The sequence below is a fragment of the Protopterus annectens genome, chromosome 6.part0 (assembly GCF_019279795.1).
Source record: "Protopterus annectens isolate FY-2018-M chromosome 6.part0, PAN1.0, whole genome shotgun sequence".
NCBI classification, from domain to species: Eukaryota; Metazoa; Chordata; order Ceratodontiformes; family Protopteridae; genus Protopterus; species Protopterus annectens.
The window spans coordinates 735,872,882-736,017,060 of record NC_056737.1 but is presented as its reverse complement, the minus strand read 5'-3'; the positions used below and the strand labels follow the sequence as shown (position 1 = coordinate 736,017,060).

Genomic DNA, 144,179 nt, shown 5'->3' with positions numbered 1-144,179 from the left:
ATTGAGGGACCACTCATGAGGCATGAGAATAGATCTGATGAGCCTGCTGGCAAGGTAGTTGGACACCCAGGGAAGGTGTGATGCAGTAAGAAAGTGATGCAAAAAAATCACCCATTGACAAACCCTCATGGCTTCCTAGCATAGGGGATAGGATCTGGTTCCTCCCTGTTTATTTAAAACTCACACTACAGACATGTCCATTTGAACAAAAATCACTTCTGGAAGAAAGCCATCCTAAAATTCCTGCAATTCAAGGAGAACTGCTCTAATCTCCAAGATATTTAAGTGAAGATCGGCCTCTAGATTACTCCAGAGCTATCCCCCCATAATGCCCTTACCACAGAGAAGAGGCATCGGTGATGACAACTGCTGCAAGTGGATGCATGAGGAAGGGTTTCTAGCATAAATGCTCCGAGAAGTTAGCCACTTCAAATGAGTTCTACAGAACTAAGTGATGATGACTGGAAAGGACAGGTGATCTGATAGCTGGGACCAATGTGCTTTGAGGAGACACTGGAGAACTCTCATGTGAAAGTGAGCGAATTGTACCATAAAGATTGCAGATGCCATAAGCCTAGAACTTGGAGAACTAATCTTGTAGAAAGAGAGTGGTGGTTCAGGAAACAGTGAACTGTGGTCCTGAGAGACTGTATTCTTTCTGCAGGAAGAGATACAATGCATTTTGTGGTGTCTGGACATCATCTGGTTTACAGGGATGGTAATTTGGGGAGAAATAATTAGCTTTCAGCAGGGAATATTGTTTATGGTTGGGGTTCTGGAACCTGATTTGCAATAGTGAAGATGCATTGAGGGATCTAGAAGGGAAAATATAACAGAGGCTAACTTTCTGAAGAAATATATGAAACTATTTGGAATTTACTAACTGAAACTCTAACAGAATTTACCTATTAATCTCCAAGGTACCATCACTGGGCAAAACTGGATAGAGATCATATTTCACAGGAGCATGGGTATTTACTTGTGAGTTTGACACATTCAATAACTATTTCAGATCATTCCCCAGTAAAGACTAAAATACAGGGTAATGAAGTAAAAGTGAGAGACTGGCACTTTCCTATCTATTGGTTAAAGAGAGAGAGGAATTCAAGGACTGGGTAACAAAAATAATTCAAGGGTTATTACATCGATGCTTATTTTTGGACTTATGTTTCCTATCCCCCCTTCTTTTGTTAAAGATAAAGGGGCTGAATCAGGATTATGTGACATATTGTCTTGTACCATGGTACAAGACTTCTTAGTGGCTGGTGGCATTTGTCTGCCTACCTTACCATGTATTTAAAGCCATTGTTATCTGGAGTCAGAGCCAGGATACAAGACACTACTGAATTTTTGAATATCATTTCTGATGCCCAATTAGAGCCCAGTTGGTTACTGTGTACATTGTAAAACAAACAATAGACCTGGGAAGGCATACAATAAAGCTATTGTTTGTTTTACAAGTAATCTTTGTGGACCTAGTGCAATTTTCTTTGGATACTGTGTACATTGGATATTACATCCCTTTATACCAGTACTTCTCACTGGGCGGGTTTATGTGCCCTAGAATATTGGGTTGACAGAATGTCGTTGTATAGCCCTGGCTTTAATACATTTCTTTTATGTTTGACTGAGCATGTGCTATCTAAAAATGTATTTTTCTTCAATACTAAATGCTTTTTGCAGTTGAGAGGGACAGCTATGGGTACATCTTTTGCACCAATATATGCAGACCGCTTTATGGGCTATCTTGAGCAGATAATTATATACGATGTAAATCATAATATTTTTCTTGGAGAAAGTGACATCTGGTGGAGGTTTTTGGATGACTGCTGCATGGTGTGGAAGTCAGATGTCTATTTACAGGAATTCGTCCAATATTTGAATGAAAAGAAATGGGGTATTAGATTTACAATTAATTATGATGTTTCTTACATCTCTTTTTTGGATGTTACTGTATCCAAACAATCTGACGGCACTTTGTCTAGTACATTATATAGAAAACCCCATCATTCAAATACACTACTACATGCTTCCAGTTTTCATCCGAAACATATTACGGCCAATATCCCCAAGTCACAGTTTATGAGAATACATAGAATTTGCTCAAATACAGAAGATTACATACACTTTGATAAAGATTTAATAAACCGTTTTGGTGAATGTGGTTATTCACTGGCTAAGGTAAGGCAGACCAGTAGGGAAGTACAATTACTTTTAAGAAGTGAGCTTCTTAAATATAAAAATCATGGTCTTCATTCAGACAATATCAGATTCACTACCACCTATGGCAGAAACACTCATAGATTTCTAGATTTGGTACAACAGCACTGGGATATTCTTCTGACTGATGACAGATTATGTGAACTATTAGATCATAGATGTTTATTTTCTTTTCGTAGGGGTAAAACCTTGACCAGCTATTTCAGTCATTATAAACATTTTGTGCTTTTAACACACTCAGTACAAACTACCATAGATGGTGCACAAGTGGTGGGGTGCCACCCTTATGGCCATTGTTCTTTCTATAAATGTATTTGTCAAACAAAGGAATTTTCAAGCAATAATACCTCAAAGGTTTTTTCTATAAAAGTGTTTGGTAACTGTAATAGTGATTGGGCTATTTATCTGGTAACTTGTTCATGCACAGCCTTTTATGATGGCTAAACCTCCAGACCCCTAAAATTGCGCCTTTCAGAACATCTTAGCAGTATCAGAAATAAGTATTCAGCCAATGCTTTATATAAGCATACCATTATTTATAAGACAGCTAACTTTAAAATTATTGTCATTGATAGACGTTTGGGACATAGATCAATGAAAACTGGTTGGCACAAATTCTTAAATAAAAAAGAAAAGTCTTGGATTGTAAAGCTGGGAGGATTGTTTTCACCTGGTCTCAATGAACATTTGTAATAACTGTTTTATTGGGTTTAATTATTCTATTACATTTTTGATATATAATGTGGTGCATTTACTGATTGTGTTTTACATTGAAAAAGGCCTTTGTGCCGAAACCGGTCTGTTTCTTGTGTTTTTACACATTAAAAGATGTGAGCTCCAATAGACTGCTGGCTATTTGTTTTTTTTTTTTTTTGTATAAATGAAAAGATTTATGGAAGACTTAACTATGCCAACCCTACAAGAAAATGAGGCTCAAGAATTAATGGCTAAGACAGCATGGGATGAAATAAAATAGCGATGTATAATCAATCAACAGCTAAGTTTCCAGAAACAGATGGCACTCCTGTGAAACTTTAGAAGTTGAGTAGAAAATTGCTAAAAGATCTAGAAGGCTTTGTTTAACAATATTTCAAAAGAAGGTAGAGTACTAGCATCCTGAAAGAAAGCTGGGGTGGCTGTATTATCCTAAGAGGGTAATGCCCATTCAGACCCAGCTTCATATAGACTGATTTTAATTTAATTTTTTTTCCAAAATCTCTTTATTTTAATTTTCTTTTTTCAAATAATAACAATACGGTAACTCAAAAACACAAATAAACAATACAAATACCTATCTAAAGAAAACAGACAACAATCTCGTTCCGAGAAAATTATATATATATATATATATATATATATATATATATATATATATATATATACACAAGAAGTCACTACATCGTCAAGTAAAGTATGAGAATTCTTATGTTCATTTGGCCTCATAAGGGATAGCTAGAATGGGGATAGTCTATATATAAAGTAAAATAGAAATGTAACCATTTATTTGTATGTTTAGGGAAAATATCTAGTTACACATATACTAAGAAAAGGGGAAGATGCAAGAAAGACTGGTTATACTACATTCATTTCTTATTTAAAGGTTAGATTTTCATGACAATTTGTAGGCAAATTTTATTTGTCAAGAATTATATCTAGCAAGTAACCCCAATATTTTTGGTAATAGCGTTTGTTTTTTGTTTTTGAATAAATTAATTTGTGAGATGAGATATATTTGATAGCAAGATTGCTAAAATGTTCCCATGTAATCGGTGACATGACATTCCAATTCTTTGTAATAAAGAATTTAATAAGGGCACATATCGTAATAAAGACATGTTTTAATATTTTTGGAAGTTGATTGATATTAATGTACAATATAGCTGTCTCCCAAGTAAGGGTTGATTTTTCATATCCCATCTTCTCTAATCTTACTCTCAAGGAACACCATAAGTTGTGTATCTTAGTACAGTTCCACATGACATGTAAAATATCAGCTGTTTGATCTGGACAATGGAGACATATAGGCTAAAAGTTAGGATTGAATTTAATTTAAATAAGGTATAATATAGATTGTTATTTACCATAATTTGTGTATATAACAGCTTCTTGAAAGGAATGAATTTGATTGTATTTTCAATGGCTATTTTCTTATTTTCTTGTCAATGATTGATTTTTTGTTTGCCAATAGTTTGAAAATAATAAAGAATTCTGATGTTTTGCACTCATTACAATTTTATAAGTCCTAGAAATTGTTTTCAATTTAATCGCAAGATTTTCAAGTATTAATTTAACTAAATCTATGTTCTGTAAGTCAGTGTGTATTTGTGAGAATTTAGCATTTATAAGATGATGAAGTTGCTTAAGGATAATACTATATTTCATAGGAAGTTTGAGTTCAAGTCTCATTTGCCCCATGTTAGAGTCTTTCCATTGGTATATATCCCATATTGTGTAGTCTTTTATCAGGGGGTAGTTTGTTAGATTTATTGGTTTATTATTTATTAGTAAATTAGGATTTAGGTGTAACGGTTGTATAAGGGCAAAAGCGTCAGCTAATTGCAATGATTTAAATATTTCTGTGTTGTAAGAATCATGTTTTTAATTAGTGGGTGTAAATTCTTCGTGTATATGCTAGCCTTGTTTAAATTCAAGAATGGTAAGGATTTGATATTACAGCCAAGGGATTTCAACTGTTCATACCAGATTTTGGTCCACTGGGGTGTCCAAGTATTTATATACGAGTCACAGTTTATTATTTGTATTAGTCTGTATATAGTAATTATACTATAGTAAAGCTTAAAATCAGGTAACCCCAATCTCCCCTTATCTTTGACGAGTACAAGTTTTGCATATTTAATTCTGGTAGATTTGGGATACCATAAGAATCTTGATATAGCTTTTTCCATGGCAAGGAAGAAGTTTTGGGGAATATTTGAAAAGGTAGCATTTAAATGAAAGAGTATTCTTGGTAGAAAATTCATCTTGACAACACTAGCTTTTTTCAGTAGAGACATATTAATGTTCTTCCATCTATCCATATCATTTTGAATACTAGTCCATGTAATTAGTAGGTTATTGTTTATAATATCTTTGAAGTCTGAAGTAAATATTATTCCTAGATATTTTATCTGGTAGTTTATTTTGATCTCACTCATAGGAAAGTACAATTCTTTATGCCCTATAGGATTGAGGGGCAATATGTGTGACTTGTTTAAATTTAAATTATAATTTGAAACTACCGAGAACTCATCAATAACTTTAAGTATTTTTGGGAGGTCAGTAGTGGGGAGTTGGAAGTATATATTTAAGTCATCAGCAAAGGCAGAGTATATAAGATTTGTATTGTGGATTCTGAGAATATGATGAAAGTTTTTTTGTGAAATAAACAGAAGGAGGGGTTCGAGATAAAGATTAAATAGGTATGGCGAAAGAGGACATTCTTGTCTTGTACCATTGGATAAGAGTATAGGGTTTGTTATAAGTTTATTTACCTGTATAGTGGTAGAAGCTTTCTAATACAGAACCTGGATCATTTTAATGAATTCTCGAGGAAAACCATATAAAGGCAGTATATTAAAGAGAAAGTGTAAGTTTACTCTATCAAAAGCTTTAGTTGCATCTACTGTAAGGGCATATCTGGGGCATTTATCCCTATTAAGTAGTCTTACAATGGTATCTAAAAGGAGGGTGTTGTCACTTGTTTGCCTGTTTGTCATAAAGCTCATTTGTTGTTGGGAAATAATAGAGGGGGGTATATTTTTAAGTCTATTTGCTATAACATGGGTTAATATCTTAAGATCAGTGTTTATGAGGGCTATTGGTCTATAATTTGCTGGATCTGTTGGGTCAGAATGCGGTTTAGGAATCAACACTGTCTTGGAGTTAAGTATTTGTCTGTTACACCATATTGTATTATATAGTTGAAAACTTTTAGTTATGTACTTACCATAACTTTAGATGTATGGGATCCATCTCACCTACATTCTCTACAGATGGGTTCGGAGCCGATCCTCGGCTCCGACTCGGCCGCTATACAATAGAACACAGTCTCTTATTGGCTGAGTTACCTCATATCCCAGGATGCACCACTACCACTTCCCCAGATCTTGTTTGTCCGCACTCATGCTGATAGAAACATACTATTGTTATAACATTATCAGGTCTTTCAAGAGAGGAAAGAAGTTCAATTTCGGATCGTCCGGTCTCTCCTGGTCTACGAGGCAGGGGGAAGGAGGGTGGGTTATTAGGAATGTAGGCGAGATGGATCCCATACATCTAAAGTTATGGTAAGTACATAACTAAAAGATGTAATGTGATCCTATCTCGCCTACATTCTCTACAGATGGGACAGTGTCCCTAGCACCTAATTCCTGGGTGGCTCACTGGAAAACACTCCTGAGAACTGTGGAACCGAAGGAAGCTCGACCCCTGGATGCCACATCTAATTTGTAGTGAGAAACAAAGGTGTGTGAAGATGTCCACGTGGCAGCCGCACAAATGTCGCCAATAGAGAGCTTGGAATGAAAAGCTGCCGAAGTGGCCATAGCCCTAGTAGAATGAGCTTTCACTGGAACTATAAGTTCCTTATTTGAGATGAGATAAACATGATTGATGCAGTCCCTGATCCACTTGGCAATAGTGACTTTTGTGACGGCTTTGCCTAATTTATTATCCGAAAAGGACACAAACAGTTGATCTGATTTTCGTGCTTTGTGTGTCCTATCCAAATAGAAACGTAATTGTCTGTGCACATCCAAGCAGTGAAAAGTATATTCAGCTCTATTCGAATACTTGGGGAAGAAGACCGGTAGCTCTAGTGATTGTTGCAGACAAAAGTTAGAACAAACCTTTGGTATAAAAGATGGGTTTGGTCTAAGAGATACGCTATCCTTGTGAAATACCAAGTATGGTGGTTTAACACATAGGGCTTGAAGTTCTGAAACTCGTCTGGCTGAAGTAACAGCAACTAGAAGGGCAGTCTTCCAAGAAAGGAATTTTAGATCACAGGTTGCTGCCGGCTCAAAGGGGGATGAGGTTAATGCACCTAATACCACGTTAAGGTCCCACGGAGGTGCAGGTTGAGATATAGGGGGTCATAGAAGCCAAGCTCCTTTAATAAAGGCTTTGCACAACTTGTTGCTCATTAAAGGAGGTTCCACACTTTCATGAAAATTGGAAATAGCCGCCAATTGTACTTTGATGGTAGACACTGAGCAACCTTGATTGAATAGGGAAGCTAAAAACTTCAGTACTTCTGTCATCGGGTCTAATCCTCGGAGTTGGGCCCAAATAGCAAACCTCTTCCATTTATTGCTATATATCTTTTTCGTAGAAGTCTTGTGGGCCGAAGACAAGATGTGCATGACTTCAGGGGCAAAGGAATGGCTCCTAATTATGGTTGGAAGAGGAGTAGCCAGGCTGTCAACTTCAATGAATGGAGGGACTGATGGAGCTGTCCTGACTGATGAGTCAAAAGGTCCGGAACTTGGTCCAGGAACCAAGGACCCTCCAATGCATATCTGTGAAGAAAGAGGAACCAGACTTGTCGAGGCCAGTATGGGGCAATTAATATCATTTTGCTTCTCAAGCGAATCGCCTTCTGAATCACCTTGGGGAGAAGGGGAACCGGTGGAAAGGCATATAGCAGACCGGAGGGCCAAACGTGGACTAGAGCGTCCTTGGGGATCTCTCCCGGAACTGGGGTCAGAGTGAAGAAGTGTTGGCATTTCGCGTTGAGGGGACTTGCGAAGAGATCGCAACAAGGGACTCCCCATCTTGTGAAAATCTGCGTTACCACTCTGTCGTTCAAGGACCACTCGTGAGGGGAGAGAATAGTTCTGCTCAGTCTGTCGGCTATCACGTTGGATTTCCCCGGAATGTGCGTTGCCACTAGGAAACGCTTGGTAGCAATCGCCCAATCCCATACTTTCATGGCTTCTCTGCAAAGGGGGTAGGACCTGGTTCCTCCTTGCTTGTTCACGTACCAGACTACCGACATGTTGTCGGATTGAATGGCAATCGTACCCTGGGGGAGGTGATCGTGCAGTGCTTGCAACGCTAAAAGCACCGCCCTCATCTCCAGGATATTGATATGGAGAAGACTCTCGTCGGAGTGCCATGTGCCTTGGACCGACCTGTCCAGATAATGTCCCCCCCACCCTGTCTGGGAGGCGTCTGTAGTCAACGTGGCAGAGGGGAGTGGGGGAACGAAGGGGCGCCCTAGATTCAGGTTGGAGGATAGAAGCCACCAACGAAAATCCTGTTTGCACATGTCTGTGATCAGTATGTGGTGACTGAGGGGAAGGTCTTGATAAGACCACTGGACTGATAGGAGCCACTGAAGTATCCTCATGTGCAACCTTGCCAAGGGGACCAGAAGAATGGTGGCTGCCATGGAGCCCAACAGCTGTAGGACCATTCTTGCTGGAGCACAACGTTTGAGGAGCAGAGCCTGAACCTGAAGCTGGAGCGTCGCTATTCTTTCCGCAGGGAGATAGACTCGCATCTGCCTTGAGTCTATTTTTGCACCAATAAACAGAATACGCTGAGATGGTAGCAATACAGATTTTGACCAATTGAAGGTGATTCCTAAGGAGTTGCCTAGTGTGATAGTGGCTGCTAGGTTTTCCAAGAGTAGATGCCTGGAGGTGGCAGTTAGGAGCCAGTCGTCTAGGTATGGAAACACCTGGAATCCTAGACTTCTCAAGTGAGCAGTCACCACCGCCAAACATTTGGTGAACACCCTGGGGGCTGAGGTGAGACCAAAGGGCAGTGCTCGGAACTGGAAATGACTGTCTCCTAGGCTGAAGCGTAAGTGTCTCCTCGATGCCTGATCTATCAGAATGTGATAGTAGGCATATTTGAGCTCTATGGAGCACATCCAAACACCTTTCTCCAAAAGCGGGAGAATGGATTGCAAAGTGACCATCCGGAATTTGGACTTTTTTACAAATCAGTTTAGTTTGCTGAGATCCAAAATGGGTCTCAAGTCCCCGGTCTTTTTTGGCACCAAAAAGAATCTTGAGTAAGTCTCTGATCCAGCCTGGTCTGCGGGGACAGGTTGGATGACCCCTTTTTGAAGCAGCTTTGATATTTCGTTGGCTGCATGATCCCGTTGACTGGGTGGCGGGTCCGGGATTCTTTGGACTGGTGGAGGGGGTTGAACAAAGGGGATGGTATAACCTCCGGCGATGATTCGAAGCACCCATTGGTCCTGAGTAATATTTTCCCAGGCCTTTAGGTGTTTCGAAAAGCGACCCCCGACTGGCTCCAGAGCTGCACAGTCGGGTACTCCTTCAGGGATGGTGGAAGGAGGAGGAGCCACGAAAGGACTCACTGTCTCCAGTGTTGCAGGGGCCTCCGCCACCTCTGGGACGGCGTCTCCCTGAAAAATTTCCCCCTCCTCTGCCTCTAGAAGGGGGATCGCTCGGCTGCGATGAGTAAGGCTTTTAAGTCTTACGGAACCACATTTTCCCTCCTCTTCGAGCCTTGGGATAAGGTCTGAAGGGAATGGAAAACCGGGCTCCTACGGCAGTTAAAGTCTTACCCTCCTGTTCGCAGCGAGTCAATGTGTCCTTTACCTTGGGTCCAAACAGTGAGGACCCATCAAAGGGGGCGTCGGCAAAGGAAGACTTAAAGGCCTCTGCAAAGTGACACAGGTGTAGCCAGCCGCTCTACTCGCTCCTTCGGCCGCATAAGAAATGAGCCTCATGGACGAGTTAGATAATGAAGACAGGGTAGCCAACTGGGAGTTAACCGTCTGGGTCAACTGCTCAGGTAAGTTACCAGAGAGGGTATCCGAAAGCTCCTTGATCAGATCCCTCTGTGGTCTGGTGAAATGTGTCAGGTAATTCAGAGACCTTAATGTAAAGGCCGCTGAAGAAAGGGTACGCTTGCCGTACCGATCCATGCACCTAGACTCTTTATTAGGAGGATGGATGGACGTCGAAGCCTCTGCCACATCTTGTTGGGTGGCAGATGCCACCACCATAGCATCTACAGCCACGCCTTTCGATAAAAAGTCCTTGTCCGGGGGAGCCGAGAGGAACTTATTGGGGCGAGCTGGCACCGGTTCCACAGAATCCGGGTGTTCCCACGCCCTTCGAGAGATCAAATCCAGAAGCTCATCGAAGGGCGGAGACACCCAGGAGGCGGAGGGCTGAGCCCCGAAGGCCTTGAGGAAAACCGACTCCTCAGCAGAAGGGGGTTTGGACTGCCAGTCGCCTCGCTGCTTGAGGATCTCTAAGATGTCCGCAAAGGAGACATCTTCCGAGGACGACTTTGGGGACCCCTCCGCATCATCGAGGTCAGTATCTGAAGTGAGAGACTCATCAGGGGAGTCGACGTGTTTCCTCTTACACTGTTTCTTCCTGGGAGGTTTCTCCGAAAGTGTGTCGGAGGGACCTCCAGGAAGAAGGGAACCCCCAATGGGGTTAACCTCAGGCCCAGGGGCTCCGCTGTCGTGAGACAGGGGGATTGCAAAAGTGCCAGTCTCCATGCCCAGGGAAGGTGGTGGTGAAATGGTCGAAGTGGCCACAGAGGATTTGGCCAAGGCACTTCTCATGGCATCGAAGGCTGGACCCCCAGAGTCCTGGGATGGTTCAGCCCCCGAGACCACAACGGCAGTTGGAACCCCTGCAGCCGACGCACCGAGAGGGAGGCTCGGAACTGAAAGGATCGGGCCCGAAGCGTCCCCCCCAGGGCCGACAGAGGAGGTCCGCGTACCGAACCCCAACCCAAGGGATGGGGTTGAAGTTAGAGTTGGAACCGACCCGATAACTTCCACCGGTTCCACCAACACCGACTCCAATGGCGCCGAGGCTGTTAGAGGAGGAATCGATGTAGCTGGATGGGAGATCGGCTCCAAAGCCAACTGGGCTGGAGCCGAGATCAACTTTGCGAAGACTGGAGACTGGAAAAGCCTTTGAAGCACCCTGTCTAAGTCCGAATCGGACATCCTCGAAGAACGAGAAGAGACCGACCGGGTCCGAGTCGACTTCTCCGCTGGCTCTGAAAGACTGGGGGACCGGCTCCGTAATGGTTCTAGAAGTATCGGCGCCGAGGGAGACTCCACTACTACTGCAATTTCCTCAGAGCCGATGAGGACTTCGGCACCGAAGGGGAAGAGTCTGAGCGGGCAACCCCCATCGGTTCCGAAGGCAGTGGAGCCGATGAAGGTGACACGCCTCTCGATGCCCGAGCTCTCGACTCCGAAACCAGAGGAGTCGAGGCTGGAGACATCGAGGCAGACCATTCCGCCCTCGGCTCCGAAGTCCGTGGAGCCGATGGAGAAGCCTGCCGAGACTTTTTTGCTGCTGGATCCGACGGGCTGGTCAGAGCCGAAGGTTTTTTCTTCTTCCTAGAAGGTGAAGAAGAAGAGGAAGATAGGGCTTCCTCAAAGGAAGGGGTAATAAGCCCTTTTAAGATCAATTTATTTTTCCTCTCTTGGAGGACGCGAGAGGAAAAAGCGTGGCAAATGCTACAGGACTCCTGAAGATGCTTGGGACCTAAACAATAAACACATAAGGAATGGTCATCTGTTATAGACATTTTATAACTACATTTAACACATTTTTTAAAACCGGATGGTCTATGTTCTTTAGACATGGTTATAAAACACTAAACACCGACTACAAGAAAAAAATAAGATGGAACAGACAACCTAGACTCTAACTTAAACGCCTAGGGTAGGGCTAGGCCCCTCTAACTTAAACAGGACCGCTAAACACCGACTTAACTAACAAACAAAACACAATTTACCACAAAAAATATAGCAAAACCAATCACACAACAACAATAGCTGTTAAAACAGCTTTTGGGTAAGTTTTTACCAAAATTCAGACAGAAAAAATTTCTGACTAGAGATACTTAGCTCAGCCAAGTCCGAGACCACGTCTATGCTAAAAAGCGGCAAACGAGATCTGGGGAAGTGGTAGTGGTGCATCCTGGGATATGAGGTAACTCAGCCAATAAGAGACTGCGTTCTATTGTATAGCAGCCGAGTCGGAGCCGAGGATCAGCTCCGAACCCATCTGTAGAGAATGTAGGCGAGATAGGATCACATTACATCATTTAATAACACTTTGGAGATAGGTTCCATGAATAGCTTATAAAAATCTAATGTGTATCCATCAGGCCCAGGGGATTTACCTAATTTTAGTTTGTTTATTGCAGCTTTTATCTCTTTTAAATGTAACAGTGATTTTAAGAGTTTCCTTTGATCTTCTGTAATTTGTGGAAAGTTTATATTATGTATAAAATCCTCAAATCTCTCTGTAGATGATGATAAGGGCATATTGTATAATTTCTTATAAATATCTTCAAAAGCGTCCACTATATCTTGATCTTTATATTTCACCTGTCCTTCATATTTTATTTCTTTGATCCTAGGAGGTCCACTTTTTATGTTAATTAGTCTAGCTAGGAATTTTGATGGTGTTTGAGCCCATTCTGAATATTGATATATTGGCCTTAATTCTAAGAAGGAGATATTTTCTAAATAGTGTTTGTGTAATTGTTTTTGCCAATCAATTATTTTTTCCTCAAGTTCTTTAGAATATTTTTCCTGAAGTTCTAGTTCAGCAGTGTTTATTTGACACTCTAGTTCATTCTTAAGATTGCTATACTTTTTTTTGAGCCATGCAGATTTTTGAATAATAATACCACTGATGACCACCTTAGTAGCCGCCCATTGTATGTCATATGGAATTTGATCGGATATAAAATCATTTTGAAGTTGGGCTAGCACATTCTGAATTTCTTGTGTAGTTTCTTGGTTTTGTATAATTTTAGGATTTAACGTCCAGTTATTGAAATAGGAAATATTTTGTTTATGAGCTTGAAAGTTTATTAAAAGTCTAATTTTGGAATGATCTGAAAGAGATCTAGGTGATACAGCATAATTTAATTTGTTAGAAAGGAAAGCAAGGGAAATTAGAAAAGCATCTATCCTGGACCAAGTTTTATGAGTGGCTGAAAAGAAAGTGAATCTTGATATTGTTTTATCATATTGAAATTTAACATAAGGGTCAACTAGTTCAAATGTATTTTGTAATTCTTCAAGTGCTGTAGTGGTAGATTGTGATTGTCTGTTTTTATTATGCGATCTATCCTTATCTAGATTTAGTAAAGCATTCCAGTCCCCACCTACAATAAATGGATGATTTGGGTATTTGGCTAATATATTAAAGATTTCATAAATGAAGAGCTGTTGATTTGAGCAGGGGCTATATATATTAAGAAAGAGTAATGGTTTGTTTAAAAGTATGATATTCAGTAGTAAATAATACCCATCTTCCCTTTGAGTCAGCTTCATAGGAAGTAATCTCTCCTTGGAAGGATTTATTTACTATAATGGCCACTCCCCTGGACAAAGAACTATAATTTGCAGCAACTATTGCTTTAACCCATTTGTTTTTTTAATTTCCCTAACCCAAATTTGGTCATCTAAGTGAGTTTCTTGCAAGAAAGTTATATCAGCCTTAGTTTGGTATGTGAGGTGCATGATTAAATTTCTTTTCTTTTTATCTACCATCCCTTTAACATTCCAAGAGTCTATGGTTATCATTTTTTATTAATATTGTTGAAGTTTATCATTAGTTGATACACAAAAATACAGTTATAAACTTTTTCTGTTAGTGTATTTATCTTAAGAATAAATGTTGTGACTTCTATACTCCTAAACTCTAAATAGGTGCCTAAACACTCATCCCTCTGTATTTGTAAATGTGCATGAGTTAAGAAACTAAAAGAAACTATTATTTTTAACAACAAGTAGATATATATCAGAGGGATGTCAATAATACCCATACTGTTCCAAATGCGAACATTCATCAGCTAACAGACTGTGCCCATCCCGCTTCCTTTTATTATTTATATACTGCATATTCATTTTCAGACTTCTTAAAATATTATATTAATTGTACCCTTAGATATTATATAGAGAGAAAAGGAAAAGTAGCTTTTATAAAAAGTTTTGGAGTAACAGCAACATATTATAATTCTTAACATTTCAAGAGTTATCAAAGAGTTAAAATAATATTTTCAAAAACTAAGTACAATATATGTATATTTAAAGAAGGCATAATTTTAAAAATTCAACATCATTTACATTATTCTTGCTAACAGCAACTAACTGTGGTTCATTAAAATGTATTGGAAACCATACAAGCAATCATTGTGAACTCATATTATTAATTAACCAGTACCATCTACTGGACAAACAGAGAAAAAAAAAAAAAAAGAAAAAATGTTTTTGTACCTTGCTCATAGACACCTTTAAAGGTAACTCAATGGTTATGCCAGTAGAATAATGATTATACATTTTAAACATTTAAAGAAGGCAGCACTTTAAAATTCAACAGCATTTGCCTTAACTTCATTTAACATTGCACTGGCAAAAGCCATATAGAGCCATCATTGTGTACTCATATATTAATAATTAACCAGTGCCATCTACTTGAACAAACAGAGAGAAAAGAAATAAAATGTTTTTATACCTTGCTAATAGACACATTTAAAAGTAATTCAATGGTTATGTCAGCAGAATAATGATTATACATTTTAAACATTTAAAGAAGGCAGCACTTTAAAATTCAACATTTGCCTTATTCTTGCTAACAACAACTAACTGTGGTTCTTTAAATGTATTGGAATCTTCAACACTGCACTGTCAAAAGCCATATAAACACATCATTGTGAACTCATATATTAATAATTAACCAGTGCCATTAACTGAACAAACAGAGAGGAAGAAAAAAAAAAGAGAAATGTTTTTGTACCTTGCTCATAGACATACTTAAAAGCAACTCAATGATTATGCCAGTAGAATGAGTATACATTTTAACTGAAACTACTTATGTCTAATATTTACACTACTTAAACTATTATATCAAAGGTTATATCCCATTTTTAAATGTAATTTAACACTTCTTTTTTGTAAGCTGTAAATGCACTTTAAAGTCATTTCTCTATGCAGACAGTGTTAGGTAGCTTTGTAACTTTTAAATGTAAAGGCAGTTACTAAAAGACAGTACCTTAAGTATTACAGTGTAGCAAAGAGGTTTTCTTTACAGGCAAGTAAGCAGAGTTATTTAGAACACATTCCACATCCATTTGTTTAAAATTTCCCATAAGAGTGGTATATTCTTCTGTCCTGTAGTTCTTTGGAGCTGTAGCACTTGTTTAGCCTTCCAAATGTTGTTTTTGGATCAAAAGATATGAAAAGAGTCGTCTCAGGCAGGATTTACTTTGAAGAGACGCAGGAAGGTGGATTTTGCCTGGTCAGGTGTTTCCAAGAATATTTTTTCTTCTTTGTAATAAAATGTTAAAGTTGCAGGATATCTCATTTGGAAACAAATCTTATTTTCAATGAAGTAATTGCAGTATTTGCTGAGTTTCTGTTGATTTTGTTTAATTTGTAAGGGAAGATTCTGAGTAATCATAATTTTATGCGCTCTCCATGTAACATTCTTTTTAATCTTATAAGATGACAGTATCTGTTGAACATGTGCTGAATTAAGCAGTCTGATATAGATTTGTCTAGGAAGATCACTTGTTTGTGTATGCTATATAGCTCTGTGAGCTCTTTCGATCACTATCTCATCCAGGAGATTTTTATTAGCCAGAAGAGAGCTTAGTATTTCTTTTATTATTGGAATAAGTTGTGAATTATCAAAGCTCTCTGGAATACCTCTTATGATAAAATTATTTCTCCGGCTTCTAGCTTCCAAGTCTAACATTTTTTGCTGTAATTCTTTAATTATGGTGTCATTGGTTTGTGCTTTTTGTTGCAGTTCATTTATTTTTAGCTTATTATCCATAATTTTAGCTTCATTTTGTTCAAGCCTAAGCGCAATTTGGTCCAGAGTAGAACCAAATGTAGTTAGCTTATGAGATAAACACTGCACTTCTGTTTGTAAAGGTTGTAAAGCAGTTTTCAGATTCTCCAGTGTTAAAGGTTGTTCCTGTTTTAATCTTTGAGACATTTTATCAGCTTCTTGTTGTTGCTTGTTAATTTTTTGCCTTTTAGAAGTGGTTTCTTTCTCAGGAGTAGTAATTGCAGACAGTTTGGTTTTTGTGATTACAGTTTCCATCCGATCTGGCTGATTCTCCATTAATCTTGTATAGTTAGATACCTAGTAGTAGTGCAGAATTTTAAATGATGTCTTGTTATGAAAGTTGTTTTTCTTGTTACTTTCCTCTTATTAGGCCTGCTAGTCTTGAAGAATCCACACCATGTGGTTCAGGGCTCTGTTTCCAACAAGTAACTATTTTTCCTTCAGAATGAGAGAATCTTTGAAAAATAAAGATGAAACAAGTAAGTACTCATATTTCTGCTTTAATCCATTTAATGTTTGATATACTTTTCCTAAGCGATGCGCTGGTTTGAAGTCAGATTATAGTATAGGAATGCAGGAGCTGCACTGTCGGTGTGCTTACAGGCTGTCCATCATTTTGGAATCACTACCAATTTTAATTTTAAACAAATATAAAGTGTCTGTGTCTATATCAACTAAGTGAATGGTAAATATGTTGCCAATATTCATAGAGATGGATCAGTGTGGTTTTGTGGAAGGGAAGCAAACATTTGACATTAATAGAACAATGATGACCCAGAGAAAAACTGACTGTAAGATGCCCCCACTGCTGTTGGTGGGTCTTGCTGAAGAGAAAAACATTCAATAAGAGCCACCTGTGATTTTATGAGTATGACAACTCATAATATTTTCTGATGGACTGTGAAACCTGTGTTCTCACACTGAAAACACTGGCACATTCTAGAAATAGTCTCAGAGAAAGAGGCCCTGCCCCTTCTCCCACAGGGAGAATCAGAAATTCAGCTCTCCTTTGAGTCTGAATCAGAAGTCTGAGGGAAAAAAATGTATCGTTTTTCTGCATTTTCCTATTCAGATTCAGAATCTTGAATCTCTTCAGAAAAAGAGTAATCCCTCTCTATTTTTTACCATAAACTACTTTACAAGGGTCAATAGCCTAAATTAAACCCTAAGCCAGGCACAATAAACTACTCTTAATCCAAAGAAAACTGAGGAGTAAATACAGGCTTGGTTTTCTTTTTCTTAACAGGAAAAAAAAGGAGCTAACTATGTTGCTAATGGCAGCAGCAGTAGCTTCCCCAGGGATGCGCACAGCATTCTGACACAACAAGGAAACACTCCCTGTTCACTCTTCTAGGACCAACAAGAGTGACTTCTCCATTGCCTACTGAGGGGACCCCAAAAGCAGCAAAAGATGCGGTTAATCCCCAGTCCATAGTGGCTGTAGGTGCTACAGCAGAGGGATCCGGGGTAAAAGATGAGTGGTCTGAGGTACAACAAATGGCCATAACAAAATCACCCACCTGCAGCTAAGGCAAATTGCTAGCCTGCTGTGGTGGCAAAGGCTGTTTGCTTATTTTTTTTTCTTTTTGGGGCTGGAATAAGGACTGATTGGTAGTATGTACCATGGTCAAGCCAAAAATCGGCCTCCTTCCTGGGGAAGAGAAGCAGCGATTGCTAGTAAATACTACCAATCCACAAAGTTACTTTTTTGATAGAAATATGCAGTAAAAGCATTTTAAAATGCTATGCTAACCCCATAAAAATAAAATAAACAATTTCATCACAGGAAAAAAATGTTTTCAGTTACTTTACACCACTTTTAAACTAACAGAAAAAATGAGTACTCCATTTAGAAGTATGTTTCAGTCTCGACACAGTCTGTTAAAACACAACACTCCTAGCTTTAAAATAACTCTCCTGAAGAGGAAAGAATAAAACATCAACAAAAATTAAGAAAATGGAAGTTTTCTCCACACAAAGGGAACTTACCTTCCCAGCAAAGGAAAGCACAAGCTGGCCATCGATCATCAAAACCTTAGATGAGTGTACTATTTGGTGGCAGTAAAGCCCTGGAGGGCTTCGCTTTCAAACTGTTTTTTCAGTCAGCCCATCTTCAGTTGCCTGAAAGTTTGGGCATTTGCAAGGTGCCATGAAGCTTTGGAAGCTGGCTGACTGTCCTGTGATTGGTAACATATAACACATATAACGAAGGATGCTGCAGCAGCGATCAGCAATATGAACATCAGTGTGTTAAACTAAGTACCCACACATAACTTGATTCAGCAATACTCATACTGTGGGGACATGATAATATGAACTATTTAGATGTATGGATTAAGACAGATTCTACTATAACAACTAAGAATATGTAGGAGGAGACTAAACAAAACATAATATAAAAAAAAATTGAGAAGTTAGATGTTCTTGACTATAGTTATGGATAGATACAATGAAACTGTTTCTAGTTCCATTAGTTTAATATATAGGTTTATTACTAAACTACAAAGTTATACACTGTAATGCTAGAAGTTTAGGGAATAACTCCCATGAGATAGTAGTATTATACAATATGAAAATGTATCATTTGCTAGAATTGTAGAATCATGGGTCTACAGCTCCCGTAATTTTCCTAATCATGTTAAACTAGAGTGTACAAGGGAGAATAAAAGTAGAAGTGTTCTCTGAAATAACTTCAGCAAACATTTTGTATTATTGCTGGTATTAAGACATCTAATAGATCTGAATCATTCATTTCTATCCTACTCTTTCCTTGGAACACCTCTTGGACCTGTCAACACCACTTAGGTGATGTATGAACCCTGGGAGCATTTTCTTATCTGCTGCAAACAAAGTCATTAATGTGCAACTAAGGTAACCAGTGTATTGTTCTTAATTATTGTCTGCACGCACAGGCTCTGTATCCAGCATATGTTGCATAACAACTACGAGTTAATCTCGGACTGCTTTTTCAGTTCAGCCTGAATTACTGTAGTGAGAAAGTGCATGTTTTTTCTGATGAATTGTCTGTCTAGTGGCATTTTAGTACAAGTCAAGTTGTGAAAGTGAATTGATATGAGGGATGCCCAGGCACTGTAGCCAGTGCGGATATCCATTTCTGCTTAAATACCAACTCAGTCTTTTAAAGGGATGCTGATATTAGGGATGCTCAGGCTTTTGTCTTCAGCATGGCTGTCCATTTCTGTATAACTAACATCCTAGTGGATGCCCTCAGTTTATACATTAACTAGCCCAGTCCTTCTTAAAGTAACAGACTTGCCACTTGACTGGGTCATATCCTAGGCTACTCTGCTCCATAGCGGCTAGGTAGCCAAGACTCTGCTGTTGCATAATTTGACTACTTGATTAATGTGTATATATAATTCCATGACCTACTGCTAGTGTGTTATTTATTCATGCTTATGTTTATGGTGAGACATGCCACAAGTTACTATGCAGAAGTATTCTATACCTTGGTTTTACTGTGTATTACTGTAACGCCTATATTGCTGTAATGGTTATTCTATACCAAGCCCAAAGCTGTGTGCTTTGATAAGCTGCAAAGATGAGTTGTGTAAAATCTTACCATAACCACAGATGTCCTTCTCTTCCATGTTGCAGTATTCTCATATGTAGGATCCTCCGCCTCAAGTGACCCAAACGTCTGGCTCATATACAAAAGTTTAGCTTGGCTGCTGTAAGTTATGTGGGGTGTCACATGCTGGGACCATAAACCACGGGCTATAAATGTGAGGTCTGCATGTACAGACCTCAAAACTGAATACCCAGTTGGACAATAGTCTAAGGGCAGCTGAAAAGATGTCATCCAGAAAGGGAAAAGGTCTTATAGGGGGTAGGAGGGAGGGAAAGGATTACTGCAACATGGAAGAGAAGGACATCTATGGTTATGGTAAGATTTTACACAATTAATCTATGTCCTTCTATTCTCATGTTGCAGTATTTTCACATGTGTACCAAAGCTTATCCAGATATATGGGTGGAGGAAGAAGTATCAATCTCCAAGAATGCATGGAGGATGGCTTTAGAAAATCCTGCCCTGGCTCTGGAAATGCTATCCAATTTATAGTGTCTAGTGAAAGTGTGGACAGAGGACCATGTAGCTACCTCTAGGATGGCAGCTGTATCAAGGACTTTCAGGAAGGCCCCTGAGGAGGCCAAAGCCCTGGTAGAGTAGTCTCTCACAGTAAGGGGTAACGTGTTACCATGGAAGGAGTAGCAGGAGGATATAGTTTTGGAGATCCAGGAGGATATGGTCTGTTTGGATACAGCTTTCCCCAGGGCCCTGGGGTGAAAAGATACAAAGAGCTGGTTGGACTTTCTGATGTCCTTAGCCTTATCCAGATAAAACCTCAGTTGCCAGTGAACATCTAGGAAATAGAGCACTCTCACTGTCATTCTGTGGTGAGGAAGAAGGTGGATCAATGGATAGATTGGTTAAGTGACAATTCATTGACCACTTTGGGTATGAAGGAAGGGTTAGTGTGAAGAGAGATCCTATCCTTATGAAAAATGAGGTATGGTAGAGAAGCCATGAGTGCTTGTAGCTCTGAGACTCTTCTGGCTGAAGTAAGGGCTACAAGCAAAACAGTTTTCCAGGTACACATCTTCAATGTGGTGGAAGCTGCTGGTTCAGAGGGGGTAGTAGTAAGTTTCTCCAGGATGAAATTCAAGTCCCAAAAAAGAGTAATGGGTTTCCTCAGTGTTCTGATGTGCAGGACCCTCTTACGAAAGAGCTTCACCTCTAAACTGGATAATAGGGATGGATTGAGAGGTAAATAGGCTGATATAGCTGACAAATGGACTTTCACTTAAAAATATGAAAGTTGAGACTTTAGGAGCTCACACAAATAGGCCAAAACTAGAGGTATATCCCCCTGAAAGGGGTCTAGTTGCCTTTGAAGACACCAGGTACAGAACCTTTTCTATTTTGATAAATAGGATCTCCTAGTAGTAGGTTTCTCGGCCTTCTGCAGGACAGATAGCATGTTCTCTAAGTAAAGGTGTCTGAAAGGGATCAGAAGTTTATCATCCACAGGGTAAGGCTGAGGGTTTTGCAGGTGTGGGTGGATGAGAGATCCATTCTGTTGTGTGATGAGGTCCACCTTTTGAGGCAACTTGTGGTGATTGCCCTTGGCTAATGATAAAAAGTGGGAACCAGTGCTACCTTGTCTAATAGGGGGTCACCAGCAAGATTTTTGGCTTGTCCCGCTGAATTTTCAGCAGGACCTTCTGTATTACAGGGAAGGGGGAAAGCATACAGAAACATCCCCTTCTAGGAAATTGAGAAGATACCCACTCTCCAGGCTTGTGGTGAGTGGAACCTTGAGCAAAATAGCTTTAATTGTCTGTTCTGTGGGGAGGCAAACAGATTTATCTGTGGTGTGCCCCACTGGTGGACTATGTCTAGGAAGACATCTCTGTGTAACATCCATTCGTGATTTTGGGACAATGATTTGCTGAGAACATCTGCCTGATCTTTGTCCTGAGGTGGGATGTACACTGCCTGTAGTGTTACCTTGGATTGAGTGACAAACTCCCATGCTTGTATGGCCAGTCTGCAAAGCAAGTAAGACCTGGTCCTGCCCTGCTTGTTGATGTACCACAGCACTGTGGTGTTGTCTGTGAAGACTTGGGAGGGGACCCGGATGTAGGACACAGAGGAATGCCTTCAGGGTTAGGAGAAGTGCAGTAATTTCCCCAAGGCTCCCATTGAGCCTGTACCTTGAGTCCATTCATAGTGGCCCTCCATCCCAGATCTGAGGCATCTGTGTTCATGCGTTGAACTGCATTGAGAGGCTGTAATGGTAGTCCTGGATTCAAGTGAATTTGCTGAATCCACCACTTTATTTCTTTTTTCAGGCAGGGGAGGAAGGGCACCTGAAAGTCTATGGGGTGGTTGTGTTGGGACCAGACATTCTTCACGCACCACTAGAACTTCCTCATGTGTAGTCTGGCAAGGGGCAACATGGGGAGAGTGGCTGCATCAAACCTAGTAGGCAAAGAAATTCCCTGACTGAGATGCAGTTGATTAGGAGTAAATTCTGAAAAAAGCTGGTCAGAGAAGTGACCTTTTCTGGTGGGAGGAAGACCTTCAGTACATCCGTCTTTATTCTGCAACCCAAGAATATTTGGTCTTGGGAGGATATAATGTAGGATTTGAGTAGGTTGACTGTGAAACCCAGACTTCCTAGGAGGGAGATGGTGAATTGGAGGTGTCTCTGCAGAGTACTTGCTTCCTCTTCCTGGATGAGGAGGTTGTCCAAGTATGGGAAGGTCTGCATGCCTTTTGTTCTGCAGAAGGCTACTACTGGGGCTAGACACTTTGTAAATACCCTTGGTGCTGTAAATAAACCAAAGGGTAAGGCAGTAAACTGATAATGCCAGGATGGCACAGCAAAATGCAGGAATTTGCGGAACTCTGGGTGGATAGGGATGTGAAGATATGCCTCATTCAGGTCTAAAATGGCCACAGAGGTACTGGGTGTCAAAAATGGAAAAGGGTTTGTAGGGCTAGCAGGCAGAAGGTGGGTACATGCAGGAAGGGGTTTAGAAGAGACAGGTCCAGGATGGGTCTCCATGGGTCATCCTTTTTTGGAACCAGGAAGAGCCTGAAATAGAAACCTTGACCTTCTTGTCACAGGGGGACTCTCTCTCTTGTTCCATAAATGAGTAAATCCTGAATGACCTGAAGTATGAGGTGGATTTGGTTTCTTGGAGGGAGGAGAATCCATTTGGAAAAGGTTTTTCTTGCCAAGTCATAAAATACCCTTTTTCCACAATTGAAAAAAAAACAGTTGTCTGAGGTGATTTGCTACCACAGGGGGAAAAGAAAAGGGGAAGATGATTAGGTCTTTCTAGAAAGGGCTGTCTAGAGGTAGTGTGAGAGGAGCTAGTCATAGAGGATGAAGGTCTCCTGGCACTTTTCCTTGGCTTGAAGGAAGGGGGTGTGGATGCCTTTCTGACAAAGCTTGGCTTGGCTAGGTAGTTCCTATGGAATTTAGGGACTGGGGATACAAAGAGATGCTTGAGATCCTGCATTTCCTTACTTTTCGCTTGCAGATTTTTAAAAAGTTCTACACACTGCTAACCAAAAAAGATCTTGTTGTCAAGAGGGGCAGCCATGATTTTGTTTTTGAAATCATCTGGCAGAGGTTGTAGCCTTAGCCAGGAGTACCTACATAGAACAGAAACAGATGGAGCTGACCTAGCTAATGTTTCTGCAGCATCATAGCTGCATTTAAAGGAATGGTTGTGTTGCTAAGGATAGTTTTGAGAAAATCTGAGGTTTTGTTGGAGAATCAGGCATAGAGGAGAACAGATAAGAGGCCCTTGGAGACTAGGTCTAAAGCGTACTTTACCACTTGAGTCTGGTAATTGATGGCCCTAAAGGCCAGGATTGAGGAAGTGTAGATCATCTCCCTAATCTGTCCATCACCTTGCTGTCTTTATCTGATGGCAGTAGGGAAGACGAGGGTAGCTGCCTAGACTGTTTGTCTGCTGAGACAACAATCACAGCTGGATCTGCAATTGGTGGTTTAATGAGAAATTTGAAATCATCAGCCACCTTGTAGAACCTGTCTGGTCTTTTTGGGGCCAATGGCTGAGATTCTAGAGTCTTGGAAGCAAAGGCAAAGGCATCCAAGTATGTTGGTATTACAGGAGGGATAGCAGAGGGTGAGGGGGGCTCCATCTGCAGAAGTCTGAAATATCTCTTCTGCACCTCTGTCATTTGAGTAGAGTCCCATTTAAAATATTCCCTCATTTTGGAGATGGTCTTCCCAAAGGTTATTTCCTCGTGGAGAATCCCCCTTCAAGGAATCCTCATCCGGACAGCAGTATTCCAGGGGGGAAGCCAACTGTGAGGCATAGGAGAGTGACTCATCAGAAGGGAAGAGTCTTCCTCTTGAGTATATGAAAGTGCTACAGGGCTAGCAGAGGCAGGACTGGGGCTTAAGGTTGGAAGGGCAGGTGTCTGTGAAGCTGTAGGCCTCAGGGCCATAAAGGTCTGAAAAAGGGACTGAGAGAATACCTGCCAGTCGAGCTGATCTTCTGCTGGGGAAGACAAATGCTTTGTCTTCTGCTTCCTTTTGAGGGAAGGAGTCTTTGGTCCTGGCTGTATGGGCAAAGGTCTTGTATGCGACATCAGACCAGGAGTAGGAGTGCCTTCCTCGGAGACACCTAGTAATAGTGGCTGTTCGGGCGAGCCTGGTTCTCCCCCTGACATCAGAGACTGATGTCGCAGATACCTCAGTGGACATGCAGGTTTGAGAAACAGCAGTGGCTTCCAAAATGGTACCCACTGAAGTCGCCAGTCCTATTGGATGTTCTTCAGCCCCTAGACTGGAAGCTGGTGAGACGTCCATACTTGGAGGTGCAGTGTCGGGCCTAAATACCTTGGTCACCTTCTTAGGTGGCTCAACCGCGATGGCCAGTTATGGTTTCATCCCGTAGGCTAGGCGTTTCAGGTACTGGTTTTCAACAGAGTTTAAGAGCTGCGAGATGGCTGTGCAGTGTTTTAGGATCAAATGACTGGCAGACTGTATATGCTTTATAGTCATGGGATGGCCCTAAGCAAAACAAGCAGAGGTCGTGGCTGTCTTTGTGCGGGATTTGCTGACCGCTCTTACATTTTGCCTTCCTAGATGACATGGACAGAATCATCTAAAAAAGATTTAAACAGCAACCTAAGCTTAGCAAAAAGTTAAGAAGAGAATCCCCAATGAGGTACTTATCTTTATCATAGCCGCAAGCGTGGAGCTGAATGAGCAAGCTGACATTTGACTGCAGCAGAGATGTTCTGAGGTCTGTGCATGTGGGCATCACATTTATGGCCCACAGTTTATGGTCCCAGTAAGTGACATCCTACGCACCTTACAGCAGCCAGGCTAGGCTTTTGTATGAGTTGGACGTTCAGGTCGCCTGAGGTGGAGGATCCCACATGTGAGAATACTGCAACATGAGAATAGAAGTACGTGAACTGTTACTATCTGTTGAACCTGGGCATTGCTGCAACTCAATTGAGTTCATTAGACCTAAACTGAATACTATTTGAATATAATTAAAATTGTATGTCATGGTTGTCTAGGTAGACCTACCATACTATCTTAATGCTGTTAGACTCTTTCTACTGCTAGACTCCTTTCTACCCCCTCATACCTTTTCATCCCTCTCACCCTGCACTTTACTAACATATCTCCACACTACTCCCTTCTTCTCTCTCCTTGCCCTCCTTGAAATCGCTATCTTACTTGACATCATATCTCTATCTCTGCCCTTCTTCCTCCCATATGACTAACCTCTCTCTCTCTTCTTTTTCCCTCCAGACAGGACACCCAACCCTGACATTAAACCAATCTGGACAAACACCCTAACTTAACTGAAAACAAACATTAAGAATACCTGCTGCAAGCACGCCCAGAAGCCATTTCTACATACCTGGATAGTGGTTATAAGCTATGTATGTACCCAAGCCACTGTTTAACTAAAGCGTCAATAACTGTTTAACCCACAGTCCCTCATACATCACCTCTGGCTACCCCTGCCCCTCTAACCACTGTAAACCCCCCTCTAAACCACTGCTTTCAATTCTCTTGGTCCCATATCCCACCCAGTCTTCCTGATCACTTTCTCTACAGCAATTTTATTTTTCTTTTGTAAAGTACCTGTAAATGGTTCTCTGTGCTCTCACACACTCTCCCACACTAAGTCTACCTGCTCTTTGACTGTTTTTTGTTCATAGCTACTAGCTGGGGGCAGCCTGCTCCATTCACCCTTGCTATGCTCGGACTCACTCTACTCCTCTACCCCAATTCCCACACACCCCTTTCCATTACATTTATTCCTATCAAAGTTCCACCCATCACCTTACTTCCACCAAACACACATACATCATACCTGTCCACAACTACAACAAATCACTAATTTACACTTACCACCTACATACTAATTTGCCTACTTCATCCTAAACTACCACTCTCTCTAACATCCAAATCTTTAAAGTCTACTTAAGACTACCTCTAACTTTCACAACTTTAAATTTCTACCTAAACCACCTCACTACCTCCAACTCCCACTCCTACATTATGTCACTAACATCTAATATTTTATTTTATCCTCTTCCTATCTCTGTCCTTCTTCCTCCTCCTACTACAACTAACCTCACTACAGAACACCTATATCATCTACATCCTACAACCACTATTGTCCATAAAATTCAATCACTTACCAACTTCTCTAACATATATACTAATCTATATGCCACAGACTTAATACTATGCTCGAAATTAAAATTTCTTCCCACTCTCTTCCATCACTACACCAAGAACACAACAACCTTAGCTCAACATTAGCCACTAAAACCAAGAAGACAGGAACTAAATTATTTCCCACTCACAAACTCTAAGCTATCCCAATGTGGAGACATACACCCCCTCCTAACCCCCCCACTCCTATAAATCATTAAACTTTACAACCATTAAGCTCCAACGTATCAGGAACAAAATACTAGAATTCCACTCCTGGATAATTCACAACAAACCCGACATCACAGCTGCTGCTGAGACATGGCTGAAGCTCTATATTAAAGATTCAGAATTTCTACCCCCAGGCTTTGCCTGTCTAAGATCTGACTGACCCTGTAAAAAAAGGTGGAGGATATATCCTAACATTTTCTCTATTGTATCATACACCAAGCCTATCCCACAATTCTCCTGAGCTGAAATAATAGTCTCCTCCCTTAAAATAAACAATTGCAAAAACATCTGTATTATTGTATCATACATCCCTCCTGACAATAATATTCCTATATTAGAGGAAATAATGCCATGGGCATCAACTAATTTAGAAAATAAAACTATAATCCTAGGAGATGTCAAAATCAATTGGCTAGATATCTCCCACCAAAATACCACCTCCAATATCAACCTATATACCTTCACCCAACTAATTAATGACATAACTATAGCAAACAAAACCAATAACAGTGGTACTATCCTGGATTGGATACTGGTCTCTGACCCAAATAAGATTGCATCCACAGGAGCTCTCGCCAGTACCATAAGTGATCACCTACCAGCCTTCGTAGTTAAAAAAAAAATCTTATCATTTAGCAGACATCACTACAAACAAACCAGAGACCTATCCCATTTCTACTCCACCACATTTAATGACACCCTACAATGTATCAATTGGAATTCATTGAAATTCTTCCCCCTAGATGAAGCCATTGAGTTCATTAACTCTACATTTCTCAAGGTCCTAGACAGCCAAGCTCCACTCATTCTAAGGAGGGTAAAAAATAATCACACCACTTGGCTCACAAAACCCACTAAACAGCTAATGGCCTCAAGGGATAAGGTATAGAAACACTGGCAAAAAAACAAACACATTGACAAAATACAAACAACTCCATAATCAAGTAAAGCAACTAGTCAGAAAAGACAAAAAAGATCACTACCTTACCCTACAAAACCTTCATAAACAAAACCCTAAAAAGTTCTGGAGCTCTATCAGTTCCTTACTACACCCTGGGTCAAATAACAATCCTTGCCCAAACCCTGACAAAACACCCACAGAAATAGCTACACTTTAACTCCTATTTCATCAGTACTATTGCCAATCTAACTGCAACCTTTCCTCCCAACCCATCTCCCCAACATACCCCTACTCCCCCTTCCACCAAACTCTCTCTCTCACCTATCCCCATCAACACAATAAAAAAGCTGCTCCAAAAACTCAAACCTTGCACCAACGACCCAGACAACCTACCTCTTGAATTCCTACAAGTCGCCACACATTCTGTACTCTTTCCCATCAGCATTCTTATTAACATATCTATTCTGGAATCCTATATAACCAGCATTTGGAAAAGGGCATACATTTTGCCTCTACATAAAGGAGGCTCTGGCTCAGATATCTCCAACTTCCGACCTGTTTCTAAGATCCTGGAAAAATGCATCCACACCCAGCTTCTTCAATATGTACCTCACAACCATATCCTTTCTCCCACTCAGCATGAATTCTCTCATATCCTTCTCTGACACAGTTAGTCAGCCCTAAGATAATGGAAACATTGTCTCCTCTCTCTTCTTCCAAGGCCTTTGATACCATCTCCCACTTTCAAATACTCACCAAACTGTCTGTCAAAGGCAAGGCTACCAAATGGCAAAACTCACTCTCTCCCCCTCCCTCAATACAACTACAGGTGTTCCACAAGGATCAATACTAGGGCCCCCTTTGTTCAACATCTTTATTAATAACCTCCACACCTCTTTTACTCAAAGTACTGTCATCCAATATGCAGATGATTCCACAATCATCTGTGCTGCCACCCCACCACTAGAACTACACCAACTCTCACAAGATGCCCTCACCACTACAGAAATATGAATGGCCAATAACCATCTCACCCTAAACCCTAAAAAACCTAAACTTGTTCTTTTTCTACCAAAAAACTCCACTCCACTAAACAAAGAAAATGTCACCAACCAAGCCTAAAACAGCACAATTATTGAAGTTGCACCATATACCAAACTATTAGGCATCATCATAGATGAAAACTTGATCTTTGACCTTCACATTCAGACCAATATTAAAAAAACACTGAAAACTGTGAGCTCTCTATAGACAAAAATACTTCCTCAGCCACTCAGCAAAACTATCACCTCTTCTTTCCTACTACCCCCTCTTCTTTATGGTGCACCTCTCCTGACAAATATTCAAGCCTCTCTCAAAGCCAAATTAGCCTCATGCTACAATAAAATTGCTAAAGTTGTAACAAATGCGAGTTATTCTTCTCACCACTGCCCATCCCTGCAACAACTAAACTGGTTGGAACTACCACACCATCTGTCACTCTCAATTACCACTGCATACAAATGTATTTATAAACCATCTAACTGCCCTTCCTTGTCTTCACTACTCACGCAGTATCATCCAAACAGACCCCTCTGATCCAATAACCAACTGCTCCTAAATGTAGCAAAACCAACCCACTCAACAGGACAAATGCACTACTATTTTACTGCATTGAAACTGTGAAATAATCCTCCACCTTCAATAAGGTCCATCAGCAGTGCCCCTTTCTTCAAGAAATTCCTGAAACAACACTTCACCTCTCTTTGGCAGTACAACTGTACTAAAGATGTAGTTCCTATAACTTGAACTCCTCATCTTCTTTTCTGCATTCATAACCTTCTCTTAAAATTTAACCTCTTGGCATTGGGCATATGACAAACTACCTAGATTACCATCTTACTTAGATTTCTCACCAAGTTCTTCCTATCACCAACTGCACCCACTGCTAAACATATTGCTATGAGCCATGATCTCACCCTCTAAGGACTGGTCATACATTGACCTAGTGTATGCTGCTCTGACAGGACTGCTTACTGCATGTTGCTGTATTGGATTGTACTATGCTGCTCATATATAATATATTGCTATGCTGCTCCCATGTAATGCATTGTTTTATAGTACATGCACAATGTGTTCCCATATTACTTTATAGTACATGTATAATGCATTGCCATATAATTCCATTTATGTACTATATATTAGTTGTACTATGTCTGGAGCTTTTCTCCCCGGGCCTCCACTGAAAATGGGCTCACCTTGTCCCAGTAGATTATCACAGTAAACATGCAAATAAATTATAAATACTAGTGTGTTACAGGAAAACATCTGTGAATAATATATGGCATTTGGAATTTATGAGTATATGTCAATTCCTATTACATAATAAGGTAATATTATTATGAGTTTTAAACTGTTCAAATATTGATTGGAAAAAATCTGTGTTTGAGGTCTACTTAAGAATACAATTTCTTAGCTATGCTTTGTCAATATGGCTTCTCTCAATTTGTTGAAGAACTTACTATAGGTATTATTACAACCAGCTGTTATGGATTTGTTAAAGATAATTGTTTTTTGGACACATCTATGGTTATTTGGTCACTGTTCCCTAAGTTTTAACAAAGTAAAACAATATACTTCAAGCTTTGATCATTAAAAAGTATGACTTTATGTTAATTTATTATAATAAAATGTGTGCTAATATAGATTTTGTTAATTGGACTGAATGTAAAGCACAACTGGATCCAGACTATTCAGTACTTAAGATATCAATGTCTGATGCTGTGAAAAAAATCTTCTGTGAACAATTTTAAGTCATTACATTTAAATTGCCTTGTTAGTGTTCATGTAGGGTACCAAAGTCATATAAAAAAGAAAAAAATGAGTATTGAGATAAGAAATAACTCACTGAATAAAATAAGGCTATACTTAATAGAATTAGCAAAAGTTTCAAGTTTGTATTACTGAACGAGAAGAAACTAAAGTGTGGAAGCCATGGTGGTGCAGCGGTAGCGTTGTCGCCTCACAGCAAGAGGTTCTCCCGTTCGATTCTCGGCTGGAGTACCTTCTGTGTGGAGTCTGCATGTCCTCCCCGTGGTCGAGTGGCATTCGAAAGACATGTGTAGAATGGGCGTGCCTTCATTGAAGGTTGGGCTTTGAGCTGGCACCTCGGCACTGTAAAAATCTACTGCCAATCATTATCGGACCGGAGTTCTAACCGGGAAAAGCCGAAAGAAGATCAACCTAACTAAAAAAAAAACTCATTCTATTAAAAACATAAGTTACTGTAATAGTTGAAAATCCTGTACTAATAGCAATGAATTCAATAACTACATTACTAGTTTTATGAATTCAGCAACAGAGATTTTATTTATTTTTTTGATATTGCAACTTTATCTGAGTTCAACTCTCTGTGTCATTCAGCCATCACCCCTTTTCCCATTTTTACACACATGAGATTGGACTGTCACTTCAACAGTGGCAATCATTCCTGTAAGACCTATATACTGTGGCTTGTTAAAAAAAGAAAAGAATTGTCTCAAACTCTTGGAAAATATCTATTACCTCAAAATTATAGAATAAGATTAACCTGAAGATAATGGGGAAAATGTTTCAAAGGATGTCTTATGCAGTTTCAGGCAACCCCATATTATATTGAGAATGACTTGGATATTAACCAACATGTTTTGTTTTTTTCCTCAGGAGAAGCAACCTCGACAAACTTGACCAAGTTTTATGATCAGGTTAACTTGGCTCTTGATTTAGGTCTATCTTCTGGAGTAGTATACTTGGACCTTGTGAGATCATTTAACATCTGACTTCACCCATCAATTATTAATGCTCTATATGTATTTTAATTTAGTCAATATTTACTTAGATGGTTTTATAACTGGCTGAAAGATTTATACAGCATGTTCCAATTCAAGGCATTTATTTCTAAGCAATCAATCAGTCAAGGTGTTCCATGGGGCTCTGTCTTGGGTCCTTTTCTTTTTAATTCAATTATGGCTGACTTTTCCACCACAAAAACTGCTGGGTAAATAAGTTTGCCAATGATTACAAGGTTGGTTTTATAAGTATAATTAATAATGATTGACTCATTATGAACAAGTATATGAATAGCATTTCAGCTTGAGCAAAGAAAAAGTACAGTTTTGTACCTACCATAAATGTAGATGTTCGAAGATCCACATTGCTGCAGTCCTTACACTTGGGTAGTCCGCTGTCCTCGGTCGGCCCGAATATCAAAGTATAAGGCTGACGTCGGTCAAGGCGCATTTGACTGACATCAGAACGTCAGGGTACAAATGCGCATGACCAACGTCATATCCTCAGTCTTTTCATGCCCCAGATGTCAGAAGACCCTAAAAATAAAGGTCAAAACCAAAAGACAGCAAACAACCAACCAACCACCCTTGCACTAACTATATGTACAAAATATACAATATACACAATATGTACAACCCAACCCACACAACCACCTCTAACTGCAGAGGGAAGGAGGGAGGTAAATTGGACTGCAGCAATGTGGATCTTGAACATCTACATTTATGGTAGGTACAAAACTGTACTATGTTCTTCATCTCACATTGCTGCAGTCCTTACACTTGGGTAGAATCCCAAAGCAGAGGTAAGGGAGGATGGCTAACTACAAGGAAGCAGGAGCTGCCAAAATGCCCTGCAAAACAGCAGTGGCAAAACCAGCCCTGGATTTAGAGTAAAGTGGCAGGTGATAATGCCTAGAGAAAGTATGCACTGAACTCCAAGTAGCTGCCTCCAAAATATCCTTGGTTGCCACTCCCTCAAAAAGCTGTTGAAGTGGCAGTAGCCCTAGTGGAATGAGGCCTAATCCCAGCTGGAATCTCCTTGCCATGATGGGAATAACAGAAAGCAATGCAAAACCCAATCCACTTAGAAATAGTTTGTTTTGACACAGGCTTGCCCTGAGAACTCAAAGCAAAAGAAACAAACAACTGCTGAGACTGCCTGAACCCTTTAGTTCTGTCCAAATAATAACGCAACTGCCTGTGTACATCTAAAGTGTGCAAAATATTTCCCCTTTATTTTGGGGATTTGCATAAAAAGTAGGCAAATGAATAGTTTGGTTTAAAGCCACACTAGAAACCACCTTAGGCATAAAGGAAGGATTAGCACGTAATGATACCCTATCCTTATGGAAAATCAAGAAAGGCTCAACCGCCATAAGGGCCTGCAATTCAGAAACCCTTCTTGCAGAGGTAATTGCCAACAAAAAAGCAGTCTTCCATGATAAATATTTCAACTCAGAAGTAGCTGCAGGCTCAAAAGGTTGTAGAGTGAGTTTCTCCAACACAAAATTGAGATCCCAAGCAGGAGTAGGAGCTCTTCGTGGGGGTCTTATATTCTTTGCCCCTCTAAGAAATTGCTTGAACAAAGGATGAGAAAACAATGGTGGGACACAATCATAGTGAGCCGAAATTGCTGCAGCATGAACCTTAATAGAAGAGAAAGACAAACCTTTGTCCAGTAACTCAGTAAGATATTGAAGAGCCACACTCAAATTAGGCTCAGAAACATCAAAATCTTTTGCTGCACTCCAAAATAAAAATCTCTTCCATTTATCTGCGTACACTTTCCTTGTACTAGGCCTTCTAGCTTCCAAAATCACATTCAAAACTTGTTGCGGAAGTTGAGACCCTCTATGGTTCAAAACAGAATATGCCAGGCTGTTAGGTGAAGAGAGTGAAGTTTGACATTCAGCAAATGGCTGTCCTCCTGTGACAACAGGTGTGGAATCGGAGGCAAAGGCCATGGAGGCTTCCGTACCAGACTTCTCAGTAATGGGTACCAGTGCTGTCGAGGCCAATCTGGAGCTATTAAAATCATCCTTGGCTTGTCCTGTCTGACCTTTAGAAGTACCTTTGGGAGGAGAGGCAGAGGAGGAAAGGCATACACATGAAGATTGCTCCAATTGTAAGAAAGAGCATCCACTTTCCAAGCTGTGGGATGAAACCTTTTTGTGCAAAACTTTGGCAGCTGATGGTTTAGTGGAGAAGCGAACAGATCTATGTCTGGAGTTCCCCATGACACTGTCAATTTCTGAAATACATGAGGATCCAATTTCCACTCGTGGGGATCCATAATTCGTCTGCTCAACACATCTGCTAAGGAGTTCTGTGCTCCTGGCAGAAACCTTGCCTGAAGATTGAGCTGTAAACTGAGAGCAGTCTCCCACAAAATCATTGCTTGCCTGCATAGAGGATAAGAATGCGTTCCCCCTTGCTTGTTGATGTACCACATGACAGTTGTGTTGTCTGTTAGAATCAACACCTGCCCTGGAAGAAGTAAATCCTTGAAAGCTATTAATGCAAACTGGACTGCTAACATCTCCTTCAGCTTGATATGTTGATGTTGTAGTCTGGCAGGCCACTTGTCTTGTATCCACTTTCCATTTAGATGAGCTCCCCAAGCTTTGTCTGAGGCATCTGTCGTTAAAATCTGACTCGCCTCTGGCCGGGTCACAGAGAGTCCCTTGTTTAGGTGACATTCCTGAGCCCACCACAAAAATTCCTTTTGAATGCAAGGTATTATTTGAATGACAGTGTCTAGATCCTGGCAGTGCTGTGTCCATACATTTTTGAGATACCATTGCAGCTTCCTCATATGCAGTTTGGCATTGGGAAGCACCAGAATACAAGATGCCATGAACCCTAAGGCTTGAAGGACTGTCCTTGCAGTCAGCCCGGACTGATGAGATAGCTGATGGAAGTAAAGGGATAGACTCTTTTGTTTGTCCGGGGTTAATAAGGCCATCTGGGATGCTGTATTCAGTCTCACACCCAGAAAGCACATGTCCTGAGAGGGTACTAGACTGGACTTTATTTCGTTCACAGAATACCCCAGGCATCTTAGCACTGCTATCACATATTCCAAATGATGAAGAAGCTCTTCCCTTCCTTGAGCCAGAATCAGGCAGTCGTCCAAATAAGGATAGATCTGTATTCCTTTTAGCCTGAAGAAAGCTATCACTGGAGCCAGAACTTTCGTGAATACTCTGGGCGCAGTAGATAAGCCAAAGGGCAATGCAGAGAACTGATAGTGAGAAGTCCCAGCTCGAAAACGCAGATACTTCCTGCAACTTAGTCTGATAGGAACATGAAGGTAAGCCTCCTTGAGATCCAAAGTTACCATCCAATGATCTTTGCCCAGCAGAGGTAAAAGCTGTTGTAATGTCAACATTTTGAACTTGGGAATGTCCAGATAAGTGTTGAGGGTAGATAAATCCAAAATTGGTCTCCACGTGTTCCCCTTCTTTGGTACTAGGAACAGGCGAGAATAAAATCCTAGGCCCACTTCTGGCATAGGGACCGGCTGTATGGCCCCTATTTGGAGTAACAGAGAAACTTGCTTGTGAGCCTCTATTCTTTGTTGAGGAGGAACGTCTGGCATGCCTTTGAAAGGAGGCAAGGTATGGAAATAAAACCTGTAACCGTGGTGTATGATATCCAATACCCATCTGTCTTGGGTAATTAAACTCCAATTTTCTTTGAAAAGTGCCAACCTTCCTCCCAAAGGTGCTGCCAGACAAGAAGGCTCTGGCAGCTGAAAAGGTAGGTCATTGGGTCTGTTTACGAAAGGACTGACCCCTGCCCTCACCCGAAGACTGTGCAGGAGAACTCCCTGTTCTAGGCCTGAAAGAGCCCTGAGCTCTGCCCCTACCACGTCTAGATCTACCCCTAGACTGGGAATCATAAGAAGGATACGTCCACCCCTTAGTAGGCCAATTTCTACTAAACTTTGGAGGCTGGACCTGCAAAATATCTTTAACAGTCTGCATAGACTTAGCCTTGTCTTCCATTTTCTTTAAAACTGCCTCAACAGGAGGACCAAACAACACGTCAGATTGTAAAGGAGCATCTAAAATTCTTGTTTTAACATGTTCAGACAAATTTTGATCCCTTAGCCAGGCGTGCCTGCGAAGAACTGACCCAGTGGCAGCCACCCTAGACGAGGCCTGTACAGCATCAAAACCACATTGCAAAGAATGCTTACCCACCTGTTCAGAAACATGTACTAAATCCTGCAACTCTTTACAATCAATACCTACTGCCAGAGCATCAACCTTAGACTTCAATAGTGAAAGAAGATAGTTTTGGTATTTCAACATGTGAAACTGGCAATTCAAAGCCCTCATAGCAAGAGTGGAAGAAGTATAAACTTTCTTTCCCCATCTATCCAAGGCCCTAGCCTCTTTGTCTGCAGGAACCGGATTCTTTACAACAGAAGCCTTAACACCTTTAGGCCCCTGGCTAACAGTTTCTGGGTCTGCCCTAGGACTCTTAAAAAGATACTTATGAGCTTCAGGCACCCTGTAATACCTATCCGGCTTAACAGGAGCAGGAGGCAAAGAATCAGGATTAAGAGAAGCCTCTGAAAAACCATCTTCCACTACATCCAAAACAGGAGGTATAGCCAAAGGCCTATGCTGGGGTAAAACAAAAATTCCCTAAGCCTTTTCCTGGAATCAGAGAAGTCCTGACCTTCCCACTTAAAATGCTCCCTCATGGAATGAAGAGTTTCTGAAAAAGAAAAATCCTCAGGAGGAGAAGCAGAAGGAGTAGAATCATCCACATCAGAATCAGAATAAGGAGAGTACTCCTGCAAGTCTTCAGCCGAAGACTCTGAAACATCTGAAGCCTGCTCAAAACCCCCCAGCTCAGGCTCCATCCTAGGTCTCTTATCAGGAGGGGGCATAGAACCCCTAATCAAAGTAATCAAATCTTCTGCCATTTTAAGCATATGCTTCTTGGGCATAGTTCCTGAAGAGCTAGGGGTAACACCAACTGAAGCCAAACCTGGCCTGCCCCTGGGAGAAGCCTTTGAAACAGAAGGAGAGGGCCTAGCCACCCTGGGAAGCCCCCTCCTGAGAGGCCACATCTTGCAATAATAAAGTCTCACCCTGGGAACACAAAGAAACCTCCGGTGGAGCCACCGGCTCCACCGACACCTCTAAAGAACCGGCGTCCGGTACAGACGGTTCTTCTAGCCTAGGCTTAACTGCTTTGACCTTGCGCTTCTTCGAAGAAGCGGGCGTCGGAGCATCCGACGGCATTTTATAATTGCACCGCTTCCCGAAGACTAACCTTGCACAATCCAACCTTCTCTTTATAGTGCGTTTATTAAATCTAGCACAAGAGCGACAGCCAACAACGTCGTGCTCAGGCCCTAAGCAAGGAATACACAAAGTATGATAATCTCTATGCGGTATCTGTTTCCCACAAGAAATGCAATTATTGACTTTTTCTGACATCCGGTAAATGACTGAGGCAAGAAAAAACTAAAATATTCCCCAACGGGGTACTTAGCCAACTTTGAACTCGGTCTGAAACTTCGAAATCGAAAAATCTCAGAACGCCAACCGGCACTTGCAATGCTGCTTCTGCATCGGACCATGCGGCAAAAAAGACTGAGGATATGACGTCGGTCATGCGCATTTGTACCCTGACGTTCTGATGTCAGTCAAATGCGCCTTGACCGACGTCAGCCTTATACTTTGATATTCGGGCCGACCGAGGACAGCGGACTACCCAAGTGTAAGGACTGCAGCAATGTGAGATGAAGAACATTGGGTCTGTTCTTTAGTAACAAGTGTCAGATTATTTATTTTGTTAGGAATGCAATAAGATGTCTGTTAATGTTAGATGGATTTTGGGAATATTAATCTCAAATAAATTTGCCTTTAACAAATATGTCAACAACATAAGGGCCAAACCTTTGAGACAGATAGGCTCCATGCTAAAATTTATATCACTAAGGATGAAAAGAGTATGGTAGAAGTGTATATTACATAATGACTATTACTGGAATATAATAATTCCTTATGTATGTACACTAGTACTTTGCTTAACAAGATCAAATCAGTACAAAGAAGGTTTACCATGTGTATTCCTTCTGTTAAGCATCTTTTTATAGAGAAAGATGCTTTAAACTTAAGTTTTATTTATTACATTATCAACACAATAGCAGCAAGGCTACCATAGCCTATACTGCTTACAAGGATGAGGTAAAAAAAGGTCAATGCTGAACTTGGAGATAGGTTTAATTCAACCAATCTTAAGCATACTTTAAATTTCAAATCCACACATTTCCAATAATTTAGAATAATATCACTCAGAAAATTAGATAATCTGCTAACCTTGCAACATTTAAAACTCATTTGGACCTTTGGGTGGATTATAATGTATGCAATCCAAGTTTTAAGGAGTCAGTGTAATGAAAGCCTCATGGCCGTACACACTTGATATGACAACTTATGAAGACAGGTCAGGTGTGTTTTTATTAACCATAAGAGAAGTTGTGGACCAAAATTAATAGAGTTGAAGGAATTTATTTGGGAGAGAAAAAAGGTAGGAGTTAAGTGGGATAAGCTGTTTTCCTCCATAGAACAAAGTAGTTTAGGATTACTGAATGAAAGGGATACTTTAGAGATATGTAAAGGCTTGCATACATAATATAAGCAGAATGTTTCAAGTCAAAGTGTAAAGGAATGAAGATGAAATCAGAGTAGTTCAAGAAATAAGGAGAGAGCAAGATTATGGATGCAGGCCTTTAAAGAGAATAATAATCACCATATTGTACTTATAAAGTAGCAAAAAGTACTCTAAGAACTAAAGCCAACACAGGAATATAGATTGTACCAATTGGTATGACTGCAAGTAAGGAGAATAGAAAATAGGCAAGGCGACTGCAATTTATTGGATACAATTAGGAAAGGAATGGAGGTACTGGGAACAAATAAATATGAGTGAAGGTAACAGAGTGGGATAAGGCCAAGAAGTTTGTACTGCAAGTAACAAACTACCTTGCCTACTAGAACTGAACAGAATATTGGCAAAAAAAGGAGATAGGGAATTGCTAAGTGAAAGATCAGCACTGGTTAAGTTTTTGTCTAGAATGAAAGTTGCTGTTAAAAGGGAACATTAGGATGACATTTATATGGCTCCAAACAAGCAATAAAATCCACAAGGTTTAGGATTTTTTTCATGGACGTATTTACATATGTAGTTTTATAAACCAAGAAGACTTCAGAGAATTTTCTGTGGGTGGATAGCAAATTATGGAGTTGTGATGGAAAATAGAAAGGTGATTGGAAAATCTTTTTAGGAATGTAATGAGTTGGTAGATTTTAAATATTAATTACAGAATGCTTTGTCAGAAATGTTGGGTGAGTAAATCACTGCAATTAAGGAAATCATTATTTGAGCTGGGACATAGGAACTGAATTGCTAATACACATTAAGGCCTTCTTAAGTTTAATACTTTTGGCTGCAAAAAAAAAAGGCTAGAAAATTTTAATTTTATTTTATTTATTTTATTTTGCATTTGTTTACCAGGAAAGTCCAACTGGATACAGGTCCTTTTCGAGAGGAAGCTCGGGGAGAAAAGCTCCAGTAGTAAAAAATTTACAAATATGGAAAACAAATACATTTACAAATTAGAAATGTGAAAACATACAAGAAAAAGCAATACAATTTTCTTCAACATGTATGTGGAAAAGAAAGAGGAGTTACATATTTAAAAACAGAGATAAACAAAAGTATGTTTAGCACTGTACTTTGCTATTAAGTTGAAATACATGAAAGGATAGGCTCTATAGTTAGCAGGATTCACATGAGCATTCAACAAAGTGCATCAACCACAATGAAGTAAAAATTTAGAGAAGCACAAGGTCGTTTACTTACAGATGTTGTTTGAAACAATGCAAAATGTTCTTTACATTGTTTCTAGGGGTACTAAACTAATAAAGAGAGTAAAGGAAGCCTATCCAGGTGTGTTGCAAGAACATAACTTTTCTAGATTTTCTAGAGTTTCTGAGATTTAAAAAGCTTGTTTCAGGTACATATTGTACTTATTTTACTGCCTGCACTTTAACAAAGTTGGTTTTGTGTTTAAATTACTTATTTAACTGTTGTAGGCTACACACTAGCCATTTCTGTGCATTTAAAGTGTTTTTTTTAATTGTATCTGCTTTATTTTCTGAAAAAAAAAAAAAAATATATATATATATATATATATATATATATATATATATATATACTTGTTTTCCCACCTTTCTAAGCTAGTATAGTCCAGTTTTCAGGTTAGTGCTGAATTCAGGGCTGTGTTACAAGTTTCTGTGTTTGCCCATACCTTACTTAGATAGAATGAAGTTTCTCTGTTCACTGTGAGACAGGGAGCTTTGAGCAGCCTATCTGTCCCTGGAGGAGTGGTTTCAGCCCAGAAATTAGTAGTTTATTGGCCATTTTGGGCTAATTTCTATCTCTTTCATTTCCCTGCTATAAAACCCACATTTGCTAGGATTTTGGGCTAGTATACAGCTCAGCAAGCTCCTGCCTGGTGCCCTGCAGAGTTCTACAGCAGCAGAGAGACAAAAGAGAGACTTTGGAGTGACTGAGTATAATTTTCCTGCATTTTCTTGCTGCCTTTAGCTAATTCCACCTAAAACGCTGATTTTCTAGAGTTTCTGTGTTTTAAAAAGCTTGTATCAGCTACATATTGTACTTATTTTACTGCCTGCACTTTAACAAAGTCGTTTTTGTGTTTAAATTACCTGTCTAACTGTTGTAGGCTACACACTCAAGTGTGATAGCCATTTCTGTGCAGTTAATTTTTTTTTTTATTGTATCTGCTTTATTTTCTGAAAAAAACAAAAAAAAATACTCGTTTTCCCACCATTCTAAGCTAGTATAGTCCAGTTTTCAGGTTAGTGCTGAATTCAGGGCTGTGTTACAAGTTTCTGTTTGCCCATACCTTACTTGGATAGAAGGAAGTTTCTCTGTTCACTGTGAGACAGGGAGCTTTGAGCAGCCTATCTGTCCCTGGAGGAGTGGTTTCAGCCCAGAAATTAGTAGTTTATTGGCCATTTTGGGCTAATTTCTATCTCCTTCATTTCCCTGCTATAAAACTCGCATTTGCACAGTTTTGCGTGCCGGCAGTGCCGGTTAACTAGGGTATAACTATTCCCGGCTCCACAAAGTGTACGCTTCAATTTTTCCCTTGGAACTAGACAAACTTTCAACTTAAGCACTCAAACCATTCACTTCTCAGCCAGGCACTTGCTCAAAACTCATAGCAAGCACTAATAAACCTTAGCACTAGACCCCCCTATACTGTAGAGAGGCTCTCTATTCGACCTTACCAGCCAATCAGTAAAACAGTTCACTGTAACTATCCAGGCATGTCCAAAGGGCATACTCTCTAGTACAACTGGTGGATCTGGGCATTTTCAGGCAATGTTAAAATTGCCTCATGTACACAGACAACCCTCTCCTCCTTCCACCAAACACTAATACATGCGAGAGATGCAATTATACAGCCAAACTGGAGGCTAAGCTCTCTCAACCCAAGACTGGACCAGGCAGTCAAGAGGAGAAGGGAATTACTTGCATCACACCACCAGTCTCACATAGACCTATGAAACCAGCACCAGCAAAAAACACACATATATACACAAAAACATACTCTGAGGCTCTAAATAAAAATCTGCAAAAGCAACAGAGACCTCCAAAGCAGACATCCAAGCAACCTCCATCCCCCAACACAAACCATGAAACACATATTTCACAAAACCAGTGTGCCATGCAATCACAGCCCTTAAGGCAAAATAATATACCCAACACACTAGTCCAGAGAAGTAAATATTGTGGGAAGAAATATTCAGGGAATTGTTATGGCTAGGCTTGTATAGGCCCTAGGGCCGATAGCCTAGTACCAACCTATGAACCTATAATAGGTGATTCTATAGTCAGGCACACTGACGTCCCACTCACTAGGCTGAACAAGGAGAAGGTTACTGTTAGCTGCCTGTCAGGTGCCAGGATCTGCCACATAACACAAGCACTCAGGTCACTCCAGAACAAGTACAAACATGATTCTGTCATTGTCCATGTTGGTGTGAATGACCTGAGCCGTACCTCCCTGGACTACATGAAGAGAGACATGGAGGAGCTCTCTGATCATGTAACCCAAGCCGGTATGACCCTGACCCTGAGTAGCATCCTGCCTTCACCAAGAATGATACCATGGTATAGAGAAAATTTTATCAATTTCAACAATTGGCTAAGCTTCTGGTGTCATTCAGAGGGGATCCAGTGTCTGTCAGCCTGGGATGACATGTTCGACAAGCCACGCTGCTTCGCAAGAGATGGCTTGCACCTGTCACCCTTAGGCTTTCGAATACTGGCCAAGGCTCTTGCAACCCCCATAGTGCCTTTTTTAGGCAAGGCTCAAAAGACAAACCCACCGCCGTAAATAGCACAAGTAACAAAAAACTGGGCGTAATGCTACTCAATGCCAGAAGTCTAAACCTCAAAATGCATGCACACGAGGCACTCCTCAGTATGGAGAAAATTGATATCTGTGCAGTAACAGAAACCTGGTTTAAGGCTCCAGAGAGCACCCCAGCACTACCAGGCTACAACTCATACCATACATTTTGGCCACAAAACCCGGACCAAAATACAAAAGGCGGGGGAGTATCCATATTCATGAAGGATATCCACACCTCCAGGTTAGTGGCGCAGCACGATGCTTCAGAGATCATCCACGTGCAACTAACAACAGGCAAAACTGCTATTCAAATTATAGCTTGCTACAGATCACCCACCATGTCCCAGGACCCCCACTCCGCATTCCTGGAAACACTGGGAAACATAAAGGTCCTACCAAACACCCTGATATTGGGTGATTTCAATTACCCAAACATTAACTGGGAGAACTACTCAAGTACAAACTCCCTTGCCCAACATTTCCTAGAATTTATAAACTCAAATGCCCTGGATCAACTGGTCAACACCCCCACCACAGGTGACAACATATTGGACCTGGTCATCACTAACATAGGCGACCGGTGTTCCACACTGGATGTCAACCCCTCATTGGTTACATCTGACCATAAACTAATCACGTTGGATATCCACATTCTGCCACCACCCGCAATCAAAGAAACCACCTTGAAAAACTTTTCAAACGCAAACTTCATGTTACCTAAGACCAAGGTGGGAAGTTTCAAAGCCCCCATGCTAAAGGATAACGCTGTCCAAGCTGCAAAATCCTTTACTAATGCACACTACGGGCACCTACAAGAATGCATGGATTGTGCTATCCCAAACAAAACCAAGACTCACTCCTCCAAGCAAAAGCAACCAGTCTGGTGGACCCCTGCCATAAACAAGCTATACAATAGGAGGAGGAAACTAGTACAGAAAATAGTAAAATCCCAAGAAGGGAAGACATCCCTGATCAGCATCAGCAAGAAACTATGTTCTCTCACAAAATCATCCAAGGCTAGCTTCAAAAGAAAAATTGCCATGGCCTCCAAAGATAACCACAAGGCATTCTTTAGCTATGTCAAGAATCTAAGTGGCAATTCTCAGATCTGCTCGGAGTTAGTGCAGAATGGCACAAAATACACTGAACCGACCGATATAGTCAATATCGTGGCAGACAGGTTCAGTGCAAACTTCACCCACCTCTCACCCCCAAAAGGGCCCATAACTATACCAGAAGAATATAGTGCCCCTGAAATCACAGACACTCAGATTAAAACAGCTCTCTCCAAAGCCAAAAACACAGCATCAATGGGACTGGACGGTGTCCCAGGCTGCATCCTACATGAGCTCAAAGATGAACTAACCCCTCACCTAAACACACTGTTTAAACTCAGCCTCTCCAGAGTGGCACACAGCAACGGTTATTCCGCTCCACAAAGGTGGAGCCACAATGGACCCCAGGAACTATCGCCCTATAAGCCTGACTAGCTTGGTCTGCAAATCTATGGAGCGCATCATCATGGATCTCATTAACAGAGACATTGGGAACCTCCAAACACTGGACCCTACCCAGTTCGGCTTTGTTAAGGGCAGATCATGCCTCCTAAACCTGGTGGACTTCTTTGAGACAGTTACCAAGGCTATAGACAAGGGAAAGGTGGTCCACACAACCTACCTAGACCTGGCAAAGGCCTTCAACACCATTCCCCACTCGGGTATGAGATATAAGCTCACCAGCCTGAACATAAACCCCTACGTCATGAGATGGGTTGCCAACTGTATCATGGACAGAACCCACATGGTAAGAGTTGCGGGAGCTAGGTCTGACTCTAAACTGGTTACAAGTGGCATTCCCCAGGGCTCAGTCCTAGGACCCCTCCCATTCGGCATATACTTCTCAGAGGTACATGCAAGCACAGAAGGACTATGGCTGACCAAGTTCGCAGACGACTGAAAACTAGGGGCTATAATTGACTCTCCGGCTGACACAGACATCCTCCAAAAGGGTCTCACTGAGACAGATACCTGGTGTCAAAACCATGGCCTCAAGCTAAATGCCAAAAAGTGCATAGTCAACCCCTTTGGAAAAAACTATCACATAGGTGGTAGCCCCCTAAATATGGAAGACGTAATAAGGGATCTGTGGACCCAAGTAGATAGTAACCTCTCCTTTGATAATCACATTGCCAAAGTGGTTAGAAAATCCTTCTATGTAGCCCAACTAATCACAAAAGGATTTGCATTCAGATCGAAAGAGGTCATTGGGCCCCCTATGCATCACTCATCAGACCCATCACAGAGTACAATGCCCCAGTTGGGATGTACCTTACAAGACACCTGCAACAACTGAAAAGACCACAGAAGTACCTCACCAAGAGGATCACTGGCCTCAAGCAGATGCCCTATGCAGCTCGACTGAAGAATCTCCAGCTGTACTCAGTTGCACACTGCCTACTCAGAGGTGATCTCTGCCTGACATACAAGGCCATGTCCAACCCAGAATCGATGGACATGCTCCACCTAAAGAAAACCATATCTCCTCGAGCCACATGCTCCAGGGATCTAAACTTCACCACAACAATAAATAGGATGTGCTGGAGGGATAGATTCCTGTCCCAGAAACTTCCCATGCTCTGGAACAAGATTTCAATCTACATTAGGCAGAGCTCCTCGCTAACCCTCTTGAAGAGAAACCTTGATGAGTGGATGGGAAACAGAAAGTTTACCCCAGGGATCACTTCAATGGCTCTGCTGGACAGAGGCACAGGGAACTAATCTAAGGGGGCATCAAAAGCCAACACATTCTGGCTAGGCTTATAAATGCCTTTGGGCAGATAGCCTAGTACCTACCTATGAACCTATAACCAAGTATCTTCTAAGTGGGACTTGAGGAGTTTTTTAAATTGTGAAATAGAGCTATATGAGGTTACTGGGGTTGGAAGCTTGTTCCATATTTTAGGAATATAGTTAGAGAAGAGAGAATTCCCTGCATGATTCTTGGCTTTAGTAGTATCTACAAGGTGTAGACTACTAGAGTGGAGACAATGAAGGCTTATGTAATGGTGTATAATACTTTGGAGAGCAGGAGTTTTTGCAGGATGGTGGAAAATTTTGTGAGCAATGGTCAGTTGGTTAAAGTGTAAAAGCTGAGTAAGTTCAAGCCAATTCAGTTGTTTAAGAGACATACAGTGATGCGACCTATAGGAGGGCACCAGTTGCAAACTTTTCTATTTTATTATAGCAAGTTTCTAGTTTGGTCAAGCCTGTTTTGCGGAGGTTGGTTACTATTGGGGAAGCATAGAGGAGGGTTGATAGGAGATGTGTACGGGCTATGGTAGCTTTTGTGATTTTTGTTAAAAACTGTTTGTTTCAGTAAATGAGACCTAGTTTCTTATGGAGTTTATTGATGGTTTGGGCAATGTGCATGTCAAATTTTAGCTTATCGTTGATTTCTACCCCAAGCAGTTTAGTGTGTGATATTGTGTTGATTGTGGTTTTATTTTTGGACAAGATAGTAAGTGACTGTGTAGCTGAGTGAGATATAGTTCGGCTAAAGAAATGTTGTTAGTTTTACTGGGATTTAGAATGAGTTTAGAGTTAGTGAGCCATGATTCGACAGATAGGAAGGAATCTTGGGTTAAGGTGTGGAAGTCTTGTAATGTGGGGGCTGCACATATTAATCTAGAGTCATCCGCGTATTGAACTAGAGAAGCATGAGGTGTGGAGGTGCTGAGCTGGTTGGTGAATATAGAGGAAAAGTAGAAGACCAAGGATGGAGTCTTGTGGAACCCATAAGAGAACTGGGAGAAGAGGGGAGACTTGATTTTGCCATTGAACGGCTTGTAGTCGTCTGGTTAGGTAACACTGTAACCATGTTATACTATTTTATTTATTTATTTTACATTTGTTAACTGGGATTGTCTGACTGAGCAAAAGTCCTTTTTCAGCAGAGGCCTAGGGAGAAAATTTCCAAAACATAGTTACAAAAATTATAACCGGAAATTATAAACTCAAATGCTATGGAACAACTAGTCACCACTCCCACAAGAGGGGACAACATACTAGACCTGATCATTACCAACATGGGGACTCTATGCTCCACACCAGAAGTATATCCCTCATTGGTAAGATCAGACCATAAATTAATTTCACTGGATGTCCACATCCCGACCCCACCTTCTCAAAAGCGAACTTCTCACTTCTCAAATCCGAAGTGGAATCCTTCAAGGCCCCAGGGCCAGTGGAAACTACAGCCCAAACTGCAGAATCCTATATAAATGCATTCTACAGACATCTCCAGGAATGCATGGATCATGCTATCCCAAACAAAACCAAGACCCAATCATCCAAAGGCAGGCGTCCAGTCTGGTGGACCCCTGCCATAAATAAACTGTACAACAGAAGGAGGAAGCTACTACATGATAGAGCAAAATCCCTAATAGGGAAGGCATCTCTGATCAGTACTAGCAAAAAATTACGATCCCTCAAAATCCTCCAAGGCCAGCTTTGAGAGAAAAATTGCACAGGACACCAAAGACAATCATAAGGCTTTTTTCAGTTATGTTAGAAACCTGGGATGCAACTCCCAGACTTGTTCTGAGTTGATTCTAAATGACAAAAAATACACTGAACCCACAGACATCGCCAATATCCTGGCAGACAGGTTCAGTGCAAACTTCTCCACCCCCTCCACCCCAAAAGAGCAAGTATCTATCCCGGCAGAGGGCTGCCTCCCCAAACATCTCAGATGCTCAGGTGAAAGCTGCCCTCTCTAAAGCAAAAAACACTGCTTCCATGGGACCAGATGGCATCCCAGGTTGCGTCCTACATGAACTACAAGAGGAACTAATCCCTCAAATAAAACAGCTATACAATCTCAGCCTCACTACAGGATATGTGCCCACAGAATGGCGTACAGCAACAGTGGTCCCACTCCACAAAGGTGGAGCCTCTACGGACCCTGGAAACTATCGCCCCATAAGCCTGACTAGCTTAGTCTGCAAGGCTATGGAGAGGATCATCATGGAGCTCATAAACAAAGACATTGGGGACCTACAGACACTAGATCCTACCCAGTTCGGCTTTGTCAAGGGCAGATCCTACCTTTTGAACCTGGTTGACTTCTTTGAAACAGTCACCAAAGCCATAGATGAAGGGAAGGTAGTCCACACAGCCTATCTGGACCTTGCAAAGGCATTTGACACAATACCCCACTCGGGCATCATAGATAAGCTATCCAGCTTAAATATAAACCCCTATGTCACAAGATGGGTCGCAAACTGGCTCAAAGACAGAACCCACAGAGTGAGAGTTGCTGGAGCCATGTCAGACTCAAAACCGGTCACAAGTGGCGTCCCACATGGTTCTGTCCTAGGACCACTCTTGTTCGGTATATACTTTTCCGAGGTACAGGCAAACGTGGGAGGACTATGGCTCACCAAGTTCGCAGACGACTGCAAACTGGGCGCCATAATCAACTCTCCAGCTGACACAAACATCCTTCAAAAAGATCTCACAGAGACAGATAACTGGTGCCAGCGCCATGGTTTAAAGCTAAATGCCAAAAAATGTATAGTCGTACCCCTTGGCAAAATTAATGTGCCCACAAATTACCACATAGGCGGAAACCCATTAAGTACAGAGAAAGTTATTAGGGACCTGGGGACCCAAGTTGATAGCAATCTCTCCTTTGAAAACCACATTGCCAAAGTGGTCAGAAAGACCTTCTACATAGCCCACCTCATCACGAAGGGTTTCACATCTAGATCAAGAGAGGTAATCGTGCCCCTTTATTCATCCCTCATCAGGCCCATCATAGAATACAATGCCCCTTTTGGGATGTACCTTACCCAACACCTGCAGGAATTAGAAAGACCCCAAAAGTATCTCACCAAGAGGATCAATGGCCTCAAACAGATGCCATATACTGCTTGGTTAAAAAAACTCCAGCTCTACTCAGTTGCATATCGCCTACTTCGAGGCGATCTATGCCTGACATACAAAGCTATGTCAAATCCAGAATTAATGGACATGCTCCACCTCAGTAAATCTAAATCCCTTAGAGCCACACGCTCGAGGGACTTGAACCTCAGCACAGAAATAAATAGAACTTGCTGGAGGGACAGGTTCATAACCCAGAGGCTCCCTTCACTCTGGAATAGAATTCCAGTTCATGTGAGGCAGAGCACCTCACTGAATCTCTTCAAGAAGAATCTCGATAAGTGGATGAGGGATCGTAGGTTTGTCCCAGGGATTACTCCTGTGTCACTATTAGACAGAGGCACAGTAAACTAAACCTTAAAAAGGGCACAGTATACTCAAATCAAGGGGTGGCATAAGCCATACAGAATCGGGCTAGGCTTATAATTGCCCCAGGGCAGATAGCCTAGTATGAACCTATGAACAAACACAGTTAACATTATAATCATTCACAATAAAACTTGTAGAACAGTTATCATATATAGTGTTAGCTAAAAAATGATGAAGTAGAGTAGTTTGAGTTGTAAATGTTTTGGTGTAGAGGAGACAGAGGAAGTTAGTTTTGTTATTTAGTGAAGATATATTCAAGGATGCTGAGAATGGGTACAAATCCAGTAACTTTTTAAGTACTCTTTAGTGGCTAGTTTGAATACTTTAGGATATGAAAATGATCTAACTTCTTGTGGGAGTTTGTTCCAAATAGCTATATTGCAATAGAGGGAGGGTAGCTATATATATTTTGGACTCGGGCTTGTAGATTTGTAAAAGGTCTTGGGTGGAGCTCCTGAGTAGTCTGGATGGGACATAGTGGGAGAATATGGTGCCTAGTGCTGGACAGTAGGATGGTGAATAAATAATGGAGTGTATAATTTGGAGCTGAGAGAGAAGTAGGAGGTGTGGTAGTTCGAGCCAGTTTAGATGTTTGAGGGAGATACAGTGGTGAGATTTATAGGTTTGTTGTGCGGCAAATCTGACTATTTTGTGATAGGTTGATTTGAGTTTGCCAATTAAGGTGGAGTTAAGATTTGTGAGTATTTGGGAGCAGTATGTTAGGCATGGCAAAAGATAAGCATGGGTGATTGTGGTTCTAGATTCAGGGGTTAGGAATTTTTTATTTCTGTAGAGAAGTCCTAGTTTATGATGGGTTTTCCCGATACAGTTATTTATATGGAGGTCGAATTTTAGCTGATCATCAATGGTTACACCAAGGAGTTTAGTACTAGAGTCAGCAACTATGAGAGTGTGATTTAGTGATTTTATTTGAAAAGTAGATTTGATATGAGTAACAGTTTTGGGAAGGATGAGTAAGAGTTTGTTTTTTTGGGATTAAGGATGAGCTGATTATTGGTGAGCCAAGTTTAAACAGAGTTGAAAGAAGACCGGGTAGCTGTTAGAAGTTCAGAGGGTGAGTTAGCAATGGTGATAACTGTGGAGTCGCCTGCATACTGAACTAATGAGGATTGTGTACAAGAGGAGTAGAGTGAGTTGGTGAAGATATTAAAAAGTAGTGGTCCAAGGATGGATCCTTGGGGAACACTCATTTTCACTGGAAGGGGAGATGATAGTGAGGAGTGCCATCTTACTGATTGCTGTCGGTCAGTGAGATAGCTGGAGAACCATGCTATTGTTGTAGTAGAGAAGTTGACTAATACTAGAAATACTAGAAAAAAACTAGAAAAAACTAAAACTAGAAATACTAGAGTTGCTAATGTTAAAGGTGGGGAGAATCTTAAGTTTATTGTGATCTACCATATCAAAGGCTTTTGAAAGGTCTAAGAATATGGCAGATACATATTGTCTGTTCTTTCTGTGCTGGTTAACAATATTGGTGAAGGGCATTAGTGCAGTAGTGGTGCTGTGAAATGGTCGAAAGCCATGTTGGGTGTGTGATAGTATTTTATTTGTGAGAAGGTAGTTCATTAGTTGGGTGTACACTACTCTTTCTAATATTTTGGATAAGGGAGATAGGATGGCAATAGGGTGATGATTTGTGAATTATGTGGCGTGACCTCATTTGTGTAATGGTAGTATGTGTGAGGTTTTCCAAATACCAGGTACATGATTCTCAGATATTGACCTGTTGATGAGAATGGCTACTGGATAGGCTATGGCATCAGTAGAAATTTTTAGAAAGTCAGCTGGGAGATTATCTGCTGCTAGTGTGGTTGGTTTTAGTTTTTGAAGTTTTTTTATGTATCTGACAGATACTGTGTGTAAGCTAAAGTGAGGGATATTATTCTGGGAGGTGCTGCTAAGTTGAGGGGGAGAGATGTAGGGTTGCTGATGTTTTCTAGAGTGCTTGCAATGGCTTGAATAGTTTCTGTAAAGTATTTGTTGAATTGGGTTGCAGTATTGTTACTTGTTGCTGGGCTGGGGGTAGTTGATTTACCTGGATGCAGTATGTTATTAATTGCTGTCCAGAATTTTTGAGGCTGTTTTATATGTATATTTTGAATGTAATGGTAGTAGTTGATTTTATCTGATCTCACTAGTTTCTTTGATTTGTTACATAGCCTCAAGGCATTTTTGTCTAGCTTGTTGTGTTTTGTTTTTGTGAAAGTGGTTCCATGCCTTGTCTCTAGCCTTTAGTATTGATCTACAGACTTTAGTTAGCCAAGGTGCATAATTGGTTTTAATTCTGATAGTTCTGGGTGGTGTGTGGTAGTTTAGTATGTCTAGGAAGGTAGCATTGAAGGTGCTTACTGCATTATCTAGAGGTAGCTGTTTTAGTGTGCCCCCATTACAACTATTTAGTGCAGAGATAAAACTGCTCAGTTTAAAGTTATTTTTTTGTTTCTGATTAGGTGATAGGTGGTCTGGATGGATTGGGGAGTGCGTGTTCAAAGGAGGAAGGTTGGGTGATGGTCACTTAGGCGATCAGGAAGACAGCCTGTTTGAGATGCTATGGAAGGATTGCTAACCAGGATCCAGTCAAGGTTTGACTGTTGTTTGGAAGATATGTCAGTCCTAGTAGGGAAAGTGATTAGCTGGGTGAACCCATGGAGGTTTATGTGGTCTGCTGGATTGAGAGAGGTACAATTAAGCCAATCAATATTGAAGTCACCTAGCAGGATTGTTTCTTGTGGTAGGGATGTGGTGATCCAGTGAAGTACAGTTTCCAAGGTGGGGATGTTTCAGCTTGGTGGAATATAACCTCCTATGATGTTAATGTGCTTTTTGGGGTTAAACTTTAACTTGGCAAATAAAGCTTAAGAATTATCAAAGTAAGGGGTAGATACATCTAAGTGTTCAAGTATAAGGTGATTTTTGAATAGGATTGCTACTCCCTCACAATTTCTTGTTATTCTATATTTACACAAAATATTATAACCAGAGACTGTTATCTCATTGTTGGGTTTTAACCATGTTTCAGTTAATATTACTATATCTGGGAGTAAAGCGATAGTAGGGCATTCAAGTCATGAACTTTGTTAGCAATACTTCTTATGCTAATGTTAAGGAGGAGAAAATATGAATTTTGTGTGTAATGGGTCTGTCTCAATAGAGTTGGAGTTGTTATGCTGGAAGATGACTTAGGACCAGGGTTGGGGTATATGTACCCAGATTGATTTAGCAGATTAAGGGTGTGTAAATTAGAGTTTCATAAGTTTATTATGAATTTTGTCATGTTTTTGTGATTGGGGGGGGGGTGTATCTTGGAGGACAGGATTTTTTTTAGATGATTGAGTCAGTGGTAGAGAATAGGGTAGGTGTTATAGTGTAGAATGAATGATTGTTTAGGTATGTAAGTGGAGTGGTTTGCCAGAGAGGAGAAATGGTATTTTGTAGAAGAGTATGGTAAGATGTGGGAGAATATAAGAGAAGTAAGATATTAGCAGTGACAACTTGAAGGAGATTTATTTGAAAGTACATCATGGTGAGGGAAGGCAGTTGGAATGAGACTATTATATATTTGAAAAGAGAAGTGTGAGAGTATGGGGTATGCTGGAATTGTAGAGGTTTGTGTAATGGTCTATTTGCAACAGGGGTGTAATTACTACACTTAACTGTAACTGATGTAGAGTATGGGCAGTTTGAAATGTGATGTTTTAAGTGGATTAATTAGGTGAGGTTAAGGTGGCGATTAGAAGATATGTGGGTGGGGTTAAGTATAAATCTAAGTGCAACATAGGTGGGTGGGAATGGAGGTAGGGTAGGGGAGCAGAGTGGGATGGCCCAGTCCCCTTGCGCAGCACTGAAGAGAAAACAAAAAAAATATATATCCAGTAAGGTAAGTTATATTTGCAAAACAGAGCTAGAGTACTGGAGGGGAATGTATAGTGGGGTAATTTTATAGGCAATAGAAGGAGGGGGATAGAAGGACAAGTAGATAAGAGCAGAAAAAAGAATACCTAAGCAACTAAAATGTTTAATAAAGAGGACAGAGTAATACAGCTTGAAGTAGGAGAAATAAAGTGGCAGGCTCTTATCTTAACTCTTTACAAAGGCTGCCAGTAAAAGGAAGTAGGAGAGCTTAGGCTGACGAACAGGGGAAAGTATGGTGGTATGAAGCAAGCGTGTTTAGGAGACAGGAGGGGGTGATGTACATTAGAACCTGGTGTGACAGACCAAGGTACAGAGGCAGAACTCACAGGAAAATGGAAATCAAACCTAAACAAATAAAAATAGGATACTGAATATTGTGAAGGAAATACAAGAATTAGAGATGGGCTTTTCAAAAAGTGGAAGGAGCAAATTCCATGGAAGTAAATGGAAATTAACAGAAAGTGTAGCGGTGTTAACACTATTGCAGTACTGATTCTTGGGTATTCCTGACATGCAGAAGACTGTAACTGGTCTGATTTCCAGAGTCTTTACATCATCCTTAGCTGATGGTCATCCAAAGATCAACATCCAGATGTCAGGGTAGAAGAGTACAACATCCAGACGTCAGGGTAAAAGAACAGCATCTTTTAGCACCACATTTAGGTCTTTCTCTGCAGTAAACATCAGTATGAAGACAGCAAGACCCTTTCCAGATGTCATAGCTTTAGTCAGGGATAAGGGAAGATTCCAACCATGGGGTAACAGAAGTAGGGGTGATGGTGGATAAGAAATAGCTGCCAGAAAAAAAAACTTCCCCTGGGTATGTTGGAGAGGCCAGAAGATGGAAGGGTAGGAGAGTGAGAGTTTGTACTGCAACAATGATCTACTCAAACATCTACAATTATGGTAAATGTGACATAACTATGTTCTTTGTAGCCAGTGTTGCAGTACTGATTATTGGGAGGACTCCCAAAGCTACAAGCTGATAGGCAGACTGTCTGATGCCCCTGAGAAAGAAGGTTCTGTAGCACAGTAGTAGCAAAACATGCCATAGCCCTAGAGGCATTAGCTAAATGGCAATGTTTAGTAAAAGTGTGGACAGATGTGCATATGGCAGCTTCCAGGGTGGCTTGTGTAGGGACACATTTATGGAAGGCATTGGTGGCCGTACTGTATCAGGTGGAATGAGGTCTCACATGGATTGGGAATGGTTTGCCATGATGGGCATAGCAGACAATAATGCATTTGACTATCCATTTAGAGATGGTCTGTTTGGAAATGGGTCTGACATCTTTCCCCTCTGTGAAGGCCAGTAGAAATTAATCTGCTCTATTTAGGAATTTAGGCTTGTCCAGGTAATAAATGATCTGTTGATATACATCCAGGGAATGTAGAAATTCTTGGCTTCATTCTGTGGGTTTGGAAAGAACACCAACAAATGAATAGTGTGATTCCAGGAGAGTTTGGATACTACTTTGGGCATCAAAGAAGGGTTAGTCTTAGGGATACCCTCTCCCTGTTAAACACAGTGAAGGGTTCTTTACACATCTGGGCTTGTAGATGTGAAACTTGCCTGGCTAATATGATGGCTTTCAGTAGGGTGATCTTCCAAGTAAGCATCATTAGAGGAGCAGAAGTTGCTGGCTCAAAAGTTGGCAATGCAAGTTTTTCTGATAAATAGTTTAAATCCCAGGTAGACAGAGTGTTTGTGGGCCTTAGGTGTATGACCCCTTTTAGGAATTGTTTCAGGTAGGGTTAAGAATACATAGGGGGAGCAAGTAAGACAGGCAGAGGTGGTCAAAGCATGTACCTTAATACTGGAATAAGAAAGGCTCTGGTGAAACAATCCTGAAAGGTATTCCAACACCAGATTTATGTCCACATGAGAAGTACTAGTGTCTTTGTTCTTACACCTAAAAGAAACTCCACGAAGAAACTGAATAAACTACAAAAACCACAAGCGTACAGAAACAAACAAAATCACCCTTAGATGTAATTCCAATCAAAATCTAGCAAAATGACCTCAAGCCAGACCAAACAGCTTAATAACAAAATGATCATTTTAATTAAAACATACACAGGATTTTGTCCTGCTCCTAGACCGGAACTTCATCAGATAAAATAGTAACATTGTGCAAAAACATTTCAAATAGTAACTATCCAATTGAAACAATCAGACACACCTTCACTGAACAACCAATAGGGTTATCTAACATACCCAATGAGACTGTATAAAAAAGACACACACCCCCACCATGAAGTCCATGTTTAAAACAGCTTCTCAATTAAAACTAAAGCAAAATTAAAACAGCAGAGAAGGACCACTCTCAAATTTAATGATATGAACAAAAATACCTATATAAAACCAAACTTCACCTAGATATGGCTTTAAGTTTTAGTAAGCATAAAACTGAAGCAGCCTCATTTAAACCTGACCAGCAATGAGCCGCTAATCGCAACTGCCAGGAAAGCTCGGCTTTTTCAAGAAACAATGGCCATGCTTCCCCTCTATCACACTCAGTTAAGGTTTGCAAAACTATAAACTGAAAAGAATGGTCATGGCCAGGTTGAATGACATCACCTGTGGAAGAATGCAATATCTCCCCACATGGAGAGTCAAGAGGAGGGAGAACCAGTGTTGCCTTAGCCAGAAAGGGGCTATGAGTATCATGCTCAGCCTGTCTGACCTCACTTTTGTCAGCACCATGGGAATCAGGAATAATGTTGGAAAGGTATAAAGGAAGAGGTTGTTCCATTTGAAAGGGAAGGTGTCTGCTCTCCATATCCTTGTCTGTTGGGTTCTGCAGCAGAACCCTTGTAGTTGTCTATTCTGATGAGAGGCAAAAAGGTCTACAATAGGGTGACCCCACTGATGGCTGATGTCCAGGAAAATCTCTTTTCAGCATCCATTTGTTGTGGTCCAGAAGAACACTTCTCAGAGTCTATTAGGGTGTTGTTCTGAAACAGAAAGTAGGATGCTGAGTGTGTTAGTTGCAATTCCTGTGCCAACAGTCACACTTTCTTTGCAAGACTGAAAAGGGGATAGGAATGGGTTCCCCCCTTGCTTATTTACCACAAAACCATGGTGTTGCCTGTCCAATCTACAGTGTTCCAAGGTTCAAGTTGTATTGAAAAACTTTGATGGCAAGAAATCTTTTTCTGATTTATGTGCTGCCTTCTTTGTTCTCGAGTCCAGATACCCTGCACCTTCAGAAGGTCTGTGTGTGCTCCCCAAGCAATATCTGAACTGTTTATGTTGATGGTCTTTGTCTGCTTCTGTCAGGCAGATGTTTGCTACTGGATTCTGCAGAATGGTGTCTTTCTACTAGTGGAGATCACCTTTCAATGATGGGAAAAGAGGCACCAGGTTTTCAAGGGATGAGAATGCTGTTCCCAAGTGTTTTTTTTCAGGAACCACTGGAATTTTTTCAAGTGCAGTTTTGCTAGGGTATCATTAAAATGCAGAATTCCATGTATCCAAAGGCCCTTAGGTATTCCCTTGCAGAGATTTTCTGCCTTGGAAGTAGGCTGAGGAAATAGTATGTGAAGTAAGAAACCTTGTCCTGGGATAAGGCAGCTTTTTGTTGCACTGAATCTATCATTGCACCAAGAAAAATAATTCTTGTTTGGGGCTGAATTTATGACTTGCGAAGACTGAGTGAGGCCTACCTTCTGAAATGAGTACATGGAGATTTGTAATGATCTAATGGGATATAACTGGAACTAGACATTTAGTGAAAACTCTGCAAGCACTGAATAAGCCAAATGGTAAAGCACAAAACTGGTAATGTAATTCTGCTACCACAAACTGCAGGTATCTCCTGTGCCCCTCTGAAGTAGAGTAGAGGTGTGCAGGTTGATGTCCTTTAGATCTAGCATGACCATATAAGCCCCTTAAAAGATCAAGGGTAGCAGTTTTTGAAGGGTTAGCATTTTGAATTTTGGAACATATAGAAACGTGTTTAACTTTCAAATCTATTAATGGTCTCCATGTACATTCCTTTCTTGGGATGAAAATGATTCTTGAGGTAAACCCTGTGCCCGATTCCCCTGCAGGAACTTTTTGAATGGAGCCTTTTTGTAAAAGATCTAGCAAGACGGGAGGAAGAAGACCCTCTTGTTCATTTGGGGGTTTTGGCTTCTCTAGGAAAGGTGGCCTTTCCCTGAACTGAATGGAATACTCTATGATGTGCAAGACACATTGGTCTCTTGTGATAAATTTCCATTGTTGTAGCAAAGAAGACAGTCTCCCCATTGGGGGGTTGGGGGTGGGACTGGGGATGGGAGGCTGTGTATAGTCACAGCTGTTCCCTGAGGGAATAGGATCTTTGGAACCCTCAGGTCTAGGGCACCAATTAGATTTCCACCTCCTAGACTGTCTGGGAGTGTCTGCTTGTGGAGGCCTCCCCTTGTCTTGTCTAGGGAAAAAAGACTAGGTTTACAAGGATAACTTCTATTGTATCTAAGCGTGGGATTCAATTCCTACACAGTTTTTGTTTTCACATTTTGTCCAAATTCCCAAATAATTTTTCTGTAGAAGGGCCAAAAAGGAACTCCTTATCCAGTGAGGCATCCAGGAGTTTGTCCTTTACCTGGTCAGAAAGTGACTGAGTTCTCGGCAAAGCATGTCTACGAATGCAAAAACGTGTTGTAGTTGCTCTACAAGATACATCTAATTCACTGTAACCACATTTTGGAGTGTGTCTGGAGACCTGTTGTGCTTATCTAGTTGTTTCCTATATGTCTCACTTTAAGGTCTTGTAAACAATGCCATCTGTTTTAGAAATTATTTGTTCTGTTATAGACTCAAAATATTTCAACATATGAAATTGGCAATTAGAGGCCCTGATAAAGAGGGTAGCATAAGTATATGACTTCTTACTAAATCTATCTAGCAGTCTACTTTCTCTTTCATTTGGAAAAGGGTGTCTAGCTGCTCCCTTAGGGGTACCTGCTGAGAATTCAGTAGATACTCCTGAAGGATCAGCTTGTGGATTTTTATAGAGATGTTTGTAAGTGTCAAGAGCTCTACAGACATTTTCTGTTTTCCTTGGGGCAGGTGGCAGAAAGTGAGGGTGCAGAGAGATGTCATCAAAGACATTAATTAACACGATATGCACTGGAGGAATAGCCAGTGGTCTGGGAAATGGTAGACTTAAAAGCTCTTTCTAATGGATTTAGGACTGAAAGAATTCCTTGCTCTCCCAATTAAAAGCCTCCCTTCATATTATGCAGAATAAGTCCTCAGGGGGAAGAGCAGAGGAGAGGGTAACATCTGAATCAGAGTCAGTGTGTTGAGGGGGGAGGTGCTCAGAATAAGAATATTCATCCTCATCCTTAGATCCTGAGGAGTCAGAATCTTCATGAAAGGAAACTTGCTTCCTTCTTTTGTTGGAGAAGCTTCAGGAATAGTCAGCCATGTCTGGCTGGGATCCCTAGATTTCATAAAGGACATGAATTCTTGAGCTATCTTCAGAAGATCCTGTGCTTTAAACTGGGCTATACCAGCTGAGGGCTGGGTAGTTGGCTGAAGCAAGCAAACTGATCTTAGACTTAAGTTTCCATTCAGAAAGAAAAGTCTCAGGATGTAGTCAGCCAACCACAACCTTGGTCCACGTTCCTGAAATGTGAGCATATTGACAGCCTAATATGAAGAAATATTTCCCTCTGAAACCAAAGCTCGAGTGTCAGAAGCCGAAGCCTGTGGAGCAGTTTTGGGCCCATCAAGAAGAGTGTTGGAGTTGTCATATCTGACTGGTGGGCTGCCATGGTGGCCTCCCAAGAGGTTACACCAGAGGCCTCATGCCTAATAGTCATTAAATCAGGGGGCAGCAAAGGTGCCTTACCAGAGTTGTTGGGCAGCTTTAACATGGGCACTGAAGGTTCACCAGCATTCACTGATTCTTTTTCCTTCAACTTTTTGTCCCTCTGTTTCTTTGGTAAGACGGTGGCCAAAGCTGAAGAATAAGAGAAAGCACAGGAAACTGAGTCCAAGGACTCCATTTGAGCTGCAAGGACTTCAACCCTATATTTAAGTGTCTTAAGTGCAAAATCAACAAAATCCTGACAACTAAACATGTCATGCTAAAGCTCCATACAAAACAGACTAAAGAAATAAAAATCTTTATGCAGAATCTGTTTCCCACACTTTAAGCAGTTCTTGACCTTTTTAAACATTAATCAGAAGAAAAAACTCCCCAGTGGGGTACTCATCAGAAGGCAGGAGGAAATAGCTCTTGAGAAAACAAGCCAACCAATGGACTGGGTGTCTGATAACAATGGAGCAATGCACAGGACTACATAGCTAGAAAGAAGTGAAGATTGTAATGATGGACTCCCATCTTTACACTGACATTTGTCTGTCGGCCTTTGGATATGGGATGATGCAAAGGCTCTGGAAATCAGGCCACTTGAGGGCTTCTGTGCATGGCAGGAAGACCCATGAATCAGTACTGCAACACTGACTACAAAGAACGTCAATACATGTAGAAAATTGTTTAGAATGAGGATTGAACTTTAAGGGAGGACATGAGTACTTTATGTAATATTGAAGTGAATGATAATTGTTAAAACTGAAAACGTGTATGTGTAGTGCATAAAATAATGAAAATGTTTACAGTGGTTTGTCTTTTCTGTTAATGTGTGTGTACCCATGCCATTATTCAAAACATGTGACTTTAATAAATATATTAAAGCTAAATCACTCAGGTGAGTGAAGCATGCACTGTCACTTCTGTTGTGTACAGTCTATATGAAGCCAGTTGGAATGGTGTTGCAAGGCAGAAGTATTTGGTATTACTCATATGCTAAGAATACTTGTCTCTGCCTTCCCTTTACAAGGAAGTCTATAGGTTACTTTACCAACCCAGAAGACTTCAGTTTATCATTAAGTGGATGTTAGAAAGCTGAATGAACTTCAATGTGGCAAAGAATAGGGCAGTGTTGGTTTATGCTATCATCTACCTAATTCACTTTCTCATATCTCCATTATTATAAGCATGGATAATAAACCAAACTGTGTTCCGTTTCTTACTAGAGAATCATGCAGTTCACCACATTAATTAGGTTAGTTCCAGCACAAAAAAGGAAATTGACAAGGCTTAAAAGAGCCAGCAAGGAGAGCTTACCTAGTACTTACTATGAACCTATTCACAGTTTCTAGCTCTGTTCATCAGCTCAGTAACAATAATTGCTGTCTTCGCAGGACCCTTTATCTCTTGTAAAGAATAACTGTCTAATAAATGTCAAATTCTTTCTCAGCTGGCAACAATACTGGTTTCATCTCTGTGTTGCTGTTTTATTTTTTCTTCTTCAAGAAAATATGTTCATTGCTTCTTCCCCAGTAATAATGCAGAGGGAGTCAACACTAACTTTTTCAGACTGAGAGCGAATCCCACACTGTGCAAGAGAAAGATAATGAACTGTAGATTCTGAAGCAGGAACTGATAAGAGGGTACTTGAGTCAGAAGGTAGTCCAGATAAAGGAATATCTGCATTATCTGAAGTCTGCAGATAACTACCAATGGGGCCAGACATTTGGTAGATACACTTGGAGCTATGGAAAGACCAAAAGGCAAAGTACAGAACAGATAATTAAAGGAAAAATTAAAGGAAATGCAAATTTCTTTAAGAGACTGTGAATAAGAATATGGAGATAAGCATCCTTTAAATCCAGAGAGATTAGAAATGCTTAGGGAAGGAAAAGGCGTCTGAAGAGACAACATCCTGAATGAAGGAACCTTAAGAAAGTTGTTGAAATAGGACTGGTCCAGAATAGGTCTCCGCATTCCTTTCTTCCCTGGAACCAGAAATATTCTGGACTAGAAACCCGTTCCTTGTTGAGATCATGAAAGAGGTTGTGTGGTTCTCTGTTGCACCAGATCCTGCAGGACCAGAGGAAAATGAGGAAGCTGGCAAGCAGGAGGGCATGGGAGACCAGAAAATGGAGAAAGGGACTCTCAAGCCATAAAATAACCATGTGGATGATAACCACAGATGCCTGGTTCTGTTTATCAGTTGCCAAGTAGGGAAAGGAAGGGTTAGCCTGAGGGACAGAGGAATCTGGCTGAGGGGCAGGGGAGGCTGTTTCAAAAACAGAGGCAGATTTATCAGGAAAAGAAGGTTTTTGGTCACTATAACTCTCAGTGGTCTAATCTGTGGAAAATCTGATTAGAAAGCCACTTACCCCTAGGAGGTTGTCTAGGCTGCCTGTGAACAAAGGAATATTTTGAAGGATAGTTTCTCAGGAACTTAAGTACAGGAGAAACAAAAACTTGCTTAAGGTCCTGCATAACCTTACCCTTATCCTGCAGGATTTTAAACAATTATGCAGCATCAATGCAAAAAAGATTCTGACTATCTAAGGAAGAATCTAAAAGTTTGGGTTTAATATCCTCAGGCAAAGCCTATAGGAACAACCAGGAATATCTACTCATGAAACAGCCTGATGCAGCTGCTCTAGAGGAGGCATTAGCTGCATCAGGGTCTATATTGAATAATCAAAAAGTGAATTCACTGAACGATATTTACATTGAAAATACCATTCAGCGAACTGTTAATTGTGAGATTACAGTGCAATGAAGATCAGAAAATTTGCTCTTTCTTCACTGTAGTGCGATCTCGGAGGTGGTATATATAATTAGCAGGAATTCGCTGAACGGTATTTTTGATGTAAATACAGTTCGGTGAATTCACTTTTCAATTATTCAATATAGACCCGCTGCATCATAGCTACATTTAATGGCATGACATGCTATCTGAGATGCAGGACTCGGTAGAGAGAAGGAGCAGAAGTCTTACTGAAATAATCAAGCATGTAATTCAAAACCCTTGCCAGCTGCGACATACCTAGTCATGTGGGTGTGGTAATTAATGGCTGTAAAAGCCAAAGCAGCAAAAGTATGCACTTTTTCCCATACCTCTCCACAGAATGGCTGTCCTTGTCAGAAGACAGCAGCTTGGAAGAGGAAAGCAGTTTGGATGGCTTATCTGTGGATGTGCAAACAGCAGCAGGATCAGATGATGGACTTTTATACAAGTATTTATGATCCTCAGCTACCTTTCAAAATCTATCTGGCTTCTTTGAGGCCCAGAAGTTGAGAGTCAGGAGCCAGAGAAGCTGCTGTAAATGTGTCCAACAGGGCACTAAGACTGGAGGAACTGCAAAAGGCCTAGGTGAGTCCATTTGTAAAAGTTTATAATACCCCCCTTTTGAACCTCTGATACTTGGGAACAACCCCATTTAAAGTGTTCTATCACATGGACCACTGTATCCTCAAAGGATAATTCTTCATAAGGATAATCAGGGCACAAAAAATCATCTTAATCACATCAAAAGGCCAAAGGAGAATGTACTTGTGAGGAATACACTAAGCATTCATCACCAGAGTCCAACTCATCAGAACAAGCAAAATCCCTAGGCTTCTTAGATTGAGGGGGTGACCAGAAAGAAGCAGCAGCAGGGACATTCCCTGTGGAGGTTAAGAGTTGTGAGGGCATTAAACAAAGTCCTGCTACTCTCTGAGGATCCTTAGCTACAGTAGCAGTGTTTTTGTTTTCTGTTACTTTTTTAAGGGAACATCAGCCTTTACAAATTTAGGAGGCTCAGAGCCCTGACTTGAGTTAATAAGAGTACCAGGCACCTCTTCCCTGACTAAAATTTGGGGAATCACCCTTGGCCTTTTAGATATAATCAACAGTGGCTCCCTGTTAACACTTGCTCCAGATGTATGCACAGCCTCAGTGGACGTGTGAGTATGCAGTTACGTGGCTGCCTCTAACTGTGTCATAGCACAGAGAAAGTACAGTTTTGTATCTACCATAAATGTAGATGTTCGAGTGCTAATACAGCTGCAGTCATAACAGATGGGTTCTCCTGCCGTCAGGCGGGTCCTCGGTCGGCCGAATTCCAAAGTCTAGGTCCGGCGTCGGTTGTCGTCGCTTCTTCCCTGACGTCAGTGTGAGAGGGGTATAAAAGAACCAGCCGATGCCATTTTCTTCAGTTTTTCTTGCCCCAGATGTCAGGTGCCCCCAGAAGGAAGGCAATACATAAATTTGTGTAATAAAGCAATGCCATATAATCAAAATACAGTAGTGCAAGCAAATACATCAAGAATGAATACCCCAATCAGGTTGCATGAAGAGATGTTAGCTAATAGGCCTGTCCCAAGAGGGGAAGGAGGGAGGGAAACCTGGACTGCAGCTGTATTAGCACTCGAACATCTACATTTATGGTAGGTACAAAACTGTACTATGTTCATCGTGCATACAGCTGCAGTCATAACAGATGAGTAGAATCCCAAAGCTAAGAAAGGGGTGGTAGGCACTAGGTGGAACTAGGAGGAGCCAGAATGCCCTGCAAGACTGCAGTGGCAAAGCCCACTCTAGATTTGGAGTATAGTGGAAGGTGGTAGTGCTTGGAGAAGGTATGCACAGAACTCCAAGTGGCTGCTTCTAAAATATCTTTGCTAGGAACTCCTCTGAGAAAGGCTGCAGAGGTAGCCGTGGCCCTTGTGGAGTGAGATCTGATGCCTGTAGGTACAGTTTTGCCATGAAAGGAATAGCAAAAGTGTATGCAGTGAGCTATCCATTTTGAGATTGTCTGTTTGGAAATTGGCTTTCCTTGAGCTCCTATAGCATAGGACACAAAGAGCTGTTCTGATTTTCTGAAAGGCTTTGTTCTGTCCAAATAATAACGCAGTTGTCTGTGGATGTCCAAGGAATGTAGTAATCTCTCCCCTTTGTTTTGAGGATTAGGATAAAAGGTAGGTAAGTGTATGGCCTAATTCAAAGCTACCCTGGATACCACTTTTGGCATAAAGGATGGGTTGGTTCATAAGGAAGCTCTGTCCTGATGGAAGATGATAAAAGGCTGCACAGCCATAAGAGCTTGTAGTTCCGATACCCTACGAGCTGAGGTAATAGCCAGAAAAAAAGCTGCTTTCCAGGACAAATATTGCAAATCTGATGAGGCAGCTGGCTCAAAAGGAGGCAAGGTCAGTTTTTCTTAGAATGAAATTGAGATCCCAAGCAGGTATTGGTTGTTTCCTTGGGGGGGGTTTAGATTCTTAGCCCCTCTGAGGAACTGTCTTAAGAGGGGGTAAGAGAATAAGGGTGGATCAGTGTTGTATTCTGCAGAAATGGCTGAGGCATGGATTTTGATGGAGGAGAATGAAAGTCCACCGCTTAACAGCTCAGCTAGATACTGTAATATTTGAGGTAAATTCAGCTCCAGGATCCTGGCCCTTTTTCTCATTCCAGACACAAAACCGTTTCCATTTTGCAGAGTAAGCTTTTCTAGTAGATGGCCTTCTGGCCTCCAAAATGACATCCTGCACCTCCTTGGAGAGTAGGGTCTGTTGTGATGCTAAGGAATCTTCCATGCAGCTAGATTGAGTGTTTTTAGCTGACTGTGAAGAGTTTTGAAGCTGTGCTGAGTCAGGAGAAGAGGCATTAGAGGCAGGGTCCATGGTGGGGAATGTGTCAGGCTCCTCAGGAGTGGGTACCAGTGTTGTCTTGGCCAGTCTGGAGCAATGAGAATCATCTTTGGTCTGTCTGCTCTGGTTTTTAATAGAACTTTGGGCAGCAGAGAAAGAGGTGGGAAGGCATAAACTGTCATTGATGTCCAACTGAAAGAGAGGGCGTCCACTCTCCAGGCCTTTGGATGAAAAATCCTTGAGCAGAATTTTGTCAATTGGTGATTTCTGTGGGTGGCAAAGAGATCTATGTCTGGCCTTCCCCATGCTTGAATTATCTTTGTAAAAACTTGAGGATGCAACTTCCATTCGTGTGGATCTGTCATATTTCTGCTTAGGTTGTCTGCCAGCGTGTTTTCCTTGTCTGGCAAGTACTGTGCTTGTAGTTCAATTTGTAAGTCCAGGGCCATGTTCCAAAGTGACATGGCCAGTCTGCATAGGGGGTATGAATGGGTTCCTCCCTGTTTGTTTATGTACCACATTACTGTGGTGTTGTCCGTTCTTATCAATAGTTGACCTGGTTGCAGAAGGTCTTTGAAAGCTATAATAGCATTTATTACTGCTAGCATTTCCTTTTGATTGATGTGAAGGTGCTTTTCTTTTTGGGACCATTTGCCCTGAATGCACCGATCTGTCATGTGCGCCCCCCAGGCGTAGTCCGAGGCGTCTGTTGTGATGACTTGATTTGCTTGAGGCTTGATGAATGGAAGACCTGTGTTTGTTTGGCATGCTTGAGCCCACCACAAAAATTCCTTTTGAAGACATGGAATTAGTGGTATTATTGTTTCCAAACTGCGGCTGTGTTGAGACCATAGGTTTTTCAGGTACCATTGAAGTTTCCTCATATGCAGCTTTGCACATGGGATTAGTAAGATGCAAGATGCCATGAATCCCAGAGCCTGCAGGATTTTCCTTGCAGTCAGCCTGGTGCAATTTGCTAGTGTTCTTAAGTATTGAGTTAGTTGCCCCTGCTTCTCTGGCGTGAGGTAGGCCATCTGGGTGTTTGTGTCCAAGTTGGCACCCAGGAAAATTATTTTCCGAGAGGGTATTAGCCTTGATTTCTTTTTGTTGACTGTGTATCCCAGAGAATTCAACATTATTACATAAGCCAGATGTTTCAGAAGAATGTGCTTGCTGTCTGCTTGGATCAGGCAGTCGTCCAAATAGGGGAATATTTGTATCCAAACCACAAACGAAAAAACTGTTGAACCAAAAGAGCGTAACAACGAACAAGAACACTATGAGAGACTACTTCGTAAAATAAACAGACGTTTAATGATTCCAAATTAATGTTAGCGCTTTCGGCTAAATCAAATATTTAGCCTTCCTCAGACAAACAGCAGAACAGGAAATGACATTTCTTAAAATATATGTATAGAACCAATTGAAATAAAGTGCATTTAGTAATTAGTTGTAACTAAGGTTACCTTAAAGTAGTATAATCCATTGCAAACATAAGCCTTGAATAAAGGTAAAGATAGAGTGCCTCTATAGGCATTGCAACGGAACAGCAAGTGATACTTTGTTGCAAGTAACTCCATTCATCAAAATATTTACACAGATGTTAAACTCTATAATTACTGGGTTATTTAATCATACAACTTGCTTCATACTTATGTGATGTATTAAAAATGTTATAAAAACAGTGAATGATAAACTAAAAAATATTTGTGTATATTTTAAATTGTTACCAAAAATATTTCCACAATTTGGAACATTATTTCCACATTTAAACATTAAAAATACTGATTAGTTTTGCCATAGAATTCCTATACAATAATCATAAAATAATACAATTTTACATTAGTGCATTCTGTTAGGGAATAATTGATGTTGGGTCCATTTCATATCCAAATGTGAGAGACCTTCCCTGTATGTGTTATCTGTTATCGATAACCATTTTAATACACATTTTATTGATAGGTTGTCATTGATGCCAGGTAATAAATGTGCTCTAGTTTACCTGCCACATCAATTCATCTATCTCTAACCTAATTTGTCAGGGGCCACCCATTGGATCTGGCATTCTTTGTTGGAGTATAACAAAGTTGAAGGAATGCCCTGTATTGCTAATAATATGCTTAGCTAGGGCATTGTTCACATCCCTTCTGCTAATAGCATAAATGTGTTCGTGTATTCTGGTCTTGAATCTTCCCTCTGTCTTGCCAATGTAGAAAGCTTCACATTGGCTACACAGAGCAGCATATACCACAGATTTTGATTCACAGTTGTAATGCTTGCTTATTTTATATGTCCTATCTTTAATGTTGAACTGAGTGCCCACTCTAATAAATTTGCATTCTGCACAGGCACCACATTTGTACATTCGTTTGGGGCACTGAGAAATGAACTTTTTTGGTGCCCTTTCCAAAATGGCTTTAAGGTTTTGGCCTCTCCTGTATGTTATGTTGGGTTTTTCACCTAATGCTGTAGACAAAGTACTGTCATGATTAATTACGTCCCAGTTCTTATACAGGATCTCCCTAATTTTTTGAAAATCTAGCGAGAAAGTGTGTAAAAAAGACACATTATAATTAGTGTCCTTACTTCTATCTCTAGTTGGCAGACTAACGAATTAGTGCCAATTCTTCTTCCCGAAAGTTTTGTTATTAAGAAGGGAATAAAATGGCCTGACTTCCGTTTATTTACTACTTCCACTATGATGTTGTCAATCAAAGTAAGTGGATAGCCTCTTGCCAAGAACATATTTTTAGTTTGTTGCATTCATGTTGGAAATCCAGATCATCAGTAACCATCGGCGCCCTCACTAACTGACCTTTTACAACCGATCTTTTGGTAGTAGGGATGGCTACTGGAGAAATGCAAAAAACTATTAGAATATGTGGATTTTCTATATATGTTACTTTTCAGTCTTTTGTTATTAACATCCTTTGTAAGAAGAATGTCTAAATAACTGATCTCACTTTCCTGTGTGTTAAAAGTGAACTGTAAAAGTTTGTCATGTTGGTCATTCGTTCTATAAAGTTAGGAATGTCCTCACTATTGCCTTTCCATAAACAGAAAATGTCATCCTGGTATCTGGTATACCAGGAGACATACTGTTTAAAAACCTCATCCTTAAATAGAAGTTCTTTTTCCCAATGTGACAGTACTGCATTGGCGAGCGAACCCCACATGGCGACCCCATTGCTACTCGAGGTTTGAAGGTAAAATTGTTTTCAAAAAAGAAAAAGTTATTTACCAAAACCATCTCCAAGAGTGTTTCAGTCAAATAAATGGTGTTATTGTCAACATTCTTGGCAACCATAAATTCTCTCACCCAATTAAGGCCTATATCCTGTGGTATAACTGTATACAGATCTTTTATATCTATTGTGAGGAAAACTATGTCCGGGGTATATTCAATTTCGCCAATGTTTTTCAGAAAGGACCAAGAGTCCTTACAGATATGTGCCTCCTGTGCTAGTAAAGGTTTAATAATACTATCAACTAGTCTTGCACATGCGTAAGTGGCGAACCCCTGCCATCAACAATAGGCCTGAACGGAGGTGAGTAAAGCTGTTTATGTAATTTTGGTGTTCCAAAAAAGGCTGAGATTCTGGGGGATGGCATCTGCAAATATCTATATGTTTCTGGAATAATAAAACCTTCCATAAGTAAATCATATAGTATGTTATTAATCTTCCTATAGGCTCCATGTATCTCATTCAGAGATACTTCCTTATAAGCTGGTGTATCCAAATGCTTCTTCATGTATTCCACATATTTAAAGTGGTCCATTAAAACCACCCCACCCCCTTTATCCGGTTTCATGACACGGATCCTACAATCCCTTAATAAATGGAGAAAATCCCATTCCAGTGTGGTCATATTGTTAAGATCTTTTGATTACTATACATAATCCGATTTTAATTGCCCACAAATCTGTTTCACACATTTTCTCAAACACTAATAAGCTCGGATGGAGGGGTGGATTATATGTACTAGATACCCTAAGGGGTTCAGTAACTCTGTGTTGTTACCCAACAATGAATGTAAGTTAAGTTTTCTAACAAAACTTTTAGGTCCACCAGTGTTTTCCCTATGTCCATATGTTGCGAACAAGCGATAGATCTTTTGCAAAGAAGTTGACAATATCCTGATGGATTTCAATAAGTGTATAATTATACACTGTAAAGTCATTGTTACTACTTTTCAGGATGTTTGGTTCCAAACCAAAGAGGGAACCTGGATCATCTCCTCCTCCCCTCTTTTCTTGTTCCTCGTATTGTTCCCTGTCTGGGCCCAATGCGGTTGGTTGCTCGGGTGTTGTTGGCCTGATGAAAATCCTGGTTGTCCTGTTGGTCAAAATCTACCATAGACTGGCCTTGTGGTTGAATGTTATCCCTCAGTCCATTTGCTGAGGTGTTTGGCTGATTGGTGTTATTAACGTTGGTACTGTTGTTATTATTCAGCCTTGGGCTCCTTCTATAGCCCTGCCGTTGAGTTGTAAAACCTTCTTGGTTATTGTCATTATTGGTGTTATCTACTGGGATAACATTAGTATTTTGTCCAGTTTGATTGGGCACTTCCTTGAATAACCTGCGTTTTATTTTCAGGCCTGGGATAAGCGGTTTTATTCTCATAGTCCTTTAAATCTCGACTTAATTTTTTCTTTTACTAAATAGTAATTTCTCCATACTAGCCTCAATGCTAGAAAAGATACGACAATAGTCGTACTTAAAACGCAAGAAATCATCACTGGAAGTAATGTATTTTTCAAGGGCATCCAAATCAGCTGCAAGAACCGCAATATCTTTAGAATAAAAAGCAATGAGAGCCTGTAGGAATTCGACTCCCTGTCGAACAAACAATGCCAACAGCTCGTGGTGAAAAAGAGAATTTTCCACCAGCCCAGATGGAAAACGCCATTGTCTTAGTCCTTTGGGACAACCTTGTGTTTAACACATTCTGTAAGATATCGACTTCCAATTGCAGTTTTTATATTTGTATAACTTATTGTCAAATTCATCAATTTTATCCCTAATACATTTGTGTCAGTCATGTGGTTTACATTAGGTTCATTACGCTGACTGAACCCTTGGCTGAAAAATTATTGTTCATTAAAAATCAGCCATTGTTGGTATTCCTTGCTGGTTACAGTTCTTTTGATTGATAATGTTATTATTAAAGTTAGCGTTATTGTTACCTGGATTTGGTACCCCAGATAGCGTAATCACAGGACAGGGCTGTTCATTCGAAGTCTGTATAACCCGTTCCGTTGATGTAAGTATAGTAGATGATGTTGCTGTAATGGGTGATTGCTGCCAATTAGGAATGAAAAATCATCGTTGTCACTCTGCTGCGATGAAATCAAACCAGAAGATCTATTATCCTGGTTAGAAGCTGCCGCAGTAATGGCGTCAACTTTTGTGTTAGGGCATCAACCCTGCCCAAAAGCAGTTCCACAAGAGTGGTCAAATTATTGCTGGAACTGTTCACAACCCTTTCAGGACTGCTCTGCTGCGTTCCTAAAGCCGTGGAAGTATCTCCGGTTCCTCGCCATATCAAACACCAAACCACAAACGAAAAACTGTTGAACCAAAAGAGCGTAACGAACAAGAACACTATGAGACACTACTTCGTAAAATAAACAGACGTTTAATGACACCAAATTAATGTTACCGCTTTCGCCTAAATCAAATATTTAGCCTTCCTCAGACAAACAGCAGAACAGGAAATGACATTTCTTAAAATATATGTATAGAACCAATTGAAATAAAGTGCATTTAGTAATTAGTTGTAACTAAGGTTACCTTAAAGTAGTATAATCCATTGCAAACATAAGCCTTGAATAAAGGTAAAGATAGAGTGCCTCTATAGGCATTGCAACGGAACAGCAAGTGATACTTTGTTGCAAGTAACTCCAGTCATCAAAATATTTACACAGATGTTAAACTCTATAATTACTGGGTTATTTAATCATACAACTTGCTTCATACTTATGTGATGTATTAAAAATGTTATAAAAACAGTGAATGATAAACTAAAAAATATTTGTGTATATTTTAAATTGTTACCAAAAATATTTCCACAATTTGGAACATTATTTCCACATTTAAACATTAAAAATACTGATTAGTTTTGCCCGCAGAATTCCTATACAATAATCATAAAATAATACAATTTTACATTAGTGCATTCTGTTAGGGAATAATTGATGTTGGGTCCATTTCATATCCAAATGTGAGAGACCTTCCCTGTATGTGTTATCTGTTATACGATAACCATTTTAATACACATTTTATTGATAGGTTGTCATTGATGCCAGGTAATAAATGTGCTCTAGTTCGTACCTGCCACATCAATTCATCTATCTCTAACCTAATTTGCCAGGGGCCACCCATTGGATCTGGCATTCTTTGTTGGAGTATAACAAAGTTGAAGGAATGCCCTGTATTGCTAATAATATGCTTAGCTAGGGCATTGTTCACATCCCTTCTGCTAATAGCATAAATGTGTTCGTGTATTCTGGTCTTGAATCTACTTTAATAATAACATTATCAATCAAAAGAACTGTAACCAGCAAGGAATACCAACAATGGCTGATTTTTTAATGAACAATAATTTTTTCAGCCAAGGGTTCAGTCAGCGTAATGAACCTAATGTAAACCACATGACTGACACAAATGTATTAGGGGATAAAATTGATGAATTTGACAATAAGTTATACAAATATAAAAAACTGCAATTGGAAGTCGCATATCTTACAGAATGTGTTAAACACAAGGTTGTCCCAAAAGGACTAAGACAATGGCGTTTTCCATCTGGGCTGGTGGAAAATTCTCTTTTTCACCAAGAGCTGTTGGCATTGTTTGATCGACAAGGGATCAATTCCTACAGGCTCTCATTGCTTTTTATTCTAAAGATATTGCGTTCTTGCAGCTGATTTGGATGCCCTTGAAAAATACATTACTTCCAGTGATGATTTCTTATGCTTTTAAGTACGACTATTGTCGTATCTTTTCTAGCATTGAGGCTAGTATGGAGAAATTACTATTTAGTAAAAAGAAAAAATTAAGTCGAGATTTAACGGACTATGCGAATAAAACCGCTTATCCCAGGCCTCAAAATAAAACGCAGGTTATTCAAGGTAAAGTGCCCAATCAAACTGGACAAAATACGAATGTTATCCCAGTAGATAACACCAATAATGACAATAACCAAGAAGGTTTTACAACTCAACGGCAGGGCTATAGAAGGAGCCCAAGGCTGAATAATAACAACAGTACCAACGTTAATAACACCAATCAGCCAAACACCTCAGCAAATGGACTGAGGGATAACATTCAACCACAAGGCCAGTCTATGGTAGATTTTGACCAACAGGACAACCAGGATTTTCATCAGGCCAACAACACCCGAGCAACCAACCGTACGTGGGCCCAGACAGGGAACAATACGAGGAACAAGAAAAGAGGGGGGAGGAGGAGATGATCCAGGTTCCCTCTTTTGGTTTGGAACCAAACATCCTGAAAAGTAGTAACAATGACTTTACAGTGTATAATTATACACTTATTGAAATCCATCAGGATATTGTCAACTTCTTTGCAAAAGATCTATCGTTTGTTCCGGCGCAACATATGGACATAGGGAAAACACTGGTGGACCTAAAAGTTTTTGTTAGAAAACTTAACTTACATTCATTGTTGGGTAACAACACAGAGTTACTGAACTCCCTTAGGGTATCTAGTACATATAATCCACCCCTCCATCCGAGCTTATTAGTGTTTGAGAAAATGTGTGAAACAGATTTGTGGGCAATTAAAAATCGGATTATGTATAGTAATCAAAAAGATCTTAACAATATGACCACACTGGAATGGGATTTTCTCCATTTATTAAGGGATTGTAGGATCCGTGTCATGAAACCGGATAAAGGGGGTGGGGTGGTTTTAATGGACCACTTTAAATATGTGGAATACATGAAGAAGCATTTGGATACACCAGCTTATAAGGAAGTATCTCTGAATGAGATACATGGAGCCTATAGGAAGATTAATAACATACTATATGATTTACTTATGGAAGGTTTTATTATTCCAGAAACATATAGATATTTGCAGATGCCATCCCCCAGAATCTCAGCCTTTTTTGGAACACCAAAATTACATAAACAGCTTTACTCACCTCCGTTCAGGCCTATTGTTGATGGCAGGGGTTCGGCCACTTACGCATGTGCAAGACTAGTTGATAGTATTATTAAACCTTTACTAGCACAGGAGGCACATATCTGTAAGGACTCTTGGTCCTTTCTGAAAAACATTGGCGAAATTGAATATACCCCGGACATAGTTTTCCTCACAATAGATATAAAAGATCTGTATACAGTTATACCACAGGATATAGGCCTTAATTGGGTGAGAGAATTTATGGTTGCCAAGAATGTTGACAATAACACCATTTATTTGACTGAAACACTCTTGGAGATGGTTTTGGTAAATAACTTTTCTTTTTGAAAACAATTTTACCTTCAAACCTCCGGAGTAGCAATGGGGTCGCCATGTGGGGTTCGTTCGCCAATGCAGTACTGTCACATTGGGAAAAAGAACTTCTATTTAAGGATGAGGTTTTTAAACAGTATGTCTCCTGGTATACCAGATACCAGGATGACATTTTCTGTTTATGGAAAGGCAATAGTGAGGACATTCCTAACTTTATAGAACGAATGACCAACATGACAAACTTTTTACAGTTCACTTTTAACACACAGGAAAGTGAGATCAGTTATTTAGACATTCTTCTTACAAAGGATGTTAATAACAAAAGACTGAAAAGTAACATATATAGAAAATCCACATATTCTAATAGTTTTTTGCATTTCTCCAGTAGCCATCCCTACTACCAAAAAAGATCGGTTGTAAAAGGTCAGTTAGTGAGGGCGTCACGTATGGTTACTGATGATCTGGATTTCCAACATGAATGCAACAAACTAAAAAATATGTTCTTGGCAAGAGGCTATCCACTTACTTTGATTGACAACATCATAGTGGAAGTAGTAAATAAACGGAAGTCAGGCCATTTTATTCCCCTTCTTAATAACAAAACTTTCGGGGAAGAAGAATTGGCACTAATTCCGGTTAGTCTGCCAACTAGAGATAGAAGTAAGGACACTAATTATAATGTGTCTTTTACACACTTTCTCGCTAGATTTTCAAAAATTAGGAGATCCTGTATAAGAATTGGGACGTAATTAATCATGACAGTACTTTGTCTACAGCATTAGGTGAAAAACCCAACATAACATACAGGAGAGGCCAAAACCTTAAAGCCATTTTGGAAAGGGCACCAAAAAAGTTCATTTCTCAGCCCCAAAGGAATGTACAAATGTGGTGCCTGTGCAGAATGCAAATTTATTAGAGTGGGCACTCAGTTCAACATTAAAGATAGGACATATAAAATAAGCAAGCATTACAACTGTGAATCAAAATCTGTGGTATATGCTGCTCTGTGTAGCCAATGTGAAGCTTTCTACATTGGCAAGACAGAGCGTAGATTCAAGACCAGAATACACGAACACATTTATGCTATTAGCAGAAGGGATGTGAACAATGCCCTAGCTAAGCATATTATTAGCAATACAGGGCATTCCTTCAACTTTGTTATACTCCAACAAAGAATGCCAGATCCAATGGGTGGCCCCTGGCAAATTAGGTTAGAGATAGATGAATTGATGTGGCAGGTACGAACTAGAGCACATTTATTACCTGGCATCAATGACAACCTATCAATAAAATGTGTATTAAAATGGTTATCGTATAACAGATAACACATACAGGGAAGGTCTCTCACATTTGGATATGAAATGGACCCAACATCAGTTATTCCCTAACAGAATGCACTAATGTAAAATTGTATTATTTTATGATTATTGTATAGGAATTCTGCGGGCAAAACTAATCAGTATTTTTAATGTTTAAATGTGGAAATAATGTTCCAAATTGTGGAAATATTTTTGGTAACAATTTAAAATATACACAAATATTTTTTAGTTTATCATTCACTGTTTTATAACATTTTTAATACATCACATAAGTATGAAGCAAGTTGTATGATTAAATAACCCAGTAATTATAGAGTTTAACATCTGTGTAAATATTTTGATGAATGGAGTTACTTGCAACAAAGTATCACTTGCTGTTGGATTGCAATGCCTATAGAGGCACTCTATCTTTACCTTTATTCAAGGCTTATGTTTGCAATGGATTATACTACTTTAAGGTAACCTTAGTTACAACTAATTACTAAATGCACTTTATTTCAATTGGTTCTATACATATATTTTAAGAAATGTCATTTCCTGTTCTGCTGTTTGTCTGAGGAAGGCTAAATATTTGATTTAGCCGAAAGCGCTAACATTAATTTGGAGTCATTAAACGTCTGTTTATTTTACGAAGTAGTCTCTCATAGTGTTCTTGTTCGTTGTTACGCTCTTTTGAATATTTGTATCCCTTGAAGTCTGCAGTAGGCAATTACTGATGCCAGGCATTTTGTGAATACTCTGGGCGCAGTAGATAAGCCAAAGGGCAATGCAGAGAATTGATAATGGGTTGAACCTGCAAGAAATCTGAGGTATCTTCTGCAATTTTGTCTGATTGGGACATGCAGGTATGCCTCCTTGAGGTCCAATGTTACCAGCCAAGACTCCTTGCCCAGCATGGGAAGAAGCTGCTGTAGAGTGAGCACCTTGAATTTTGGTACGAGTAGAAATGTGTTTAGGATGGATAGGTCCAAAATAGGTCTCCAATCTTTTCCCTTCCTTGGTACCAGGAATAGTCTGGAATAAAAAACCTTGACCTTGTCCATACGTAGGTACCTCTTGAATAGCTTTCATGTCTATGAGATCTGAAATTTGTCTTTGTGCATCTGCCCTTTGATTGTGTGGCAGGCTTGGCATGCCTCTCATTTTTGGAAGGGTGTGAAAATGGAATCTGTAGCCTCTGTTTATAATGTCCAGGATCCATTTGTCTTTTGTGACAATATGCCAATTTTTTGAAAATAATGCCAGTTTTCCGCCTAAGGTTGCTGCCATTTGAGTCTTGCTTGGCATGCAAAGGGGAAAGTCATTGGGCTTGCTTTCTGAATGGTTGCGAGTTATCCTCACCACCTCTTTGTGTAGGAGCTTGCCATTGTCTGCCTCTAAATGATCCTTGGGATTGCCCTCTGCCCCTCGGATGTCTGTATTTACCTCTTTGGGGTCTGTCCGTGGCTGAAAAGGACCAATTTTTGGAAGGCCAATTTCTACTGAAACGTGGGGGTTGTACCTGTAGAAAATCTTTCACAGTTTGCATTGATTTAGCCTTTTCCTCCATTTTCCTTAATACCTCCTCAGCATTAGCACCAAATAATACATCCTTTTGTAGAGGGGCATCTAGTAATTTAGCTTTGACATGATCTGGCAAGGTTTGTTCCTTGAGCCAGGTATGTCTACGTATGACTGATCCTGTAACAGCAGCTCTACATGAGGCCTCTACAGCATCAAAACCACATTGTAAGGTATGTTTACCCACTTGTTCTGCACTATGCATCAAATCCTGCAACTCCTTCAAGTCTGGTTTTCACGTTGTGACATTTTACTTTTCAATTGTGATAACAAAAACTGTTGGTACTTTAGCATATGGAACTGACAGTTTAATGCCCTCATGGTTAAGGTAACCGAGGTATATACCTTTTTTCCCCACCTTTCTAAGGATCTGGAATCTCTCTCGGAAGGTAATGGATTTTTAGCAGTGGAGGCCTTAATTCCCTTGGGGCCCTGTGAGATGGTTTATGGGTCAGCAGCATGGCTTTTGTATAGAAACTGGTGTGAGACAGGAACCCTATAGTACCTGTCAGGCTTGACTGGGGCTGGAGGTAGAGAATCCGGGTTAAGGCAGGCCGCCGAGTACACATCATCTAATATGTCCAAGACAGGAGGTATAGCCAGAGGCCTGTGCTGAGGTAGCAAGAGAAATTTTCTAAGCCTTTTCTTGGAATCTGAATAATCTTGGCCTTCCCAGTGGAAGTGTTCCCTTAAGGTATGCAAAGTTTCCCCAAATGAGTAATCCTCTGGGGGGATACATAGGGAATGGACTCCTCTGCATCAGAGTCTTCAAAAGGGGAGTAAGAATGTTCCTGTTCATCAGAGTGCTCTGAAATAATGGAGCCCTGATCAGAGGAGGGGGATTCTTCCTCCACTCTGGGCCTTTTGTCCGGGGGGGGGTTGAGAACCCCTGATAAGAGTAATTAAATCCTCAGCCATTTTAAGCATCTGTTTTTTAGACATGGGGCCTGGAGATGGGCCCTGTGTAGCTTGTCTCTTAGAATGCATGGCTGCTTTAGACTTAGTGAAAGCCTTGATGGAAAAAGAAGAGGAAGGTCTGAAGACACCTTGAGAGGAGGTAGACCTGTCCACATTTTGAGATTCACCGCCAAAAGTGGCTTCGGTATCTGTAGTCGGGGTGTGGGCCGAGGAGCCTGTGACCTCGGGCACAGGAGACACCGCCAATGAAGTGTCGTCGGTAGTCAGGGGCTGCGTAGGTGCCTCGCTGAGAACCGGACCACGTGTAGTCGGCTTTGGCATGGTGTCGGTAGAGGCCGTGGACCTCGTGTGTCAGTCCTTATCTTTGCGCTTTTTAGACAAAACTGGAGTCGGAGTATCCGACGACATAATATAGTTAAATGTTTTGCCAAAATAATGCTGGGTGAACTCCGCCCGACGCTTAATGGTGCGTTTGTTGAATGTGTATATAAGGGATACGAGAGGTTTTATATGTTGGTTCTGATGAAGTCTGACGTGTACAGATGAAAGCGCTAAACCTGTTTCCAGTTTTGTTATTTATATGATAGCAGCAGTGTGCTAGTGTGGAATAAATATACATTTTTTTACATCTGTGTCTTGACACGTTTGTACAGCAGAAATCTAGCTGCAACAGAGTGTGTAGACGAGCCCTGTTCGAGCTAAGAAGTGGCAGTCATCGGCTTGGTCCTTTCTGTAGCACAAAAGCGACAGACTGAGACGTCGTGGTCTGGGCCTAAACAAGGAATACAGAGGGAATGGAAATCCTTATGCGGTATTTGCTTCCCACATGAAATACAATTATTAACTTTGTCTGACATCGGTCTGAGGCAAGAAAAGTTTCCCCAACGGGGTACTTAGCTTTCAAGAAGACTTCGGTTGCAAAATTTTCGTAATTTCAGGAGCTGGCCGACTGGCACTTGCGAACTGCTTCTGCTTCGGGCACCGCGCAGCAAGAAAGACTGAAGAAAATGGCGTTGGCTGGTTCTTTTATACCCCTGTCGCACTGACATCAGGGAAGAAGCAACGACAACCGACGCTGGACCTAGACTTTGGAATTCGGCCGACCGAGGACCCGCCTGACGGCAGGAGAACCCATCTGTTATGACTGCAGCTGTATGCACGATGAACATCTGGCATCAACACCAGCCAGTCCTCTGGTTCTTCATCCTACCCGAGGGAGATTTCCAGTGGAGGCTGCACAGCAGCAGATTCAGAATGAGCTCTCTTAGATTCTTTCTTAAAAGGTGTCTGAACTTCGGGGTGGCTGGATTTGGCCATGGTATCCTGGGTCAATTGCTTCAGACATTAGTTTTCCAGATAAACAGAAAGGGAAAACAAATGGCTGCAGAGTGTCTTAGGGACATATTACTGAAAACAAACTACATGGAGGAAATATGAAGGAACTCCAAATGGGATACTTACCTGTAAAAGACTTGGCAGAACCACCAGCTCAGCAAACAGCATACAGACCAAATTCAGAAGTTGCGTTCAGACTGGTGGCAAAGAAGTTCTGGGGATTAGGTGTCCATACATCAAATATGTACCTTACGCCTTTGTGCATAGGACATCCATCTGACGTACAATGCCAGGAAGGTGTAAAGGCTTTGGTATACTGGCCAGACATTGGGCTACCCTCAGCAGAATATCTCAAGAGTAAAGAAAACTGCATCAGTGATAAGGAAGGACATCCACTGTTGCCTGGGCCGTCCTGAAGGAATTCACCACAAAGATCTTTGGGGATCCTAAATGAATCTTCAGAAGTATCCTGAATATCAATAGAAAGGGTGGAAATGCATACAGGAACATTCCTGTCCAATGAAAAGAAAAAAACAAGAAAAGGTATCTGCCTTCCAGGCTTTCATGCAAGGTATCCAGGAACATACTTTTGTCAGCTAACTGTTCAGACAGGAGGCAAGATCATTTACCTGAATAACTCCCCAATGATGAAGCAAATTTGGAAGAATCCCTCATCTACTTTCCATTTGTGAGGGTCTGCCTTTGCCCTGCTTAGCCTGTCTGCCACACCCTTTTTCTTCTGACAGAATACAAGATGCCTGTAGAGTGAGATTGTAGTGTAAAAGCTATATCCCATGCTAACACGGCTAGTCTGCAAAGAGGTAAGAACCAGTTTCCCCCTTGCTTATGTGCCACATCACTGTGGAATTGTCTGTAAGTACATAATGAGATCTTCAGTAGAACAGATGATTCAGAGAGTTAAAAGCCAGTATAAGAAAAAGCATATCTTATATTTATGGGCTTATGTCTTTGTTGTCCCAGACATTTTGCACTTTCATCCCTTGACATGACACTGCTCCCCAAGCAAAGTCCAAGGCATCTGTTGTGACTGACTGTTTTGGAGCAGGAGGGGGAGAATGGGAGATATGGATTCAGGGATACTTGATGTTCCCACCAAGTGATTTGTCATTTCACAAATTCCAGAACTGGAATCTGAAAGGAAAATGGGTGCTGATGCTGGGACCAAAGAGACCAGACAGACTGCATCTTTCTCATGTGGAGTCTTGCAACACATATCATGCAATTCATGGATACTATGAGACCCATAATCTGGAGGTATTCCCTCACAGTGACTGAAGTGTGAATGAGAAACTCCTGGTATAGATCTAGCAGGCACCCAAGAAAAACAATGCTGTGAGAATGCAGAAAAGACTTTTGAATGTTCTCCTGGAATTCTAGCTTGTGTTGATCTCTTACCTAAGACAGACTTTGAAAAAGACTGCAAAGATAAGCATGTCACCTAAATAAGGAAAATTGTGGACACCTTGCAGTCTGCAGTGGGCTATTACAGGAACTAGGCATTTTGTGAATAGTCTTGAACCAGTAGATAGCCCAAACGGTAAGGCAAAGAACTGATAAACTGACCCAGGTACACAAAACCTTATGAAATGTCTTAAATATGGATAAATAGGAATGTAATGATATGCATCTTCTAAATCAAAGGTCAAATGAGGAAAAAGGGTAATAAGTTGTGAAGTGACAGTATTTTGGACATAGGTACTATCACAAACTGGTTGAGGAAGGAAAGGTCCCTATCTGGTCTCCAACAAGCTTCTTTCATTGGTACAAGAAACATTCTTGAATAAAATCCTTCTTGCAGAAGAGGAGGAGGAGTATCAGCTTCCATTATACCCGGAGACAATATATGTTGTAAGAAAAAGGAGGAAAGAGAGGAGTTTGGTCTGGCGGTTGAGGAGGAATCCCCTGAAATAGAGGGAGAGCCTTCCACTGCTAACAGTAGCCTAAATGGATCACACGGAGACCCCACATTTGTCTGAAACAATCTGTTGAGAAAGAGAGAAATGGAAATTCAGATTTTATGGAAGGATTAACTGCTGGGGGGACAAGGTCCCTCATATATTCATTCTGACTTATTGGACTCTCTCTTGTTCTGGGGCGGGTCCTGCTTTCTTTCAGGAACCTCCCTGTCATTGCTTTTGAATCATTTGCTTACCAGGATTTTGCTGGGACTTTTTTTTTTTTTTTTTTGCTTAGGGAGCAAAGAACCCCTCACAAAATTTAAGAGAAGGAGGGCTGAAAAATCTGACAGTTTCTCTGAATCACCTTCCCTCTTTCTTTACACTTTTGATGACTTCTGCAGGAGGTGGCCCAAAAACTAGATCTCTGTCCAAGACAGAATTCAAACTTTCATTCTTGACATCCTCTGGGAGGTTCTGAGAATGCAGCCAAGCCCCCCCCCCCCCCAAACCGGTTCCAGTGGCAGTAATCCTGGAAGCTGTACTTATAGAATCAGACACATTTTAAACAATGAGTAGTGACTAGGGAAACAGAATAAACCAAATTACACAAAGACCTAGCCTCACAAGCAGAAAGTGAAGTGAAAACATTCCACATATTTTCACAATCAGCCAGGATAAACTTCAACATATGAGCCTGACCAGCTAAAAACTAAAATTGCAGAATACACTTTTTCACCCAAATTCGTCAAAAGCCTTCCTAAAGCAATAGCTGTTGTGACAGGTCTGGGATTAGTATCAACTTTAAAAGACTTTATATAATCTTCTTTTTTAGGAGCAGCAGGCTGACTTGTCAGTGAAATTGCAGGCTGTAACAAAACTATCCAGCCAAGGCAGACATAACTGGAGGAATTTGTGAAGGTTCTGGAAATTCCACAAAAAGAATCGATTCATTCTGGAAATACTTTTAGAGAAAGAATCCTTCACAAATACTGTCAGGCACCACATTCTTTCACAAATACTGTCAGACACCACATTCAGCTCGGGATCTGACAGAAATCTGTGGAGAAAAACTGCATCTATCCCTACACATTCCCCTCACAGGAGTCTCAAACCTCTTCAAGGAAAGAGGAATCCCTTTTTTCTTCTGTCAGAAAAGAAAATTAAAAAAGGGGTCAAGAGCCTGCACAAGACCTTGTGCTAAGCCTAAGAAGTGTCTTCTTCTGTCAGGAGTAACTGATACAGGACAAGACATATGCTCAGAGTTCTGTTTCTTTTTGCAGGAATTTCTGAAGAAACAGAACCAGTATTGCCAGTAACAACTTACCTAGTAGTAGGAAACACCAATGTGGATAAGCAGAGACACTTTTCCTGCCCCTTCTCCCAGGACCAACAACAGCGGCTCTACCTTGCCTGCTAAGGGGACTCCATCAGCCCCAGAGAACATGTTGAACACAAGTCCATGAAGGCTACAGGGACTGCAGCTGAGGAAAAAAAAGATGAGTGGTCTGAGGAACCAGCAAACTACTAGCCTGCTGTGGTGGCAAAGATTAACAATCTTTTTTAATTTGTTGCTGGAAGGAGCACTAAGTGAGGAACCAGGACTTCATTCCACGGTCAAGTGGAAAATGGTGCCAGATTCCTGTGGAAGCTTAAGCAGAAACAGTCAGTAAAACAGATAAGTGTTAAAAAAAACTTTTCCCAGAAAAAAAACACAGTAAAAAGCACTTACCTCAGCCCCAAAAAGTAAAATAACAGCTTCTCCATAGAAAAAGTAGTTTTAAACACCTTTTAACAGCTTTTTTCCCCCACAAACGTACAAAAGTACAAAAGAAAAAATGCACTCCTATATAAAAGTACATAAAAGTCACAAGATAGTCAACAAAACAATTTAACCTTGCTTAGAAGTAAATCTTTTACAGAAAAAGCAACTTTTCTGTGATAAAAAGTAAAGTCAAAGTTTTTTCCCCAAAGGGAACTTATATGCTCAGGAAAGGGACAATTGTTACCTCAGCAATCATCTAAAGACAGGAGAAAAGTACTCTTCTCTGATGCAGAAAGGCTCTGAAAGGCTTAGTACCAAAACCTGCCATTTAGTTAGCTCTTCTTGAGCTGACTAATGGTTTGGACATGTGGAAAGCGCACAGAAGTGTTGAAAGTTGGCTAGCTGTTACATCCTATGCAAGATATAACACACATAACTTACACTACTGCAGAAGTGATCATAATGATGAACATAAAATGCTTTGCATCAAACAAGTTCCCTTGATTTCCCATTTCATTAAAGATAAAAAGTCTAAGCTCACACAGCAGTAGAAATAAGGAGAAATTCCTTTTTCTCCAAAGATCCATAATCCCATATGGAAAAGTGCAGTACAGTTGTGTAAAAAAACTTACCATAAACAGTAGAAGTCCAAACTGAACACTGCTGCAGTACTGCTCACATACAGGATGCTTCCAATGGCACTATACGTCCACTCAGTATACTGAAGATTTGGGCATCAGTCTCAAACTATTTTGGCCACATGATCCCGGCAAGACAGAGCATGCAGGTACATAAGGGATATATGGGCGCAAAGTTTCTTGGACATTTCTTGCTCTAGGCAGAGAAAAACAAGACAAAAAAGGGAAAGGAGCAAGACTCATGTCAGCAGAGAAAATAATCCACCTTGAACAGTAAGAAGGGATACAAAACAGATAAACTGAGTAAGGAGAAAGGGACAGGTGCAGATACTGCAACAGTGATCAATTTGGATAGCTACTGTTATATGTTCTTACACAACTGTACTATGTCCTTCATATAATTGTTGCAGTACTGCTCGCATATTGGAAGATTCCTAAAGGTGTTAGAATATCTGAGAGAAGGACTGAGGCATGAAATTGGAATCCAGCATCCCTTGGAGGAAGAACCTGGTAGTTTTGGACATGAACATGGCTTCTGTAGTGTTTTATAAAGGTTTGAATGGAAGACTAAGTGGCTGCTTCTAAAATGCTTTTTTTTTTTAATCCAGACCCTTTAAAAAAGCACCAAGATGAGGCAATAGACTGGTATAATGTGTTTTGATCTGAACTGGAATGGGTTTGTCATGAAATTACTAACAAAAGAAGATAACGAGGTACATCTGTCTACATAGGCAGTCTGTTTAGAAACAGGGCAACCTAGATTTTTAACAACAAGAAATAAATAGATCAGATTTCCTGATAAGACTTATAATTTTTCTAAAAGGAATTTAAACAGTATGAACACCCAGTAAATGCAGAATTCCTTCCCCCTTATTTTGAGGATTAGGGAAGAAAGAAAGCAAGTTAATAAGCTGGTTCAAGGACATTCATGCACTGCGCATTAGGCAAAAAAGAAGGGTTAGTCCTCAGGGTAATCAGAAAAGGAGGAAAAGCCATAAGGTCTTGCAGTTCAGTAATTCTTTTTCTTGAAGTAATGGATGGACCACTAACAAAAGTCTTCCACTTGTAGAATTTTATGAAGGTAGAAGAGGCCAGCTCAAAAGGAGAAAGAGTTAACTTCTCTAAGACATAATTCAAGTCCCACAGAATAGGAGGTGGAATAGGTTCTCTAGATGGCCTGCTGTGAAAGACACCTTTTAAAATTTGTGGATCTATTGGTAGATAAGCAATTATATGGCCGACAAATGGGCTTTAACAGAAGAATATACCAGTCCTAAATCGAACAGGTTACACAGAGTGTTTATATTACATAATCGAACTTTTAAAAGTTCGAACGTCATATGGTCGACACCATATGATCTAACTTTCAAAAGTTCGAAAATGTAATAAAAAAAAAATAAACCAAAGGAAAAACCTACCTGAATGGTTTATGCAGGGGAGCAATCCCCCCTGAAACCCCCACACCCCACACTCTTTAAATATACCAACTCAGAGATCGCACTACAGTGCAGAAAAGGGAAATCTTCCTATTCCGCACTGTATGGAGATCTCTGTTGAAACGTTCGAACATTTAAAAGTTCGATCATACGGTGTCGACCATATGACGTTCAAACTTTTAAGAGTTCGATGTGATATAGACCCTACACAGATGGGAAAGAATAGTAAGAATACCCAACACAAGGCTCCATTTCTTTTTTTAGCACCAAATAGAAAACCTCTTGTATTTTGAAATAAGATTTTCTTCTTGCAGGTTTTATAGCCTTATGTAATACCCGGAGCATGTCCTCAGAAAACAGGTGCCTAAAACATATAAAAATCCTACCATCCAAACTGTTAAATTCAGGGATTTGGAAGTTTGGATGAATATCACAGCCCTTCAGTGTGAGCAAGTCTATCCTGTGAAGTAACTTGTGGTCTTTGCCTTTGGTCAGATGAAAAAGCGTGAAAGTACAGTTGTACAAGATCTTACCATAACAGTAGATGTCCTACTTCTCTCACTGTTGCAGTACTCTTCACTCTTGGGATTTGGGATATCCTGCCAAGGAGAGCTGAACATCTGACCAGCATACCAAAGCCTTTACACCTTCCAGGCACTGTGCGCCAGATGCATGTCCTACGTGCAAGGCAGAAGGTATATGTGAACTGAAGTGCCCCATAAGAACCAGAGCAATCCTAGAGGAAAACAGTAACATGTACATGCAGGAAAGAAAGAAAAAGAAGGTGAAAAGTATGTAAGAAAGACCCCTCAACCAGAAGGAAAGCAACAAAAAGTAATGGTGGGGGTAGGAGAGAGGGACAATACTGCAACAGTGAGAAGCAGGGCATCTACTATTATGGTAAGATCTTACATGAATATACTATGTCCCTCCTTATCACTGTTGCAGTATTCTTCACTCTTGGGAGAGTACAAAAGTTACTCGAAAGCATGGGAAGAGGAAGCCACAGAAGAGCCCTCCAAAAACCCATGAAGGATGGCCCTGGCAAAACTCACCCTGGCCCTAGAAAAGAAATCCAACTGGTAATATTTGGTGAAAGTATGAACAAAAGACCAAGTAGCAGCTTCCAAGATTGATCTAGTATCCAGACCCTTGAAAAAAAGCACCAGAAGAGGCCACTTCCCTGGTACAGCAAGCATTAACAGAAGAAAGCTGCTTGCCATGAAAAGAATAGCAAAAAGAAACGGCCTTAGAAATCCAGTTGATGGTTTGCTTAGATACTGCCAAACCCAATTTCCTAGCATGAAAGGAAACAAAATGCTGCTCAGATTTCCTGATGTCTTTTGTCTTGTTTAGCTAATATCTGAATTGTCTATGTAAATCCAAGATGTGAAGAACCCCTCTCTCCCTAGGATTCTGTGAAGGGCAAAAAAAAAAAAAGATGATGAATGGACTAATTCAGAGAAAAATTAACTACCTTGGGCATAAAAAGAAGGATTGGTAGGAAGAAACACATTGTCCTTGTGAAAAACCAAGAGTGTTGAAACTGCCATGAGTGCTTGAAGTTCAGAGAGAATCTTGGAAGAAGTAAGAGCCAACAATACAGTCTTACAATGCTGTAGGGAAGAGGAAACTGCAGGTTCAAGAGAAGATGAGTCAATTTCTCAAGAACAAAATTAAGGTCCCAAGGAGGAGGAATAGACTTTCTTGGATGCCTAACATGAAAGATGCCTTTTAAAAATAGTTTGATTTCAAAACTGGAAGACAGAGACAGATTCAGAGGCTTACAAGTGGAAATGGCTGACAAATGAACTTTAACAGATGAATATGCCAAGCCAGAACTGAGCAACTCACACAAACAAGAACCATAGTAATACCCACAGAACAAGGTCTCTGCATTTAATTTTGATTTGAAGCTCTCTGTTTAAGGTTTGATCACTTGTATTTTGTATCTTACTGTAGTATTACATTTTTGTTTTACATTTTCTGCTCTGTTAGAGTTTTATGATTCTCACTCCCAGCCAGCTCCTGCTTTGTCCTTAAATTTGGTGGCTTTTGAGTTGCCTACCCCTACTTTAAATTTCATTTTGGACACTCCTCCCAGTCCCATCTCATCAGCTTATTCTACTGAATAGAGAGAGACCATTTGGGAAGGCCCCCTTAGTTTCTCAACCTTGAATTATCATGTTTTATCTCTTCCCACAACCTTAAAAAAATTATTGCACTGCACTTTATTAATCTGCTTTTACTGTATTTTTATTTCATCCTACTTTATTTTGTTTTTGCTGCTTGTTCTTAAAAGTACTCATTTACATTTATTCTGCTGCATTTATTACTGCTGATTAGTAGCCTGATTAAATTGTAACTGTTATTCTAAGCCTTTTGCTTTAAACACTCAGGCTTCAGGCCAGTTGTTTTACATTAAGAAAGTTTGTGGTCTACACTCTCTTGGCAGGAGAGGTAGCTTACATCCTTCTAAGTTGACAATTGCTGATTGAATGCTTAGTGTCTGTTATTCTAAAAGTGTCTTAGTTCTGGTTTAAGCACTTGGGCTTCAGGCCAATTATTTTACATTAAGAAAGTTTGTGGTCTGCACACTTGTGGGAGGAGAGGGTAGACTCTGCCCTTCTGAGCTGGGAATTGCTGGTTGAAGGCTTATTGTGCCTGCTTACCTGAACCATTTCTTTCTGAAATGGGTGCGCCTTGTTTGCTGTAGCATAGACTAGATTCAGACCTGCTAAATCTAGCTCTGTTTGTATACCTTGAGCACTCGTCCAGGCCATCTTTTCTGGAGAGGGTTCTCCTGCACCCTAGTGGCAGGAGTGTGCAGTTAGAACTTGTCTGAATGAAGACTGATGGCACAGGGCTCAGTTCCGAGCTTTTTTTTATTGGCTCATTAGTTAATTTGATTAAACTGGTTTGTTCTTATTTGCTACTGTTACACTTGTGTGTGTATCTGTTGTTCTGTGTTAAATCAACATAAACAGAGTTTAAAATATCTTTAGCATAGTCTGGTTACAGGTTTTGCTGTATCCAGATAAGTTTGTGTGATTCTTGTGTTTCCTGCTATGCCATCTTGTGTTGGCCAGGGTCTGCCTGCATTTAATGGGAGTACGTGAACTGGTTGGAACTGGTTTGGCATATGGTGTTGAGCTAAGAGCTCAGGGACAAGGGTTGATTGGCCAATTCCAGTGTTTCTATTTTACTTTCATTTTTGTATTTAAACCCAGCATTTGCGTTGGTTTGTGTTTGCCTGTCGTGCACTGCCACTGTGCTGTTTTAACCCTTTGTGAGGTATCTCAATTGCATTTATTCACTTAGCACTCCTGTGTAAGTGAGGCCCTAGCCTGCAGCTACTGTATTGATTTTATCCAGCCCTACTCGCACTAATATGTACTCTCCTAGGATAGTACCCACTCTACTATCCCTGACCTCTCTTCCACAGATTCTGATAACCATGAAAGTACAATTTTATATGGTTTCTCTTACTAGTCTGGTTGACATGGGCATCCTGAGACAGCATAGCAAATGCCTTATGTACACAGACAACCCTCTACTACTACCACCTATGAACACAATATGTGAGAGATGCAATTACATTAAGAACCTAAAATCCTTTGCTGTCTCAGTCACAAGCCAGTACCATCTGGCACTGAGAAGGTTGTCTGCAGAAACACTACGAACACCACACCTCTACCACCACCCACATTCATACAACACACTCCTACATATGCAGGGGTTCTCAACAAAAACATACCTAAACAAGAGAGACCTCAAAAGCAAAAACACACACGCACATCACAACCCATAGCACCAAGCATCACACACAGTGCACACATCTGTATCTAACAGCCTCTAAGGCCCAGCGACAAACCCAACATACTAGTCATAGGAGACTATCGGGAGACACACAGATGTGCCCCTCATCAGGCTAAACAAGGAGAAAATCACAGTAAGTTGCTTGTCAGGTGCTAAAATCTGACATATCCCGCACACACGCAAGTCTCTTAACACGTACTGTTATGACTTTGTCACAGTCCATGTTGGTGTAAATGACTTGAGACATACCTCAATGGACTACATGAAGAGAGACATGATTGAGCTCACTGAATGCGTGTCCCAGGCAGGTATGTCCCTAGCCTTAAACAGCATCCTACCATCACCCAGAATGATGCCTCAATACAAACAGAAAATGATTGACTAACAATTGGCTTAGTTTCTGGTGTCATTCCAAGGGGATCCAATACCTGACAGCCTGGGAGAACATGACTGACAGACCACAATGCTTTGCCAGAGATGGCCTTTATCTGTCTCCCCAGGCTTCAGGCAAAGACTTTTCCATTCTCCATAGTGCCATGAACAAAACATCACCAACATGAAAAATTCTTCCAAACAAAATTTGAAGGTCATGCTGCTAAATGCTAGGGGTCTTAGCATGAAACTGCACTCATTGCAAGCATTCCTAGCCCTGGAGGATGCTGACATTTGTGCAGTCACTTATACCTGGTTTAAAGCTATGGAGAACACCCCAGCCTTAGCAGGTTACTCATTCTACCATACTTTCAGACCCCAAATGGAGGGGTACAAAGCCAAAGGAGGTGGAGTTTCAATATTTATCAAAGATACACACACACCTCCAGGCCGGTCAAAGGGTATGATGCACAGGAGACACTCCAAGTGCAGTTAACTGTTGACAAAACACGTATTCAAATCATAACTAGCTACAGACCCCAACCATGACTCAGGACGCCCACTCTACCTATCTGAACTTAGTTGTCTCCATCAAGATTCAACCCTCTACCCTAATCCTGAGTGAGTAACTACCCAACCATAGAGTGGAAGACCTATCCTACCCCAAACATGAATGCATTGGATCAGCTGGTCAACACCCCTACGAGAGGTGAAAATATCCTGGACCTGGTCCTAACCAACATGGGTAGCCACTGTAGCACCCCTACAGCATCATCCTCCTTGGTAACATCCAACCATAAAGTGATCACTTTTGAAGTAACCATCTCCTCTGAGCCCCCCCCCCCCCAATCAGGGTCAAACGAAAAAACTTTTCCAAAGCTGACTACAGTCTCATCAGAGCAGGTATAAGCAGCTTCACAACCACTGCCCCTTCAGTTAGAACTATCAATAATGTCCAAGCCTACACTACAAAACTATATGAGCACCTATACAGCTGTATGGACCTCAGCAATACCTGACAGGACCAAATCATCTTCCTCAAAGAAGAGTAAATCTGTCTGGTGGACAGCAGCAATAAACAAACTCTATAATAAAAGGAAAAGATTGCTGTCCAGGACAAAGAAGGAGTGGGTGCCAAGTTGGAAGCAATCTCTCCTTTATCTAAACAAGCAAATAAGGTCACTGATAAAATCCTCTAAGGTTAACTTCAAGTCCAAATTGGCCACATCCACTAAGGACAATCACAAACCCTTCTTCATATATGTCTGTAATCTCAAAGGCAACACCCAAATCTGCACTGAACTGATAGTCAATAACACCACATACACAAATGCCATAGATATAGCCAACCTGCTGGCAGACAGGTTCAGTGAAAACTTCACCCCCTGCCCCCCTCCCTTTATCACCAGGGACCAGGTTCTTAATGCCCTCTCAAAAGCAAAAAATACAGTCTCCATGGGACTCGATAACATCCCTGGCTGTATCCTATATGAACTCAGGCATGAGCTGTCAGCTCCATTAGACACTCTATTCAAACAAAGCCTGCACACTGGCTTCATCCCAGCTGAATGGAGGACAGCCGCGGTCATCCCTCTACACAAAGGTGGAGCGTCCACTGACCCAGGCAATTATAAGTCCATCAGCCTAACTAGCCTGATCTGCATAGCCATGGAATTCATGATCATAGACCTTATAAACAAGGACATTGTCTACCTCCAAATGCTTGCTCCCACACAGTTTGGTTTTTCAAAGGAAGATCATGCCTGTTAAACTTGGTGATGACTTCAAAACAGTCACCAAAGTCATTAACAAGGGGAAGATGGTGCACACTGCCTACCTTGACCTAGCCAAAGCCTTTGACACTATGCCCCACTCAGGCATAATAGATAAACTCTACCAGCTAGGCATCAACCCATATGTTACCAGATGCGTAGCTAACTGGCTCACTGTTAGAACCCACTCAGTTAAAGTACGGGAAGCCACCCCTAGTAGTAGACCCATAACGAGCAGTGTACCCCAAGGATTGGTCTTGGGGCCTCTACTGTTTGGGATATACTTTTCTGAGTGCAAGCCAAAACCAGTGGTCTGTGGCTGACAAAATGTGCAGATGACTGCAAGCTGGGTGCTGTCTTAAATTCCCCTAGTAATGTGAACATCCTCCAAGAGGGCCTTTCCCAAACTAATGACTGGTGCCAGAAGCATGGCCTCAAACGGAATGATAAGAAATGCATCATTATCCCCTTTGGGGAAAACGGCATCCCCCACTAATTATCACATTAACAATGTACTAAGCACGCAATCAGTCGTGAGGGACTTGGGCACCCAGGTTGATAGCAACCTCACTTTTGACCACCACAATGCCTCTGTTGTACAGAAGGCTTTCTACATGGCCCACATCATAAATAAGGGTATTACATCCAGGAATAAGGTCATAACATCCCTGTACTCCTTCCTTAGCAGACCTATTATCGAGTACAGTGCCCCCTTTGGCATGTACCTTGCCAAGCACATGCAGCAGTTGGAGAGACCAGAGAGATTCTTGACCAGGAAGATCTAGGGTCTCAAACACCTATCCTATACAGATAGGCTAAAAGCCCTGTCCCTCTACTCAGTCTCATACAGACTGCTCAGAGGTAACCTGTGTCTGGCATACAAGGCCATCTTAGACCCAGCCTTGATGGAGTTGCTGCATATCAGTAAGACAAACCCCACTTGAGTAACCCACGTGCAAGGCCTTAACCTGGTCTGTGACATTAATAGAACTTGGTGGGATAGATTTGTGTCCCAAAGACTCCCCAACTTGTGAAACCAACTCCCTCTCCATGTCAAGCATAGTATCTCTCTAGCCCTCTTTAAGAGGAACCTGGATGACTGGATGGGAAACAGAAAATACACCCTTGGGATCCCACCTGTCCCCCTGCTGGACAGGGGAAACAGGTGCTGACTGAGGGAACATGGGGAATTCTTGGCTAGGCTTAAAAGGTCTTCCAGACCAATAGTCTATTATCATACTATGAATCTATAAGGGTCCAAGGGCATGCATAAGGCACCAAATAGAAAATATCTTCCATTTAGTCACATAGGATTTCCTAGCAGAGGGTTTTCTAGCCTCCTGCAAAACCCAAAGCACATACTCAGAAAATCGGTGTCTTAAAGGAATCAAAACCCTATCACCCAAAGTGTCAAATAAATGGTTGGCAAGTGAGGGTGAATGAGAGATTGTTTGTCTTGTGTGAGAAAACCCATCCTGTGAGGTAACGATGATTGTCCCTGGCCAGATGAAATAGAAGGGGGAACCAGTGCTGTCTGGGACAAAAGGGGAGTCAAAAGCAAGATCATGGGCCTTCTCACATGATCTTGTGCAGGAAATTTGGTAGTACAGGAGGAGGGGGAAAAGGCATACAGAAACATCCCCTTCCAAGAAAAGGTATGGCATCCTCTTTCCAGGCCAGAGGACTTGGCACTCGAACAGAACAGAAGAAGTTGTCTGCTCAGAATGGAGGCAAAATACCTACTTAAATACCCCACCGAGGTAAAATGTCCAGAAACACCTGCCTGTAAAGCATCCATTCATGAAAATTTGCCCTGGACCTGTTCAGAGAGTCTAACAAAAGATCTGCTCTGAAGTAAAGCAGACCATCAGAAGAACAAATGATGTCTGACTGTAAAACCCCAATCCTGAAGAGCCAGCCTGCAAATGAGGTAAGAGTTTTCTCCCCCTTTTTATTGATGTAGCGCACAACTGTACTACTGCCTGTAAAAACATTTAAAGGACCTGGAAGCCAAAGGGAGTAAAAGGCCTGGAAAGCTAGAAGTAGAGATCTCATTTCCTTAATGTTGATATGGTCTGCAAGTTGTTGATGAAACCAAAGACCCCGAACTTTGAGGTTGCTGGAGGAGGCTCCCCAGTCATGATCAGAAGCATCCTTGTACAGCTCCTGATTAGGGAGAGGAACCTGAAAAGGCAGACCTGGATTCAGGGAAATCTGGTGAATCAATTGAGAAAAGGCAAGAGAAGAACCAGATACTCCAGAGGATGGAAATGCTGGAGCCAAACAGTCTTGAGATATCACTGAAATTTCCTCTTGAGGACTTTGGCATAGGGAACGATGGAAATGATGGATGCCATGCACCCTGAGCTCAGAGAAATTTAATTGCAAGGAGGACTGAAAAACATAGAATAGATTGAAAACAAGCAGTCAAAGGGAGGACCTTGGGAGGTGGGAGGCAAATCTGCAATGCAGGAACATTTGGTCCTAACAGGGAGTTAACAGACTGAGGTTAAATGCTACACTGTGTAGAAGCAACATAATGAAGTGTAGATCCTGAAACAGGAGCTTCTAAAAGGGGGCTTGAATCAAAAGGTCATCCAAGCAAGAATGACATTTGATTTCCCTGAAGTCTGCAGAAGGCCACAAAAGGGGCCAGCCAGGTGTTTGTTAAAGACCCTCAGAGCTGTAGAAAGACCAAAAGGCAAAGCACAACACTAATAATAGGAAGAAACTTAACTTCCTGAATAGAGGGTGAATATAAATGTGGAGGGTAAGCATCCATAAAATCCAGGGATACCAGAAATGCTTGCAGAAACAACAGAGGGAAAAAGTGCCTGAAGAGAACATCCAGAAAGATGGACCCTTGAGAAATGTATTAAGAAATGACAGGTCTAGAATGGGCCTCCATGACCCCTCCTTCCTGGCAACCAGAAACATCCTGGAACAAAAGCTGTTCCCTCTTGAGGCAAGGGGACATACTAAATGGTTCCCTGTACCACCAGATGCTAAAACACTAAAGGAAATGTGACAGCTAATAGGAAGAGGGCTGAGGAAGGCCTGAGAATAGAGGAGGGGACTTCCAGACTATAAAATAACCATTTTGGACAATGGAACATATCCAAGAGTCTATGGTTATCTTTTGTCAATTAGGAATATAAAGAGTCAACCTGATGGACAGAGGAATATGGCCAAGGAGTAGGAGTGGCTGAATGTCAAACATAAGCAGATTTCTCAGGGAAAGGATGCTTTTGACCTTTAGAAGGTTCATCTGGAAAAGATCTCTTAGAACCCCTCTTGTCTCTAGAAGGCTGTTTGGAAGAAAGAAAGGCTTAGGTGGATAATTGCTTTGAAACTTGGGAATGTACCGCGGTGTAAATAAGCATATCATAACAATAGATGACAAAATTATCACTACTGCAGTAGGCTTTGCTATATGGGTTACATTCTGCCAAGGATATTAACAGCTGTTCAGTTTCCAAAGCTTCAGGGTACCTTCCATGCTCCCAAACTGAGAGGCAGATCAAGCTCAGCTAGCAAAAAGACAAGTTTGTACATCATGCCTTTCAAAGTTTTCCTGACAACAGAGAGATGGATGGCAGAGCCATGAAAGGACAATGTTAGGAACAAAAAAAAATGTATACACTCTGGCATAAAAAAACACACCAAAAACCAGGGATGCAGGGAGAGAGTGGATACTGCAGAATGTGATCATTTTAACATCTACTGTTATGGTAAATTTACTTACACAACTGTACTTTGTTCATCATATTGATCACTGATGCAGTAGCCTTAGCTATACGGGTAGATTACCCTAGCTAACTACATTTGGGAGGTTGGAGAATGGTCCTAGCAAAGCGTGACCAGGACCTAGAGATGGAATGAAGTTTATAGTCCTTATTAAAAGTATGTACAGAAGACCAAGTATCAGATTCTAGAATAGTTTTAGAATCCAACCTTTTCCAAGAAGCCAAAGGTGAAACCAAGGCCCTGGTAGTGTGGCCTTCACCCTGTAAGGAATAGTTTAATCATGGTGATTATAACAGGTAATAGCCTTAGACAAACATTTGGAAATAGTCTGTTTTGACACAAGCTGTCTCTTCTTATGTGAGCAGATCAAGTTTGTGAGAAAGCTTGTGGTAAATGCCTGTGGCCATTTCCAAAACAAGGGAAAACTACATTTACCTGAGCAGAAGGGAGTCACCACAATGACCTTGGGGGATTCCCTTCTGAACCACCCTGGATATCAGTGGAAAGGGTGGAAAAGCATACAGAAACAGTCTTGAATCCTGGAACAGAATCTTGACATTGACTGCTCAGACAGGAAGCAAGCAGGTCTATTTCCACTCCCCACAAAACAAGGGAAAACTACATTACCCTGAGCAGAAGGGAGTCACCACAATGATCTTGGGGGGGTTCCCTTCTGAAACTTCAAAAGTACCCAGGATATCAGTGGAAAGGGTGGAAAATCATACAGAAACATTATTGAATGCTGGAACAGAATCTTGATATTTGACTGTTCAGACAGGAAGCAAACAGGTCTATTTGAACTCCCCACAAATGAATCAAAATATCGGAATAATCCTGATCTAGTTTCCATTAGTGAGGGTCTTCCCTGGTCCTGCAAGACTTGTCTGCCAACCACTTTTTGCTTTGATGGGATACAGGATGCCTGTACAATGAGACTGTGCTGTGAAGCTATTTCCCTAGCTGAAATAGATAGCCTTCAAAGGGGGCAAAAACTTCTCTCCCCTGCTTGCTAATGTACCAAATGACTATGGTATTGTCTAACTACTTGAAGAGGTCATGGGGACAAAAGATGATTCAGAGAGTTGAGTGCCTTAATAGGGGAAAGCATCTCAGACATTTAAGTGCTTCATCTGTCCTTGGTTTCCCATACACCATGCACTTTTCTCTCTCCTAAAACTACTCCCCAAGCAATGTCTGAGGCAGCTGGGGTGACTGCTTTGGAACAGGGAGGGAGAAGGAGAGACCTGAATTTAAAAGATATCTGTTGTCTCCACCAAATTATTTCTCTTCTGACACATCCTACCACTGGGATTTGCAAAGACAAAGGGCCTTGATGCTGGGACAAGAGACATCAGATACCACTGTATATTTGTCATGTGGAGCTTTTTGATATCATGAGAATCATAGAAGCCACGAGACCCAAAATCCTGAGGTATTCCCTCTCAGTGACCGAAGTTTCAGTGGAAAACCTTATAAACAGATCTAGATATAGATTTTTTTTCTTGTGGAAGAAAAGTTCTTTGAACTGAAGTATCTAGTTGACACCCCGGGAACAAAATCCTGTATGACGGAGTCCAAAAAGACTTTTAAATGTTCTCTTGGAATCCCAGTTTGTGTAAGAGCTCTCTCATCCAAGACAGACTTCTGACACTTTGAAAAAGACTCTGCAAAGATGAGCAAATCATCTAAATATGTGGATACCATGTAGCCTGCAATAAGCCAAAAAGTACAGTTGTGTACACTTACCATAAATGTAGATGCTCGAGTGTCTTCACTGTTGCAGTCATGACTGTTGGGTTCTCCCCTGCCGGCAGGCAGTCCTTGGTCGGCCAGAATCCCAAAGTCTGGGTCCGGCGTTGGCTGTTCAACCATGCTTCCTGACGTCAGAGCGCCAGGAGTACAAAGCCGACGCCATGTTCTCCAGTTTTTCTTGCCCCAGATGTCAGGAGTTCCAAAATGAGTAAGGTCCCATAACCTTTGCAAATATACCTCAAATGAATGGTGAGAAAGGAAATCATACAAAGGTAAAAATAAGAGGGGACAGGACGGAGGGAAACCCAGACTGCAACAGTGAAGACACTCGAACATCTACATTTATGGTAAGTGTACACAACTGTACTATGTTCATTGTGTTTCACTGTTGCAGTCATGACTGTAGGGTAGAATCCCAAAGCAGAGTGAAAGGGAGATGGTCATAAAGTAGAAGGGGCAGCTAAAAGGCCCTGCAAGACTGCAGAAGCAAAGCCTGCCCTAGACTTAGAGTAGAGAGGTAGATTGTAGTGTTTTGAAAAAGTATGCACTGAACTCCAAGTTGCAGCCTCCAAAATGTCCTTGGTAGGAACTCCCCTGAGGAAGACAGCTGAAGTGGCAGCAGCTCTGGTGGAATGAGTCCGTATACTCCCTGGGATTTGCTTTCCATGGTGTGAATAACAAAATCTAATACCATGAGCAATCCATTTAGAAATGGTCTGTTTTGAAATGGCTTTACCTTGAGAACTTGAAGCATAAGAAACAAACAATTGCTCTGATTTTCTGATGTCCTTGGTCCTGTCCAGGTAAAAACGTAGTTGTCTGTGTACATCCAAGGAATGTAAGATCCTTTCCCCTTTATTTTGAGGAGTGGGGAAAAAGGTTGGCAAGTGAATAGTTTGATTTAAAGCCACTTTGGAAACCACCTTAGGCATGAATGTAGGATTAGTCCTTAAAGAAACCCTGTCTTGATGAAAAATAATATAAGGTTCCACAGCCATAAGAGCTTGCAACTCTGAAACTCTCCTGGCAGAGGTCAGAGCTAACAGGATGGCTGTTTTTCAAGATAAAAACTTGATGTCAGAAGAGGCAGCAGGCTCAAAAGGAGGTAAAGTATGTTTTTCCAAAACATAGTTAAGATCCCAAGCAGGAATGGGAGGAGATCTAGGAGGCCTTAAGTTCTTAGCTCCTCTGAGAAACTGTCTCATGAGCTGGTGGGAAAAGATTGGAGGGTCTGTATTATAATGAGCGGAAATAGCAGAGGCATGAATCTTAATGGAAGAGAAAGAGAGACCCTTATATAAGAGATCTGTCACATAAAGTAAAATCAAAGGAATGTTAGGAAGAAGAGGATCAGAATCCTGAGCCTGCATCCAGGAAAAAACTCTTTTCCATTTTCCCGCATAAGATTTTCTAGTGCTAGGACGTCTGGCTTCTAAAATGACATCCATAACCTGCTTGGGTAGGAGAGAATGAATCAAAGACCCTGGATTAACCAGGCCACCAGGCTGAGAGTTCTGACATGGGAGTGAAGAACCTGACCCTGATGTTGGGGCAGAAGGTTCAGAGTCTGTGGTAAAACCCAAGGGGGCTCCCGACAGGTTTTTCAGAGTTGGATACCAAAACTGTCGAGGCCAATTTGGGGCCAGCAAGATTATCATCTTGGGCTTGTCCTATTTTATCTTTAATAATACCCGTGGAAGAAGAGGAAGAGGCGGAAAGGCATATCCCGAGAGGTTTCTCCAACTGAATGATAGGGCATCCACTTTCCAAGCTTGTTTGTGGAAAGTCCTAGTGCAAAAATTCTGTAGTTGATGATTGAGATGGGATGCAAAGAGGTCTATGTGAGGACATCCCCAGACTGCTGTTATCATCCTGAATATTTTGGTGTCCAGCATCCACTCGTGTGGATCCGAAAGGTTTCTGCTCAGACTGTCTCTGCCAGGAAGTTTTGCTTTCCTGGTAGAAATTGAGCTTGAAGGTCCAGATTGCAAGCTAGAGCTGTGTTCCATAGATTCATGGCTAGTCTGCAAAGGGGGTAGGAATGAGATCCCCCTTGCTTGTTTATGTACAACATAACTGTGGTGTTGTCTGTTCGTATCAGTAGTTGTCCTGGTTGCAGAAGATTCCTGAAGGCCCACAGAGCTTTCTGAACGGCTAACATTTCCTTTAAATTGATATGTAGGTGCTCCTGATCCTTTGTCCAAAGGCCCTGCATACAGTTGCCCAGAAAATGGGCTCCCCATGCATAATCTGAGGCATCCGTGGTTAGTATCTGAGTGGCAGGAGGCAGACAGAAGGGTTTTCCTTTGTTTAGAGTACATGCCTTGGTCCACCAAAGGAATTCCTTTTGAAGACAAGGCAGGACGGAGATCAGTATGTCTAAACCGTGGCAATGCTGAGACCATACACTTTTTAGGTACCACTGTATTTTCCTCATATGTAGTCTTGCATATGGTACGAGAAGGATGCAGGAGGCCATGTAACCCAAAGCCTGCAGGAATTTCCTTGCAGATAGCTGAGTTAAAGTTGCCAAGGTTTTGAAAGTTGAAGCCAGCTGTAATTGTTTTTCATATGTCAGAAATGCCATCTGGGTTGTTGTGTTTAGAAGGGCACCCAGAAAAGTTATCTGTTGCGAGGGAGTCAAATTTGAGTTTTTTATATTGACAGTGAATCCCAGGAACTTGAGAAGTTTCTGAACAAATTCTAGATGCTGGAGTAAGACATCCTTGTTGTCTGCCTGAATAAGACAATCGTCCAGATAAGGGTAAATTTGAATTCCCTTGAGTCTGCAATAAGCTACTACCGGAGCCAGGCACTTGGTGAAGACCCTGGGTGCAGTAGACAATCCAAAGGGCAGTGCAGAGAATTGATAATGCCTCGACCCGGCCTTGAATCTGAGGTATTTTCTGCACTCCTGCCTGATGGGAATGTGTAAATATGCCTCCTTTAAATCCAAAGTCACCATCCATGCATTTTTGTCAGCATTGGAAGTAGCTGCTGTAGAGTAAGCATCTTGAATTTTGGAATTTCTAGAAAAGTGTTCAAGACTGACAGATCCAGAATGGGTCTCCATGAATTTTGCTTCCTGGGGACTAGACAGAGCCTTGAGTAAAAACCTTGTCCCATCTCTGAAAGCGGAACTAGTTCTATGGCTTTCATAGCCAAAAGAGCTTCCACCTGGTTTAAGGCCTCTGTCCATTGATGTTTTGGAAGATCTGGCCATCCGCTTGGCCTTGGTAAGGTATGAAAATGGAATTTGTAACCTCTTAAAACCACATCCAGAACCCACTTGTCTTGGGTTATACGAGTCCAATTTTGGTGAAAAAGTGAAAGTTTTCCTCTGAGAGGGCTTCCAGGCAAGAAGTTCCTGCAGCCCAACAGAGGGAGTCATTGAGTCTGTTTCCTATGGGTTTGCGACCTGTCCTCTCCCCCTCTAGGGGTGGAAGCAGTCAACAGTCTTGGTCTGTAAGAGGCTTGTGCTTGAGGCCTTCCTCGGGAGCGTCTGTATCTACCCCTCTGAGGCCTGTCTGTATTGGGAAAGGACCAATTTTTAGTAGGCCAATTCCTGCTAAATCTGGGAGGCTGTACTTGTAAGAAATCTTTAACAGTTTGCATGGATTTCGCCTTGTCCTCCATCTTTTTAATCACCTCTTCAGCTTTAGATCCAAACAAAACATTATGCTGAACAGGAGCATCCAATAATTTAGCTTTTACTTGATCAGGCAAATTTTGTTCCTTTAACCATGCATGCCTTCTAATGACTGTGCCAGAGGCAGCAGCCCTACAAGAAGCCTCCAAGGCATCAAATCCACAGTGTAAACCATGCTTCCCAACTTGTTCAGTGGCATGCATTAAGTCATGTAATTCCTTATCATCTGCACAGGCGGAAATGGAAGTAAGCTTTTGTTTTAAAACAGACAGGAGAAATTGCTGGTATTTCAGCATATGAAACTGACAGTTTAAAGCCCTAATGGATAAAGTAGCAGAAGTGTACACTTTTTGCCCCATCTTTCTAAAGATCTGGAATCTTTCTCAGTGGGAATGGGGTTTTTAGCAGAAGCGGCCTTAACTCCCTTAGGACCCTGAGAAATGGTTTCAGGGTCAGCAGTAGGGTTCTTGTACAAAAACTGGTGGGAATCAGGAACCCTGTAATATCTGTCAGGCTTAACAGGAGCAGGAGGGGAGTCAGGGGTTAAGTTAGCCTCCGAAAAAGCATCATCCACAATATCCAAAATAGGAGGAATAGCCAGGGGTCTATGCTGGGGAAGAAGAAGAAAATCCCTTAGTCTTTTCTTAGATTCCGAATACTCCTGTCCTTCCCAGTGGAAATGTTCCCTCATTTCATGCAAAGTTTCCCCAAAAGAGAAATCCTCAGGGGGAGAAGCTGAAGGAATGGATTCCTCAGCATCAGAATCCTCATAAGGAGGGAAAGAATATTCCTGGTCAGAAGAAGAAACTGAAGAAACAGAAGCCTGATCAGAGGAGTCATAATAAACTTCCTGCCTTGGCCTTTTATCTGGAGGGGAATGAGAACCCCTAATCATAGTAAGCAAATCCTCCGCCATCTTAAGTAACTGTTTCTGTGACTTGGGAGCCGGATCAGAAGAGGCCTGTGTTGCAGTCTTTGATGTGGAAGGAGTCTTTGCCTTTGCCTTTATCAGAAGCTGAGTAGGCCTGAAAACCCCTTCGGAAGCCGGTACCTGCACAGCGGCTCCGGACCCATCCAAAGGAGCATTGTCCGAAGGTCCTGCAATTGAAATATTCAAAGGCCTAGATGGCTCCTCGTGGGAGTCCGTTTTGGCCATCTGTTTCGAAATGGCCGACGACAGGGGCTGCAAAAGCACCTCACTGACGATGGCCGAACCTGAAGCTGGCTCTGCTTGTGCGATATCATCAGATTTGGACCTCGGAGGCCTGTCTTTGTCCTTGCGTAGTTTGTGAACTCCGGTAGCTGGAACCGTATCCGACGACATTTTGTAATTAAAACGCCTACCGAAGTAATGAAATGCAAAATCGTACCTTTGTTTAATAGTACGTTGATTGAATCTAGCACAAAACCGACAACTAGCTACGTCGTGGTCAGGGCCTAGGCGAGGAATACAGTAAGAATGAAAATCCTTACGAGGTATTTGCTTCCCACATGAAATACAATTATTAACTTTTTCTGACATCAGACTGGAGCAAGAAAAAAGTTTCCCCAACGGGGTACTTAGCTTGAGTAGGAGAATAAAATCTTCGGACTGAAGTTTTGATCAAAAAAGATTGTCAGGAGTCAGCTGACCGGCACTTGTGAACTGCTATCACCGCACGGCAAGAAAGACTGGAGAACATGGCGTCGACTGTCAGCTTTGTACTCCTGGCGCTCTGACGTCAGGAAGCATGGTTGAACAGCCGATGCCAGACACAGACTTTGGGATTCTGGCCGACCGAGGACTGCCTGCCAGCAGGGGAGAACCCAACAGTCATGACTGCAACAGTGAAACACGATGAACATCTGGAGCTAGACACTTTATGGACACTTTTAGTGCAGTGGATAGTCCTAAGGTTAAGGTAGAGAACTGATGTGAACCAGATACACCAAAACCTTTAGAAACAACTGAAGTCTGGATGCACAAAGATGTGATAAGCATATTTTAAATCTAGTGTCGCCAGAAAACTTGAAAGAGGAGGAACAGGTAAACAGGTTGTCAAGTGACATCATTTTGAATTTGGGCACTATCACAAACAGGTTTTGGAAAGAAATAACTAGCCTCCAAGCATTTCCTCTCTTTGGTACTAAGAATATCCTTGAATAAAAACCTTTCCCTACCAAGGAAGGAGGAACTGGTTCTATCACTCCTTGGGACACCATGTGATGAAGAACCTGTGGAAACAAGACAGCCTGATCTGGAAGATGAGGAATGACCACCTCCTATTGCCATCTGTATCCTTGATGAATAATCTTCAAAACCTATTTGCCTGAAACTATACGTTGCCAAAGAAAAAAATGGAGACAGACTTTCTGGAAAAGTTCTAGAGTAATAGGGGGTTGTAAGATCTCTTTAAAAGTCATTCAGACTTGTTGCACTGGGCTTGATTTTAAGAGGTTTGTGACTTCTTTTTGGACCTCCCTCGCCATTTCTTCTTCAACATCAATTGAAACTATTTATTCTGCATTTTGCCAAAACTGGATGAGAAGTTGGAGAATCCCATAGAAAATTTGGAAAAGGAGGGCTTAAAAATATTAGAGATTCCCTGGGCCAGCTTACACTTTTTGATCACCTCTGCAGCAGAGGGGGCATAAACTAAATCACCACTCTATCCAAAAGTGAATTTAAAATCTAGGTTCTGAGAATGCAGCCATGAAAACCTCCAGACACAATACCAGTGGTCACTCACACACACACACACACACACACACAGAGTAAACAATGAATAGCGATCTGTGCAACAGAAGAAAATTATATATAAAGCAGATTTTTCCACAGAAGAAACTGCAGAGTAAACATTCCTCACACTTTCACAATTAGTCAGAGAAAACTAATATACAAGCCTGACAGTTCAAAATTCTGAAAATCAAAGTTGCAAAAGGATACACTCTCTCATACTTATTTTTTTCATCCTTATCAAGTAGGGCTGAATTAAATAAGTGTTTAGCTGCAGTGGGATCAACTAAAGCTTACAGCTGTTGGGTCAGATTTGTGAATAGTGTATAAAAGCTTAAGAAATTGGGGGAACTTTATACATCCTAACTGCCTTTTTGGGGGCAACTGGCAGAAAAATGCAGGCAATAACACATTCTCTAAAGCAGCCAAAACAGGAGCAGTGGGTGTAGATTCTGGAAATTCTTTTGGTAACAACTTATAGAAATTTCTGAGGACTGATAAAACCTGTTCTCCCACTGAAAACACTGCACATTCTAACAAGAGGATCAAAGAAAGAGAACCCCCCCCCCACACACACACACAGGGAGAATCAAACTGAGCTCTCCACTCTCCCTGCATATGTCCATTCATCTTCCTGTTCAGATTCAGAATTTTGAATCTCTTCAAAAAAAGAAGTTTGCTCTTTTTTTTACCAGAAACTGCTTTACAAGGATCAAACAGCCTGAATTAAACCCTGACCCAATAATTTACTCCTGTCCAAGGAAATTTCAGTAGAAGTAGACACATGCTTAGTTTTCTGTTTCTTTTTTAACAGGAAAAATGGGTCCAACCATGTTACTAATGGCAGCAGCAGCTTGATGGCAGGAAAGTCTTCCCTGTTCTCTCTCCCAGAACCACCAAGACTGGCTCTCCCTTCCCCACTGAGGGGACTGAAAATCCACAGAGGACATGGCTAACCCCTGGTTTATAGTGGCTGTTAGGTTCTATACCAGAGGGATCCAGGGTAAAAGATGAGTGGTCTGCTGTACAACAAAAGGCCACAGCAGAGTTACCCACTTGGAACACATAGCCTGCTGTGATGGTAAAGGCCGTTTGCCCAACTTTTTTTTTTTTTTTTTTGTGGCTGGAAAACCAACTGACCATGGGATGGTAGTTTGCCACAGTGAAGATGAAAATGCTGCCTTTTCCTAGGGAACAGAAGAAAATGATATATAAAGCAGATTTACAACTACAAGTCTTTAAAAGTCACTTTTTTCGCAGAAAAAAACACAGAAGGCGGCACTTTGCTAGACCCCAAAAACAAAATAAACATTATTCCTCCACAAAAAAAGGTTTTCAATAACATCACACAACTATTAACCAGAGAGGAAAAAAACAGCACTCCTGTTTAAAAGTATGATAATCTCATGACAGTCCATCAAAACACACAACTCCTGAAAAACAGAAAAAAAAAATCCCCACAAAACTCCTAGCTTTAAAATAACTTTCCTGAAGAGGATAAAACACAAATATTTTGAAAATGGAAGGTTTTTCCAAATATTTCGAAAATGGAAGGTTTTCCAAACAGGAACTTATCTGCCCAGCAATGGAAAAAGAAAGCTGACTGTCAATCCTTGAAAGCCTTAGAGTGTACTCTTTGGCAGCAGTAAAGCAACGAAGGGCTTGGTGCCCAAGCTTGCCTTTTTATTAGCTCAGTATAAGATGCCTGACAGTTCAGCAGTGTAGAAGGTACCCTGAAGCTTTAGAAGTTTGCTGGCTATTATATCCTTGGCAGGATAAAACCCATAAAGCTAATACTACTGCAGCAGTGATCAATATGATGATCATCAGGAGAGAGAGATTTGTTTCAAATCCTGCATAACTTTACCCTTATCCTGAAGGGTCTTAAACAATTCTGCAAAAGTAGCAGCACCAAAGAATCTGGTTGTCTAAGGAAGAGTTTAATAATGTGGCCTTGCTAACCATCAGGCAGAGCTTAGAGGTGCAAACAAAAATGTCTTCTCATTACAGGTACAGCTGCCCAAGGGGAGAGAGCAGCAGCAACGTAACTGCATTTAGTAGAATGATGAGCCACCTCAGCAGCAGAGCTCAAAAAGGAAATGGCAAAGGCTTACCCTCCAAATCAGGCACATCAGCCAGAATGCCCCCAAGTTGGGAGAAAAGAGCCAGGAAATATGTAGCCACATAGGTCTAGCAATCAACGGCCCTGAAAGCTAAGGTAGCAGTGGTATATACGTTTTTATCATGCTAGTCCATGGCATGGCTATCCTTAGAGGGAAAAGCTTACAAAAGGACAACTTGAATCAGGAGGAGGGCTTTATACAAATTTGAGCTTCAGGAAGTTTATAGAACCTGTCCAATTTTTTACATGCAGAAGGTCAAGAACTGGAGGCCTGAGAAGCTAAACTGAAAGCATCCAGAAGGGCATTGAGCACTGAAGGGACTGCAGACTAGGAAGGATATCTTTGCAAGAGTTCATAGTACCTTTTTTGAACATTAGAAACCTGAGAAGAGTGCCACTTAAACTGTTTCATCATATGAACCACAGCAAAAAACATCCAACCAAAATGGAGAATCCTTGCAAAACACAAAAGCCCCAAGATAGGAAATCACTCCAGGATGAAAGCATAATAATTTATTAAGACTTCTGGTACCTCGGCATTTCGCCTTCATGGAATACTGCATAAAAAAACAAAACATCCTTATATATATATATATATATATATATATATATACATACACCAGATAGTAATTGAAACAATTAGCATTTAATCGTGGGGCTTTTGTGTTTTGTCATCATATGAACCACTCTATCCCCAAAGGACCATTCTACCTTAGGAGAGTTGATCTCAGAAGAGTAAGCCAATTACTCTTCACCACAGTCTAACTCTTCAGAAGAGTAAGAGCTCCTTGAGTAAAATCCTGCCATACTTAGTGGGGATCCTTAGCCACAGGGGTCAAATACTTAGTCTTTTACTTCTTTTTTAAAGGAAAATTAGCTTTAACAAATCTAGGAGGTTCAGACCCCTGCCTAGATTCAATGGGGGTAACAGGCATCTGTTCCCTAAAAAGTATTTGGGAAATACACCTCCCTAGGCAACTCTGTAATAATCAGCTGTGGTACCCCCTCCATATCTGCACCAGACATAGGGACAGCCTCAGCAGATGTGCAGGTAAACAGCTCTGGGTTGGCCTCCAACTAGGTCAAGGCAAAGGGAGCTGACATCTGCACCAGATGGTCCTTGGGTTCTTCATCCCACCTGATGCAGACATCTGGTGAAAGCTGGACAGCACCAGGATCACTATGCCTCTCTTTGGCTTTCATCTTAAGAATTGGATGAATATCAGAGCTTGCGGATTCGGCCATGGGACCATGAGGCAAAAGCTTCAACCTCTGGTTCTCCAAACAGAGATGACAGATGACTGCAGGGTGTCTTAGGGACAAATGCATGGAAAATAACACACTGCATACAGCCATGTGTGGCACCCAAACAGAAAAGGCATTTTTAGTGTCGATCTTGATGGGGAATCTGCCGCCCGCAATCACATTGTCCCCTCCTGGATGACATGAAAATTGAAGTAAAAAAAAGAAAGAGAAAGAATGAGACCACAACAGGGCACTTCTCTTTAGAAGGCTTGGTAGTTAAACTATGTGAATGGCTTGCAAACCAAATTTAAAGGTAGCATTCAAAGGTTCATAGGTGTGTACTAGGTTAATGGCCCTGGGGCCTTTACAAGCCTAGCCATAGGATTACCCTGGCATAGTGCCACCCGACCTTATTTCCCAGTGCCTCTGTCGAGTAGAGCCACTGGAGTTATCCCTGGGCTGAATTTTCTGTTTGCCAGCCACTCAAGATTTCTCTTGAAGAGGGTCAGCAAGGTGCGCTGCTTGGATATGTATGGGAAGTCTGTTCCATAGCATGGGGAGTCTCTGGGTTATGAACTTGTCCCTCCAGCATGTTCTGTTAATTGTGGTAATGAGGTTGAGGTCTCTGGAGTGAGTCGTGCAGAGGGACTGGGACTTCTTTAGATGTAGCATTTATAACAGAGTTCGGTCAGACGTGGCTTTGTAAGTCAAGCAGAGATTGCCTCTAAGTAGGCGATATGAGACAGAGAATAGTTGGAGTTTTTTGAGTCTGTCCATATAGGACAAGTGTTTAAGGCCTAGGATCCTCTTTGTGAGGTACTTTTGTGGCCTCTCCAGTTGTTGCAGGTGACTAGTGAGATACATGCCAAATGGGGCATTGCACTCGATGACTGGCCTAATAAGGGAAAAGTACAGGGAGACAATGATCTCTTTCTTCCTGGATGCAAAACCCTTAGTAATGAGATGTGCCACACAGGACTTTCTGACCACAGTGTCAATGTGGTGATCAAAAGAGAGGTTGCTATCAATCTGTGTTCCCAGATCTCTTATAACACCTTCTGTGTTCAGTGAACTATGATCAATGTGGTAATTCAGGGGATAACGACCCATTTTTTTAGCACTGAGCTTAAGGCCATGGTTCTGACACCAGTCGTTGGTCACAGTGAGGCCATTCGGTAGGATGTCAACATCACTTGGGGAGTTGATAGCTCCCAACTTGCAATCGTCTGCGAACTTTGTCAGCCAGAGTCCCTTCATGTTGGCCTGGACATCAGAGAAGTAGATACCAAACAGGAGAGGACCCAGGATCGAACCCTGTGGGACTCCACTCGTGACTAATTGGCAGCCTGAATGAGAATCAATTACTTTCACAATGTGGGTTCTATCTGTGAGCCAGTCGGCAACCCACCTAGAGATATAGGGGTTGATGCCAAGCTTAGTGAGTTTTTCTATGATTCCTGAGTGGGGAATGGTATCAAAAGAGCCTTGGCCAGATCAAGGTAGGCTGTATGAACCACCTTGCCTTCATCCACAGCTCTGGTAAATGACTCAAAGAAGTCGACCAAGTTGAGCAGGCATGATCTACCCTTCACAAAACCAAACTGTGGGAGATCCAGAGTTTGGAGATTCCACATATCCTTGTTTATTAAGTCCATGATGACACATTCCATAGCTTTGCATATCTGATTTGTCAGGCTAATGGAGCGATAGTTCCCAGGGTCTGCAGTCACTCATCCATTGTGGAGAGGGATGACTGTAGCAGTGCAACATTCGGCAGGAACAAAGCCTGAGGTGAGGCTGTGATTGAACAGGGCACACAGGTGTGGTGCCAGTTCACTCTATAGTTCATGTAGAACACAACCAGGGATATTGTCAGGTCCCATAGAAGCTGCATTCTTGGCCTTGGACAGTGCTGTTTTAACCTGTGCAGCAGTAATACTGGGTGCCTGGCAATCTACTGGTACTGTGATTGGTCCTTTGGGAGGGAGAGAGGGGTAAAGTTGGCACTGAATCTGTCGGCCAGTATACTAGCAATATCTGTTGGCTCGGTATAGGAGATACCATTGTGCAGTAGCTCAGAGCAAATCTGGGTATTGCCGTGGAGATTCTTTACATAACTATAGAAGGCCTTGTGGTGGTCTTTATCATATGCTGCAATTCTGTTTTCATACCTAGCTTTAGACGATTTGATGAGGGATCTCAACTTTTTGTTGAGGCAGCTAAGGGAGTTTTTCCAGTCTTGAGACTTCACCTTATGCCGCATCAGTTTCCTCCTCCTGTTGTAGAGTTTGTTTATGGCAGGGGACCACCAGATTGGCTTCCTTTTTCTGGAGGAGAGTGTCTTGGTTCTACTGGGTATGGCAAGATCCATGCATTTGTGTACGTGTTTGCACAGTGCACTGGTGGATGATTCTGCAGTCATGCAACTATTCTCCATTTGCATGGGTGCCGTTAAGTTAGCCACCTCTGTTTTTAGGATCCCAAAGTTAGCTTTGGAGAAGTTTTTCATGGTGGTTACCTTTGCTGGGGGGGGGTGGGAGGGATGTGGATTTACAAGGTAATTAGTTTGTGGTCGGATCTAACCTGGGAGGAGCGGACTATTGGTGTAGAGCAACGGTCGCCCATGTTAGTAATGACCAGGGTCAAGGATGTTGCTATCTCCAGTGGGGGTAAGAATGAGCTGGTCCCGGGCATTGGAATTAACGAACTCCACGAAATGTTGGGCATTTGTATTGGTACATGAGTAGTTTACCCAGTTAATGGAAGGGTAGTTGAAGTCACCTAGTAAGAGTGTGTTAGGTTAGACAGTACAGTTGTGTACACTTACCATAAATGTAGATGTTCGAATGTATTCACTGTTGCAGTCATTACATTTGGGTAATCCTGCTGGCAGGTTGCCCTCGTCGGCCTGAATTCCAAAGTCTTGGGTCGTGTGTCAGTCGCTGTCGCCCCCTCCCTGACGTCAGGGGTATAAAAGATGCAGCTGACGCCATTTTCTTCAGTTTTTCTTGCCCCAGATGTCAGGTGCCCCCAAAAGGGTAGGCTAGGAAAATATATAAAACATACATGCACCAAAATAAACTTTACCTTCATCTACAAGCAAATGCACCACATAGGTTTGTATAGCTCAGAGAAGTAAAGATAAGTTCCAGCAAATATAAGGGGGATGGCGGGAGGGTAACCTGGACTGCAACAGTGAATACACTGGAACATCTACATTTATGGTAACTATACACAACTGTACTATGTTCTTCATGTTTCACTGTTGCAGTCATTACATTTGGGTAGAGTCCCAAAGCTATGGTTGGGGGGCTGAAGCTAAACAATATTAGGAGCGGCTATGAGGCCCTGCAGAACTGCAGTGGCAAAGCCTGCTCTGGATTTAGAGTAAAGTGGCAGATTGTAATGCTTTGTAAAGGTGTGCACTGAACTCCAAGTAGCAGCCTCTAAAATGTCTTTGGTTGGTACCCCTCTGAGAAAGGCTGCCGCTCTGGTTGAATGTGGCCTAATGCCCTTAGGCACTGGCTTGCCATGCTGAGAGTAGCAGAAACGAATGCAGTGACCTATCCATTTTGAAATAGTCTGCTTGGAGATGGCCTTTTCTTGTGATCCTGCAGCATATGCCACTAGTAATTGTTCTGTCTTTCTGAAAACTCTAGTTTTGTCCAAATAGAATCTAAGTTGTCTGTGTACGTCCAAAGAATGCAGAATTTTCTCCCCCTTGTTCTGTGGATTTAGATAAAAAGTTGGCAAATGAATGGCTTGGTTAAGGGCTACACTGGACACCACCTTAGGCATAAATATAGGGTTTGTCCTCAGAGAGACCCTGTCTGGATAAAAAATGATAAAAGGTTCCACAGCCATGACAGCCTGTAGCTCTGACACTTGTCTTGCAGAAGTTATTGCCAGGAGCAGAGCTGTTTTCCAAAGATAAGAACTTTATATCCGCAGTAGCAGCTGGCTCAAAAGGAGGTAGGGTGAGTTTTTCCAATACATAACTGAGGTCCCATGCAGGCATTGGCGATCTCCTTGGAGGCCTTAAACTTTTGGCTCCTCTGAGGTACTGCCTTAATAAAGGATGAGAAAAGAGTGGTGGGCTCTGTATTGTAATGAGCCGAAATGGCATAGGCATAAATTTTAATTGATGAAAAAGATAGGCCTTTGTCCAGCATCTCAGTTAAGTAGTGCAAAATCTGAGGAATATTTGGTACAGCTGTGTCAGTTCCTTGAGCTTGGTTCCAAGCACAAAATCACTTCCATTTTCCAGCATAGGATTTTCTAGTACTAGGCCTTCTGGCTTCCAAAATGACATCCATCACAGAGAGGTGTGCTTTGTATGGCTACAATATCCACCATGCTGCCAGGCTTACAGTCCTGAGTTGGCTGTGCAGAATCTGATTGTTTTGTTGGGACAGTAGGTGAGGTATTTGAGGTAAGGTCCAGGCTGGGCATTGAGACAAGTACCTTAAGATCGGATACCAGTACTGGCGGGGCCAGTCTGGGGCAATCAGAATCACTTTTGGTTTTTCCTGTCTCACCTTTAGGAGCACCTTGGGGAGGAGAGGCAGTGGAGGAAAGGCATATACCGATAGGTTTTTCCAGTTGAAAGAGAAGGTGTCCACTTTCCATGCTTGTCTGTGATAAGTCCTTGTGCAGAATAGTACAGTTTTGTACCTACCATAAATGTAGATGTTCGAGTGTATACCCTGCTGCAGTCATCACACTTGGGTTATCCTGTCGTCAGGCGGTCCCGCAGTCGGCCTGAATTCCAAAGTCTTGGTCCAATGTCGGTTGCTGTCGCTTCTTCCCTGACATCAGTGCGCCAGGGGTATATGCCGATGCCATTTTCTTCAGTTTTTCTTGCCCCAGATGTCAGGTGCCCCCCCAAAAGCTGGTCAGTAGATAGTATCAATAATAAAAGCTTAGCACCAACAAAACATCCCTCCAGCTATAAGCAAATACACCACAAAGGTTGTATCGGATTTTAAGGTATTGAAAGGTTTTAGTTAGGTTAGAGGGGATGGAGGGAGGGTAACCTGGACTGCAGCAGGGTATACACTCTAACATCTACATTTATGGTAGGTATTTATGGTAGGTACAAAACTGTGCTATGTTCATTGTGTTACCCTGCTGCAGTCATCACACTTGGGAAGAATCCCAAAGCTAAGGATGGGAGGTGGAGTCAAACAGGGTTAGAGGAGGCTAGAAGGCCCTGCAAAACTGCAGTGGCGAAGCCAGCTCTAGTCTTAGAGTAAAGTGGTAAGTGATAGTGTTTGGTGAAGGTGTGTACTGAACTCCAAGTTGCAGCTTCCAGAATATCCTTGGTTGTAACCCCCCTGAGGAAGGCTGTAGATGTAGCTGCTGCCCTGGTGGAGTGGGGCCTTATGCTAGCAGGAACTGGTTTTCCATGATGGGTGTAGCAAAAATGTATGCAATGTCCTATCCATTTGGAAATGGTCTGTTTTGAGATGGCCTTTCCTTGTGATGCTGTAGCATAGGATACAAAAAGTTGGTCAGATTTTCTGAAAGCCTTAGTTTTATCCAAGTAGTAACGTAGTTGCCTGTGAATGTCCAAGGAATGCAGGAGTCTTTCTCCTTTGTTCTGTGGATTTGGAAAGAAGGTGGGTAAGTGGATGGTTTGATTTAGGGCTACACTGAATACCACCTTTGGCATAAAGGAGGGGTTAGTTCGTAGAGAAACTCTGTCTTGATGAAAAATGAGGAAAGGCTCTACTGCCATTAGTGCCTGTAGCTCTGAGACTCTTCTGGCTGAAGTAATTGCTAGCAGCAGGGCAGTTTTCCATGATATAAACTAAGTTAGCTGAGAAAGCTGTCTCAAAAGGTGGCAGCGTAAGTTTTTCCACAACAAAATTTAGGTCCCAAGTTGGTGTTGGCGCTCTCCTAGGAGGCCTAATGTTTTTTGCCCCTCTGAGATACTGCCTTAGAAGTGGATGTGAAAATAAGGAAGGATCCGTGTTGTAGTGAGCTGAAATAGCTGAGGCGTGGATTTTAATAGATGAAAAAGAAAGTCCTTTGTGTAACATCTCAGTTAAATATTGTAGAATCTGAGGTATGTCCGGCTGAAGGGTATTTTGGCCTTTAGCTTGGTTCCAGGCGCAAAATCTTTTCCATTTGTCTGAGTAGGCTTTCCTGGTGCTGGGCCTCCTGGCCTCCAGAATGACATCCATAACAGCTTGTGAAAGAGGGGCTGGCTGGTTGCTTAGGTGATGTGCCATGCAGCCAAATTTAAGGTCTTGAGCTGGCTGTGTAGAATCTGACTGCCTTGCTGTGTGAGTAGATGAGGAATTTGTGGTAAAATCCATGGTGGGCCCTGGGCCATGTTCCTTAGTAGTGGGTACCAGTGTTGGCGTGGCCAGTCCTGGGCAATGAGTATCATTCGAGGTCTCTCCATCCTGACTTTCAGCAGCACATTTGTGAGAAGGGGCAATGGAGGAAAGGCATATACTGTCAGCATTTTCCAACTGAATGAGAGTGCGTCCACTTTCCAAGCTTGATGGTGAAATGTCCTTGTGCAAAATTTTGAAAGCTGATAGTTTTGGGGGTTGGCAAACGGGTCTATGTCTGGGTGCCCCCATTTTTGAGTTATCATTGCAAATACTTGTGGATCCAGTTTTCAGTCGTGGGGATCCATGATGTTTCTACTTAGGTCGTCTGCCAATGTGTTCTTTTTTCCTGGCAGGAATTGGGCTTGTAATTGAACTTGGTAAGCCAGTGCTGTGTTCCACAAGGTCATTGCTTGCCTGCATAGAGGGTAGGAGTGTGTACCCCCTTGTTTGTTTATGTACCACATTACTGTGGTGTTGTCTTTCCTTATTATAAGCTGTCCTGGATGTAAGAGGTCCTTGAAGGCTGTCAGAGCATTCTGTACAGCTAGCATTTCTTTTTGATTGATGTGCAGATTCCTTTGATCTGCAGTCCATATGCCTTGAACGCACCGTCCTGCCATGTGTGCCCCCCAGGCATAGTCCGATGCATCTGTTGTCATAGTTTGCCTGGCTGGAGGTAAGGCGAAAGGCTGACCCTTGTTGAGGTGACATGCCTGTGACCAGCATAGGAACTCCTGTTGAAGGCAGGGAATGAGAGGTATCATTGTTTCCAAGCTGTGGCTGTGCTGAGTCCATACGCTTTTCAGGTACCATTGTAATTTCACACTAACCCACGCACGTTCAAGCTTGCACGGCCCAACAGCAGAACAGGAACAAACAAGAGCCAGCAACAGGTTCCCAAATGCTTTAATGAGGTAAAATAGTGTCAAAGACACATACACTCTCCATAACCTCAAACTAGTTTCGGTGTAATACCTTCTTCAGTGAGGATAACAGCCATAATAATTACATAAGACATACCATTGTAATTTCCTCATATGCAGTTTTGCAAATGGTATTAGTAGTATGCAAGATGCCATGAAGCCCAAGGGCTGCAGAATTTTTCTTGCAGGGAGTTGGGTCTTTGTTGCCATTATTTTGAAGTATTGAGTTAGTTGTAGTTGTTTGTCTGGCATCAGATAAGCCATCTGGGCCGTTGTATTCAAGCTGGCACCCGGGAATGTCATAATTTGTGAGGGCACTAGTTTTGATTTCTTTTCGTTTACTGTGTACCCTAGGCAACTTAGAAGGTGTTTTACAAAAGTCAGATGTTGTAAGAGAATGTCCTTGCTTTCTGCTTGGATGAGGCAGTCGTCCAGGTATGGGTATATTTGAATTCCTCTTTGTCTGCAGTATGCAATTACTGGTGCCAGGCATTTTGGTTGCAGTAGATAAGCCAAAGGGCAGTGCAGAGAATTGGTAATGGGTTGAACCTGCAATGAAACGGTGGTATCTTCTGCAATTTTGTCTGATAGGGACATGCAGGTATTCCTCCTTGAGGTCCAACGTTACTAGCCAAGCTTTCTTGCCCAACATGGGAAGAAGCTGCTGTAGTGTTAGCATCTTGAATTTGGGTACTTGCAAGAAGGTGTTTAGAATTGAAAGGTCCAGAATGGGTCTCCGAGCATTGTCCTTTCTGGGGACTAGAAAGAGCCTTGAGTAAAATCCTTGGCCTTGCTCCTGTGTAGGTACCAATTGAATGGCTCTCATGTCCATGAGAGCTGTAATTTGTTTTTGTGCCTCTGCCCATTGATTTTGTGGCAAGGTTGGCATTCCTTTTATCCTTGGCAAGGTGTGGAAATGGAATCTGTATCCTTGTGAGATAATGTTTAGGACCAATTTGTCCTTTGTGACGATGCGCCAGTTGTCTATAAAAAATGCTAATTGTCCTCCCAAGGGAGCTGCCAAGAGAATTTTGCTTGGCAGTTTGAGGTTTAAGTCATTGTGTTTGTCTTCTAGTAGTTTGGGACCTGTCTTCTCCTCCCTTCTGTGTTGCAGTGCCCCATTGGTGAGGTCTGTAAGGGATTTGCGTTTGTCCTCTGCCCCTTGGGCGTCTGTATTTACCCCTCTGTGGTCTGTCAGAAGCTGGAAAGGAATAAGAAGTTATGTACTCACCATAACGTTCCATCTGAGTAGGTATCTTCATTTGTCTGCAACCTTTGGGATACGGATCCGAGCCGGCAACTTCTACCACAGCATAGATGCGAGCTCCTAGCTCCTCCCTTTACCCATAATCCCCTGCCTACCCTGACTGACCTCAGATCAAGTTTGCCCCATAGCACAGCTGATAAAAGTGTCCCAAAGGGAACAGATGTTAAGAACCTCAAGAACTATCATTTTTGGTCAGGGGGAAGGAGGGGGGGATGGTTGCAGACAAATGAAGATACCTACTCAGATGGAACGTTATGGTGAGTACATAACTTCTTAATCTGAAGTAGGAACTTAATTTGTCAGCAACCTTTGGGACAGAGTCCCCAGCTACCTAAATCTTGGGTGGCCTTTATGTAAGGATATTCCGGAGAACCGCAGAGCCAAAGGACGCCCTACCTCGGGAGACAACATATATTTTATAGTGGCTGATAAAGGTGTGAGATGAAGCCCAAGTGTCTGCGGAACAAATGTCATCCAGGAAAACCCTAGCTTGAAAGGCCGCCGATATGGCAATGGCCCTAGTAGAATGAGCATGGACTCCTTGAGGTGCAGGCCTTCCCGAACTCTGATATGCTAAGAGAATACAACTCCAGATCCATCGAGAGAGAGAAACTTTAGAAACTGGCTTACCGAAATTACTTTTGGCAATGGAGATAAACAACTGATCGGATTGCCTATGACCAGCAGTTCTATGAATATAAAAACGTAGCGGTCTGTGTACATCTAAGGAATGCAACTTGTACTCTCCTTTGTTTTGAAAGTTGGGGAAAAACACTGGGAGATTGATAGATTGATTAATGTTCGCTTCTGAAGATACCTTAGGTAGGAAGGACAGATTGATCCTGAGGTAAACCCTATCCGGGTGAAAGACCAAATATGGTGGTTTGACACAAAGAGCTTGCAATTCCGATACTCTTTTGGCTGAAGTTATGGCCACCAAAAAGGCTGTCTTCCAAGAGAGAAATTTGAGATCAACCGTGGCCGGTTCGAAAGGGGGACCAGTCAAGGCCTGTAAGACTAGGGATAAATCCCATGGAGGTACCACCTCTTTGACTGGAGGCCTAAGGAGGAAGGTACCTTTGAGGAAGGTCTTACACAGTTTGGAAGTGATAAGAGGGCCAGACTCTTGCCCCATGTGATAGTATGAGATTGCTGCAAGTTGTACCTTGACTGTGGAAGAACTAGCCCCCTGGTGAAAGAGAGAGGTTAGAAAATCTAGAACCGACGCTATCGGGGCCGTAAAAGGGTCTAAACGACGGTGTTCTGCCCAGATGGAGAAGCGTTTCCACTTACTCCGATAAACCCTCCTTGTGGAAGGCTTGTGAGCTGCTACTAGAATGGCTTTGACAGGTGATGAGATCCCGGGAGTCCTTATGAGGAGTGGAACTGGAGCAACCAAGCCGTCAGCTTGAGGTTGACCAGGTTCGGAGTCGGAAGATCGAGAGGGTGAGAAATGAGATCTGGGTGGGGATCCAGAATCCATGGTGGATACACTAGGTGAGACCATAGGTAAGGGAACCACATCTGACGAGGCCAGAATGGGGCAATGAGGATCATCTTGCTCCCCAATTGACTGGCTTTCTGCAATAATTTCAACATCAGGGGAAGAGGAGGGTAAGCATAAAGCAGACCGGGAGGCCAAGCATGAACTAGAGAGTCTCTCGGGGACTCCCCCAGAGGGGGGATCAGAGCGAAGTAATCATTGCATTTGGTATTTGAAGGAGAGGCAAAAAGATCGCAACAAGGTCGCCCCCATCGAGCAAATACTTGCTCTGCAACTCAAGGGTTGAGAGACCATTCGTAAGGAGTCAGGATAGAACGACTGAGCCTGTCCGCTAGAATGTTGGACCGTCCCGGAATGTGCGCTGCTATGAGAAAGCGGTTGGTGGAAATCGCCCATTCCCACACTCTCATGGCCTCGCGGCAAAGGGGGTAAGACCTGGTTCCCCCCTGTTTGTTGATGTACCAGACGACTGACATGTTGTCTGTCTGTACTGCAATCGTCCCTACCGGGAGAGAGCTGTGTAGTGCCTGCAACGTCAAAAGCACCGCCCTCATCTCTAGGATGTTGATATGCAAAGAGGTCTCTACATCATTCCACGTGCCTTGGACTGTCCTGCCTGAAAAATGCCCCCCCACCCCAGGCGAGAAGCGTCCGTGGTCACTGTGTCGACTGGCGGTGGTAGTGAGAAGGAACGTCCCGTGTGGAGATTGGGGAACTGGAGCCACCACACGAGCGACCTTCTGCAAACCTTGCTTAAGGGAATGGGATGAGACAGGGGGTTGCGAGACAGGGACCATTGTACCTGGAGGGTCCACTGCAGGACCCTCACGTTCAACCGGGCCAATGGCAGCAGAGGGATTGCAGCCGCCATAGATCCTAAAGCCCTCAGGACCAATTCCGCCGAAGGAGTTTGCAGTTGAAGGATGGCCTGCACGTGCAACATCAGGTTCCAAAGCCGATCTGGAGTCAAGAACGCAAGCATCTGTCTGGAATCCAGTCTCGCCCCTATAAAATCCAACACCTGTGTAGGGATCAGAGAGGATTTGGTCATGTTGATGGTTAATCCTAATAGTGGAGCCAGACTGAGGAAATAATCCCTGCATGAGCAAAGTAGATGCCTTGTTGGGGCCGTAAGGAGCCAGTCGTCCAGGTACGGAAAGACCTGAATTCCCTGGAGTCTCAGGTGGGCTGCTATTATCGCCAGGACTTTGGTGAACACCCTGGGGGCTGAGGTAAGGCCGAAGGGGAGGGCCCTGAATTGAAAGTGACTGGCTCCCAGCCGGAAGCGGAGAAACCTCCTGGAACGCCTGTCCACTAGAATGTGATAGTACGCATCCTTGAGGTCTATGGAGCACATCCAGTCGTCCTCCCGCAATAAGGGGAGGACGGATTGCAACGTGACCATTCGGAACTTTTCTTTGGGTACCGCCAGGTTTAGGAGACAGAGGTCGAGGATGGACCTCAAGTCCCCCGTCTTTTTTGGCACCAGAAAGAACCTGGAGTAAAACCCTGATCCGATTTGATCTGGGGGACGGGCTGGATGGCTCTTTTTTGCAGAAGCTGCTGAATTTCTGCAGCAGCTGCCTCCCTCTGACTGGGTGGTACGTCGGGGAGGCCTCTGATTCTGGGGGTTACGATAAAGGGAATTTGGTAACCTCTGGATATAATACGAAGCACCCAGCGATTAGTTGTTATGGACTCCCACATTGCTAGGTGCCTCGAAAAACGGCCCCCGACTGCCTCCAGAGTGGAGCAGCCGGGCAACCCCTCAGGGGTTCTGCGTGGGCCTCTCAGAGAATGGTTCTCTGGACCTAAAATTCCTGGGACCCCCCTCTGCCTCTGGGGCGGCGTCCTCCATGTTCTCCTCTGCCACGAGAGGACTGGTTGTCCTGAGCAGACTGGGATTGATGCGATTTTCGGAACCACATCTTCTTCTGACCCTTTTGGTTCTAGGAAAAGGACCTCTGGGGCGCAGAGAAGCGGACTCCGACGGCAGACAAAGTCTTCCAGTCTTCCTCGCTCTGGACAAGAGTGTCGTGAACGGTTTTGCCGAACAGTGCAGAACCATCAAAAGGGGCATTCGCGAATGACACCTTAAAGGGTTCCGAGAAGTCACAGTGACGGAGCCAAGCCTGTCTCCTCATGACAAGCCAGACTCCGCCTGCTCTAGCGGCTCCCTCCGTAGCATGAGACAAAAGCCGCATAGAGGTGTTAGAAATAGAGCGGAGGGTGGCCATTCGGGAGGAGTACAGATCCTTGTCTCCCTCCGACATGGACCCTGGGGGGGAAGCAGCGTATTCCTTAATTAGATCCCGCTGCATCCGAATAACGTGTGCCATGTAGTTCAAGGCCCTCACAGAGAAGGTCGCTGAACTGAAGGCCCGCTTCCCAAGACGGTCCATCACACGAGACTCCTTGCTCGGAGGATGAACCATGGGGCTCTCCTGAGCCAACTCTTTCTTGGTGGCTGCAGCCACCAACATGGCATCTACAGGGGGACCTCTGCTCCAGTGTGATCTCTCTGCAGGGGGCTCAAAATTTTGTCCGGGCACTTGGGGATTGGCTCTACAGTATCCAGTTCCTTCCAAGCCCTAGTGGATATGAGATCCAGCAAGGGGTCGGGTGGAGGGGACACCCAAGAGGTAGATGGTCCTGCCTCGAACGCCTCAAGGAATACGGACTCATCAGAGGAAGCCTTGGGGGGCAGACCACCCACCCCTGATTTTGAGCATTTCCATGATGTCTCCGAAGGAGACATTGTCGGGGGGTGACCTAGGGGAGCCTTCCCCTTCATCTAAGTTCGTATCTTCGGTGAGACTCTCAGGGGAGTCTATGTGCCTCCTCTTGCACTTCGCATTGTGAGGAACCTCCTCGGGGGGGCTGTCCGAGGAGTCCTCACGGGCTGTATCTTGTTCCACTGGAACTCCTAGAGGCACTGAGGTAGGCTGCCCCGAGGGCCGGATGAGGGGAGCCAGGACCAGATGAGGAGGAGTGCAGGAGGGAGCCGAAGCCAGGACCGGAGGCCTGGAAGCACTCGACAGTGCCCTCTCCACCGCAGCGAAAGCAGAGGGGGATCCGCTCTCTGACGGATCCGGGATCCGACTCCCACTCGGATCCGAAGTGGGGATCGGACCCGGCGCCGAGAACGTCGGATCCGAGGGACCAGTGTGCTCTGACCGGGACAGAGCCGAAAGCACACCGAATCCCTCGGATCTGAAGCTCGGCCCACGGCTCCGAGAGGTCAGATCCGACAAACTCGAGGGAGCTGTCGGAGCCGACGTGCCCAGCACGGTCGGCTCCGACCCCACCCCCGAATCCAACATGGCTCGGCTCCGAGTGCTCCGAACCCGGAATGCAGGTCGGAGAAGGAGCAATAGGGGCGAAAAAAGGGGTCGAGCTCCCCCCTGGAGGGGTGGGAGGCAAGAGCACTCCCATCTGCATCTGGGCCTGGATGAATCTCCTCATCATCCGGTCCATGTCTGCATCTGACATGCTAAAGGTGGACCTCGAGGAGGCCACCAAGGCCGACCTGGAGTGCCGCCTCGATGACCTCGATGGGGACCGGGTCACCTCCTCCTCGGGTCCCGGGGAGAAACAAGGGGATCGGACCAGAGGAGGAGGAGACGGAGAAGCCCTCTTGGCGGGCGGGGCCGATGAAGAGTCCTCGGCCTGCCGCTTAAGGTGCTTCTCCCTCCACTTCTCTTCCCTGGACTCCCTATCCTCCGGAGCCGAAGCGGGAGGTTGAGTCCCGGTCAGAGGAAGGGAGGCAGGAGTGACCGCTACCGGGGGGGTAGCGGTCACCGAAGTACCGGAGGCTGAAGCAGAGTCTGGGGGTAAAAGGCCCGCCAGAACCAGCTTCGACCTCCAATCCTTAAGTGCCCTGGGGTTGAACGCCTCGCAAATCCCGCAACCCGAAGAGAGGTGTTCAACCCCAAGGCACCTATCACACAGAGTGTGGCCATCAGCCGGTGAAAGCTTGTGACCACACTCGGTGCATTTAGAAAAAATGGCTTTAGGGGCCTCCGACATAACTAAAGTAAAGCACACTCACTAGGCCCCTACACTCAAGACACACACACGCTACGACCAGCGGGGGCAGGGAGGAAAAAATTTAAATTAAAATTTAAGCTAAGTAAGCTAAAAATAAGAAGTTTTAGCGTTAAGGGTAAACCTAACACGCACACACAACCACTCAATCAGAATAAGAAGAAAAAACTGTTTTCTCACAAAATCGCCAAGAGCTCTGGAATCTAGCTGTTGCTTGAAGAGCGGCAAACTAGATCTGAGGTCAGTCAGGGTAGGCAGGGGATTATGGGTAAAGGGAGGAGCTAGGAGCTCGGATCTATGCTGTGGTAGAAGTTGCCGGATCAGATCCATATCCCAAAGGTTGCTGACAAATGAAGTTCCTACTTCAGATCAATTTTTTGCTGGCCAATTTCTGCTGAAGCGTGGGGGTTGTACCTGTAAGAAATCTTTGACCATCTGCATAGATTTTGCCTTATCCTCCATTTTCTTTAAAACCTCTTCTGCTTTAACCCCAAATAAGACATCCTGCTGTAGGGGTGCATCTAGTAACTTTGCTTTAACATGATCAGGCAGCGTTTGTTCCTTTAACCAAGCATGCCTACATATAACAGACCCAGTAACAGCTGCTCTACAGGAAGCTTCCAAGGAATCAAATCCACATTGTAAGGTATGTTTGCCCACCTGTTCAGCTGCATGCAACAGATCCTGCATTTCTTTGAATTCAGACTGTTGAGGATGCGTGCTCATATTTTGTTTTATTTGAGACATTAGGAATTGCTGGTATTTCAGCATGTGAAATTGACAATTTAGTGCTCTCATAGCTAGAGTAGCTGAGGTGTAAACCTTCTTCCCCCACCTATCTAGTGCTCTGGAGTCCCTTTCAGAGGGTACAGGATTTTTAGCCATAGAAGCCTTAGCCCCTTTGGGACCCTGGGAGATTGTCTCTGGGTCAGCAACAGGGCTTTTGTAAAGGAATTTGTGAGTCAGGCACTCTATAATATCCATCTCGTTTGGCTGGAGCAGGAGGCAGAAAATCTGGATTTAGACTACATTCTAAGTAAACATCTTCCACAATGTCTAAAACTGGAGGGATAGCAAGAGGTCTGTGCTGGGGGAGTAAAAGAAACTCTCTGAGCCTTTTCTTTGAGTCGGAGTAGTCCTGACCTTCCCAATGGAAATGTTCCCTCGTGGTATGTAAGGTTTCCACAAAGGAATAGTCTTCAGGGGGAGAAGCTAAGGGAATAGAATCTTCATAAGGGGGAAAGGAGTACTCCTGTTCCTCAGAGGAACCTGAAGAAATAGACACTTGATCAGAGGAGGCATAATCCTCCTCTTGTCTAGGCCTTTTGTCTGGGGGGGGGTTGGGAACCCCTGATTAAAGAAATCAAATCTTCAGCCATTTTAAGCATCTGTTTCTTAGGCATGGGGCCTTGAACTGGAGACTGATGTGCAGTCTTTTTTGGTTTTAAAGGAGTCTTAAGCTTAGCATAAGATTTTATGGTGAGAGTAGTCGGTCTGAAGACACCTTCTGTAACCGAAGGTGTTTCCACAGCACCGGCTTCTCCTTCTGCAATGTTATCGGTAGGGCCTAAAGAAAATGGCTGCATTGGCCTAGAACTCTCGGTTTGAGAATCCAAAGCGGTCTGGGGTTCCAATTCTGCGGTCGTCAGGGGCTGCGTAGGCGCCTCACTGAAAACCGGAGAACCGGCGACCAGCCCAGCGGAGGCCTCGGAGTCTGGCTTGGATCTAGGCTGCCTGTCTTTATCTTAGCATTTTTTATGCACACCGGTAGTCGGTTGCTCCGACGGCACAGTGTAATTAAATTTCCTACCGAAGAAGTGTCGTGCAAAATCAAAGAGTCGCTTATTGAACCTAGCACAAAACCGACAACCAGTGACGTCGTGGTCTGGGCCTAGGCAAGGAATACAATAAGAATGAAAGTCCTTATGAGGTATTTGCTTCCCACAAGAAATGCAATTAACTTTTTCTGACATCGGACTGAGGCAAGAAAAGGTTCCCCAACGGGGTACTTAACTTTGAAGACTTCGGACTGAAATTCGATTTGAAAATCTCAGGTGTCGGCCGACCGGCACTTGCAAGCTGCTTCTGCTTCGGGCACCTTGCAGCAAGAAAGACTGAAGAAAATGGCATTGGATGCCTCTTATATACCCCTGGCGCACTGACGTCAGGGAAGAAGCAACAGCAACCGACGCCGGACCAAGACTTTGGAATTCAGGCTGACTGCGGGACCGCCTGACGACAGGATAACCCAAGTGTGATGACTGCAGCAGGGTAACACAATGAACATCTTTTTAGTTGATAGTTGTGAGGGGAGACAAATAGATCTATGTCCGGGTGTCCCCATTTCTTTGTTATCATGCTGAAGACTTGTGGATCCAGGTGCCACTCGTGGGGATCCATGAGGTTTCTGCTTAGTTCGTCTGCCAGAGTATTGTCCTTTCCTGGAAGGAATTGTGCCTGCAGATGAACTTGGTAAGTCAATGCTGTGTCCCATAAAGTCATGGCTAGTCTGCAAAGGGGGTAAGAATGCGTGCCCTCCTCCTTGTTTATGTACCACATGACCGTGGTGTTGTCTGTCTTTATCAGTAGTTTTCCCAGATGAATTAGGTACTTGAAGGCTGTCAGGGCATTTTGAACAGCTAGCATCTTTTTGATTGATATGTAGATGCATTTGATTTGAGGACCAGGTGCCCTGAATGCCTCTTCCTGCCATGTGGGCCCCCCAGGCATAATCTGATGCATCCGTTGTTAGGTTCTGCCTGGCTGGGGGAAGTGAGAATGGCTGTCCCTTGTTTTGGTGACAAGCCTTTGCCCACCATCGAAACTCATGTTGCGGGCAGGGAATGAGAGTAATCATTGTTTCCAGGCTGTGGCAATGTTGTGTCCAGACACTTTTTAGGTACCATTGAAGTTTCCTCATATGCAGTCTTGCATATGGAATTAGGATGCAAGATGCCATGAAGCCCAAAGCCTGCAGAATTTTTCTTGCAGATAACTGGGCCTTTGTTGCCATTTCCTTGAAATAGGTAGTCAGTTGCCTTTGTTTGTCTGGCGTGAGATAAGCCATCTGGGCAGTTGTAATTAAGCTTGCACCCAGGAATATTATCTCTTGAGAGGGTACTAGTTTTGATTTCTTTTCATTGACTGTGTACCCTAGGTATGGTAAAAGTCTTTTCATAAACGCCACATGCTGTAGTAGTATGTCCTTGTTCTCTGCTTGAATGAGGCAGTCGTCCAAGTAAGGATATATTTGTATTCCTTTTTGTCTGCAGAAAGCAATTACTGGTGCCAGGCACTTTGTGAAGACCCTGGGCGCAGTAGATAAGCCAAAGGGCAGTGCAGAGAATTGGTAATGCTTTGAACCAGCCTTGAATCTGAGGTATCTTCTGCATGATTGTCTGATTGGGACATGCAGGTATGCCTCTTTTAGGTCTAAAGTGACCAGCCAAGCCTTTCTCCCCAGCATGGGCAGAAGCTGCTGTAAGGTCAACATCTTGAATTTTGGTATATCCAAGAAAGTGTTCAGAATTGACAGGTCCAGTATTGGTCTCCATGTTTTGTCCTTTCTGGGTATCAAGAACAGTCGAGTAAAATCCTTGTCCCTTCTCTTGCTGTGGCACTTGTTGAATAGACCCCATGTCCATGAGGGATGAGACTTGTTTTTGAGCCTCTGCCCATTGATTTTTTGGCATGTCTGGCCAACCGTGTGCCCTTGGCAGGGTATGGAAGTGAAACTTGTAGCCTTGTGACACTATGTTTAGAACCCATTTGTCCTGGGTTATAATGTACCAATTTTGAGAAAAAAGTGTTAATTTTCCCCCTAAGGGTGCTGCCAGTAGATAAGTGTTTGGTGCTGGCAAGGGGAAGTCATTGGGACTGCTTCCTGTATGGTTGTGATTTGTCTTCTCCACTTTTGGAGGTAGAAGCTCCCCATTGCTTAGACCTGTACGAACCTTGCAGCTGGGATCTGCCCCTTTGAGGTCTGTCTGACACTGGAAAGGACCAATTCTTTGTAGGCCAGTGTCTGCTAAACCTAGGTGGCTATACTTATAACAAATCTTTGACAGTTTGCATAGATGTAGCTTTGTCCTCCATTTTCTTTAACACCTCTTCTGCCTTAACACCAAACAAGGTATCATGCTGTAATGGTGCGTCTAATAATTTTGCTCTGACATGATCAGGCAGATTTTGTTCCTTTAACCAAGCATGCCTCCTAATTACAGAACCCGTAACAGCGGCCCTACAGGAGGCCTCCAGAGAATCAAAACCACATTGCAAAGCATGCTTTCCAACTTGTTCAGCTGCATGCAATAAATCCTGCATTTCTTTATCTGCACATTCAGAATTTACCAGCATTTTCTGTTTAAGCAGTGTCATGACTTATTGCTGATATTTGAGCATATGAAAGCCCTTATAGCCAACGTAGCAGATGTGTAAATCTTTTTTCCCCATCTATCCAATGCACTAGAATCTCTGTCAGAGGGGGTAGGGTTTTTTGCAGTGGAAGCCTTAACCCCTTTGGGACCCCGAGAAATAGCTTCTGGGTCTGCAGCAGGGTTTTTGAAAAGGAATTTATGAGAGTCAGGAACCCTGTAGTATCTGTTAGGCTTAACAGGAGCTGGAGGTAAGGAGTCAAGGGTCAGACTAGACTCTGAAAACACATCTACAATATCTAACACAGGTGGAAGAGCTAGAGGCCTGTGTTGAGGCAGTAGAAGGAAGTCCCTGAGCCTCTTCTTAGACTCTGAAAAATCTTGGCTCTCCCAGTGGAAATGCTCCCTCATGGTATGCAAGGTTTCCCCAAAGTTATAGTCCTCAGGAGGAGAAGCTGAAGGAACAGATTCTTCAGCATCAGAATCCTCATAAGGGGTAAGAGAACATTCCTGATCAGAAGAAGAATCAGGGGAAATGGAAACCTGATCTGAAGATTCATAGTCTGTCTCTTGCCTAGGCCTCTTATCAGGAAGGGGATGGGAACCCCTAATCAAGGTAATTAAGTCTTCGGCCATTTCGAGCATCTGTTTTTTGGGCATGGAGGCCTGTCCATGTGGCTGGTGAACTTGTTTCTATCCTTTTAAAGGCGTTTTAGTCTTTGTCTTTGAAGCTGAAGTCAGTTTAATGTATAATTGTTTAGGTCTGAATACACCCTCAGAAGCAGATGCCTGCTCAGCGGCTCCAGACCCATCTGAGGGAATAGTTTCTGAGGCTCCAATACCTTGAGTTTCAAGCGGCCTGACCAACTCCACGTGGGTGTCGGTAGCGGCCTGCGACTCTAAAGTAGCAGGAGTCAGGGGCTGTGAAAGCGCCTCACTGAGAACCAGTGAACCGGCGACTGGCTTCAGAAAAGCTTTGTCGTTGGTATTGGACCTCGGTTGCCTGTCTTTTTCTTTGCGCTTTTTGTGAACTCCGGTAGTTGGATGGCTATCCGACGACATTGTATAATTAAATCTGCGCCCAAAATAGCTTAGTGCAAAATCGTACCGACGCTTAATAGTGCGTTGGTTAAATCTGGCACAAAAACGACAACTAGAAATGTCGTGGTCAGGGCCTAGGCAAGGAATACAATAAGAATGAAAGTCCTTATGAGGTATTTGCTTCCCACAAGAAATACAATTATTAACTTTTTCTGACATCTGCCTGGAGCAAGAAAAACATTTCCCCAACGGGGTACTTAGCTTTTAATGAAGACGTCGGATCTGAAACTCGAGCATGAAAATCTCAGGAGTCGGCCGACCGGCACTTGCGAACTGCTTTTGCTTCTGGCACCGTGTGGCAAGAAAGAATGAAGAAAATGGCGTCAGCTGCATCTTTTATACCCCTGATGACCTGACGTCAGGGAGGGGGCGACAGCGACTGACACAGGACCCAAGACTTTGGAATTCAGGCCGACTGAGGGCAACCTGCCAGCAGGATTACCCAAATGTAATGACTGCAACAGTGAAACACGAAGAACATCATAATATTCTCCAGGGTGCTTAGGAATGTGGAGTGCAAGTCTTGGGACATGGTTGGGGACCTATAGCAGGCTGCGACCTGAATCGCTGTCTTACCCAATGTTAGCTGCACCTGAAGCATCTCTGATGCGTTATGCTGGGCTACCAGTCTGGAGGTGTGGTCATCTTTTGTGAATATGGAAACACCACCACTTTTGGAGCTTCAGTCCAAGTTCCTGGGCCGAAAGGTGTGGAATGAGTTATAGCCTGGTAGTGCAGGGGTGCTTTCTCCTGCCTTGAACCAGGTCTCTGTTACAGCACAAATGTCCATGTTCTCCATTTTAAGGAGCGCCTCGAGCGAGTGCATTTTGAAATTTAGACTTCTAGCATTGAGCAACATGACCCTCAGATTGCATTTTTTTTGTAGCTGTTATGGTGGTAATTTGGTCTTTGGAACACCACCTAAAAAAAGCACTATAGGAGTGGCAATAGCCTTGGCCAGTATCCAGAAGACCAGGGGTGACAGAGGCAGGCCATCTCTGGCAAAGCATCGAGGTCTGTCAGTCAAGTCATCCCAGGCAGACAGATACTCAATCCCCTTAGAATGACACCAGAAACTTAGCCAATTGTTAAAATCAATCATTTTCTGCTTGTACTGTGGTATCATTCTGGGTGATGGTAGGATGCTGTTCAGGGCTAGGGTCATACCCGCCTGGGCTACATAATCCGAGCGCTCCTCCATGTCTCTTTTCATGTAGTCCAGGGAGGTACGTCTCAGGTCACTCGCACCCACATGAACAATGACAGAGTCATACTGGAACCTGTTGTTAAGCGACCTGAGTGAGTGCATTGTGTGTCAGATCCCGGCACCTGACAGGCAGCTGACTGTTACTTTCTCCTTATTGAACCTAGTGAGTGGGACATCAGTCTGCCTCACTATCGAGTAACCTATGACTAGTGTGTTGGGTATGCTGTTTTGCCTTAGGTGCTTTGGTTGAGTGGCACACTGTTTAGGAGAGTTATGTGTCTCATGATTAGTGTTGTGTTGTGGTGGGGTCAGACTGGAGGCAAAGCTCTACATCACATATGTACCATATGCCTTGCATGAAAGACATAAGGCACCTGGACAGTGTAAAGGCTTTGGTGTGTTGGCAGGACATTCGACTATCGGGGAAGGATATCCCAAGAGTGAAGAATAATGCAACAGTGACAAGGAAGGCCATCCAGTGGTGCCTGGGGCAAAAGAGGATCATAGGAGGTTACTAGGCTAATGACCCTGGGGCCCTTACAAGCCTAGCCAAGAGTTTATCCACAAAAAGAAAACTCAGTCAACACCTGTCACCCCTGTCAATGAGGGACACAGGTGGAACCTCTGGGACAAAATTTGTGGTTTCCCATCTACTCATCAAGGCTGCACTTGAAGAGGGTCAGCAAGGTAATCTGTTTGATGTCTATGGGAAGTCTATTCCAGAGATGGGGCAGTCTCTGGGAGACAAACCTGTCTCTGCAGCAGGTTTTGTTGATACTGCACATTCGATTCAGGCCTTTCGAGTGGGTAATGTGCGATGAGTTAGACTTACAGATATGGAGAATCTCTAGTAGGGCAAGGTCTGAGATTGCCTTGTAGGTGAGACACAGATCACCTCTGAGCAATCTGTATGATACCGAGAAGAGTGACAGTGATTTGAGCCTGTTCGCATATGAAAAGTGTTGAAGGCCATGGATTCTGTGAGGTATTTCTGTGGTCTTTCCAGTTGATGCAGATGTTTGGACAGCTACATACCAAATGGGGTGTTATACTTAATTATTGGTCTAATGAGGGAGGAGTATAGAGAGGTAATAACCTCCTTTATTCTGGATGCAATCCCTTTACTTATGAGATGAACCAAATAAAAGGCTTTTCTGACCACTGCCACTACATAATGGTAAAATGTGAGATTGTTGTCATCCTGAGTACCCAGGTCTCTCACCACAGGTTGTGCACTTAGGGGGTTGCTGATGATGTGGTAATCAGTAGGGGCCATGTTCTTGCCAAATGGTATGATACATTTTTTTGCATTTAACAAGAGGTCATGACTTTGGCACCAGTCATTAGTTGCTGTGAGACCCTCTTGCAGTATATTAACATCATTTGGGGGGTCAATGACAGCACCCAACTTACAGTCGTCCACAAACTTGGTAAGCCACAGGCCTTTTGTCTTTGCCAGGACCTCTGAGAAGTAGATACCAAACAGTAGGGGCCCCAGGACAGATTCTGGAGAACTCCACTAGTGACAGTCTGCTATCGGAGATGAAGGTGCCTATTTTGACCTCAAGGGTCCTGTTGGTGAGCCAGCTGGCCACCTACCTGGTAAGATAGGGATTTAGACCAAGTTGCGTTAGCTTTTCAATGTTGCCCGAGTGGGGGATTGTGTCAAAGGCCTTGGGCAAGTCAAGGTAAGCTGTATGTACTGATTTTCCCTCATCCAGGGCCTCGGTGACAGTCTCAAAGTAGTCAGCTAGGTTCAGCAGGCAAGATCTGCCCTTGATGAATCCAAACTGGGTAGGGTTAAAGTGCTTGGAGATTGCCTATGTCCTTGTACATCAGATCCATAATAATATGCTCCGTGGCTTTACAGATCAAACTTGTCAAGCTAATGGGGTGATAGTTTCCATGGTCAGTAGTGGCACCAACTTTGTGCAAGGGGATGACAATTGCAGTTCTCCACTCTGCTGGAATGAAGCCTGTACTTAGGCTGTGGTTGAATAGGGTGCTCAATGGTGAAGTTAATTCTTGCTGGAGATGGTGCAGAACACAGCCTGGGATACTATCAGGTCCCATGGAAGCTGTGTTCTTTGCCTTGGATAGGGCCTTTAACACCATCTACGCAGATGTGAGGTGAGAGACAAGTATTGGGGATACTGAAAGGGTCTTTGAGGGGGGACAGGGGGTGAAGTTTGCACTGAACCTATCTGCTAGTTGGTTGGATAAGTCAAGAAGATCAGTCTAAGTGATACTGCTAAGTACCAATTTGGAACAAACCTGGGCTTTGCCAGGGAGGTTCCTGATGTAACTGAAGAAGGTTTTGTGGTTTCCCTTTGTTTTGGAGGCTAGTTTCCATTCATAATTGGCTTTGGAGGTTTTCACTAGTGATATAATTTGCTTGTTGAGGCTAAGGAGGGAGTTTTTCCAATTCCAATTGGAAATTTGTTCCTTTTTACCCTTGGACAACAGTTTCTTCCTTTTGTTGTAAAGCCTGTTGACAGAGGATGTCCACCAGACAGGTTTATGTTTCTTTGAGGAGCAGGTTTTAGTTCTGTTGGGTATGGCTGAGTCCATACAGTTGGACAGGTGCTTGTATACTGCACCAGCATATTGTTCAGCATAGTTGTCTGCATCCTTTAAAGGGGGTGGGGTGAAGCTACAGATAGCCTCCCTTAGGAGGTTGTAGTCAGTTTTTGATAAGTTATTTAGCTTGACTACAGCTGGGGGTGGGCTGGGTGGGACAGAAACTTCGAATGAGACAGACAAATGATCTGATCTCACCAGGGAAGAACGTACTATGAGAGTGGTACAGCAGTCGCCCATGTTGGTGAGAGCCAAGTCCAGAATGTTATCTCCCCTTATGGCGGATTAGATGTGCTGGTCTAGTGTGTTAGAACTTGATGAAGTCAAGGAATCGTTGGGAGAGTGCATTAGTGCAGGAATAGTTCACCCATTCTATGGTGAGGTAGTTGAAGTCACCAAGGAGCAAGGTTTTCGAAGATACCTTGATGAAGTCAAGTAGATCCAGGTAGGAGGAGTGGGTGTCCTGAGTTATGGAAGAGGGGTCTACAGCTGGCTATAACTTGTATGGGTGTCTTGCCAACTGTCAGCTGCAGCTGGAGCAGCTCCAGTGTGTCTTGCTGGCAAATCAGTCTGGAGGTGTGCCTGTCCTTAATGAAGGTAGAGACTCCACCACCCTTAGTCTTCCCTACCTCATTTTGGGGTCAGAATGTGTGGAATGAGATATAACCTGGTAAGGCAGGGGTGCTCTCTGTAGCCCTGAACCATGTTTCCGTAACCGCACAGACAACGGCATCCTCCAGTGCATGGAGAACCTCCACTGAGTGCATTTTCTGGTTAAGGCTCCTAGCATTAAGCAGCATGACCTTCAATTTGCTTTCTGACAGATCTTTTATGCTGGAAGATTTCTCTTTGGGACACTGCCTAAAAAGGCACAATAGGGGGGCAAGAGCCTTGGCCAGGATCCGGAATCCCAGTCATTACAGGTGGAGGCCGTCTCTGGTGAAGCATCAAGGCCTGTCTACCATGTCATCCCAGGCAGACAGATACTGGCTCCCCTAGGAATGACACCAGAAACTAAGCCAATTGTTGAAGTCAATTATTTTTTGTTGGTATTGTGGTATTATTCTTGGTGACTGTAGGATGCTGCTTAGGGCTAGGGTCATACCTGACTGGGACACATACTAAGAGAGCTCAATCATGTCTCTTCATATAGTCCAGGGAGGTACGTTTCAAGTCATTCACATCAACATGGACAGTGACAGAGGCATACTTGTACTTGTGGAGAGACTTAAGTGCATGCATGGTGTGGCGGAATATGGCACTAGACAGATAACTGACAGTGGCCTTCTTGTCAAGCTTGGTGAGGGGGACACTGGTGTGTCTTACAATTGAATCACCAATGACTAGCATGTTTGGTTTATTGCTATGCCTTGTAGACTGTGTTGGTTTATTGTTTTGCCTTGTGGGCTGTGTTTGTGAGACACTGGTGTGTTGACTGCTGTGTGTGATATGCTTGGTGTTGTGTGTGGAATGTGTGTGTGTTTTGGAGGTCGCTGGTGTTTAGTTAAGTTTTTATTGAGGACCTCTGCATACGTAGATGTGTGTTGTGCTTGGCTATGTGAAGTGAGTGGTGTGGTGTTTGTGCTGGCAATCTCCTCTTTGTCAGGAGTACTGACTGTGGTGCGAGAGAGCACAGATTCCAGGTTACTGATGTAGATGCATTTCTCGCAAGTAGAAGAATTGTGTGTTAGGAAAAGAGGGCCGTCAGTAAACGTGTTTTAGGAGAAGAGGGTCGTCAGTAAAACATGAGGCAGTTGCTACCCTGTGTCAGTATGCCCATGTCAACCAGACTGGCAGGAGAAACTGATGGGAATTGTCCAAACAGTGTTCCAAACACTTGGGCGGACTTATAGAAGGAGGATTTTGACAAGGGTTTGTCCACAAGAGTGTACACCACAAAAACATTCTTAAATGTAAAGTAATTGGCCTGAAGCACAAGTGCTAAAACCAAAACTAAGATACTTAGAACAACAGATACATTTAATCAGGCTACTAACAAGCAGTAATAAATACAGCAGAAAAAAACACTTGAACACTTAAGAGCATGCAGCAAAAATAAGGTAATAACATAGGAAGAACACAAATACAGTAAAAGGAGCTGAATAAAGTGTAAATTTTTTTTAGGTGGAGAGGGAGGAAACAGAAGAAAGTTCAAGATTAAGAAACTAAGGGGGTTGGGCCTTCCCAAATGCTCTCTCTGTACTCAATAGACTGAGCTGATGAGATGGGACTGGGATGAGTGTCCAAAATCAAAGCAGCAAGGGGATAGTCCCTCCCAAGTGATCTCACTGCACTCAGTTGAGTGATCAAATGAGATGGGAGTGGAAGGAGTGTCCAAAGTCAATGTAGTGTTGGGGGGGGGGGCTAGTCCTTCCCAAATGATCTCACTGTACTCGTTTGAGTGAGCAAATGAGATGGGAACGGGAGTAGTGACCAAAATCAAATTTACAGCAGGGGTGGGCAATTCCAAAGCCACCAAGTTTAAGAGTACACCACCACTTGGGTAGGAGGGCAGGAAAAAACAAACAATGCAGACAAAGGCCAGCATTAAACAATGAAGCAAATATATAAATGCAGTACAGTTTTAACTATTACTGAAACAGATCAAGTGCAAAAAACTTATATCAGCTTGGTATATCCAGATGGTTATGGAATCCAACACAGCCCGGTAATTAGCACTGCTATATCAGCTCTGCTACTGAGCACTATTTCATAGAAATGTAAGTCTTTGTACCAGAAGTACAACAGAGAAAATAACCCCTCAGGCAATCAGATAAACACAGAGGTGTTGACCAATAGCTAACACCTTAAGGGGGCTGACTTCACAGAATGCAAAGCAACCCCCACCATGAAACTAGCTACTGAACTAACCCTGAGAAACAAATAATGCAGACAGACACAGGCCTGCAATAAACAATGCAGCAAATATATAAATGCAGTACAGTTTTGGTAACTATTACTGAAAGAGACAAGTGCAAAAAAGTATACAGGGTCTCACTAACAGCATCTCTGGATTGTCCTTTTTGATTCTGAGAAACACATTTAGAATCAGGAAAAAAGGAGGAAAAACAAAGGAATTCCCCTTTCGATGAGACTGACACGCTGTCTGTTTTCCAAGCTCAATCACTTTGACACCACTTATTATTCATATTTTCATATTTATGCTCATATCTTTGTAACTGAGACATCTACATGCTACTGAGTGGCTCTCTGGAGCAGAACAGTCACACCATGGTGGTCATGTCTCCTCTTCTAAGGAGGACCATGCGTGTGTTGTATGCACACACCAAAGATGATGTAAACCCATTCTGCACTCTCACCAAATTTCAATTAGCCGTTCCTTTTATAGAGAAGATAAGTATATTTGTGTGTATAACTTAAAACTAGTGGGTTCCATTTGTTTTTGTATGGAAGAGAAAGTGTGCATATGTGTGTGTGTACGAAATTTAAACTACCCAATCTGTTTGTATGAGAGTGTATGCATTGCTGTATGAGAGAAAAGGTTTGTTTGTGTGTGCACTGCTGTGTGAGAGAGTACGTGAGTATGTGTGTGCACTGCTGTGTGAGAGAGTAGGCGAGTATGTGTGTGTTGCGGTGTGAGAGAGTAGGCGAGTATGTGTGTGTTGCTGTGTGAGAGCAAAGAGAAAATAGGTGTGTGTGTGTTTAACATTCCTCTAAACTCTCCAGAGTTGGCCTCAGTTTTGGTCTGTTTCTCATAAAATATGTGGTTTTCTGGCAAATCACAGAGGACCAAAGTCACTAAATAATTACATATATAGGAGTTTCAGACTTCATATCTTTCAGAAAATGCTTGCTAACACAAACACAAATCCTGTTATTCTAGCAACTTTCTAAGTTAAAAAGAGCAATATTTAAAATGTATCCCTATTTTTGGGCCATTGTATCCACATTAGTTTAAGCTTTGTCCAGATTTCTTACACTAAGAGGTTGAGAGGTATCCATACCTCAACTGTCCAGATTTTTGCCTCTTATTTTTGGCCTATTCCTCATAAAAATGTGTGCTTTTCTGGCAAATCACTGAGGATTGAAATAACTGTCATACGTTTGGGTTTCAGACTTCATTTCCTTCAGAAAATGCATGCTAAGACAAATGCTAGTATAGCAACTTTCTAAGTCTATAAGGGCACTATTTATAACCTGACCCTATTTTGGGGCCTTTGCGCCCCCCCACTCCATTATTTCAGGATTTGTCCAGATATCTTGTGCTAACAGATTGAGAGGTATAGTGGCACTGTATGTTAATGCCCCAGTTTTTGATTTCTGCTTTTTAAGAACTGCATTCCTGAGTGTGTCCTCATTTGTATAAGATGCCTAGTAAATATGAACTTGTCAGTTTCTCAGTCATTCCCTATTAGAATATTACCAATTTTTCTTTAATGTAACATAGGTAATTACTTCTTTAAGGGCAGGAGGCACTAATTTGTAGATGAAACACTGAAATGTAAAGTTGTTTGCCAGTAGCAGCTTCTGCATTAATTACAAAACTCTTCAATGTGAAATTATTCGGATGAATTTTACTTCTGCAAAGATTGTGCTTATTGACTGATACTGGTGGATTGTAATTGGCAGACGTTTGAATGGCATTTTATGGTTGAAATGTTCAGAAATGGGCGGTTTTGTCATTATTGGGTCATACATTTTGTTTCATTGCTTACTGGAAAAAATGTTCAAAACTACAAATGTAACACACACACTAACAGGTGGTGCTGTGTTATGCAAGGAATATAATTTAATACAAACAGGAAAGGTGAATCAAAAAACATAGAAGCATGCATGGCCCTAAAAATGTGTGCAAGGAGCCTATGATTTGAAAACAGCCCAAAGATAAACTTGATTCTCCATTGGCCAGATGCATTTTATTTGAATGTGGGTTGTAATGTTGTTTCAATGAATGTGAGTTTCAACAGCAGAGAAATTTACTGCTCATGCTAACTCTGGTTTCACTTCGAGACTGTACTGTTTGCTTAGCAAATGGCTATCAGTGTTTGTGCATTTTATTTCAATATCTGTAATCATTGTAGAAGTAAATAAGAAAACAGTACGCACACTGATGGGTTTGAACAGTATTCATGGTAACTGGTGAGAAAGAGAGCCAAGTAATGGAATACTGGTATGGCCAGGGAGGGGGCTGCTCTGGGGGGCCCACAATCTATTACCCTTCCTAGGGACCCATTTGACCATGATCTGGATCTGCTAATAAAAGATGAGAATAGTTTACATGGCCCCTTTAAATCCTGAAAAAACACTGTGTGTTGGTATCATCTTCTTTAAGGAGGGCCATGCATGCTTCACATGTACACATGCCAGCATGAGTAGTAGGTCACGAAAAAATTACAGTTTTCGAAAATGGGTCTCAGTACATAAGAGTCTGGGAACCAATGACCTAGATAACATGCATGAGTTTAGAAAAACTGCTGTTAAGCAATTGTTTTTGATAACTCCAGAGCACAAAACTTTTAGCACAACAGCTCAGGCAACAGAAAGTAGAAGGGGTTGTTGCCAAGCTTAGGGAGTCTATAACAAGGAAAGTAGCCAGAGATCCTATACAGGTATTAGAAATATTTTGGAAATCTGTATAAAGTAGAGAAATATAAAAATCAAGAAAAAGTACAAATGGAAAAGTTTATGGAAAAATTAAATTGTCAAGGTAGACGAGGGCTCAATTATTAACAGTTAGGATAGGAGGAGCTGACATAACCAATCTACAAGAAAGTTCCCAAGATCAGATGGCATTCAAGTAGAAGTTTGGAAGCTAGGAGGGAAGAACATGACAAAGATCTCTAAGGTTTTGTTTAACAGTATTTCACAAGGAGGAGAAGCACCAACATCCTGGAGGAAAGCTGTGGGGGCTGTCATAACTAAAGATGGTAAAGATCCATCTTCTTAAAGCCCAATTTCAATTCTAAAACATGTTTATAATGTGTTTATGTCTATAACAGCTGAAAGAATGGCAAAGGTGATGATAAAATTGATATATCTGGATCAGTGTGGTTTTATGGGGGGGAGCCAAACATTTAACAACATGATGATCCAGAGGAAAGCCGAATGCAAGAAAATGCCATGTTGTTGGTGGTCTTGATGCAGAGAAAGAAGTCAACAGATTAAGCTGGGATTTTATAAGTAGGGCAATAGAAGCATTTGCATTCCCAGACACAATAAGGTTAATTAAGAGGACTTATGAGGGATCACAGGTGAAAATTAAAAGTGGCGGTGGGGGGGTCCTCTCTGATAAGCTCTGAACAAAGGAACCAGGCAGGATCCTCCTCATTCCCCATTGTTATTTGCACTATATTTAGAACCACTGGCACAGAAAATAAGGGACTCAGAAATTCAGGGATAGAACTGTTATGGTAATCATGAAAAGTTGGCTTTACTTGCAGATGAAATTTTGTACCTGATAAAAACAGAAAAGGATATTTCAGTGCTGTGGGACAGTCTGAGGCAGTTTCAAGTCTTTTCAGGATACAAAATTAACGAAGATAAAAAAATAAAGGCAATAGCTGTAAAATATGTACCCACACACAAATTGGTTCAGCAATACCCATATTTACAGGGACATGATAAAATGTACTTTTAACTTAAACTAGGAGCTCTGGTTTATGGACATAGACAGCAAGACACAAACACTGAAAATGTTTTTAGTTCCTTTAGTTATATACACAGGTCAGGCATGTATTTATCAATCAGAGAAGTTGTGGATGACAATCAATAGTTTAAAGGATATTATCTTGGAGAAAAAGAGGGCAAGAGTCAAGTGGGATAAGCTGATCCTTCCAAAAGAACAAGATGGTTTGGAATTAAGTAATTTGAGGAGGTATTTCAGAGCTACACAGCTAAGCCTCCTACATATCGTACAAGCAGAAAGCTATAACGCAAAGTGGAAAGGGTTTATGAGGAAAACAAGGGGTTGCTCAAGAAATGAGAAAAGACTGGGGTTTGGGATACAGATCCTTAAGGAAAACAAGAGTCATGCAGATTATTATATTCATAAAATAGCAAAAAGTATTCTAAGAACTAAGCCAACACGGGACTGTCGAAAGGAGATTCTGCCAATAATGATGACTGCAATTAGAGATACAAAGAACAGGCAAGTGGGGGTGGAATTTACTGGCGAAAATTGGCAAAGGAACCAAGGTATTGGGAGAAAATAATTACAGAGGGAAAGGTAATAGAATGGGAAGAGGTCACAAACACATTTGGACTGCAGTTAGAGATTCCCTTCCCTATCAAGGATTGATATTGGAGTATAGGCACAGAGAAAGGAATAAGGGGGTCCTAGGTGAAAGACCGGCACTGGTCAAGTTTTTAGAGAATCTAGAACAGAAGCTGTTGCTAAAAAAGTAATAATTAACATGTCATTAAAAAAACTGCATGCTAACTACAGGAATCAATCAGAGGTGGTCAGAAAGGATTGGAAAGAGTCTGAATAAGCAATTCACAGAAAAAAAAAACAATAGCAGGATATATGTACGGCTCCTAAATATGCAACAAAGTCTAGAAAATTTAGGATCTTTGCTTGGAAGTGTTTGCACAGATATTTTTATACCCCAAGCAGACTCCAAAGAATTTTTCATCAGGTAGATTGCAAATGTTAGAGGTGTGATGGAGAAGAAAGGGGTAATTGGGAACATATTTTCTTGGAGTGTAATGAGTTGGCAGACTATAAATATTACCTGCAGACAACTCTGTCAGAAATACTGGGTGAGTAAATTACTGTAACTAAGGAAATTATTTTTTTGCGCTGTAATACAGAATCAGAATTGCCTAGACATAGTTAAGGCCTTGCTGAGTTTAATTTTAGTGCCAAAAAAGCAATTACAAGAAAATGGAAATCAAAGTCTAGACCAGCCGTACTAGAAGTAATGTATAATGTAACACAGGCAAAAAATATGGGACCTTTAGAAAACAGTAGGAGCAAGTTACACAGAAAAAGTGGGAATTGTGGGAACATATGCAGAATAAGGTTGTGGAGGAGGAATGAGGTTAACGGGAAGGTAGGAACTGAATGGGCTATGTAATGTTAGATGGACAGTCACTATATGGAAGATTATGTGTGATATACAATGTTTGCAACTGGAAATATATCAATATGGTTTGTTTTCATTTATATGAATGTCTGAAAGCCTATGCCATACGTAATAATTGAATAAAGATGCTTCTTGTTTAAAAAATGTAAATATGGAAATATGCCGTATTTTTTCAGAACATTTTGCACACACTCCAACTCCAGCTCTGCACATCTCATACTGATCATTTCACTGACATGCTTAATGAGTCATACCAACTTGCAGATATTACCTTGTTGCCTTAGTTTTATGTGCTTTGTGCAGCAAAAACATTAAAGGGAAAAAAATCAACTAATAGTTCACTTTCTGACTTTAGTAGAATTTCTTCTTTTTCCCCTTTTTTAATTTTGGGGGAAGGGGGCTGCAGCCTACCAGCCACTACCATGAACCACCTCCAACATTATTCAACAGAGATAAGATATATAATTATATGACTTTTGGTAGTTAATGGAATGGGAAGTGTAAAAGAAGTTTACACCTTTCTAAACCAGTTGAGAGCTCTACAGTCTGTAATTAGGCAAAGCATTAGAAGATCGGAGAAGTTTGGTAAGTCTGTCAGATTCAATGATACTACAGATGGATCTGAAGGAGGATTTCTATATAGAACATATTCGATTCTGGAACCTTATGAAGCCTATCAGTTTTTTTATATGCTAGAGGTTAAGACTCAAAGTTTAAACACGCTGTATCAATCACAGGAGGCAAAGGCTTAGGAACACCCTTAAACTGCAAGTCATATTATCTCTCTTGCATATCTTGCACTTGCTTACCTTCCTACTGAAAATGCTGCATCACTTTTAAAATTGTGCACCCAAACAAAAGTTCCTCCAAGAGGGAAGAGTGGAAAGGGTGCCCTTGTCTTCAGATTTACAACTTACAAGTGAATGGATCTGGGAGGAATAAGTTATAGATTCTACTTCCAAGTCAGAGTCTTCATCCTCACAAAAGAGAGTCCTTTATCCTCTTGTGAGGGGAAGAAAAGAAAGGAACTGATAAAACAAAGACATAACAGGTTATAGGGTCAGAGGTAATTACTAGGAAACAATCTTAAAGGGTCTTTTTAAGCCTAGCCATACTTCTAAATTGCAACGGCCAGGGTTTGATACTACAAGTTTTTAATGGGAGTATATATAGCTTGGGCACATAACCTGAGCATGACTGGTGACAAATTTACAAGCTCTGTCCTTCTAATAGAGGCATAGTACCAGACCACAGGTAGTTTTCGATTTCCCATCCACTGGTCCAAGTTATACTTAAAGTGCAGGGAAGAACTCAGCTTCACATGGATGAGAAATATGCTCCAGAGATGGAACAATCTCCAAGACGTATACCTATCCATCCAACATGTCTATTTATGTTACGGACAAGGTTTAGCTCCATGGATCGGGTATTTCTGACCCAGTTTGCTTTTTGGATGTGCAGTAGATCCATCAGAGCTGGATCAGAGAACGTTTTCGTAGGCCAGGCATGGCTCACCTCTAAGCAGTCTGAAGGATTCAGAGTATAAGGAGAGGGTTTTGAGACAGTCCATGCATGACATGTTTTCTACACCACCTGCTCTTTTTGGGAGGAACCTTTTTGGCTGCTGCAGTTCTGCATAGGCCTGGTGAGGTACATACCAAAGTGGGCACTGTACAAAATGGCTGGTGTAATTAGGGCTGAGAACAAAGAAATACCGACATAGTTGGACCTAGATGCCATGCCCTTATAAGCTGTGCAACACAGAATAATTTCACTGTCACCATGTGCACCCTAGTCCCTAACCATAAGGTCTACACTTATCAATGTCATAATTTCCTGGAGTGACTGTCTTACCAAAGTTTACTATTCTAGACTTAACATTGGATTTTAGGCCATGACTCTGACACCAGTTTTTAGTGTGTCATGCTTATTTTGAAAGAAAATATGGAATGCTTCATGAATTTACATGTCATCTTTGCACATGGACCATACTAATCTTCTCTGTATCGTTTCAATTTTACACATGCTGATGAAGCAAGCACAAACTGCCTTAAAAAGTCCTTAAGAAAATTCATACCATTCTTTCTGTGGATTTCTGGGAGTAGCAGCAGCAGCAGGAGAGGTATGTTGAGGGTTTTGCTTCTTGTTCTTTGGAGTCTCTGCAAACACAAAGCCAGGAGGATCCAACCCTTGGCATACTTCTATAAGGGAACCAGAAACCTTTTCTTAGACAAGGATCTGTGATGCATCTTCAGGTCTCTCAGAAATGTTCAGCTGGGGTTCTCCCTTTCCAATCATGCCAGCCATCTGACCAGTCACAATAGAAGTATCTAGAAGCTGCATATTATCAGGCTCCAATGGGGTTGCAAAACCAAGAGTAGCAACCAAAACTGGGCAGTCTGCGGGCTCAAGTGCCACATCTGGGTCTGACCGCACAATGAAAACTTCCAAAGGCTTCAACGTCTTATATGGCTGCTGGGGGACGTCAGATTTTGAATATTCAGAGTAGTTTCTGGTTTTCTAGGTAAATGTTGACAGGCTAACAGACTCCTTATAGTTTTATCTCAGGGACAAACTATTTACCAATGGAACACTCCCTTAGGATGTGTTTAGGATCTACAGAAAAAAATAAACACTTTGAATGCTTGTCTTTACATGGTCTGTCTCCTGCAGTCATATTTACCTCTGTTAGTAGAGATGTAGTAACATATTAGCTAAAAGTTAAAAGAAAATGGAAGGGTCTCCAAAGGGTATATCTGCCCACTCACAATAGAAACTGGCACAGGCCACACAGCTTTCTTTTTGGATTGGTGACAATAAATTTTCCGAGGAACTTTGGCCGATACATCCTCTATTTACCAGCAAGTTCTCTAGTGCCTAGGTCATGGGGCCAATGTACAGTGTGAAAGGAAGGGCCCAATCTTTGATATGCTGACTGGGCATATGGTATCCTCGGCAGGATACTCCCTTATGTGAGCAATACTGCAACAGTGATCACATGAAAGACATTACCTTCTAACTTGCTATCTTTGTGGCTATTTTAAAATACTGAAGAGAGTTTTTTTTCTCCCAACCATATACATCCCTTTTACATTTCCTAAAGCCCTGAAAGCTACAACTGCATTCACAATGTAGTCCCACATAACTGTCAATTTACCAGGAAGTTCTTATAAAATGTAGCACAGGAATCAACAAAAAATGTCTACTTCCTATCCTAGTGAGTTGTATATGTATACATACAGTTACTCAGTTTGAAAAATACTGATAATCCTACTGAAACCTAATTTTTAATCAAAAGTACCAAAGATTCAAGAAACCTGCAAATAACAAACTGCTGCACAATACTGTAACCTTGTCACATCTGCATCTGTAGCAGTTCTGCAAATGATGTGTGAAAGCTGCTAACTTATTGCAAATTACTACAATGTATAAGCAAACTAACCAAGCTGCTATCATTTAGAGACCCTTGCCATGTCTGAAATGGGTCATTTTAGACCAGATCACCTGCAATGACAATAAAACTTAAAAGAAAACAGGAAGTACAGCATTATTTCTGACTTCAGAAGGAAACATCAGGTTTTTGTCCCAAAAGTTACCATTTCAATATTCCCTACTCAACATCTACTGACGGTGGAAAAACAGTCTCTCGATGTTCCATGTATTGACAAACTTATTAATAGATAACCTTCATTCTTAATAGCGGCATTAACTATTTGGTATTATATCAAGTAAATATGTTGAAAGGTCATCAAAATGTTATCAATTAAAATTGTCTGTTGTTAACAAGTGCTGCAATTTTTTCAAGATCAACAAAAACTGTCAAGTCTTTAACACAAGCATCCCTTTATTGTCACCATTAAAAAATTATTAAATTAGCATCAAAATAAGGAGCATTTTCAGACAAAGTGATAGGCAGCCTATACCAAAAATAATTAAACAATGAAAATTGTATAATTAGAATATTTAGGTAGATCTCTGCATATTGTGTCTAACCACAAATTAGTCCTGTGGACAAATATTTAGAGGAAAAAATCAGAAAGCATGTAACCAGGAATGTAAATATATTATTTGAACTGCATTTTCATTATAAAACTAAATTCTGAAGCTGCCCACACCACAATTCTGATCAGTAGTTTAACAAGGATTAAAAAAAGACAGAGCTTTGTTCAGAGTTTCCATCAAACAGGAAGGGTGAACAACATAAATAAAGCTTTCATTTGGCAAAATATATACTGTACAGTGCCAAATGTTCCCTTCAGACTGAAGAGTTTCCTGTGAATTCACCCTGTTAAAGCAAGAAAAGATAAGAGTAAGTCTAAATTTCTGCATCTTGTACAGCAATTAATCTAAATGTCACAGTTATATACATACTAATCGGCTGCAAAATCATTCTGTCAACAAATTAAAGGCAGAAATTACAAGACACAGGCAGAATTTGTCTAGATTATCTCTGGACCAAATGCTTCTGTCTCATTTCAAACAGGGAGACTCCATCACCTATATATAAAGGCCACTCTAATTCCAAGGGAAAAACTAGCACATACAAAATTTATTTATAATAATCTTCCCTTCTCTGTAGTAAAGCTTACTTAATAGTACGCCTGCTGCTGACAGACCTGGAAAGCAAAGTACAACTAAAGTGAAAGAATCATGATAAAACAGGATAAGAATCCACTAGTTCAATCTTGTACATTAGGTTCCCTCTTAAGACTTTGCTCTCAATCTGTACGCTTTTAAAAGTGGATATTGCATTTGTAGTCAAATTGGAGTGCTGTACTGCTCTGTGTGTGGTCTAAACTGTAGCATGCAGTTTGCTACAGTTGAAAAAGTAAAAAAAAAAAATGTTTAATCTAAAACATGAGTGCTGTAGCACGCCATGCAGACAGGGTAGAAACTGTAGCAACTGTTTGCTAAATTTGTAGAAAGCAGTTTGCTACAGTTTGTTTATTTGACATTTGTTTACTGGGACTGTCCAAACTGGGTCAAAAGAACCAGTTTTCAGAGACCTGAGGAGAAAAGCTCCACATACATATATTTAGAACATTGATTTGCAATGAAAAAATTCACATAACAGACAAAAATAATGCAAACAGTCATGGCATCAATATCTGTTACAGTACAGTTCTAGTAAGATCATGAGAATTTACAAGATAAGAGATGAAATAAAACAATATAAAATTACAAACTTGTCAGATTTTCCAGGACATTTGCTCAACAGTACGATGTGCATTTCAAGTTAAGGAGGAGGTTAGCAAGGATCCAAAGTAAAGGGCAATCTTGAAAATCAGCTAATGCTATGACCATTCACATTGGTTTTATATATTACTTTAAGGGCCCTCTGCAGTGCGGAATAGCAGGTTCCTAAGCACAATCAAAAAGACCTTCCAGGGACATATCAAGAAAATACCAACTTAGCAAGAACTCAAAGCAGAGTCCTAAAACAACAATGTGCCAGTGGAGGCCTGATTCCACAACACTAGAAGCCATGTCTGCAGAATCCGGGAATCACCGATCATGTTACCATGGCAAAGATGCCCAGAAATGTGCACAATGAAAAAGAAATTACGCTGGATCTTCTGACTGCACTGGCCAAGCAGATATTAAAAATCCAGTGCCAACACTCAGTGCACTTAGTCACTCAGAACATGGTTTGTTTAGATACACAAACTAGGCCCTCCTTATGTGAAACATGAGATAAAAGGTTGGCCTGACTTCCTGAATGTGTGCACTGTTTTTCAGTATAATCTAAACTTGAATCAAGAAAGCCCCACGCACCCCCAATCTATCTCTGGAAAGAAAACCTGAAGGTAGATTGTCTGATTTAAGAACAGCCCAGTAAACATTTTCAGACAGTGTCATTCCTAAAGGGCTCCATATACATTATGGCCTGTGGTTCTCATTCTAAAGCAGAAGGGTAAAGCCATTAAGAGAAGTGCTTTCTAACAGAATAACTTGATGTCCACTAACAAGACAGGCAAACCTGTCAGTCAATTCCAAGGAGGAAAAGTGTTCTTCAGGGCAGGCAAAGATGTAAAAAATCCTCTAACCTCCAGTTACATGCTTGTATGCAACAGCATTTTTGACTACACATGCTTTCCAATACATCACTGCTTGGAAGCCTAGAAAAGTAATTGCATCTTACAAGCTTGAGGTGAAGGCATTATTTATACTGTTCAATAAACATTAACAAATTACATGTATAACAGAAATCCTAAGCTCTGCATATTTTGAATTTCAGTGTATACATGTATAAAAAAAAACAAAGCTTGTATTTGAAACTGGAGTATAAGACAGGTCTAAAATAACACCACTCCCAAAGTCCAGGCTGTAACTATAGTTCACAGATGTACTTTACTTTGAAATGCTAATCCTATGTACTGCAATGTTTCATAAAGATGCATGTTAACACTTCTAACAGCATGAAACCCGTCTATGATTGATTATATATAACTGACACAAGGGTGGCTTCTCTTGTGCAGATTTACAGGGGTATTAGCAGTTGATGTGCCTGAGTAACAAAAATATAATGAAAATATGAAATATTTTGTACCTCTGAATAGCACTGCATATGTGGCATGTGCAGTGACAAAAGTGTTAAACTGACAGTGGTTGCACTGTTCATACCACTACTGTCATCATCATCATCATCTTTCGGCTTTTCCCGTTAGGGGTCGCCACAGCGGATCATCTCTTTCCATTTCTTCCTATCCTCTGCATCTTGCTCTGTCACACCAACCGCCTGCATGTCCTCTCTCACCACGTCCATAAACCTTATCTTAGGCCTTCCTCTTTTCCTCTTACCTGGCAACTCCATCCTTAGCATCTTTTTCCCAATATACCCATCATCCCTCCTCAGCACATGTCCAAACCAACGCAATCCCATCTCTCTTGCTTTGTCTCCAAACTGTCCAACATGAGCTGACCCTCTAATATACTGATTCCTAGTCCTAGCCATCCTAGTCACACCGAGTGCAAATCTTAACATCTTTAACTCTGCCACATCCAGCTCTGATTCCTGCCTTTTTGTCAATGCCACTGTCTCCAACCCATATAACATAGCTGGTCTCACTACCCTCTTGTAGACCTTCCCTTTCACTCTTACTGGTACCAGTCTGTCACAAATCACTCCTGACACTCTTCTCCACCCATTCCACCCACCCTGCCTGTACTCTCTTCACCTCTCTTCCACATTCACCATTACTCTGAACTGTTGATCCCAAGTACTTAAACTCGTCCACCTTTACCAGCTCTACTCCCTGCATCCTCACCATTCCTCTACCCTCCCTCTCATTTACACACATATATTCTGACTTAGCCCTGCTGACCTTAATTCCTCTGCTCTCTAGAGCACATCTCCACCTCTCCAGAGTCTCCTCAACCTGATTCCTACTCTCACTACAGATCACAATGTCATCTGCAAACATCATAGTCCACGGGGCCTCCTGTCTGATCTCATCTGTCAACCTGTCCATCACCACTGCAAATAAGAAAGGACTCAGAGCTGATCCTTGATGTAATCCCACCTCCACCTTAAACTGATCTGTCACTCCCACTGCAGTCCTCACCACTGTCACACTACCCTCGTACATATCCTGTACCACTCTTACATACTTCTCTGCCACTCCTGACTTCCTCATACAATACAACTCTTCTCTAGGCACCCTGTCATATGCTTTCTCCAAGTCTACAAAGACACAATGCAACTCCTTCTGACCTTCTCTGTATTTCTCCAATAATACTCTCGGAGCAAACATTGCATCTGTAGTGCTCTTTCCTGGCATGAAACCATACTGCTGATCACTAATCATCACCTCCCTTCTTAACCTAGCTTCTACTACTCTTTCCCATAACTTCAAGCTGTGACTGATCAATTTTATCCCTCTGTAGTTACTGCAGCTCTGCACATCACCCTTATTCTTAAAGATAGGTATCAAAACACTTTTTCTCCACTCCCCAGGCATCCTCTGACTTTCCAAAATTTCATTAAACAATCTAGTTAAAAATTCCACTGCCATTTCTCCTAAGCACCTCCATGCTTCCATTGATATGTCATCTGGGTCAACAGCCTTTCCATTCTTCATCCTCTTCATAGCTGTCCTTACTACTTCCTTGCTAATCTGTTTCACTTCCTGATTCACTATCCCCACATCATCCAACCTTCTCTCTCATTCTCTTCATTCATCAGCCTCTCAAAATACTCTTTCCATCTACTCAACACACTCTCCTCTCTTGAGAGTACCTTTCCCTCACTATCCTTTATCACCCTTACTTGGTGCACATCTTTCCCAGCTCTGTCCCTCTGTCTAGCCAATCGGTACAGGTCCTTTTCTCCCTCTTTAGTGTCCAATCTCTCATACAACTCTCCATACACCTTTATCCTTAGCTTTCGCCACCTCTCTCTTTGCCATGCGCCTCATCTCCTTATACTCATGTCTACTTTCTTCATCTCTTTGACAATCCCACTTCTTCTTCGCCAGCCTCTTCCTCTGTATACCCTCCTGTACTTCCTCATTCCACCACCAGGTCTCCTTGTCCTCCTTCCTCTGTCCAGATGTCACACCAAGCACCTTTCTAGCAGTCTCCCTTACTAGTTCTGCTGTAGTTACCCAGCTATTCGGTAACTCTCCACTGCCTCCCCATGCCTGTCTTAACTCTTCCCTAAACTCCACTTCACAATCACCCTTTTTTAACTTCCACCATTTAATCCTTGGTACTGCTTTCACACTCCTCCTCCTCTTCTTGATCACCAACGTCATCCTACAGACCCCCATTCTATGCTGCTTAACTACACTCCCCTGCCA

At 42.0% G+C, this 144,179-nt stretch overlaps 1 protein-coding gene and 1 non-coding gene across 2 annotated transcripts in view; both read right to left on the bottom strand.

Moving 5' to 3' along the window:
- Positions 1 to 137,316: 137,316 nt before the first annotated feature.
- Positions 137,317 to 137,418, bottom strand: LOC122805103. Its single transcript, XR_006365313.1, has one exon. It is a non-coding gene; the product is annotated as a U6 spliceosomal RNA (small nuclear RNA).
- Positions 137,419 to 139,204: 1,786 nt separating this feature from the next.
- The window catches only part of KTN1 (kinectin 1), a gene marked incomplete in the record, with an annotated part of 2,305,074 nt that continues 2,300,099 nt past the window's right edge, over positions 139,205 to 144,179 (bottom strand). Inside the window, 1 exon segment of the mRNA XM_044074427.1 lies at positions 139,205 to 139,663. Within this exon segment, the coding sequence (XP_043930362.1) occupies positions 139,634 to 139,663 (30 nt within the window).